We start from the raw sequence: 119,015 nt of genomic DNA, 5'->3' as shown, positions 1-119,015 counted from the left end.
TGGAGAGTTTGCTCAGTGGTTAGGAGCACTCTCTGTCCTTCTAAAGGACCTGGGTTCAAGTCTCAGCACCCACACTGCAGCTCACAAGCTGCAGTCCCAGGAGAACCAACAACCCTCTTGTGGCCTCTGAGGACACCAGACACACGTGTGGTACACAGACATCCATGCAGGCTCTCATTTGGAAACTATTTAAAACCTGTTCCCATGTTTTAACTCTCTCCGACTAGGGAGAAGCACCAAGAAGGCCAACACCTGTTGCCACCTGTTGCCTCCTGCCTTTAACCCACACCTTTCTTGTTTATGTCCCTACCCCGCCAGACCCTCCTCTTACTTAAGTTGTAAACAGCTCTCCCTTACCTGTTTGCTCAGAACCTGACTGGCCATGCTTTTTCTAGGTAGAACAGTTCTCAGTTTACTGAGACAAGTTGCCTGAGTTTTCTGCCAACACCCCACCCCGACCCCCACGCCAACTGCTCCTTTTCAGCTGCCCTGGCCTATCTTGCTTCACCTTTCAATGCTGGCTTGACCTTTTCTCTTCTCTTCATACATTCCTTTGGCAAGTACAACCCATCAATTTTCTGAAGAATGATCTATCTGCTCATGCCTCCCAAACGCAACTCCCCGGCACTAGGGCGAATTCCAGAGTTACATAGTCAGTTTGTTTCCTCATCATGCCCTTTGAAGGCAGAACGTCCACCTCAAATTTAATGTGGCCCAGAACAGAGCCTGCCCCGAATCTGCTGCATTGTAGATTCCTGTTGACGTTCACCGAACTCTCAGCAAACACCTAGGAGTCACTCACCTTCACGTCTTTTCCCTCGTCACATAAATTAGTTTCCCACGGCAACTGTAATGAATTACACAATTTCCGTTGCTTAAAAAAATAAGCAATGCCATTCATTCACAAAAGGGAATGACATTTAATATATAATGTAATGTAGGTGGTCCTTGAAAATATGTTTAATGAAACAATCCAAGAACAAAGGACAAATAAATGTATATGATTCCACTTACATGAGGTAGTTTAAATAGGAAAATGAAGGGAAAAAAATATAGAAGCTACCAGGAGCTGGGGGTAGGGGAGGGGACAGAAGGGTCTATCATTTAATGGATACAGTTTGCTGGAATTGATGAAAATGCCAACTTGACACAATCTAGAGTCATTTGGGAAGAGGAACTCTTAGTTGAGAAAATGCCTCCATGAGACTCGTCAGTACGGCAGTCTGTAGTGCATTTTTTTGAGTAATGATTGATGTGAGTAGGCCCTGCTAACTGGGGCTGGTGCTACTCCTGGGCTATGTTCTGTTTGCTAACTAAGGTAACATTTACCCCTTCTAGAAACTAAACAATGAACATCCCTCAGACTATTATTTATCGCACCATACTCACTTCTGATCTATTAATAAATTTTGTTACTTCTAATTGCCAAAGCCTTCAAGATTGAGCGTTGTCTTCACCTTTGCTGTCATCTCTCTGGGGCCAGCATTAGCACTTTGGCCCAGAATGCTCACAACATGTTTTCTGTGTGTGTATGTATGTATGTATAATGTAGGAGTTCTCTGTCTGCATGTACATTAGATCCCTTTATAGATGGTCATAGCCACCGTGTGGTTGCTGGGAATTGAACTCAGGACCTCTGAAAGAGCAGCTAATGTTCTTGACCCTTGAGCCATCTCACCAGCCCAACATGTTGTCAATGTAATGTAATTCTACCCTTGTTCTTTCCTTCAATCACCACAGTAACCTTTGACCTTTGACCTCCTGATACATGGCCTGTCCCTCTTATTCACATGACAGCATCCCTGGCTACCTCTCTCCTCAGTCACTATGTGCTAGCCACAAAGATCTGCCTCTGTGACTTAGACACAGAGGGATCTTTCTTACCATTCCATGGAACACTAACCCTGTGACTCTGTACGTGACACAGCTCTATCTCTTCCAGGGTCAGCTTCAGAGAAGCAGTGCTTCCTAGTGACCATCTCCACTCTCCTTCCCAATTCCCTTACATCAAATTCCCCTGGCTATTTCCTTCATAATGCTCACTGCAATTGGTAGCCACCGAGTTCATTTGCTTACTGTCAATAAGGCACTAGGTTGGCTCCAGATTTAGAACAGCGACTGAGTATAGAATGGACATTCAATATCTTGAATCAATGAACCTGACACCGTACCCAAGCCTGCAACTGTCAACATAATCAGGCCCATGGTAACTCACGTATTTCTTATACTACCTATCCAAGTGTTCAGTCCGGAGGGAGTTTCTAGAAACCCAGAGAGATGGAGCAGCCACCATCACAAATAGGTAGGTAGGTAGGAGATAGATAGATAGATAGATACATAGATAGATAGATAGATAGATAGATAGATAGATAGATAGATAGATGAGAGACAGACAGATAGATAGAGACATTTATATGAAGGGATGACACCATGCCACTTTCTACAATCATTGATGAAACAAAGCTTGGAAACATGTCCTTACCCCACTAGGAGGTTTAGGAGGCACAATCCTACCACACAGCCAGAAATAATAGACTATAAGATGCTGGTGTACTTTTAAAATATATTTTATCTTCTTATATCTCTTTCTCCCTTCTCCACCCAAATCGCTTCCAACACCCCAATATCAGGTAGGAGAGAAAGAAGGTTAGTGGGGAGAAGGGGTGTAGTACTCTGTAGCTACTTCCTGCTGGTGAGGGTCGTTGCGTTCCTTGGGGCAAGTCCAATCTTCATTTCAGGATATTTCCAACTTCTCATCAACCTGCATCAACAGCAACCAGGAGCAGCAGGGGGAGCATCAGCATCCTTCTTCTTCCTCATAGTCCCCCACCACCTCTGCCAAGCTCTGGCATTTCTTCCCTCTCCAGAGGCCTTAAAATTAAACTAACCGCAGCTGGCAAAGGCCAGACTATTTGCCTCTGAGCTGCACGAGGCAAATAGTCTGCTGTTGTGGACAGTCTGGAGTAGTCCCATGTCTCACACCTGGGATTAAAACAAAACCATGTTTACATAACTGAGAAACCAAAACTTCCACTACAGTGAGATGTGAAGCTGCACCGAAGACTGAATGAACCAAGCCTTTCACAAAACGACCCCAGAGAGCCTTTTCAGAATCTCCTCCCCGCACTCCTTTTCCCACCCCTGCGAGCTTCCTGTCACGCTGGACTCTCCTCATAGCTTGCCTACCACACCTCTAGTCTTCTGCTCATATTGGATCCTTTCCCTCAGAGACCCTTCGGAGCTAACTACCTCTCCACTACTCATCACTCACTTTCTTTGATATAGTCTTATTATGTAACCCCAGCTTGCCTGGAGCTCACTTTATAGGCCAGGCGGGCACTGAACTTTGAGATTCACCTGTCTTTGCCTCTGAGTGCTAGGATAAAAGCATGAACCACTACACACCGTTATCATTTGCTTAAACTTCATATAAATGGGGACAATATGTACTCTATGTGTCTAACTTCTGTCAATAAAAACAATGTCAAGGAGATTGGTTCATCTCTGGTTTTGAGTGTAGTATATTTTTTCTCTTTTGTGGCTATGCAGTAGCTCATTGAATGTCTACACTATATTTTATGAACCATTTTCTTTTTTTATTATGTTTCCTTTTAACATATACATTAATACTACTACATATGAGTAAAATAAACTATATACAGCAGGAAGAACCATGAGATAATCAGGAATTATATAAATGTTATATTCAGAGTGGTTTGGCTATTTGTATTTGGCAAACTTGAAGTAAACATCTTTCCTATCTTGTTGGGCCTAAATTTCTGAATGAAGATCAATTTCTCATCCCTATTAACTTAAAACATCTATCTTGATCTAAAAACATCTTAACCCCTGACCTACTAAGCTTAAATGTAAGACTAAACTATCTGATCTTCAACCCCATCAGAGATTTGAGAAGGAATAAAACTTAAATACTTGAGTGAACCAGAAGTGCAAATTAGCAGCTTCCAAAATGAAAAAAATGACTGAGACAGTTTACTGCCTGGACAGTCACCCAACACTCTCTATAACGTTGGAGCATCATCTACCGCCCTCTAGCCCAATATGTCTGACAGACATATTCGTGAGACAGAAACTATTGAGGACTTGCTTAACCTGTCTTGGCAGAGTTCGGCTGTCAACTCTGCCTGCAATGAATCATTTTCTTATTTAAAAGTCTTCTGGGTTTTCTGGATTGTTTCCAGTTGCACGCATACAAACACACACACACACACACGTTATCAATATTCTTTCTCTTGAGTAGAAAGCCAGGGGTATAATTCTTTTATTTATTTTTTGTTTTGTGTTTTGTTTTGTTTTTCGAGACACGGTTTCTCTATGTAGCTTTGTTGATCAGGCTAGCCTCAAACTCATAGTGATCCACCTGCCTCTACCTCCCGAATCCTGGGATTAAAGGTGTGCACCATCATGCCTGGCTTTTCCCCCCCCAAAGTGTATAATTTTTGAGTGATAGGGTATCGAAGTCCAGCTGTTTGGGCACCAGAATATTAAAGTCCAGCTTTGATATCACCTGGAATAACTGGAGGGACTGAGGCAGGGCATAGATCCCACAGCTGGATGGTGACCTTGCAGACTTACTCTGAAGGGAACCTTCCAGGCTGAACTGATTGCTGGCAATAGTTTCCACTGATGGTGGCAAGTGTCTAAAAAAAGAAAGGGAAAGAAGAGAGAGAAGAAACACACATACACACACACACACACACACACACACACACACACACACTCATAGACACACTTATACTTGATGACGAAATAAGACAGACTCCTGCAGGTAGGTTTCACCAAGCTGCTTCTTTCAAGTTTCTCATACTTTACACATTCACATACATACATACATACGTACATATATACATACACACACACACACACACACACACACATTGGTGGATGGAACACAGCTTATATATCTCAGCAAGCTCTTTCAAGCAGTAGAAAAATTACAATGTGGTTACATTCTATTTCTCTTTAAGTGATTGATTGCAATGAGTAAACATAAGAAAAACATGTCCCCCAATCCCTTCCCATGATCAAATATTTTAAGTATTATGGGTGAGAAACAAACATGGAAAAACAAGTTATTTCCAAGAAGCCATATACATTTGTAACCAAGAAACTTGTTATATGTTAACAGAAATAAGAAACAAGATAACTTCTCAGCCAGCTGTTCTTTACAGACAGGCTGCAATTTGCAGTTACAAAGAAAGAATCAATTCTCTTAAAAAGTAATCTTATAAAGATCTTAAAAGCATCACAAATCTGGGCTGGAGAGATGGCTCAGTGGTTAAGAGCATTGTCTGTTCTTCCAAAGGTCCTGAGTTTAATTCCCAGCAACTACATGGTAACTCACAACCATCTATAATGAGATCTGGTGGCCTCTTCTGGCTTGCAGGTGTACATGCAGGCAGAGCACTGTATACATAATAAATAAATAAATCTTTATTTTTTTTTTTTTTAAGAATCACAAATCTAAACTTCTATCTAAAAATAACCAGCCATCTCTACTTTAAATCCTAAATGTGTTCATCTACTCAATATTTTTTATTAAATTGTATCAGGAAGCTGAGGGCAAAAATAAGAACAAAAAATTAGTCACCTTAAAGTCTACCTTCAGTGAGAGAGTTACATCAACTAGTGCTAATTGGGGTATTCTCTTTGCCCCGCAACTTCAAAAGGTCCCTAGCTTTACTATTAGGAGCATGCTTTTTCTTAACTTCAAATTGTTCCCTAAGATTTTCTGCATCACAGCCACTAGCAAAAACATGTTTACCTAACCTTGTTAAACAATCTATTTTTCCAAATTCTTTCTAAGGGTAGTGATCATTGTTAATAATGTCTACATCTGCAGGTTCTTTTCAAGGTGGTGGTTGAATCATTAATCTGCTCCAGCAGCAATGCCTGAAAGAGATCAGGCACTGTTATTGCGTATGCCAATGATACTGCCCAGTGAGGGGCTGGGAGCCCCCTTATAGTACTCACACAAATCACATATTAAGGGGATTTTAAGGACCTCAAGGGTAACAAGCAGAGCTGTGCTCCATAACAGCATGAAGTAGTTCTCAGGGTTATGCCTCCCCGAGACACACCCATCATGGCTATGCTAACGGGTGGGCCACATTCCATGAATTCTAGAGCTGTTCTGCTGTTCCTCCACCTTGGCCCCCAACAATAGGGCACATGTATGATATCATATGACATTCCTATGAGCAACTCATAAGGATTCTTTTTGCTCCCTTTCCTTGGCAATATTTGGTATTAGTTTTCCATGGCTTTTCTTTTTCTAGTTTTGGCCATTATGGTGGATTTTAGGATTTGATGCTATTATATCCCCCCTTGATTTATTTATTTATTACATATAAAGTGTCCTGCCTGCATGTATGCATACACACCAGAAGAGCATACCGGATCTCATTATAGGTGGTTGTGAGCCATCATTTGGTTGCTGGGAATTGAACTCAGGACCTCTGGAAGAGCAAACAGTACTCTTAACAGCTGAGGCATCTTTCCAGCCCTGCTATTTTTCTTTTAAAGGTAACTTTTCTAAGATATTTAGATAAATACATATCACTTAAGATTTTAAAGCTGACTTCTTAGGCACAGAAGGAATGAAGAAGCCCACTGTGTGGCACTTGGCCACTTCGGGACACTTTTTTTTTTTTTTTAGTGCTATTTCCTCTTCTAGCACTTTTGGGAGCATAGGGAAAGTTTACTAAATTCCTATGACAAACTTCTTGGACCAAGAGGTGTGTGGTTTTCAAATACCTATGACACGCGCCCCCGCCATGTGCTTCCTCTTGAACTATTCTCCTGCTGGGGTGTCTCCCCTTCGACTAACTCAGTCTCTTAATCAACTTCCTCTCTACCTGGTATTTCCCTCAGAAGGAGACCTTTCATGAGGACTCAGGTGCAGGGAGTTTATTTGGAAGATAATCTGAGGCAGCTCAGAGAGACTGACACTAATGAGCTGGCACTGCTGTGCAAAATAGAGGCTTAGTTGTACTGGAGACTTTCTGGGGGATGTGCCTGTGACGTGTTGAGGAAGTGTAGTGTTCACCTCAACTTCCGTGGCCTTCTGGTCCGGGGTTCTCCTTACCGCTGCAGTTCCCAGGCTTATCTGGCTTTCTCTGAGCTATTCCACAGAGGCTCACTGGCTTTGGGTGACTGCTGAGAGCACCTGGTGTAACTCCCATCAAGACTGTTTCTTCCTTGCTCTAAGCCGAGCTAAGTGCCCTTCCTGGGCGTTCCTTCCCAGGGGGTGCTGGCTGCATGCCACAGATGATGGGTAGAGTCCCTGCATCTGTATGGCTGAAAGTCCTGAGAACAAGCCACATTGCCTATCTCACTAGCTGGAGAGCGCAGGGCAGAGTCTGGCACCTGGGGGAAAATGTTCCACGAATAGAAGAGGAAAAGCATGATGGGATTAGGGTGGGCTTTAGTGTTGAGATGGTTAAGGAGAGGGTGGAGACTGGGGAGGGAGCTGAACAGAAATAGAAAATGGAATCATCACAGGGCTGAAGAGCATGCTCAGTGGTTAGAATCACTTACTGCTCTTTCAGGAAGATCTGGTTTTGGTTCCTAGCACCCACATGATACCTCAGAACTATAACTATCCCAGTTCCAAGGGATCCAATGCCATCTTCTGACCATGTTTAGGTTCCTGCATGCACAGAGTGCACATACATACACTTAGGCACACACATAAAATTAAATAAATATTTTAAAGTAAAGTTAAAGCATAAGGATTTTGCAATCCCGGGTTCCCAACACATGGCTAGGGCTTTGGTCAGGGGATTCTCCTGGAAGATCACATGCTTAGTGTTAGAAACACATGATTCAGGGGGAAACAACCAACCAGTAATTACACTTCTCTGGTTGTGTGTAAAAATCGGGGTCAAGGATCTTTGCTCTTAGAAATGTCTTGACCATTTGTCTGGCCCCACCCCAACCCTGTCCATTTTAGAGATAGAAAACTGAGTTCCGTGTGGCTGAGATCACAAGGTTATGGGTTTCTCATTAGTAAGGAAAAGGGTGACCTCACTCTCATAAATCCTTCCAGGCCATTTCTTCACATGGCCCCTCCTGTCTAACCTGCACGGGTGATTAAATCCTTCACTTCCTGAATGCCAAGCACTGGTGAGAACGCTAGGACTTGTGACGGGTGCTGTTCTGTCCCATTCCCAGGACTGCCAGAATATATGCCCCAGATATAAGTTGCCATAGAGATCTTCCAAGGGTGTCTTGTCTGGCTGTGTTCACAGCTCTGGCAGCCTGGAGTAGGTTGACAGGGCCTGGCCAGGTGACTGACTGCCCAGCCAGTGTGTAAGCCCAGCCTTCCAGACGCCAGCAGGCTCTCATTGCAGGCTTCTCCTTCTGCTGCTGGCGTTGGAATTCACGCTAGTAAAAGCTTCATTCTTCTCTGACACTTGAGATAAGCTGGTGAAATGGGAGGGTGATTGTGGGAGGACATGGTACCTGGTCGTCAAGTCTCCGGAAGGGCCCCCTCTCGTAGAATGGTATGCCGCACAAAGGCTTCAAGAGCTCACGGCATCCATGTGGACTCACTGGCAAGCCGCCAGTGAGAAAGTAGGCTTTAGGAGTAAGATATCAGTGTTCCTAAGACTTCAACATGGGGATTTGTGGAATATTTAACATAGGGACTTGCGGGGTGTTTAGAATGCAAAAGTTCACCATGTTTATATATATATACACACACATACACATAAACACACACACACACACACACACACACACACACACACACACACACACACACATATATATATGAACCTGGAGCCTAGCAACAGGAAGTACTTAATTGTAAAGTGTAGGGTGGTGCTGAAAAGCAGAAAATACTATACAAGGACAAGGCTAACTCAATTTACAAAAAAGAATCCTAAACAAGCCCATACGGAGACTGACATCACTTTTCCCAGCATAAGGGGCCTAATTGGATAGAATCAGAAGTCCATGTGTTCAAGCAATAGAGCAACCCAGAGGACCCTGTTTAACCCGTGCATCAGCCTAGGCCAGCTCTGGCCAGCACTGACACAGCAAGCAGCAAGCAACACAACAGCAAGCTGCTTAAGAGGGTCTGAGCTCCAGGAGAGTACAGGGCGATGCTCTCAAGGCCAGGGTTCCCCTTCCCACTCCCCACAAGTGCACAGAGGAGTTTCTCAAGCTCCTATTCTGCAGTCCTTCCAGGTATATGAACGCCCTTCCTCCTTGTGGCCTAGCAGAGCAGGGCACTTACACTTCTGGCCCTTCTTACTGGTGTCTCCACCTGAACTCGGCACTCCCGAGCCGGCTTCAAGGAAGACAATGGCGTCAGCAGGGTAGACAGAGCATATTTCATTCTGAGAGAAGTCTGAGGCTTTGATTCTTGGGTATACAACTCTGTGCAAAGGCAAGGTTAAGGGCCTCAAGGCTGGGCCACTGGAGCCAACCCCCCATTCCTTTTCCTTCCCCATCTTTCTCTCTCTACTTCTACCACTCCCTCCTACTCATCCCTCCCACCCTGACCAACCATTGGTGCAGCCTTTCTAATCCCAGGGCCAGGGCCCAGACTCCTCCTGCCTGGTTCCCCAGTGGAAAGAACAGAGGCAGGGGAGAAATGCTTCTGAACAGCCAGGCTGCAGCTGGCCTAGATGAAACACATTTATTTGAGGCATCGCACGAAGTTGACCTCAAAGGGGACCGACCACCAGTGCCTCATGAGTAATCTCATCAGACCGGTTTGCAAGGTTCCTGGGACTGCTCAGAGCTGCCCAGATAAGCACCTAAGCACGACAGGAGGGGAAACAGGAGGCCCTGGTCCCAAGGTCTATATACAAAGAGCTGGGGATAACAGCCCAGCCTGCTCTCAACCTTCCTGGTGGGCCTGGGAGAACCAGGGAAGGGACCAGGAGCCCTGTGGGAGAACCGCACTGTCTGTGCCAAACAGTTGCTGCAGACAAAGCTGTGCCACCATGTCCCCTCGGGGCACTGGCTGGGTTAGGTAATTGGGATCCACCATCTCAGCCTTGGGGCAGGAATGTCCTTTCTGCATCTCTGGTCTCTATTTATTCCCATCTCTTACCAGAAGCAAACACCAGGTTGTCACTGAACAGGGTCTCAGAGCAGTCTCTCTTCTTGGGGATGCTGGCAAGTGTTTCGGGCTAGATCTAGCTTGAAGACCCCTCTGCAGGTCTGTGGTCACTTCCCTATGGATCTCTGCAAGCCTCTCTGGGGAAACACCCATCCATCAGGAAAGGCAGTTTCTTTCTAATTCATCCTCCAACCATCCCAGCAGATAGGAATCACCTAGAAGAGAGACTAAGATTCCTGGGAGGTGACGTTGCTGCCTCCCTGGGCACCAGCCTTGCCACCCGGTGCCTTTCCTCAAGCTTGCAAAAAAAAGTTTAGGGAGGAAAAGATAAGGATGAGGAGGGTGGGGGAGGGACTGGGGCTGGGGGGGTACCAGGTCTATGGAGGGGGGAGGCCTCAGGAGAGGGAAGGGGGGGGATAAAAACAACAAAAGTCTTAGTGGAGGAGGAGGGGCTTCAGGACTGGAGTATCTCAGGCTCCTCCTGGATGGTGCTGGAGGAGGGGCAGCAGGGAGCTGGGCTGCTTCTCTCTGGCACTCTGAACTGACCCGGGAAGTCCCGGCTCCTGCAATATTCAAAAGAGTGAGGGCCATTAAAGGGGCGACAGGTACCACAGAAACAGCTTCCAGGTAAGTATGGCCTATTCCAGGATGCATTGGCTCCTGGCTTCAATTCCCTAGGAGCCCTGATGGTGGTTTAGAGACTGGTGTTCAGCAGGGAGCCAGGGAGGGAATCTGCTGTGGGCTATCAGGCAGTGACTTCACGCCCAGGGCTTGCTTCCCAAGCCAGCCCCGTAGCCACTGGACTCTCCAGACTGCTGCAGAAGCACAGTGAGCCGAGGACTGACATCCAGTGCTGGCTTCTGTTAGAATCTGTATGGGACCAGGAAATGCTTGGTTGGAGGGTTCCACGTCTTCCAAGTCTCAGGCTCCTATTTTCTTCTGAAAGCGACCCTGAGCTTCCTCCCAAGATAAGGGAGCCCAGAATTTATTTTATGCAAACTAAGAAGTGACTGGGCACTTGTAATGAGAAAAATTAGCCGTGTGTGTGTGTGTGTGTGTGTGTGTGTGTGTGTGTGTGTGTGTGTGTGTGTTTGAGACAGGGTTTCTCTGTGTAACAGTCCTGGCTGTCCTGGACTCGTTTTTTGGAGACCAGGACGGCCTCCAACTCACAGCGATCTGCCTGCCTCTGCCCCCTGAGTGCTGGGATTAAAGGCATGCGCCACCACGCCCCGCTGAGTTCCATATTTTTAATCTCAGCAGAGCTTTTATCTAGGGGCGTCCACAACTAGGACGCAACTGCTTAACCTGGGAGGTTTACAGAGGAAAAGAGAACAGGCAACTTCTCTCAAAAACTCATAGAAGAAGACCAAGGAAGCTTGGGGGGGGGGGGGGGGGGGGGGGGGGGGAGGGCGGGGAGCGTGGCTGGAAGAGTCAGGTCTGGCACGGAAAGGTGAGGGAAGCCTCAGGCTGGAAAAGCAAGGACAAGCAAATGCGGTGGGTCCTGCACCAGAGATAAGGAAAAAGCTGGTGTCCACACACTTTTTTTTGCCATTCGTTCGGGGCTTCCTCTGAAATCATGGGCCATTGGCAGTCTTTCCCTAGAGATTCAACATGAGGCGGACGCTGCTGCTACTGCTAATGGTGCAGAGCCAGAGCCTGGAGGGACTTTCCCAGGAGCCGATTCCCCTCTTCCGACTCACTCAGCCGGGATCCTGGGACAGCCGCGCCACCGACTCGCCCTGCGAGGGTCTCCCTACCACGGGAGCCACGGCCCTGAACCTGGCGAACCACAACCTGGAGCGCCTGCCCAGCTGCCTGCCTCGCACGCTGCGCAGCCTCGACGGCAGCCACAACATGCTGCGCTCCCTCAACACCTCTGAGCTCGGCAGCCTGCCAGAACTGCGCGTGCTCACTCTTCACCACAACCGCATCTCTACCCTGCACTGGGACTATGACATACTGTCCGGGCTGCATGAGCTCGACCTCAGCTACAACCTGCTGCCCGGGCTGCCGCCCTGCGTGGGACCCACGGTGCGCAGACTTCGCTCGCTGGCACTGGCCGGGAACCCACTGCGGGAGCTGCAGCCACGGACCTTCGCCTGCTTCCCCGAGCTGCAGCTTCTCAACCTCTCCTGCAGCGAGCTGGGCATCATCGCGCAGCAGGCCTTCGCTGGGGAGGGCGGTGGGCCCCTGGCGGCGCTGGAGGTCTTGGACCTGAGCGGCACCCACCTCGAGCAAGGTGAGTGAGGTTGTGAGGAGGGCTACACTTGCGCCCAGGTTGTCGGGAGGGGCAGAAGAGGGTTGGGGGTCAGGGCTGCGTTCTTTCAGAGGTGGCCCTGGGGAAATCAGGCAGGTGGCCCCATGTGCCCAAAGTGCTGCACAATCACAGAACTGCTGACAATCTCTAGATTTTATATATAGGAGGAAACTAATGCACAGAATGGTGGCGTGACTTGTCCCCAGATTCAAGGCCAAGCATTTCTGCAGGGAGAGCTCAACAACCGTGTCACTGAGTTCTGGCTGGCTGGACACTATGGGATGGCGAGGTGAAGCTGGTATTGGGGCTGATGAAGAGATGAACTTAGCCCAAAGTATACTGAAGATGAATTCATTGACACACATACACAAACCCATTGTTTCTATGGATAGCGTATCTTTCCCACAGGATGCAAGAGGGAGGTGGCTTTGATTCACAAGCATACTTTTACTGTTCTTTTAAAAAACACTTCATGTATCCATAACCACTTGCTCACCGCAGCTGTGTGAGGAAGAGTAGCAGGGGGCTAGAGATAACAAGAAATTCAGAAAGAGATATGATCTCCATATATTGGGAGAGGACAAAATTGAGTTCCTGGGGCCTCCTCCAACCACGGGCCTTTTCTTCCTTACGTATGTGCCTCGAAGGCTCTGCACTCTTGGGAGGTATCAGAGCTAAGTTTGGCCATTTTGTGTGTGGAGTCTAACCTGAGGCTGTTGCTTTTAATTATCTGTATTACCTGTATTATCAGTAGGGCCTGGCTAGCAATCAATTAAGACGCTGACACTTGGTATATTTTAAGAGAGCCCCAGTTAACCTGGGGCAGGGCAGACATTAATCCTCTAAACTACTTCCCATAGCGGAGCAGGTATGTGATACCTGCCCAAATCCCATGCCATCTGCTTCTGATAACATCTATCAAGCTACTTCGCATCCATAATCCCAAATACTTGCTAATGTTCTTTATCTGGGTCGAATCTCCATCCATACCGGCCATGTGCTTCTCTTCCATCTAACCCATGGTGGCCTTCTTCTTTCTTCTCCTGAGACCCTCTCTCTTCTCCTGGTCCCGCCCCCCCCCATCTTCTTCCCAGGATACCCCCCCCCCCACCCACCCCCCACCCCCCCCCACCCCCCCGCAAGCCCAGGAACCTTATCCACACCTCTATCTCCTCTGCCCTGCCCAGGTGGGATGGCTTTTTTTTTTTTTTTTTGGTGGGATGGCTTTTTATTAATCCAAAGGTGTGTCACAGAGACAGCAAGCAGTAATTAGCATCAAAATACATTAGCATCACCCAACAATTCACCTTTTCTGTTTAAATAAAAAAGGTCATTTCTTTTATATACAGTAAGTACAATTATGAAAAATTATTTTTAAAAAACCAATAGGTAAAGCAAACATACATAATGTTTAATCAAAAGGTATTTGGCAACATTGAAGAAAATATTATTTATTCTATCTTGGTGAGCCTAAAGTTTTGAACTAAATCACTATCTATCAAAACTTAAATCTATCAACCTAAAAGTATTTATCTAGACAAAAAGCATCTTCTTAACTCCTAAACAACTAAGCTTAATTTTAAAATTAACAATCTGGTCTTCAACCCCATCAGAGACTTGAGAAGGAATAAATTTAATTACCTGATTAAATAGGAAGTGCAGGTTAGCAGCTTCCAAAATGAAAAAATGGCAGAGACAGTTTACTGCCTGGCAGGTCACCCAAAACTCTCTATAACATTGAAGCATCATCTTCAGCTTTCTGGCCCAGTATATTTGACAGACATATTTGTGGGACAGGAACTATTGAGGACTTGCTTACCCTGTCTTGGCAGAGTCTGGCTGCATCCAAGCTTGCCCTTTTTTAGGCAGAACTCCGTTTTGGGGAGAAATGAGGACATTTTTTGTCCAGTGGCTGTTTTGCCACACTCAAAGCGATCTCCACAAGAAGGTTCTTTAATGTTCATCATCTTCTTAATGGAGGCTGGGTGTTGCCAGGAGTCAACCTATCTTATTGTCAAAGAATCTTTAAAGTAATAAAAACATTTTAAAATGTCATATTCTGTAGGTCTCTGAGGTTTTTGAAGGCCATATCTAACTATAGAATAATATCTGTTAACCCTAGGATGTATATTCCTATACTTGACATAACCATGAATTAATCAACAATTGACTTGTATCACTTAATTATTCTAAACAGCCTACATTAACACTATCAGAGTATTGGTAGTAAGCCATGCATTAATTGAGTTGTATGTGTATAATACCTCATAGTAAAGTAAAAATATGACGTGTGAAGAATAATTTTAAATTCGAATTTTATTTCAACATATCAAAATTAAACTTATTTTGCTTCAATATACAAAATTCTATATCAATGAATTAAAAATTAACCTTTTTTATGAGTAAAAATTAAGGCCTTAAGTTGAGGAGTAGATTCAATAATCTGCTTTTTGTCATATCATCCCTACATATCTCTATACTCTTCTTTCTTTCTTTGTAACCCCTGTCTCCACACCTTTTAATGACAATATTTATCTATAGCCCAAGAAAGCAACCAAAAACCTACCCAGCCCCCTTTATGGAAGTGGAGTGTCGGTCTCAAAGTTTCTTCATGCTGACTTGGAGCAGAGAATACCTGTACAGGGTTCCAAATAAAACTGGGGTGGGGGGGGGGGGAAGGTTAAACAAGCAAAGAATAGTATTTGTGGTCCAGTCTCTAAATGTTGAGAAATTCCAGGCTTAATATAAGTCCTGTGTTGGACAGTCTGAAATGCTGGACCAATTTGGATCAAGAGCCTTCTTTGAAGCTGTCTTTTTTTTTTTTTTTTTTGATGAGGAACAGCAATTAAAGCACTTGGGCCTGGAATATGAAGGATGCAGGATGTCAACATCTCAGCATGCTGGAGAAATGAATCCTGTCAGGTCTGATCCAGTGTCAGTGTCCAGTTCTTTTCTTCTGAAAACATATAACTTCTCACAAGCATTATATAGCCTATAAATGTATTAGGTATGCAGGATGTACATGTCTCAGCCAGCCTCAGAGCTATCTCCATGTAGTGAGATTAGCAATATAAGTTATCTGCCTGTTCTGCAGTTTGAATTCATGCAAACTCACTTAAGTTAGCAGTCTCTCTTTTATCCAGGTCTGTTTTATTTTGGCCCCTTGTAAAGATGAAACATAGCATCACCATGAGGCTGTGACTTAAGCAGGCTTGGAGATAATGTCCCAAGTAGCAGCTTACAGCTCTTTGGCCTTGAGTCATCCTTGCTTCTCTGTGGTCATAACCAATGTGGGCTGTAAGAAAGGATTAGGCACAGCTGAGGAAAGGTCTCTTCAGCTGTTGTACCAGTGACTTCATCCTGTCACTGGTTTCTTTATTGCTGTTCTGGTCCCCTGGCAGGGTTTTGTGCCTTGCTGTGATGGATAAATTCCCTTTGATTTCAGTTGAATCCGGGTGGATCAGAAACCTGCCAATGCTCAAGTCCCTCTACCTGAGAAAGATGCCCAGGCTGAAGACACTGCAGGGAGACATTTTCAAGATGACTCCCAACCTGCAGCAGCTGGATTGTCAAGACTCTCCAGCACTTACTTCCGTCCACACAGAGATCTTCCAAGACACACCCTTTCTACGGGTCCTTCTGTTCCAGAAGTAAGTGGTTCTAAGCCCAGGCTGACCCTGTAGGGCAGATGTTGTCCACTATAATATATTGAATTTTATATGCTATCCCAGCCCTTCCTGTTTCTGAAGCTGCTCTCGCAAATCCCTTCTAGGCTTCTGTTCTCCCCTATCTTTCCCGAGGCATCGTAAGCAGGTTCCAGACCACCCCCCAGCCTAATAACTAGCAGTGAGGAGACGAGGATGCCAGGCCGTCTCTCCTCTGCAACCCCCTCCTTTCCCCACACGGTGCCCTGTTTCAGTGCATCCCATGGTATGAGTAGGGTTAGGAGGGAAGGCGAGAGGGTAGGAAGGTTTAACCGTGCAGAAGGAGCTGGAGTCGGTCCTCTTATTCTAGTGGCAGCCATCAGCTTGACTTCTCAGAGGGCACTGAAGATGAGCTCAGGCCACTTCCTGTCAGTGGGGCTAACACCTGAGACTTGTCATTTGACGTAGAAGCGTGGCCTCTTTTCTCCCTCATGTTAGGAATGCGAATTAGAGGAGCTTTCAAAGCACTGTCCAATCTCATCTTCCCTCTTTAATTGAGTTTGCAGGTTGGTAAAGGGCCTCTTTGTCTTGAAAGGGGTGTGGAGTCTTTGGGATCTGGGTACCTCAGCAGGTTCCTTACTGAGTGCGCTCAGCCCTTGTGGATTCTGTTGAAGACAAGCCTAGAACAGCCCTACCTGAAATGATCCAGTTACTTAACAGTCTGTTCTGTGTCACTGGCCATTTGCAAAAGATGAAAAAGCAGCAGCATTGAGCCTTAGTTCTGCTGTGAGGTTCTGTGTTCCTTGACCCGCTTCGGTCCAGCACTTCTCAGAGGATGAATGCTTGCCTCCCAGAGTCCACTGAGGCAGTGTCTCAGAGGCACTAAAGGGCTTACCAGGTTGTGGCTAAGGGTGGTGTCATGGGTAGAAATCCCAGGGAAGCCTGGGAGTGGCTCTTCTCTTTTGCCCAATGCAGGTGCCAAAGATGGAGCTCTATTTCCTTCATTCAGTAAGCGACCAGTGGGTGTACGTGGTGTGGAGGCAAAACACTTTGTTTCTCTGACTCCTTTGAGCTTGGTAAAAATAAAAAAGTCAAAGGAAAAGGAATCAACCATGGGAAACTGGTACTCGCTCTGGGGCTTTTCACCTGGGAAAAGCAAATGGGAGCTCTTGAGTCCGCTCCTGGAGGATAGTAGGTGACTATAGAATTGGTAAAGGAGGCTGCTCAGAGAGAAAGTGCTTGCAAGCACAAAGACCCGAGTCCCAATCTCCAGCACCACAGGCATGGTGGTGGACATACGTAACAGCGGCATAGGGATGCACAGATAGGTAGGTCCCTGGAGGTTGCCGGCCGGCCAGCCTCAGCTAAACAGCAAGCTTCAGGCTCGCTGCAGAGACCCTGTCTCAAAAAACAAGTGGAAGGCGATTGAAAACACCCTGATGCCAACCTCTGACCTCCACAGGCACATGCATGGATACACATCCCCAGGTACACATCAACATGCCTACTCCTTCCTCTCCACACAAATGATAATACTGACTTGTGGGGATGATGATGATGATGATGATGATGATGATGGATAACGGTGGTGGTAAAGCTGATGTTGATGCTGAAGATGGTGGTCATGACAGTAATGATGACAATATGGTTCTGGCTCTGAAGAAGACCACAATTAGTATAGGAAGCTGATGTCTGCTAACTATCACAAGCCATCAAGAACCCACAACAGAAGCACACACCCTGTGTTGTGTCCTCAAGCAGGTGGTGGCAGCAGTCCATGGGGCTGGGTAAGAGAGGCTTCTCTCGGAAGGATATGAGTGAGCCATAGCTCTTTGCAGCTCATGTTGCCATGGTGAATTGTACATGAACGTGAAGGGTGGGGAATTAAAATGTGAGGGAGTCAAGGAGCTCAGAAATGGTGAGGAGCCCAGGTCAAACATTCTGTTAGACTCCAGGGAAGAAACAGGAGAGAGCCAGGAGTGGATCCGCCATTGTGAGGCACAAGAAACTGTACATATGCCTAGAGCAGTTCTCCCACTTCTCTGTAGGCATGGCCATGACAGTATGATGGCTCATCGTCACCCACCAGAAGCTTGACACTGGAAGCTTGGCGACTTACTAGAGCCAGCACTGTATTAGCAAAAGGTAGACACACAATAGAAAACATTGAGAGTTGGGGTTTGTTTCGCCTACTCTAGGCTGACCTCCCAGGTGGTAAGAGGTTCATGGAGAGAGGTCCACACCCAGTTGAGGCTCTCTATAGGTGATTGTCTTAGGGTTTCTATGGCTGCAAGGAAGCACCATGACCAAAAGCAAGTTGGGGGAGAAAAGGATCTATTGAGCTTACACTTCCGCATTGTTGTTCATCACCAAAGGAAGTCAGGACAGGAATTAAACAGGGCAGGAACCTGGAGGCAAGAGCTGATGCAGTGGCATGGAGGGGTGCTGCTTATTAGCTTACTCCCCATGGCTTGCTTAGCCTGCTTCCTTATAGAAGCCAGGACCACCAGGCCAGGGATGGCACCACCCACAATGCACTGGGCCCTCCCGCATTGATCACTAATTGAGAAGATGCCCTACAGCTGGATCTCATGGAGGCATTTACTCAACCAAAGCTTTCTCTCTGATGACTCTCTCTTGTGTCAAGTTGACACACAAAACCAACCAGTACAGTCATGTATCCCTATATCATCTGGCCCTGGTGAGGCTGCCCAGACCACAGGAACTACCAAGTCACCCCAAGAATCATGTGAATGAAAAGGGGGGAAGAGCATTTGTAAGCTTCTAAGTTTGGGTCAGATCATCTACTTAACAAGAACTAACTACAACCTAGAAAATATTTCCAGGGCAAACTTCTTACAGATGACTTTAGCTGTCAATTCCTTTCTTGTCCCAAATACACTTTAAGGCAGATATGGTGGTGCAGGCCTTTAACTCCAGTAGAGGCTGGCAGATCTCTGTGAGTTCAAGGTCAGCCTGGTCTACATAGCAGCTTCTGGCCAACCAGGGCTACATAGTAAGACCCTGTCTCAAAATAAATAAGTAAATAGGATAAAATACACTTTGCGCTGTGTATTTTAAGAGTTCTGAATGGCAGCTCCTATCAGTCAGTCACTGGAGATGGTGATGGTTCGAGGGCCTCGTTCTTGAAACGATGGCAGGATGCTGCTGCCATCTGTGATGTCATCAGCGATGTCCTCATTTTTTCTTCACACTGAACTTCAGTGCCACCTGTGAGGACTAACAGTCTAAAGAGGAAATGTCAGTGGAGTTGAAATACAGGCTGGGCCCCTGACACAGGCAGGCCTGTAGAGTGCTAACTGCAGAGCCAGTGGGCAGAGTGGCTTCCTGTTGACTCACAGCTTTCCTCACAGGCTCCTGCAAGTGAGCGTACAGTCAGGTCTTGTTCAGCTGTGTCTTCCTACAGTGCAGGGGAAAGACTTGACTGATGTATTCAACAGATAGCATGCCTAAGTCACAAGAGGCAAACAAGCGCTACCTGGTACGCTAATCAAGGCCTCTATAACTATTGGCATTGTGCCATCAGCTATGGCCCAGCTCTGGCACTCAACTGCTTTCTCATTTCTGTCTACATCACATTTGCTAATATCTTACTGGCCTAAGTGTGTCACCAAGTTTCAAGGGTTAGAGAATTACATACTAGTTTCTGGTGGGGAGAGATGAAATCACACTGCAAAGGTATGTGCCTACAGAGAAAAGAGGGCCTATGGCCATTTTTATAATAGTCTACTGTACCCAGTGATAACAGACCCACTCCGGGCTCTGTCCTCTTTCTTCCCTGGAGTTCAAGAGAATCTTTGTCCTAGACTCACGCTACTCTTTGGGCCTCATGGCTTGTCCAGTGGTGTTTTCACTAAGTTTCAGGTTGAAGTATATACAGCTCAGTGGTAAAATGCATACCTAGTGTGTGGCTCTGAGTTCAACCCCCAGCACTGGTGTATAACAATAGCATTTTCTATCTACTTTTCGTGTAGATATTTGTATTTACTCACACGTTCATTACCACAGACTCTTGATTAAAGCACTTGGCGAGGGGGCATTTTCTTTATCTCCTCTCTCTCTCTCTCTCTCTCTCTCTCTCTCTCTCTCTCTCTCTCTCTCTCTCTGTCTCAGATTTAATTTTTGGAGGGCTGGAGAGATGGCTCAGTGGTTAAGAGCAGTGGCTGCTCTTCCAGCGGACCTGAGTTCAATTCCCAGCACCCACATGGTGGCTCACAACCATCTGTAATAGGGTCTGATGCCCTCATCTGTCATGGAGGCATACATGTAAATAGAGCACTCCTATGTATAAAATATGTAAATATTCTTTTGTTTTGTTGTTTGGTTGGTTGGTTGGTTTTTTTTTTTCAAGACTGGGGTTCTCTGTGTAGTCTTAGCTGTCCTGGACTCACTTTGTAGACCAGGCTGGCCTCAAACTCACAGAGACCTGCCTCTGCTGAGATTACAGGTGTGTGCCACTGTGCCCAGCTATAAATATCCTCTTAAGGATTTAATTTTTTGTTTTTACTTTATATGTAGGGTTGCTGTGCCTGTATGTATCATGGATGCCAGAGATGCAAGATCCTCTGGAGCTGGAGAGATTGATGGTTGTTAGCCACCATGTGGGTGCTGAGAACTGAACCCAGGTCCTCTAGAAAAGCAGCCCCTGGGCCACCTCTCCCACCCTGGTGGGAGCTCTGTGAACCTGATTGTTGACACTGAACCTAAAAGCCTTACTTAACTGACTTGTGTGCCTGTGTATGTGTCGTTTCAGCTGCAACCTGAGCTCCTTTGGTCCTTGGACTGTGAATTCCTCCCAGGTCTTGTCTGTCAGCCTCTTTGGCAACCCTCTCACTTGCAGCTGTGAGCTGGCTTGGCTTCTCATGGATGCAAACAAAACTATCTTACACAGGTAACACATTTACCAAGCAGATGGCTGGGAGGTGAGGGCCAATTCTGCTGAGCTGGAGCTGCTCCAGTTTGGGTCTTGCCCATCTGACCATGTGGACACTCGCCCCAGTGTAGTCACATTGTGGGGGTGGAGGCTCTGCTTCTATTCCAGAGCTTCTATTGCCAGAAAGGGCAAAGAACATGGGGAAATGGACTCGGAAGCTTTTAAATGAACCAAGCTGTCACATGGTGCTCACCACTTCCAACTCATTCATTGGCCAGCAGTTGGTGGATAGGACACACCTAGCTGCAAAGGAGGCTGGGCAATGTAGTCTGCATGCCCAATGGGAAAAGGAAAAACAGTTGTATCATTTCCATTTCACAAACAAGGGAATGGAGCCAAAACAAGTGAGATACTAGATAAAGTCAAGTAGCTGTTGGATGAAGGAGGTAGTAATCATCTTTGTCTACAGCCACCAGGCCCACTGACCACCCAAGAGAGAGCCTAGCTTCCGCACTTGGCCATTCATCCAAAGGCTAGTATGCTTTCAAAGCATTTTCCTGGCAGGAAACATATTCTAATAGTATTTCTTGTTTTAGGAGAGCTTTTACTTAAGCTGGGCACAGTGGCACACACCTGTAATCCCAGCACTCAGGGAGGCAGAGGCAGGCGGATCTCTGTGAGTTCAAGGCCAGCCTGGTCCAGGACAGCCAAGGCTACACAGAGAAACCATACCCAAGCTGGGTGCTAAGGATCTAGGGATATCACCCATCACAAGCACTCCTTAAATCACCTCCACCAGATAATTGCTCCTTTTTGGGACTCAACCATCCTTAAAAGTCCAGCTGTGGTGTGGGGCTCTTCACTTCCAAACTCCCTACTTTGTTTCCAAGGGCTAGCACCCAATCCCTTGACAGTCAAGGGCTCACTATGATGTTTAAAAACATGTTGGGAGTGCAGGCTAAAGCCTGAAAGTCTGGCTTCCTTCCACTTCTGACTGTAGATATGACCGTGTTGCACTCTGTAGGGGTAACAGCTCTTACTGCACAGTGCTTTGCCAGGTGTATGTTCCGCCGCTGCTGTGGCTTCTTGGGCAGTGAGCACCTCCTTCTTTCCTTCTCTGCATAGACAAAGGGATGACAGGAACTTCTTTCACAGGTCTCCTGGGCCAATAAAGTGATGTCACTAAGCAATACCGGGTAAAGATGTGTTGGCAGAGGAGACATGCCCTCCCTCCCCCTGCCCCCCCCCATCAAGGATTCAAAACCCTGAAATCCAGGTATTTCCTAATGATTGGTTTCCCTTCCAGGGCAGCCAATACCATGTGTGAGCCTGCTTCAGGATCCAAGGGCACCTTCTCAGGCCCTCTCTCCCTCTCCCAGATACCCAGTGTGTGCAGGTCAGACCAAAGCACCACCCTCCTGCCTTCAAACCCATCCAACTTTGATCTCTCAGTTTCTGCGCCACAGACACAGGGGCCTTCCATTGGACAGAGCACGACCCTGTCTGCTCAGTCCGGAGGAAGCCAACAAAATATCACCAAGGTCCCCTCCCTCACCATAGTTTCACTTGCACAAGGGTCATGGATGCAGGGAGATACTTCGGGGAAAACTGCCCAGTCCACTACTGCCTCTGTGACAGTTTACAGTCCCTCCAGGGCTCTGCCTGGTGCTTCCAGCACAGGGACAGAGCGAACTGCCACCCATTTCCTTGAGCCCAGTGTCTCATCTGTCCCTACCCCACTTGTCAGCAAATATCTTGGACCCTTGCCTACTTCACCGAACCCCAGAAGCACATCTCCGACCAATCAGAGGATGCAAGCAACCCCCAAGGCTCTCCACACGGATCCAACACAGGAAGAGATTCCAGTCTTGCTATTAGACGATGACAGTGAGGAAGGTGAGACTTGGAGCCAGGTGGCAGCACCTCACCAGGATGTCTCTTGTGATTACCAACCCTGCAAGCACCTGCAGACCCCATGTGCAGAGCTGCAGAGTCGTTTCAGATGCCGTTGCCCTGGTCTCAGTGGGGAGGATGTCATCCCAGACCCTCCTAAGCTGCAGGGGGTGTCAGAAGTGACTGACACATCAGTGCTCATCCACTGGTGTGCCCCCAACTCAGCAGTGCTCTGGTACCAAATCCACTACTTGGCAGAAGGAGGATCTAGGAACCAGTCAGTAGTGGACATCTATGCTACAGCCCGACAGCACCCCCTGTACAGGCTGTCACCAGGCACCACCTACCATGTGTGTGTACTGGCGGCTAACAAGGCTGGCCTGAGCCAGTCGCAGGCCTCAGGCCAGAAGAGGTCATGTGCCACTTTCACAACCAAGCCCAGCTCTGTGGTCATCTTCTGGGGACTGTGTACCGCCAGTGCCCTGTTACTTGTTAGCACCATGGTGCTATCTGTGTGTCTCTGGAGGTGGCGCTGGAAGCCACACAGGCAGCTCTATGACACACACCTGGTGGCCTTCAAAAACCCAGCCAGGGCTGAGGAAGTAGCTCAGTGGTAGTGACTTGCCTAGACCGAGCAAGGCCTTGGGTTTAGTCCCTAACATCCAAATCAAACACACTTAAAGCCTTGGGCTTTTCTCCATCAACCAAATTAAACAACAACCCAGCCTGTGACCACCTGCCAAGGCTGTAGATCTTCAATTATGCCAGCTTCTTTCTTCCAAACCAGGAAGAATGATCTGGTGCTTAAAGACAACACAGCTCCAAATTGCCTGAAGCCACCATGCCTGTAACTGTTTTCACTAACTTGAAGGCCAACACCATTGTCATTCTATGTTGTCTCCTTGGGGTTTTTCAACAGTGTCCCCCTCAGTACCCAGTGGGATACTGCATGGAAGGAGATGGGATAAGACAAAGCAATTGTAGCAAGGACCACAACTTCTTTTGCAAGTGCCATCCCTAAGTTTCTTGTGTGGAAGAATCCCGTGGACCCTCATTTTAGCAAATGAGTTCTGATGGTCAGGAGATGGCCAAAGGAGGAGCTATTAATGGATTCTCAAGGCCTTCTGGATTTATTACTTGCATTTTAGTTCCATGTAGTTAAAACTGGCCTGATTGTAACATTTGTGAAACACAGGAAAAGGCTATCTGCTTCCAGGGCTTCCTGAATTTTTCCCAAGACTCAATAGAAAAAAAGTAACAAACTTCGTTGCTTAGAAATGCCTTACTGTGCAGCCCATGCTGGCCTCACACTTGGGATCCTTCTGCCTGTCTTTCCCAATACGAGGATTATAAGCATTTGGGGAGGAGGCAAAATTGAACTTACCACAGTGCTTATTTCTACTGTAAGAATAATTTGTTTGAATCCATCTGTCATCTTCAGAACAGGCTGCAGCACAAACACCATGCTGCAGACAGCAAGCACATCCAAGCCGGACCTGAGCATGATTTGTACTATACACTGCTAAGTGGCTAAGTATTCAAGCACTTTTCAACATCCTAAACTATATCCCTAGTTTCATCAAATGTATGCCCAAGAGAATTGGATTAAGCACTCAAAAGACCTCCCCTAGATCCTGCCTAAAAAATTACAAAAACCAAAAATGTGAACTAGTACTAAGTTCTAAGACATGCAATTAAATGGCCCCAATGTTGTTAGCCTACTCTTAAGAATGAATCTATTCTGTAGAGACATTGAAATAAATTTGCCAATTTGTACACACAAATGTATAATCTAATATTCTCATTTAAATACAATTCCAGCATATTTAATGGACAGAATGTATTTTGTAACAATTCAGGGGCTGGAGAGATGCCTCAGAGGTTAAGAGCACTGGCTGTTCTTCCAAAGGTCCTGAGTTCAATTTCCAGCAACCACAAGGTGGCTCACAACCATCTAAAATGAGATCTGGTACCCACTTCTGGTATACAGGCACACATGCAGGCAGAATACTGTATAAATAAAAAATAAATCTAAAAAAATTTTTTTCAGTATAAAAAGTCCTGAGGACATTTGGACTCTAAGAGTAGATACGGAAAACATGTTGACCAGAGCTAGATTAACCCCCTTCATATGAAGGATACTATGGGTCAACAATAACCATAATAAGCAAATATAATAAAGCAGAGTAAACATCTAATTTCCTCCACCAGCACTTTGCCATCTTTTTATTTGACATTTCTATGGGCTCACCATCCTGGATGCTCCAGCAGTCCTTCTGTCTGCAGCCTCAGCAGCTCCCAGTTAGGAAACTGCACAGGAGAGTTGAGGCAGAAGCAACGGCAGCCTTGCCCCATCCTTCTCTTGCCCCTGTGATTCAACGGTAGGCTTTAGTGTGCTCCAAGCCATGGGTGGTTGCATTAGTTACTTTTCTATTGCTGTGACAAACCACCAAGACCGAGGCAACTTACATAAGGAAAAGTTCCAGATGGGTAAGAATCCGTCATGGCAGAGGAGCTGGCAGCAGCTGGCAGCAGGTAGGCATGGCAGTAGATGCTTAGAGCTGAAGAGTTCAAATCTTGAATCACAAGCAAAAGCAGAGCTAGGACTGGCAATGGGACGTGGCTTTGAGACCCCAGAGCCTGTCCCCAGTGACATACTTCTTCCTCCTCAACCTCCCCAAATGGTGCCACTAACTGGGGACCAAATATCCAAACCTGAGACTGGAGCACACTCTCGTCCTAACACACGGCTGCGCTGGTGCTCTAGGATGAGAGGCCAGGACCAGCAGCAGAGGGCTGCACCAATGCACAGTGCAAGAAAGCTTGACTGCTTATCTCTAACTTCTGATTTAGCACACTTCAACAAGATGACTGGAGAGGCTTACTATATGATTCCATATTACACTTAGCTTAGAGCTAAGGAGAAAGGGCAAGTGAAGGCCTCCAGTATATGGAGAAACCCCCAGCTCCTGGACCCTACCTGTACCCCACTACCCTAAACACAAGGGTACAGCAGGTCCTTAAAATCAGATGGTCCTGAACCAGTCACTTTTACATTGTCAGGGGAAATTCTACATCTAAGTGCACTTCAGAGATGGGGAAACTTTCACAGCTTCATAAAGACACATCACCAAACAATGCAAGTGGAAGGTATGTGTGTATTTTTCCCCCAGTTCTTTTATTCTTTTATCATGTTAACAATAGAAGATTCACCAAAGTTAAAAAAAAAAAAAAAACTTTGAAAAATATAAAGTTTAATATTATTTACAAGACATGTGAGTACAAGTTCCAAAATCATATAAATATCACATTAGAAACAGTGGGAGGCATGATGTAATTCTCTGCCTTTCAGATGCAAAGCCTAATAATACCCATGTTCTCCGTTTGACTCCTGTGTTATCTGTTATCCTGATACATAACCTGTTTGATACCTGAGAGGCTGGAAGACTACTGATGAATTTCAATACCTTCTATTTTGTTTCATCTTTTTTATTTTCAAAACTTACTGCATTTTAAAGCTCTGTACACCTTAATGCTACCCACTGCAGTTTATTCTCACCTTTTCAAACAATATAAATCACATGACTGTTAATGTGTATATAGACTTAAATTCAAACATAAAAATGTACAGCCATTCTGTGCAAGGCACAGATCTAACCTCATCAAACTCCCTCCTGCTTTCCTTTGTTTCCAAGTTATCAACTATGTTCTTTTAAACATTAAAAAAATGATAAATAGAATAATTCATCTCACAAATTAATCAAAAACCTAAGATTAAAAATTCTACATTGCCGGGAGGGGTGGCGCATGCCTGTAATCCCAGGAGGCAGAGGCAGGCAGATCTCTGAGTTCGAGGCCAGCCTGGTGTACAAAGCGAGTCCAGGACAGCCAGGGCTACACAGTGAAACCCTGTCTCGAAAAACCAAAAGAAAAAGAATTAATTAAAAAAATTCTACATTATAATTTTATTTGTATTTAAAAATACACTGGAAATTCTGCATAGGCCCATGATCGAGCTCATTTTCAATGTACATTACTTCGGTTTTGAAGACATGGTTTGTCTGACAAGTCCTTTCACAAGCTGAACACCAAGATCAGGAAAGTCCTGTAGCTTTCATCGGCGCTGCTGCTGCTGCTGCTCCTGCTGCTGCTGCTGCTGCAAGTTGCTTCCTTGCTGCTGAACTGGGTGCCTCTCATTTGTCATTTATCACCTGAACAGTTTTCCGACCATAGTGATAGTAACTGTATGCTGACGCAGCTGTAGTGAACGCTGTACAACACCTTGGAAGGAGAGAAATAGGACTCAGCTGTCAAACCTAAATGCACTAACAACAGAAATCATAAAGTACACATGTAAAAGATGGAGTAGGAAAATGGGACTGTGTGATGGAATTGTCTAACTACAAAACCTAAACCCATGGCTTCAAGACTTCATTTGAATTGGTAATGCCAAGTAAAAGCTATCTAATTATCAAGGTCTAGAGACAAGTAGCACTAGGAATTGTCTTCTCCCACACACAATCCTAGGTGCTTGTATGTTCTCATTTTTCTTCCACAAAAACATATTTAAGCAGACAGAAATGGAGATGACAGAAGACTGGAGAAATATAGCTCAAATCCAGATCATTCCTACTCAGACTGGTTGGTGCATATCTAAAGGCATGCACTACCTTGCAGCAAAAACAGGAGAATCAGGTTATATATGGATGCAGTTTATTTGAGAGGAAAAAGAAAAAGAAAAAACAAAACAGAACAAAAAACCTGCATTGATTAAACAAAGGAAAATTTTTTTCATTTTATGTGAGAAAATAGCTTAGACTGTATCATTTTTAGGTCTTTAGCATAATTTACTTTGATTAACCACCCAACTTTGTTCAGAGTGCTAAAGCAAGTTTTTATTAAAAGTTTACCAAAATATAGCTTAAAATCAGCATGGCAAGCTGGGCGGTGGTGGCGCATGTCTTTAATCCCAGCACTCGGGAGGCAGAGACAGGTGGATCGTGTGAGTCTGGTCTACAAAGTGAGTCCAGGACAGCCAAAGCTACACAGAGAAACCCTGTCTCACAAAACTTAAAAAAAAAAAAAAAAAAAAATCAGCATGGCAGTCTATTTAGAATGTTTAAAGCTTGACTTTGACACATTTCAAGATATTTATAAATGAGTAATTAGCATACTAAAATGAGCCCCAAGTGGGTCCTCCCGCTGCACCCCTCTACTAGGCTGGATCCTCAACACCATCGTTCAAATGTCTGCTGAGGACCCAGCTCACCTATTGTTATGGCTCAAATGCCCCTTCCTTCCTGCAGTTACTCCTTTGCTCTCTCTACCTCCAAAACTCTAACACACTGGCAATCCTTCTCATTCTTCCAAGTTGTGACTGCCAACTTCTACGCTCCATGCCTAAGAATGATAGTGCACCATCTACTGTAAAGACGCTTCTTTGATGAGGGTTGGGAGATGCACTAACATATGGGTGTAAAGACAGAAACTTAGGGGGCAACTCACTACTTAGCAGAATGATCATTACTAAGCTCTCTCCTAGGGCCTATGAGTTAGCCAGCCACTGGGTTTAGGTTCTGTTAATGGAACCAAGCTTTAGTTCCATATTGTGGAGTAGGTTTTAAATCCAATATGAAAGTGGTTGGCTAGTCCCATAGCATCTGTGCCACTATTGCAAAAATATCTTGCCACTTGCTATCGTACCTCCAGGGTTCACAGCTGGGTAAGACTGTTGTTTATCAGAGACTATGGAGTTCCCAGCTACAACAGAAGAGCTATATTACACTCTCCACCCAACCCCCCAAGGCTCAGAGATCATCATGCAAAAAGCAGGGGGGATTTTAAGAGCCAGAGATAGTGGACAATTTTAACGAAACTGTTTGTTGGACATGATGGAGACACTACACACATAAACTTCTAGTGGCTGTGACTATATGCATGCATGAGACCCTGCACAAACAACCTAAAAATCTCTGCATGGATACTATAGGGACTCATGGAGCTCTACCCTTTTCTGAGGAGCTATTGGCAACTGCTGGCTGCTGGCTAAGGGAGAATTGTTTTCTTCAGGATGTGGCTTCTTAGAGGCTACCTATGCTCTGGTAGAGGGTACTCTACCCACGCACACACAAGTGGCACTAAGCAGACTCAAAGCAAAATCATGAAAAGTAGTGGAAAGACTAGAAAGGAAGGGAAAATGGGTGGCCACAACTTTGTCTACCTAATGTTCATTAAATACTTAAAGACCAAAGTCACTCTAGGATTATCACAATAAGCCAGTGTACTGATAGTCTCAGAGTAATTCTAAATTTAACTTACCATAGTATCTGTAGATAAATGCTGTCAGCATAATTGAAAACCGGAGCTGCCAAAGAAGCTGCCACCAAAATTAACTGGACTGCTGTATTTACCTTAAAAATAAAGGCATTATAAATGAACAGTGCCAATTGGACCCTGTTTTACGCTTTTGAGGCAAAGGTATTTTCATCATGACACACTCTGGATACTGACTGACATTATGCATCCCAAAGCTGGCATTCCCAGGTAAAATGCATAACATATCAGAGTCACCAGCTGACTTATCTGCCTATATAGGGTAGTGACAACTATCAGAAGTACCATACCTTGAATCTCACAGCAATTCAATGATGCTATAAAATTCTTAGCCCCCCCCCCCAAGCTGTCCATTCAAATAGCTCTGTAAATATGAAATAATGAAGTGGCTTCTCCTTGGGTGAGCAGACCACAACAGGCTGTAGAGCCAAACCTAGAACCCAGACTTCCAAGGCCACTTTACTTGCTGCCTGCTGCACCATGAGGTCAGAAAACTGAAATGCAGTCATTGCCATGAAATCCCCAGGGAAGTAAGAACTGCCGACCCTCAACAGCATAAAACAGAACCAGAAATAGTCTGAAAATGGCACTCTATGAAACAATCTGGGCCTGGTGGAAGTTAAGGAAGGTGTACAGAGATGCTACTTGGTCCATTGCTCTCCTTCCACAGTCAAATGCAGTGATCGCACTGAAAAGGGGCTTTAATCCAGCAACGTGGCTACTCTAGGGGGAATGCAGGCGCCCTTTGCACACATCTTTAACCCTAAAGAATAAAGACAAAGTTCGTTGACAGAAGGAAGCATCTGTGTTTGAAAGTGACGTCTAATTGAGGTGCAGACAAAGTGACGAACCAGAGAAAGAGGTGACAGAACAGGCTATGGCCAACTCTGAGGAGAACAGAGGAAGGAGAGGTGACTTAAAAGGGAGCAGCGAGGGGACAGGGTGGGGGTGGGGCCAGGGGTAGTTTTACCAGGAGAGTTTTACAGAGACATGTTGTAGAGAAAGAACAAGCTAGACACAGGTGAAGACAGACGAGCCAGAGAATGAGAAGGAGCCAGAAGATTAGGACACATTGCTGGAGTTAGTTTGAGGCATTCAGTCAGAAGCTGATGAGAGAAGCCAATTTGAACCAGTCAGCTGGGAGAGGAGTTTGAGCCAGAATAGCTGAGTTGAACCAGGCAGCTAGAGCTCAGAAAAAACTGGAAAGTGTGAGCCTATTTAGCAGTAAGTCTCAGAGGCTGTGAACATTCTAGGCCTAGGTTAGCACATGGCAGCACTAAGTCTCCAAGATGACAACTGCATCAGACAAATAAAAGCTACTCTTACATTACACATTGTCTTTAAAATAAATTTTAAAAAATAAATAATAATAAATTATGATAAGAAATTCCTATAAAAACAAGTATTTATTGGTGCATCTGTCCCAGCACTTTAAGTGACTTTCTATCAAGTGCTGCATTCAAATTACTGCACTTGACATACATAAAGTCACATGAAGCTAAAAGCTCCCTCTATGTTGGCACCAGGAAACCTATATAAAATATAAAAAAAAAGGTTCCCTCTGCCCCAAGGATATCTAATCTGTTGCCTCTCTGTCACAAGAAGTGGAGCAGAAGGATGCGTCAGTGACCTTATCAAGGCACTAATACCTCCTTTCTGTATAAAGGTTGTATACATCTATGATCCTGAAAAAGACTTAGCAAAACACAATACACAACTTAGAGTAACTGTTTATTAGTGAGTACAATTGTCTACTCTCTTTTCATTTAATACTCTTAAAGATAAAAGGGTTGGGACTAAAGAAATGACAGCAGGGTAGAGAGACAGGAGATCCCTAGAGCTAAGGCAAGCTTAAAGTTTAATTAAGACACTTTGCCTCGGGCCAGGTGTGGTGGTGCACGCCTTTAATCCTAGCACTCAGGAGGCAGAGGCAGGCGGATCCCTGTGAGTTCGAGGCCAGCCTGGTCTACAAAGGGAGTCCAGGACAGCCAAGGCTACACAGAGAAACCCTGTCTCGAAAAACAAACAAAAAACCAACCAAAAACATAAATGTGGAAAGAAGACTACCAAGACGAGTCTACGCACACACACGCGTCTACAATTAAAATTCATAATGAATGAATGGGTCTTATATGTGTGTGTTTTGACAACAGGGAGACAGGAAAAGCACAAGGGACTCTCCATAATCTTGCATCTCAATCAAAAAGCACTTATACCTCAACTTTTTACTACCCTATGATCTCATTCAAGGTATAAATTTTAGACCATTAACAAAGACAAACTTCATATACTAAGGATCAAAAAAATTTAGAAGACAGAAGAATTAACTGAAAATTGTCTCCCTGACCTCTCTTCTAGACCCTCAAATTAATGCTTTTAAATTTATCTCATTCGAGTTAGTGAGACGGCCGAGCAAGCAAAAGTACCTGTGGCCAAGCCTGACAACCTGAGTTGAATTCCCAGGACCCACTAGATGAAGAGAGAAGCGCCTGCAGCGAGCAGTCTCTGCCCTCCACACATGTGCATGTAGACTCCCGCACACAAACTTTTAAGAGTACTTTCATTCAATCGCTCCTGACTGAGACTGACTTCTTTAAAGGCTGCTGTGAGGCTCTTACCTTGCTGATGAATGTTGGTTTTAACCTAGCAGTAGCATAGCAAGGATTGAAGTATTTAGCCAGTGTTCGCTGACAAAAGAAAAAAAAAGTATCAATTTATTGTTCAGGTACAAACACAAGTCAACAGCGCCTAGCCCCAGGGTGTGCATATACATCTTCCTTATCGTGTTAAATGAGCACAACTAACTTTCTAAACCACTGAAAATAAGACTCTTCAAAATGTAGATTTGTCAAGCCCTACAAAATTTTATACAATCGCTCTCACAAAGTTTGCTTCATCACATTTCTACTAAAGAAACTTATGTTATTCTCTTTTGTAGGTTAAAAAACAAAATGAACAAAATATTTTTCCTCAGAACCAAAAAAAGTAATGCCGTATGCTGGACTCAATATTTACAGATTCAATAAACTTAGTATGTAAGCAAACCATTCCATTCTTTTATAACTAATTAAAAGCAACGTCTAGACCATCCATGGCAAGGCTAAAGGAAACAATATTAGCTAGGAGCTATGAAGCACCTCTAACTGCTTGGGGCCTAGTTGGCTGCCCTGGGTTTCATACACCATCAACCAAAAGATTTTGTTGTTGTTGTTTTGCTTTTGTTTTTTTTAAATTAGGATCTCATTGTGGCCTTGTAGACCCCAGACTAAGCTCAACCTCACAGAGATCCATCTGCTTCTGCTTCTGCCTCTGGACTGCTGAAATTAAAGGCATGTGTCAGCACACCTAGCCAGAAATCAGCTTTTAAAATGGACTACTCATGTGTTCAAACTGAACTGCAATTTTTTTCCTAATTCCTGGTAAATAAGTTAAAAAATAATTTCCATAAATAACTCATAAAGTGAAGCTGCATTAATTGAGTGAAATTTATAAGTAATGCTAAAGGAATATTTTCTGAAACTTACCGGTGTTGGAAGAGTTCGGTATCTGACATAAAACACAGCAGCGATCAACATGACATCTCTGGAAATTATCATGTAAGTGAGTGGGACTGAAAACCAAATATAAAATAGCTGTAATGAGTTTATAAATTACTGATATGACTATAATAAAGCCCCATTCGGCCTCACACCACTCAGTGTTTCCTGTAATCAATACGTACCGATGACGCAGGTCCCTGCAGTGAAGCCCTGGCCTTTCATTCCGCTTTTCATGAGAATGAACCACAGACGTGGCTCTGTGACACATGTGCCTCCAGAACTCTGATCAGCTTTCCACTTTCCTTCTCTCATATGTCTGTCTATAAACTCCAAGTCTGTACGTAATAGTGGGAGCTACACCAAGCCCCCCCCCGACACCCCACTCTCCTCAGCTGGAAAAATGAAGTCATGCTCACTGGAACCCAGTGAAAAGCAATGATCAAGAGGTAAAGGGGGGTGTCAGAGAAGCTGAAATGTCCTCAAGTCTCAGGATTTCCTGGATCTGAATTTTAGCCTAGTCTCTAAAGAGTTTTTACACACAGTTTACAGAAATACAAAAATATCTTCACTCCTGTTGCGCTGGATCCTCCCCAGTGAGCTGTTTTTCTTCTCCTTGCCCAGCCTGTCAATCAATTCCTATCACAGGCTGCGTCTCACTTATCCAGTGTGCTTGGACAAGAGATGTTTCAGATTTCAGTTTCTTGGGTCCTGGGATATTTGCATATTGCCAGCTGAGAATGACTAATCTCCAAACAAGCCAAAAACCCAAACTGTGTCACTGGGATACTCAACTCATATTCCTCAGGTTTTCCAGCATGGTCCCAGGGCCATAACCAATAAGAGGATATTTTAGATGGGAGGACAGAGAACTTATTTTACTTTTAGAGTCTTCTGTACAATACAAAGTTTTAACCACAATCCTGTATCTTTTACAAAATAAATTTAATGGGAAAAAATCCTGAACTGAAATAATAGTTCACAGCTATCCCTCTCATGGTGTTTTCAAGCAGCTCAAAGGGCCTCCACAGCTGTGTTTAGGGTCCTCTCTAGTTCTGACACTCTATTGCTCTGCACCTGCCTTACCCTCCAGGACAGCACTGTTTCAAAAAGAACAAGTGTCTGGCAGACTATAAACCATGATTTCTGATGCACCCTTTAAACCATTAAACAAACGCTTCTACAGTAAGCACTGGCTGATAAATTAACAACAACCACACTTTGAAATGTGGTCAATCTCTGCAAATCAAGGAACCTATGCAGGGATGGAGGTCTACAGGGGTCTATAGGATACAGACCTGGGCAGGGCTCTTGGAGTCAGCCCAGCACTGGGAACTGGCAGTGTCTCTGGAGTCATTTTACTACCTGAACCATCTGGTGGACCATTTCCAAATAAATATTCCATTTGTCAAAAATATACAATTCCAATTTATGTGTTGTTAATAGCATGATTTAAAAACTAACAAAGCAAAATTAGAATGGTGGAGAGAGGTGAGGGGATGAATAATACGACACACAGAAGGAAACTTTTCACTCAATCTCTCAGTAATTGAAAAGCAGATCAAATTGGGGGCAGGGGAGAAGGTCAAGATGTGAAAGATTTCAACAAGACTGAAAATTACATTTACTGAGCTTACACACAGAGCTTATACACAGGACAATACAAATTAGTACTACAGAATACCCACTTACTGAAGCACATGCTTATAAAATCTGATTGTATACCAGCTGAAAGATTAAAATCATAGAGCACAGTCTCTGAACATTCACGTAAGCTTGAATTCATTAACAAAAGACAGAATCCATATACACTCATAACTAAAATATAGTTATTCTGGTTGTTTTGAGGATTGAACACAGGTCCTTGTGCATGTTAGGTAAGTGTTCACATCGCCAAACTAAGAAATAGTTATTAACCAGACAAAATAAATGTCAGGAAAATATTCTGTATGGACAATGGCAAAAACACAAACACGAAATGCAATGAAAAAGTGATACATAAGCAGAAAATGCAGCCTCACATAACTTCAGAAAAGCTGGAAAACAACAAGCAATGTGTCCCCGGGAAGGCTGTGCTGTCGATACACACAGTAGGAGTACAGAATGGAAAGGTACAGGAAATGCAAATAAACACTTGATTTTGAAGTTTTATACTGCAGTTTGGTAACTTTTAATAATGTTATGCTAAAAATCACATTCTAAACTTTTTGGATTACATTTAAAAGATTTATTTTGTCTGTAAGCGTGTGAGGTGGGAGCCATGGCGCAGGAGCTCAGAGAACTTGCTCAGTTCTCTCTTCCCACTATATATGTCCAGACCTGAACTCTGGTATGCTTCAGGCTTAGAGGTGCCTTTACCCACTGAGTCACCTCACCAGCCCAGCAGAATGACATTAATACACTAGTTAAATAAAATATCTCATGAAAAATTTAATCTATTTCTTCTATTTTACTAAGGCTACTAAAGAATGTTTCATCACATGTGGTTTCTTTCTTACTTCTACTAGAAGAACTGATATACAAAAAAAGGTCAAGGGAACCCAGAGTGGGGAGAGCACTATTTAGTGATGAATTAAAATTTCCTGAGTCTTTTCAAACCCTTATTTGTTTCATTATAAGTCACAGAACTGGCAAACATGTGGCAAAACTAATCAAGAGAAAAACAGAAGGGAATAAGACTCAAGATGAAAATTAGAACATTACTATATAACTTACGGTACCAATAAAAAAGTTGCTACAAATAAGAAACTTAATAATGTAAGTACAATAGGTAAGCTTCTAGGTAACAAAGAATCACAATTTGCAAAATGCACACAAAATGAACTATTAAACTGAATTACTCTGGAACAATTTTTAAAAAGTATTCACCTTTCAAACTCTCCTCAATGTTTCAACAAATTCTATCAAGCATCAAAATGAAAAAACAGCAGTTGTCCCATGAATACCACCCAAGAACAGAAGGAAAAAAGGTCACTAACCTGTTTGATGAGGCTAGTAACAGCACTGACATTAAAAACAGGGACCCGGTGAGGATAGCTATCACCAAGAAGAAATGACAGCACAGCTGATGAGCCATGTGGGGAAGGGGAGCCTTATCTTCACTGATGTGGGAATGTAACTACTATAAAAATCTGTACGGAGCCTCAAGAGACAGAACAGAACCCCATATAACCCGGCTATGCCACTGAGTGCACAGCAGGGCCCTAGGCAGCACACTAGAACCTGCACGTTTACTCCTGCACTGTTCACAAAAGCCAGGGAACAGAACCAGCCTAGATGCTCAAAAACTTGCATTCAGTAAAAAGAAAAAGGGATTCATGACATTTGCAGCAAATAGATTGGAAATCATTATTAGACTAAATAATCAAGACTCAAAAACCAGGTTTTTCTCTTATACAGAACTTAAAATTTTACATGGATACATGTGCATATTTATGCATGTATATTTATGTTTTTGTAGGTCATAAAGCTAAAAAGGAGATCCTTGAAAGAGCAAGCCCCTAAGCAAGGTGGGCCACAGAACAGGTACTGCATCCAGGCGTCAGAGGAAGCAAAGGGGCACTAACGTGAAAATGAAAATGAGTCACTGGAAGCAAAGACAGGGAATGGCTGAGAACAACGTGTAACAAAGACGTCATGATGAAACCCATTTCCTAATAACTTAAAAAGTTAAGTTAAAAACCAATTAAGATTTTTTTTGAGAAAACAAAAAACAAAAAAACTCCAGGCTAGAGCCTGGGGATTTAGCCAGTAGTAAAACATGCCTATCAAGCATAAAGCCGCTGGTGGGGGCAAAACTCACAAAGAACTCCCCCACAAAAAGTAAGCCAGGCTAATCTCATGAACCTGAGTGAGAAAGTGTCAACAAAACACAATCAAACCAAATCCACCAATACTTCCAGAACACACCCTGGCCCAGCTGGATTTACACCAGCAACTACAGGCTGTTTCAACACTAGAAAAGCAGCAGGGCAACTCACCTCATCATAGCACGTTAAAGGGATTTGGAAAATGCAAGACCAGTAATATGCCAAGAAAGAGTTCTCAGAGTTCCACCATAATAAACAGTTGAAAGAAATTTCCACAAAACACTACTAAGCTTGAAAAGAGGATCTCTATGAAAGCCTGCAGGAATCATCCCACAAAGCAGCTGTTAGAGCCTTGTCTGAGCTCGGGGTAAGTCAGGCTTGCTCCCGCCCTGCTCAGCAAGAGATCCATAGTATAGTTAGGAAGGTCAAAGAGATAAAGAAGTAGTTATTAACCAAAGTGTCCCTTGGGCCTGGAGACAAGCCAGAAGAATGTAACGTAGTCAGAGGGACAAAGTTTCACTAAACACAGGTTAACATTAGGAAAGAACCAGCTGTCATCACATCAATAACAACAATTATCACACAACAGAGCTTAAAAGCATCCCCTGGTAAGAACATTAAGAACTATCAAATACTTGAGAATCAATCTATCAAAAACTTATTACTGTGTTGAAGAAAATTATAGAACCCTGAAAGATATCATAGAAGGCCTAAATACAGTAGATACGTGGCATACTGTAACCCAAAAGACTACTGTAAAAAAATGTCAAAATTTCCAACGAGATCTATGCATTCCATGTAACCAAATCAATCAAAACCCAACAGATTTGTATTCCCTGTGGGTAAATAATTTTAGAAAAAGCTTATTCTAATATCATGTACACTGGAATACAGTGTGAGCACAAGAGGAAGAGCCAGAGAAGCATGTACAATGCTCAAAGCAAGAGACCATGGAGTTTCAGAGTATTCAGATAATGCATTATATGTGGATATGACTTGAAACTGCACAATAATGAATAATGTAAAATTTTACAGATAATATTCGTAGTATGAGTTCCCATTATGAATAAACTGTACTTAATAAAGATAACCATGGGGGCTGGAGAGGTGGCTCTCCATAACTGGCACTGTAGACTATTATCTCAATTAATTTTAAACAAAGTTATAAAGAAACTTTCTACTAGTGTAACAAGGGCACTAATTCTACAATAAACTGAGACAAGCAAAAAACAGTTGATTTAAAACTGAGGAAACACTTTAAAGTTTAAAATATATTTTGGAAGAAAAACTTTCTCTCAAGAAAAGGCCCGAGCTCACTGCCATTGTTCTTCCCTGGTGTTTAAAGTACACAGAACAGTGTTCTTACCTGGAATAAGATCTGCATAGGTCAAGCTAACATATAAGATGCTGATAAGAACTTTATCAGCAAGTGGATCAAGAGCACTTCCCAAAGCTGATTTTTGATTGGCCCAGTTTCGAGCAATAAATCCATCCAACTGAAAATAGAAGTGTTTTTAAAATAAACATCACAACAGGAACAGAGTAGAAATTTTGAAGTTTAAGAGATACCAGAAAAACAACTGTTCTTTCAGAAAATGCTATTAAAATCTTATTTCTTATCCCCAAGCATTTTTAGCTTTTAAAATAGCAATTAGTCTGAAACGAGCATCACATATTTTTATTGTGTTCTTTCTCCTTCAAGATGTCCTACTGACTTTTCACTACTTTCACAACGTGCTCATGTGGGATGAATTCAAACATAAATATAGAAATAAAGAACCCCACAAAAGTCACAGAAGGCAGGCTGACAGAGTAGGGACTGCACCACAGTGGTAAGTGGATTAGAGGTAAACATGTACAACTCTTTCACTGCACCTCACTCCTCCCACAATACCATCTACATGCACTTTAGGCCTTCATGCAAATGGCTAAACACTGCTCAAAAAAAAAAAAACAAAAAAAACAAAAATGGGCTGACTGACCTCACAGATTCATGACCATAACCCTTCTTTCTGTGGGCATCAATGCCTACCTACTACATCTACTGACAATATTTATCTTCTCTTGAAATTTCTACTCTTGGGCTGGAGAGATGGCTCAGAGGTTAAGAGCACTGTCTGCTCTTCCAGAGGTCCTGAGTTCAATTCCCAGCAACCACATGGTGCCTCATAGCCTTCTATAATGAGATCTGATGCCCTCTTCTGGCCTGCAGATGGGTGCTTCTCTCTCATTCAATAAGGCCAGTATTATACCCATCACCTATTTCATCCCTACTAAATGCTGTCACTCTAGCCCATGGCCATGTCTAAACTCTCCTGAAAGAAAACAGTAAAAGACAACCAGTACTTGCCCATCTTGTACCTGATACATGGCTCAGCTGTATTCATTTTGTCTCCCTTATTCACATCCCACCTTCACCTTTTGTTATTTCCCTCCCTCCTCCGTCCAGCTCCTCTCTACCATCAGTCTTTCCCTTTGGTCTTTTATTCCTCAGCTAATGCAAAACATTGCCCAGTACATCTATCTTTAAACCAGCCATTCCTTTGCCCTCTTTCTCTAGTCCCTAAAGAGCAAAATGTCGTTAAAAGCAGTGCCAGGCATTACCACCCTTCATTTGCTTATCAACTTAAGCCAATCTTCTTCATACTTCTAGAAAGTTCTCATGCAGCTCTCCAGTGTGCTCTGCATTTTCAGATCAAGTGACCTCAAAACAATAGCAGCACTCTTGTCACTCACCTCTGAGACATCTCACAGCCTCGTCTTCCTTTCTCACCACCTCCTAACACCCAAGGCTTCTGATTATTTATTGCCCATTCACTTCTTCCTCTCCCTTTACTACCTCACTTAGCTGTTTCCTCTTATCAGCCAACTCCCAATCAGACCCTGAAGCAACAGGTATCAGACTTAGTGATTTCCCCTAGACCCCTGTCCTGTCTCAACTGTTCCCCATCCCTCCAAGTTCCTTGGTGGTCTTGTTTCACTCCCATCCAACCTATCTAGTATATTAATATCCATATTAATACTTTATTCAGGACATTAGCCAACTCTAGCCACTTTCAACTCCAAACTCCAACTCCCTCTAAGTTACTTCCTCACCAGCGGTCTGGCTTCCAACTCTTGCTGGCCTGGAGCCTACGTCCCACACAATCAGATCCTGCCGTCCCCAGGTTAAAACCAGTTAATGAAGAAGCATCAAAATCTTCATGGAAAGGTACATGACATAGTACCAGTTACGTGTAGCTTCCATATACATCATGTCAGTCTTGTAAATGGGTGCTTCTCTCTCATTCAATAAGGCCAATACAGTGAGGCCAGATCTGCTATCCCACAAAGCTCTCATAAATTACAAATATAAAAGGTGAACCCAGTATCTGAAAACAAAAACCAAAAACTTTCCTATCTAAAATATTCCACCATCAGTCTAATGTCCTCAGACTATACAATAACGCATGGAGAGACCTTCAGGCTTCAGAGGGCAAGCAGGACGGAAGTCAGGGGGAAGACAGAGTAAGAGTGCGACAGTGACAAAGGAAAACTACCATCTGTGAAGGAGAGGCAAGAGCCCATGTGAAAGGCTGTATCTGATGCATATTAGAAACACCACAAAAGCAAATGGTCACTTTTGTCCACCTTCAAACCTTCAGTAAATTCTACATTGATCACTAATGCTAATGCAAGTTTTCCCCTTACTAAGCATAAAACAAAAGCAAATGCTTTTTTAAATGTCAATACAACTTTTACTTTAGTCTCATTAAATAAATATTGAGCAAACATGTTCAAAAACAAGTAGGTTTGAAGACATATAAATTACCACCTCTTCAGGTGCTCATATTGCGTCCCCTCACTTTCCCTGTATGATACTACTTCCATTTCCACGTGCTTGCACAGCCCTGACCTCAAGTTTCTCCTTTATCCTCCTCCACTTCTCCCAACTGTGTCTATAGGCTTGGAATTTCATAAGTCATTCCAAGTCTTTTGTGAAAAGGTAGATGATAAATACAGTCAAATACGATGGTAGTGGCCAGCCAGCAAAATAATAGACCCTTCTATCATAAAACTATTTTCCCAATTCTAATTTGATATCACACTTCCCAAATTGACAGAATGATATCAAAGATCCTCTCTCTTCGTCCATGTGCCGAGGAAGTAGGAGAAAGGGTGCCCAATCCCATCTCAAACTAAGGGTTTCACCGCAGAGCAGTCACAGGTGCGTAGTGGGAGGGCAGGTTCCACGCTGGCAGCAGAGCTGGCCTGCACCAGCTTGCAGGGCACATCCTGGTTCCCCAAGACCATGGTGAACGTCCACTACTTACTTCCCTTCTCTTGGTGCAGATCAGAGTACTTCTAGAGCAGACAAGAGCGTTCCAGACCTTCTCTTGACTCTTACCTCTACAGCAAGCACTTGGTAAAGACTACCCTCCCCCTTAGATCTGATAAAAGCAGTTCCACATGGACACACCAGACAAGTCCTTACACGGAGCACTAGATCATACTCACACTGAGGACATCCTTCCAGAAAAAGCTACGGCTGTGCTACAAGGGAATTAGAAAAAAGGGAACAAAAAGCAAATATATTCAAAACTTACCAAATCTGTGAGGCCAGCTAAAGCAAAAACACCTAGTGCAACATTAAAATCTTCTTCAAGAATCAGATAGCCCAACACTGGGGCCAGGCCAATTCTCGTCATTGACAACATATTTGGGATTGTCCATGGATTTTCATACTGAAAGACAAAGACAACACAATTCGAATAAAATACTATAAATTCTACTTTTAAAAACATACATTATTAACTGAAGGGTAAAAAAAAAAAAACTTTAATACTTGTAGTTCCCATAAATATATATATAGAGAGAAGTTATCATAAAGACAAATATGCCTTATTCAGCATATAAACTAAAAATGTGATGACTTCATTAAAATTTAGAATTTTGCTTTTTTTTTTTAATGTTTTATTCTTTATGAGTTTCACATCATGTACTCCAGTCTCACTCATCTCCTCATTCCCTCATATCTGCCCTTCGCACCGAGTCAGGCATCAAGCTAGGATGAAGGAAGGCCTGCCATCCGCTCTACTCCTGACTGATATACACCAACAAGGAGTCTCCTTGTCCACTGCCAGGGGGCAGAATTTTGCTTTTAAAGCAGAAGATCTGAAAGACGCTCTAAGTAGGCAAATATACTAGAATTTTGTCAGAAATAAAACTGAATTATCAGTTCCAGGTACTCTCGTCAAGAGGCTGCTAAATCCAAGACAGAGATACCCAGAAACGGAGAGCTCTGCAAATCCATCCAAAACAGCCATGGAGATGTTCAGACACCTTTTTCTCCCTCAAGTAAAAAACTAAGGGTGTTCACAGCTCCCACTTGGGATTTTTAACTCCTTGAAATTTCATTTGAAGCAAAGCTGTCAGAAAATGGCACTAACAAAAGGGTTCCTTGCCAGGCGTGGTAGCACAAGCCTTTAATCCCAGCACTCGGGAGGCAGAGGCAGGCAGATCGCTATGAGTTCAAGGCCAGCCTGGTCTACAAAGCAAATCCAGGACAGCCAAGGTGACACAGAGAGACTCTGTCTCAAAAAAACCAACAAAACAAAACAAAAAACTTGGTACACATGAAAAACAATCCTTTTAATGCCTTAAAAAAAAGGGGGGGGGGGTTCTTTGGTAGTTAGTTGTTCTGAAGGACGACACTTCTTTGTTAAAGAGAAATTTCTCGAGAGCATTTAAGCTTTAAAACTCTTCAGCAGCTGAAATACCCTGCACCCCATGGTACAGAAATAGCAAGAAGACGTCTTTCCCTGGAACCTGAACTGTTTTCTCCATTGTCAAGACAACTGATTCCACCCGCGAATCCTCTACCCCAACCCCCCACCCCCACCCCACCCCACCCCCCCCCCACCCCCAGATCGTTGTCTTCATAGAACCATCTTAGCATCTTTTAAAATCAGTAAATCAGTAACCAAGTCACCTGAACCTTAACCTTTTTAGAAAAGAAAAGCAAAGCAGGCTGGTGAGCAGGTATGGGTACTTGCTGCCAACTCTGATAACCTGAGTTCCCAGAACACATATGGGAGGGAGAGAGCAAGGCACTCCAGGAAAGCTGCCACGATCTTTGTATGTATGTGTGCACAAACCAAGGGAGGCGGGAGTGGCAATGCTCGTTTCTCAAAGTATCCTTTAAAATCGCACATGCCATCTACCTCTTCAGAAGAGCTGGCTTATGAATAGAACCCAACAGGAAGTGTACAGTGTAGAGGGGTAGTGGCAGGGTTGTTGGAGTCAGTGGCCGAATACTGTCACAATGGCCGAATACTGTCACAATGGCCAAATCAGAAGCAGGAGAGCCCTCACTTCTGGAATATTCTATTAAAGAGTAGGACTACAGTACATAGGTGTACGAAAACATCCTCATCTATACCCACGTTCAAGGATTGGAATGTTTTCCGAAATTTAGAAAAGCTGTCAGGCTGGTGAGACAGCTCAGGGAGGCTGCCCCGACTTTTGCATGTGTACGGGAAAGGGTAAGTCTTGACCACACTGTGGTACAAAGTAAATCAAACAATGATCCATTATCACAGCAACTTACAAAGGCTGGGAAGAGGGAAGGGTAGCTCCTGATTAAGGACATGTGATATACAAAGCAAAAGCCAAGAATGAAAGAGCTCCAAAGTTAGTCTGACATACCCACGGGGCAAGACTAAACCGAAAACTGCAGGCAACGTCATCACTTCACTTGGCAAAGACACAACTACCACGGGACAGTTATTGGGGCAGTGAATGGGTCTGAGCCCTACCAAAAAAAAAAAAAAAAAAAAGTTCATTCGGCCTGGTGCGGTTCTACACGCCTTTAATCCCAGCACTCGGGAGGCTGAGGCAGGTGGATCTCTTAAATTGGAGGCCAGCCTAATCTACGGAGCGAATTCCAGGACAGCCAAAGGCTACAGAGAAACCCTGTCTCGGAAAAGAAAATCTCATATCTAGTTACTACATTTGTAAACTTAAACCACTGGGAAAGCTGAATCTAAGATTACCCAACCAGATAACCTGTGGCATACTCGGCCAACTGTGCGAGGAAGGGCTTCAGCCAGGTTGAGGGCAACTTCAAAGCATCCAGCGTTCAAGCTCCAGCAGGCTTTAAAGCTAATTCCTCAAGTTGAGACCCCTGCCGGGGTGTGGCCACCTCAGCCCATGCTGTGTAAGTGATGAAAGCAGAGCAGGCCAGTGCCGCTTAAGACCTAACAATGGAAGATGTAATAATTGCAGGAGCTTGCTAGCATGACATCAAAAGCTGTGCCACGCTCGTGCTCCGCTGCCTCCGGTCTGGGCAGTTATTTTATCAGGTAAGGTGGACAGAGACTTCCTTCTGTTACCTCAACAACAGTCTTAAGTTTTCTATAACACAAAGTTGAAAGATCTTTTAACTACTACCTAATCTAAATAATTATTCTTCCCGCTAAGGTATACGATTACCAAAGGCCAAAGGATGATGACCCCAAATCTACACAAGCGAAAAGAAGGGCCGTTCTTAAGATTCCTCCGAACTTACCCTATACATTGATAATGCTTCAAATAGTTAAAAATAGATTAAAAAAAAAAAAAAAAAAACCAGACGAGCGATAGTTATTTTTAACCAATGCAACGTGCAGACACACCTTCCAGCAACGGATGTGGGCAGAAGGGGATTAGAGCGGGTTCTAACTTAGCCAAAGACTGTACCCAACTCGGGGCGGCCCCGAAGCTCACGGCAACCGAACGCCCTGCCTGCCGGTAACTTCCCAGAACACGGGCTGTGTGTCGCGACAGCGCCCGACCGTCGCACGTACCGTGTTGGCGGCGCTCGCCGGGACCCCCCGTCCGGCTGCGGACCCCGCCGCCGCCGCCGCTGCCGCCTTCCCTGCGCCCGAGCAGTGGCTCCGCGGGCCGGCGCCGGGCAGCCACAAGGCGAACGCGGCGGGACGCAGGCGCCAGCGCTCCGCCAGGCAGCCCAGGCAGCAGGCCGCGGGCGGCAGCAGGGCCCTGCGGGAGCCGCCCCTGCCGAGCCGCGCCCCCGGGGGCCGGACGGCCACGCGAAGGGGCCCCCACGCGCCGCGCGCCACGCGCCAAGCCAGCATGGCCCTGCGGAGCCCAAGCGTCGAGAACTCAGAAGCCCCTGCCGCCGGCCGCCAGCTCCTCCCCAGAAACAGAGCGGCGCGGAGGCCTCACGGAGGCGCCCATACTAATTGCCACACTCCAGCACCGTCCACTTATACAGGTGGCCCGGAACCGCCAAGGAAGGCCGCTTTCACGACGTTTTCACGACACCCAGAAGCTCGGCTTCCCAGCGCCCCCGGGCGACAGCGGCGAGCACTTGCGGCTGGGGCTGGCGGGCAGGGAAGACGCGGTTGGTGGGTGGTTCAGCTTCTGCCTGCAGGCTAAGAAGAAGCACGGGTAGGGAAGACCGTGAGCCAGTGCTGCTTACCACAGGAAGCCAGTTATCTCAGGCCCTGGCCTGAAACTGTCTGGTGCCAAGTGGCCCGCACGTGTGCGTGGCTCTGTATGACCACTGAAGGAGATTTAAAGTATTAGTGTTGGCATGAATGTAAGGACCTACTCTGCTAATAGGTCCAAAGTAGCAATGAAAAATGTCAATAATAGTAATCACTAATTGTTTGCTTGGGGAAAGTAATTACTGTATTAGTGTATTATTTGTCCTATCGACAAGTCTAACGTAAGTTCTCTTATTGCCTTTACTTTGACAGGAATGAAAACAGGTGTGCAGAAGAATCTTGCTTATTCTAAGAACTCCAAACTAGTAACAAGTCAGTTCACTGTTCTAACAATGAATACATTATTATAAACTGCACATTGTTGGTACACTGGCTTCCTAACCTTACAAACATGTTTCTACCACTTGTTATAGCATTCCAGGTTAGGCAAAAATGGTATTAGAGGAAGGATGCCATGTGGATGGATGGCCTTGCAATCTTTCCACTATTCTCCTTCAGCCCAGGGTTGAAGTTACCCTAATGTTGTCCCTAAAGCCCAAATTAAAATTGACGTTTGTAGACTTGAGAAGTATTTTATTAAGATCATCTTTAATTTCGTTTTGATTTTGAGGCAGGATTTCCCTGTGTGGCCCTGAGTGGCCTGGACCTTGCTTTGTAGACCAGGTTGGGCTTGCAAAGGTCTAACTCTGCCCCTCGAGTGCTGGGATTAAAGGCGTGCACCACTGTGCTCAGCTATCTTTAATTTCTTGTACACATATTGGAACGCTGCTGTTAAGAGAAAAATCTAGGGACTGGAGAATGACTCAGTGGTTAAAAGCACTGGCTGGCGGCCAGGCGTGGCACTCCACACCTTTAATCCTAGTACTAGGAAGGCAAATCTCTTTGAGTTCAAGGCCAGCCTGGTCTACAAAGTCTAGGACAGCCAGGGCTACAAAAGAAACCCTGTCTCAGAAAACAAACTAACAAAAGCAGTGGCAGTTCTTCCAGAAGACCCAGGTTAGATTCCTAGCACCCACATGGTGGTTCCCAACCTAACTCCAGTTCCAAGGGATCTGATGCCCTTCTGCCCATCATGGGAACCAGGCACACTCACGGTGCACACATAAATATACAGGCAAAACAGTAAAAATTAGGAAAAACTTTAAAAACCCATACATGATAAAGAGAAAACTCCATGCACAATAACAATTTTCAGTGGTAGAGCAAACCTTTAATCCCAAAACTTGGGAGGCAGAAGCAGGCAGATCCGAGTTTGAGGCTAGCCTGGTCTACAGAGTGAGTTCCAGGACAGCCAGGACTGTATAGAAAACCCTTGTCTCAAAAACAAAAACAAATCAGTTTCTGTTCATAATTAGGGTTACACTCTCTTATATAATAGTCTTAGCCTTTGATACACAGTCTGATAGGCCGTCTTTCTTCTTTGAACAATTATGTGTCACATCTCTCTTTCACAAAAATCTACTCTGCACTGACTTTCCTGAAACAGGCTTTTAGTTCACTGACAGATTATCAGCCCTTCTTGCCCTTAAACACTCAGCCTTTAACTATCACTGGTGAGGCCGGTCATGATGCTGTGTGCCTTTAATCCCAACACTTGGGCAGAGGAGAAGCACTGGTAGATCTGTGTGTCTGTGAGTTCCAGGCCAGCCTGTTTACAAAGCAAATTCCAGGACAGCCAGGGCATGACACAGAGAAACTGTCTATAAAAAAACAACCAGTAAACATTACCAACTGATGAGACGGCTCAACTGATGAAGCCGCTTACAGCTAAATCTGACCAACTGACTATGATCATCTCTAAACTGACATCTACCATTTGCTTCCTTCAAGTCAGGGTCTAGTATCTTTATGGAATTCACTGGCATATTATCCACATTTCATTTTCATTTGGCTGTATTATTGGTTAAATACTCATCATAAGATACTGATATTTTATTTTGGTTACTCAGTGTACACTGCCCTTCCTGTATGTGTACGTAGGAACAGGAGCAGAATTTGATGCTCAGTCACTTCATCGTGCTTTCTTGATGCTGGGTCTATGTATGAACTGGCTCACCCTCCAGGCTGCCAGTGAGCTTCAGGAAACTGCCTCTCCCTTATCCCCACCCCAAGTTAGGGTAACAAATGAAGCGCCTTTGGCTTTTTATAAGAGGATCAGAATTTAGGTCCTCAGGCTTTACCAACCAAGCTATCTCCCTAACTCAGCTTTTTAGTATGTTTTGTTTTGTTTTGAATTTTTCATCCTTCCGGTTTCCTGGAAGTTTAATAACTTAATTTCCAAACAGTGGCTCCCATATAAGCTTGAATGCTTATATACTAAAGTGTTCGTTGGCTACAGATATGAAGGATGCTTTGGCTAGAGGTCCAGTTCCATATGAAGCCTCTCACAAAATATGGTGAATTTTGATTGCATTGGTTGTCTCTGTGAAGCAGACGGCAGGAAAACCCAGCAGTGAGCCCGCTTCTTCAAGCCAGTGCTTCTCCATGTGCTTTGAGCTTGGCAGCATGAGGAGGCCCATGGGGACTGCTTCAGGCTGCTGCTCTGCTGCAGGTGACACATTTCTTTGGCTTCTGCAGAGGCAGTTCCAGGTACAGGAATGGCATCCACAGGCACAGAGGCAAGATTACCCTAAACACCACAGCAGTAGGCTAGTTTTATTTTACAAACCACTCCTGGAAGGGTTTTGTTCTTTTTTGTTAAATAATCAGCCTTTATACAATTCTGCAAACTAACAATATCCTTCAGAAAGGACTTCTGCTTAAGTCAGTACATTTCTACTACTACCAAGTCAGACCCACTGCCCATATCCATAAAGTTAAACAAAGAATAGTTTTTGTGACCTAAACATTTCATGAAATCAAAGTTTAATGTTTTAAAGTTTTACCAGAATGCATACTCATTTGTTTATGTATTACCTGAAAGCCTGCTACACATCTGATATACAAAACTTAGAAACACTAATAAAAATATGACAAGTCAAAAGTATAAATAATGTTTATGTTATTTAGATAAAATAATGAAAACAATTTATTTTTAGCCTTCTGTTGTAGAAGTTGTGTCATTTTTCAGAACTTTTATTTTCATGTTTTTGTAGTTAAGATGATTTTGAATTATTTTAAACCACAGGAGGATCTGACTTGGCAAAGTATTTTTACATGGTTTGAAGTTGGTAGATCTTTGGGCCTTTTTTCAAGAGGTAACCCTGGTCGTTCAGTGATCCAATAAAGTTTTCAAAATCAGCAACCTAGAAGCAAGCATTAATAGTCAGTCACTACTATGCCAAATACAACTCTTACATCGATCTCTAAACATACATATACCCAACAAGCTTCCTGGGCAAGTAAAATAGTATGTGCTTCCCACAGCACTCCAATAAGAATCCTTTGTCTTAACTAAAAACCCCACCTAAGCTGGGACCAGCTTTTGACATCCCCCGATCTTACATCTAAACTACTTCTCATGTTTAAAGTGCAATTACACTGGTTTCTACTAGAACTCCAAAGCAGGAGCAGCAGGTGCAATTACATCTATTCAACAAAAGAGAAATCAGTCGTCACAATGACTAGCCACAGGACAGTTCAGAACAGACGGAAACCAAGCGTTGCTTAAAAATCCTCTACCAAAAATGCCAACACCTTTGAGAAGCAGTGGCAAAGAATCTTAAAATTAAAGGGCGATTTCGTCCACACGCATGGCTGTGCTCGCCTTTAGTCCCAGAACTCAGGAGACAGAGGTAGAGGCAAGTGAATCTCTGAGTTCAAGGTCAGCTTAGAGTGCATAGTTCCAGGACAGCCAGGGCTACCCAAAGAAGCTGGTTAGAAAAACAAACAAAACAAAACAAAAGAACAGCAAAAAAAGAAAGAAAGAAAAAAGTGGTTTGTTCTATTAGTAAGAACCCTCTGAAACTATTACCAAAAAAAAAAAAAAATCTGTTAAGTATTTAGGTCACCATACCTCAATGTTTAGTTCTTTGGCAATCTGACGCAGTTGATGAAATTGAAATATATTATTGTAAGTTCTTTCAGCAATGCTGTTGAGAGCAGAAATAAATCTTTTTGCTGTTGACCTGTTGCTCATCCCAGAGCCGTGCTGGGATCGCTCAAAGTCCAGGTTCCCAAATTCATCTGAGTAAGTGCCTAGCATGCTGAAGGATGGAGAGGAGAGGGTTATCTCATGTGGCTACAGAAACTTTGGGCTTGGCTTTCAAGTCATAATAGCAATTTGGGAGTGGCTGTGAGACTTATCTAGGCACTCTGAAATTCATTATGATATAGATTGACATAAAAATAATTTGAACACAACTACTGTTTAAAAAAACCAACTCTGCACATGTCTGCAATCTCAGCACTCAGGAGCTAAGGTATAAGATCTTCCTTGAGTTTAAAGACAGCCTGAAATATTTTAACAAGTACCAGGCTGCTCAGGGCTGTAGAGAGAGAGCTTATCTCAAAACACCAAACAAAATACCAAAAACATTCTTTCTGATTTATAAAACTAAAACTTATGAACACAATATTTTAGGCTTTCCTAGGTAAAGGTGTGTCATTTCCTACCACAGCATTCGCAAAGATGTTTAAAAGTACTCTTGGGGGACAGGCGGGGGATGGGGTGGGGCACGGCTGGAGGGATGGCTCAGGGGCTAAGATCACAGGCTGCTCTTGCTCATAAGCACCTGTAACTCCATGGGATTCCATTCTCTATTCTGGCTCCTGAGGGCTCTGAGCAGGTGGGGCACCAAGATCTGCACAGGCAAAACGCCCATACCCATAAAAATCTTAGAAGTAAATAGTGTAGGACTGAGCTCAGCTCCTGCTGACTTGCAGCGGTGACAATCAGACACTGGCCCCACCTCTCGTCTGTTTTATTTTTACAGAATCACCAAAAGAGGGAAATAGGCATTTGACAGTAAGTTTTGGCTAGAATCTGCAAACGCCCATTACTGATGGAATTAACCCTGTAATGCAGCGTTATTGCTGAGTCCCACCTGTACAATGGGACTTAAAATCCCACAGCCAATTTAATAGGCGAAGATTTTTACTCAGGAATTATTGAGTATGATTGGTCACCAGTTAGGAAGTGCAGGGTGGTGAGCAAAACAAATCTAATCAGTTCTTAAGAAGGAGGCTCTTGAGCATATAAGAAACTGTACAAAGAAAAATGTGCATAAGGACAGGAGCACTTGGCAGGACAGCAGGGTCCACCCATTTCCTGCTGTAGTGCACATTATTTACTACCTCCACGCTTAACCCATCTGAATTATGTAATCAATTAGTGTTCCTGTATTGCTGGAACTGCTTTGAGTTATTGACAGATGGTAATTATACTTAATTACCACAGGCACCCTCTCAGCAACCTTATGCCTGGGAGATAATAGTTATTCCCTTTTACAGGTGAAGACAGCTTCGGTAAGAAAGGATGAATTATTTCCAAATGTTACACTTTTAATGAGTGACACCTGAAAAAAACAGCAACTTGATCCCAGCAGGTGGTTCTATTCTTCTTTCTACAATATTGTCAGGTTTGTAAGAACACTCAGATAAACTGCTTACTAAATAAAACCCTTTTCAAAAGATGTACAGGTATGCACTATGCTAAGTCAGATGAACTGTGCCATAGTGTAGATTTTTCTTGCACAAGCTTTTGCTTCCCAGTTAAAATGTAACTTTACAGGTATTTCACTATGTTGATGGTGGTTTCAATGAAGCAGAAGAGATAGGAACTGTAAAAGGCAAACCTTTTTAGAGTGTACATTAGAATTAATGAAGAACATTTAATACCACGTGCCAGCCATGATTCTGGGCCCTGGAAAAATACTGGTAAAACAGTGAGGTCTTTGTTCCCACAGACTAAGGAAGCATGGTAAGTCGAAGAGGCCTCAACTTGATGTGTTTAGCTGACTCTCCATCTCTGATAATGCTAGGTAATCCTAACCACTTGGAATCAAACTGTTCTCTCCCCTTGTTGCTGTCTGGCACACTGAATTAAAGAGAAAGTTCTCCTGCCACAGACTGCCTATGAAAGCAGGATACAAGCTGTAGACCATTGCTCAAGCCTTAGGGGAAAGCCACAGGTGGGCCAGAACCAAGGTGAGCATAAGCCAGGTGAGGTGAAGCCTCCCTGCTGGGAAAGGGAGAAAGCGATGGTCAGCTCCACACTCCTGACCAGTGAGGAGGACAGCAGAGGGCTGCACTCTACAACTTCTTGTAACTTCTATTCTGGTCTCAGTTTATGAGTAAGAGACAGATGATCTATGCAGTCTTGCCTTAATATGGTCAACTCTGTCTCAGACAAGTGTCCACTAATATGCACTACACTAGCACTGGCAGAACACCATTATTGTGTGTACACATGAACACACAAGTGTGGAAGTCAGAGGGCAACTTTGTGAAGTTGGTTTTCTCCTTCCACACTTATATTGCCTCCGGGAATTAAATCACCTGGTTTCTATGCCAAGGACTTTGACTACACTGAGCCCTTGGTGGCCCCTGTGGTGTAATTTGCCAGGGCAGCCTCAAGTTGGGCTGTCAAGCCCTTGTTCTTCACCTGTATAGAACTGTTATTCAGGGTCAGAGGAGAACTGGTGAAAAGCACCCCGATTCTGACATGAAGCAAACTCCGTATACAATTCACCTTTGAAGAAATACAAATTATCTAATAAAAGGAAAGAAGAAAGAACAAAGAGAAGGAAAGGAGACAGGGAGAAAGGACAGGGGGAGGAGAGGGTAGGAGGCAGTGAGGATGGGGGAGGGAAGTGAGAAAGAAAAAGGGGGAAAAAACGCTTCCTACAAAAATTAAGGGACCAGCAGGATGACCGAGCAGGCAAAGGCATTTGCCAAGCCTGACATTAGTTCAGTCCCTGGACCCATGTAGAGGAAGAGAAGAACTGACTCCCAGAAATTGTCTCTGACGACCACTCCTGTGGGGGTGCGCTGTCCACCCATGCAAAAATTGAAGTGTTAATCTTACCTATGTTTCATAATTTCAATTATATCTTCAGCATCTTCTTTAGTTGCTTCCTCTCTCAATTCTAACCTTGCTCGTGCCTGTGAAAGAAAACAACTACTTTAAAATAAAAGATCAATACTTTCACCATTTGTGCAGGTGCTTGTATCTAAGCTTGTTCATTGTATAAGGAGGGCTAGGGAGTGACTGTGAATAAAATACATTGTATGCATGCACGCAACTCTCAAAGAATAAAAAAGTTTAAAAAACATAAAAGTGTACAAATAGTTAAAATACAGCCGAAATTGACTTTTACCTACTAATATGTTTTCTGAGTGTCCAATTCAGGAGATTTGGTTATGAAAGTGTGTGTGTGTGTGTGTGTGTGTGTTTCCTTGCCTTTTACTTTCAGGAAATCAGTTTATTTTAAGTAAAATAATATTTTAGGATCAAATGAACCTAATATCTGACGCAGCTAACTTTAACTGCAGCAGTACTTGGAGCACCGTGCAATGTGACCAACAGTACTGCTCTTAGAAAGCTGCCTACGCCTACAGCCTGTCACACAGCCAAATCAAGATACTTGACATAGTCCATGTTTCCATATGCTCAACTCGTAAGCTCAAGATTCTAGGTAATGTACCCACTTTTCAGACACTTCAGGAAACTACAGTGTCGTTAAAAAAATAAATGGTGCTTGGCATAACTGGTCCTATGCCTAGAAAGAAATCTGTAGCTTTGATATGTTACAAAAATGACTAAATCCTCTTTTTTAAAAACCCTTTTTTTAAAAACTCATTTTTAATGTGTCTTAGGAGGAAGATAGTTAAGAAGACGGATCAAAGGAGAAATCATAGTGTAACACACGAGCGTAACCTCTCTTACAGTACTGGAGACTGAACCTAGGGCCTGGCACACACCGAGTGAGCACTCATGACCACTGAACTGCATCACTTCATTTCTGCTTTTTTACTTTGAGACAGGTTTCATACAAAATTATGTTGTCTGGCCTTGGACTCTCACTGTGTAGTCCAGGCAAGCCTTGAATTTGCAATTCTCCTGCCTCAGCACCCTGAATAACTGAGTCTATGGTTTTGTGTCATCAGGCAGAGCTCTTCCCCTCTTCCTCCAGCCACAAAGAGCACGAATGTAAGAAATGCAAACCTCTGTCAGACGGATCAAGGATTCCAGCTGCCGGGTGGTGATGGGCGAGCTACCCACGCGCTGGCTCTGTTTGCGGAGCTCCAGGTAGAAGTCCTGAAGAGCCTGAGCAGCTTCTGTGGATAACTTCGGGTGGACATACTGCCGTGCATAACCAATGTACTTCCTCAACAGCTGGTGTGGGATCGGATCTGTCTTTTCCCCAGGAGCCACCTAGAGTAGGATGGAAAGAAAAAGGACAACAAATATTAGCTTGCTTAGGTAATTTTAAAAGTTCCAAAGCTTCTCGAAACACTATGGTTATAGCTCCAATCACCTTAGACCAGTGGTTCTCAGCCTTCCTAATGCTGCAACCCTTTACACAGTTCCTCATGTTGTGGTGACCTCCAACCATAAATTGATTTTGATAGTACTTTATAACTGTAATTTTGCTACTGTTATGCATTGTAGTGTAAATATCTGTTATGCGAGACATCTGATACGCAACCCCCAAAGGGGTCGTGACCCATAGGTTGAGAACCACTGTCTTAGATGATTCCAGGATGGGGAGGAATGTAAGTTTTATTGGGGGTATGGAGGGGGGATGCTGAGGTTTAAATCCAGAGCCCTGTACATGCTAAGCACATGCTATATACCACTATGACACTTGCAGCCCCCAGCACACACGGAACTTGCACTTTTAAGTAGAATGATACTAAATGATTAAGGAACATGTATACCTTTAGTCTTTCTGATAATGGCTTCTCAGAAACCACTTCAAGTACAGAAGTATTTGAGTCCTGACTGAGTGCACGAGCTACTGTGGCACTGCTAACTGCTCTCTGCTTCCCAGCTCTTATTGCGATCACATGTTCAGAAAGTAGGTGGTCATGCTGCTCATTCGGAGTGTCTAACAAGATAAACACCAGATCGAATCTGGACAGTAGGGCACTCCCCATCCTAGGAAGCAGAAAAGAAAGAAGCAGCAATGTTTGGAATCAAAACAAAACCTAAAGAACTGCTTACTTGTTTACTAGTTCCATGTAGAATTTCCAAAAACAAGCTTTACGTTAAAAAAATACGATTTTAGTATAGCTATATGTTCCAATTCTTCACCACACGCAAGATAGCTGCTGTATGTACTTTACGCCTGGAAGGCTGTGGATGTGGCCCTTTCCTCATACACTAAAGCCACTGAGATCTATGTGCTATCCCTGGCAGTGGTCATGGACACAGAGGCTATCGGTGCTTTCAAAGCTCCTCTTCCTCCTCCTCTTCCTCCTCCTCTTGTCCAATATCATTTTTTCATTCACATGTATGAGTGTTTAGCCCATTTATCTATGCACCACAGATGTGCCTGGTGCCTGGTAAAGGTGTCCTGGACCTACAATTACGAATGGTCATGAGCGGCTATGTGGGTGCCAGGAACCAAGCCCAGGTCCTCTGCAAGAGCAACAAGTGCTCATGAGCCATCTCTCCAGCCCTGTTTTTATAACGCTTATCTCATCAAAACTGTCTCTCAAGCATCCATATCCCACCTAAATGCAAAATCTTTCTATTTCTACAAAGAGCACCTCTACATGCCTATGACAGTAAGAGTAAAGATGCTACGTTCTATTTAGGCATCATACTGAACCCATCAATCAGGAACTATTTCTATTTATGACATGAAAAGCCAAATCAGAGTGTTTAAAAAATTTTATGAAACCACCAAAGCAGGCCTGTACTAGAAACAGAACCAAGTTGTCTGTAGATTTTGTTCATTAGAATTATACAGACTTTATAATAGTAGTTCATTACTTTTAAGAAAATACTAGCTGGGCATGGTGGTGCCCACCTTTAATCCCAGCACTTGGAGGCAGAGGCAGGTGGATCATTGTGAGATCGAGGCCAGCCTGGTCTACAAAGAGAGTCCAGGATAGCCATGGCTACACAGAGAAACCCTGTCTCATAGAACCAAAAAAGAAGAAAGAAAATACTAAGAGAAGACTGATTTTGTTGGAGACAGTAATACAGACACCCCAAATCTCCAAGTACAATTGTGTTTATTTTTTACTTTTAAATTTTTTCTTTAAATTTATTTGGTTTTTGTGTGTGTACCATGGAACACATGTGGAAACTGTAGGAGTTGGTTCTGGCTTGAATCTTTGCCCACTGAACTATCTTACTGGCCTGGCAATTTCTAGTTTAGATGCATAAATTTTGTTGTTGTTTTGGTTTTTAGTTTTTGTTTTTTTTCGAGACAGGGGCTTTCTATGTAGCCTTGGCTGTCCTGGACTCGTTTTGTAGACCAGGCTGGCTTCGAACTCACAGCAATCCACCTGCCTCTGCCTCCCGAGTACTGGGATTAAAGGCGGACACCACCATGCCCAGTTGATGCATAAATTTTTAAATTCAATTTTACTATTTTATTTTTGGATACAGGGTCTCACTATGTAGACCAGGCTGCCCCTGACTCTGAGATCCAACTGACTCTGCTTTCTGAGTGCTGGGATTAAGGGCATGGGCTACCACAGCCACCTCAAGATGTGTAATTGGCTAACATTAGCTGTGGACAGCATCACATGCCTGTAGCTACTAAAGACTAGAGAAGATACAGCTAAGGGTCAGGTAAGCCTGTGAATTCAGGACCAGCAATGGGCAACACAATGAGATTCATCATTTTAAAAGTAAGAGTACGGGGGGGGGGGGGGGGGGCAGGGAAGGGGCTGGAGAAATGGCTCAGCAGCTAAGAGTACTGACTGAGCTCAATTCCCAGCAGCCACAGGCAGATCGCAACCAGCTGTAACTGCAGATCCAGGGGAGCCAGCACCCTCTTCTGACCTCTATGGTGTTACATCCATGTGCTACACATACATGCGGGCAAAACAGCAACACACATAAAGATACATAAATCTTGAAGAAAATCAAACAGAAAAGAGAAATAAGCTGCTCCCAACTATACTCAAGGGCCTAGCCTTTCCTGGAGAACTCTGTCTTCTCACATTTACATAGTTAAGTCTTTTTCTTTTATACACATTTTGTTCCCCTGTACAAAATTAATTAGAAGAGGAAGCACAAACGCAAAGTAAACATTGTTCTCGAAAAGGTGAGTACGTACACAGCACGCCTTCTTACTCAGCTAAGGAGACAGGACCCTCAGCAGGGTGTGCAAAGCCACTTCCTGCTGCTGCTTCCTACTGCACAGTCTTACTAAGGTTTTAGGCTAGTTCTGATTTTTTGATGGTGATAAACAATGCTGCAATACACATTCTCCAAGTATGTCCTCGGAGTCATAACTACTATCAGGATTTCCTAAGCGGAGTGGCTGGAATAAACAACGTACATAATAATAAAAAGTGGTTTTGAACATATTGAGCATGTGAGGGTTCTTTCCCACTCTTTTAACACTGACAACTGCATCTAAAACCCTGGCCCGTCTGATAGGCTATGAGCGCTATCCCTGTTTTCTCGGGGTTTCCTGGAGACCTGTAACTCCTGTGAGCTATCCCTTCATGCACTCTATTATCTTTCCGTTACTGACTCACAACGTACAAATTTGAAGAGACTTACTTTAAATTCTCAGAAACTGTTTTGGCTTTATTGTAGTGTCCTCCAACTGGATTTGCAGCAGCAATAATGGAAGTCCGTGCAGGAAGGCTGCAAACCACACCAGCCTTCGCAAGGCTTATACTCTGCTGCTCCATGGCTTCTAGCAAGGCTTGATGTTGGTTCCCCATCTTATCAAATTCATCTATTCCACAAATGCCTACAAGCACAGGAGAAAGACAGACCAGCTTCCACATCTGGAAGGCAGCAGTTACTGTACAGTGATTACTTCTATTTATTTCTAGCATTTAAAGTTATCAAATATGAATGAACACTGCCATCTGTTTACAGCAAACGACACATTTGTCGTATTCCTAAGCCTTGTGGCATTACTCATTCATCCCTGTCCATGGGCACCACACTAATGTGGTAGCTCCGTAAACGAAGACAGGCAAGTCCTAAAATGCATCAAGACCCAACCGGTTAGGTGAGATAAAACATCTAACAAATGGACTTCCCAAACCACTTGAGATGCGCAGGATTGCTGGGCAGTAGCGGTACACGCCTTTAAGCCGGTACTCAGGAGGAAGAGGCAGGTGATCTGAGTTGGGTCTCTGAATTCAAGGCCATTCTGGACTACAGACTAGTTTCCAGGACAGCTGGTGCTATACAAAGAAACCCTGTCCTGAAAAACAATCAAAAAAAAAAAAGATATGCAGGATTATGTAGTAGCTTTCATCAATGAGGAATCAAAGAGCTCAAGAAAAAGGTGCTCCTTGAGCTGAGTCTTCGGGCAGACTGGGCAGCATGACTCAGGTGGAAGAACGTAACTCAAGCATGGCTCTGCCCTAACTCAGGAATGGGAAATATTGGTAGCACATGTAGGGATGCCTAACACACAGTACCTAACACAGTACCTAACACACAGTACCTAACACACAGTACCTAACACACAGTACCTAACACAGTACCTAACACGCAGTACCTAACACAGTACCTAACACAGTACCGAACACAGTACCTAATACACAGTACCTAACACACAGTACCTAACACGCAGTACCTAACACACAGTACCTAACACGCAGTACCTAACACGCAGTACCTAACACAGTACCTAACACACAGTACCTAACACAGTACCTAACACACAGTACCTCCACTGAAGGCCTTTTGAGCACCAGGATTGTTACTCCTAAAGCACAAGTTCCTTGGGACCCCACTTTTCCACACCAGTTAGGGGAGTCTCTGGAGGGCTTTTCTGTGGTTAAACACACTGGAGAAATAACTGCTCATTAGCTTGTCTACACTTCAAGATCTAGAGATGTATTTTTGTGGTGTTGGGGCTTGAACCTAAGGCACATTAGAGCCAGGGCTCTCACATCCTTGAATTCAAATCCAGTGCTACTTCTTATAATGTTTAGGTTATTTCAAACAACCCAATTGCAAAATGGGGCTTGGAACTTAACAGAGGATTCTCAACAGAGGAATATCAAATGGCCGAGAAACACTTAAAGAAATGCTCGTCCTCGTTAGTCATCAGAGAAATGCAAATCAAAACGACACTGAGATTCCATCTTACACCCATCAGAATGGCTAAGATCAAAAACTCAAATGACACCACATGTCAGCGAGGATGTGGAGAGAGAGGAACACTCCTTCATTGCTGGTGGGAATGCAAACTAGTACAACCACTTTGGAAAGCTATCTGGCGCTTTCTCAGAAAAATGGGAATAGGGCTTCCTCAAGACCCAGCCATCTCACTCCTTGGAATATACCCAGAAAATGCCCTACCACACAACAGGGACATATGCTCAACCATGTTCATAACTGCTATATACATAATAGCCAGAACATGGAAACAGCCTAAGTGTCCCTCAGTAGAAGAATGGACTAAGAAACTGTGGTATATTTACACGATGGAATATTACTCAGCTATTAAAAACGAGGAATTCCCGAAATTTGTGGACAAATGGATTGATCTAGAAATTATCATAATGAGTGAGTTCACCCAGAAGCAAAAAGAGACAAACGGTATATACTCACTTATATCAAAACACTAGTCCAAGGGATACGTACCATGAAAATCTTTACTTACCAAGAAAGTGGGTCAGAGGAGAGGATATCCGATTGAGGCGAGAGTAGCATGGAAGAATAAGGAAATAGTAGGACCTACAGGGTCCTGGAAACCTACAAGAAGAACTTTATGACAGGCAGAACTGGATCCTGGGGTCCTCCTCAAACTAAGGCACCAGCCAAGGAGAATATAGGCAGTAAGCTTCGAACCCCTACCCAGACCTAGCCGACGAACAGGATATTCTCCACCGTTGAGTGGAGAGTGAGATCTGACTCTCACACGAACTCTGGTGCCCCTTTTCTGACCATGTCCCCCGGATGGGGAGACCTGGTGGCACTCAGAGGAAGGATAGCAAGTTACCAAGAAGAGACTCGATATTCTGAGAGCATATATAGGGGGAGGAGGTCTCCCTCAGTCACAGACATAGGGGAGAGGAGAAGGGGAGAAATGGGAGGGAGGGAAGAATGGGAGGAAACAGGGGAAGGGCTAACAATCGAGATGTAATATGAATAAATTAATTTAAAAAATGAAAAAAAATGTTTAGGTTATTTAAATATGTGAGATATAGCACTGACTTAACATTTCACGTCTTAAATTCCATTAGTTGTTTGTACAGCTAAACCTCTAACCACCTCCACCTTGTAAGGAATAAAGCCTGGCAGGCCGACAGTTCAGTGTCCTCACTGGGTCAGTCCCGTCACCTGCTATCTTGGCAGCAGCACCACTACTTCCAATGAACAGCAGATGAGCGTTTGCTTCAGTAGATAGTTGCTGATTATTATCTGTACACCAGGGCTATGCTCTAGGCATGCAGACAGCATCAAAAGGATAAATTCCCTTACCCTCGGGAAGCTTACAGTCTACCTGGCCCACAAGAGGCAGACAACTGAAAACGTGGTGACAGCTGCTATGGAAGGGAAAGGTGGCCATGTTAAGGAGAACAGATTCTGCCACAGCACAAGGCCGAGATGAAGTTAACTACAGCAACAGCATTTAAAGTCACAGCTCTAAACTCACGTGGCAATCCTTCTAGAGTAAAAGATGGCATCCATCTTCTTTCCTATTTCATGGTAACTAGAACCATTTTGAGCTGAGTAACAGTAACGCTCTCAACAAGTACCCATTGTACACATGCACAGTAGGCAAGGGAGGAGGTGATCCACAGGAATCGTCCACTCTGACTCCATAAGGAACTTACCATAAAACTTCAGCACAAATGATCACAAATGTGACAAGAGGTGTGTGTGTGTGTGTGTGTGTGTGTGTGTAGAAACTATCCATATTTAATTAGCTATACTTGCTGTAAGATTCTGAAAACAATGACATCAGTTTCAATTATATAATAGAAATAAAAATGACAGTACCATATTTTCAATTATTATTTGACACTCATTGTTAATTCCTGATTGAGACAGTTGAAATGACTCTCAAACTGAAAGTAAATTCTTTGAAATGAAGAGACTAATCCAGAGGTGGTGGCACATGCCTCTAATTCCAGCACGTAGGTGGCAGAGACTAGATTATTACCTCTTGAGACAATCTGACCTACATAGCAAGACCATTGATTGTTTCAAGAAGAAAATATTTTTAAGCCCCAGAATTATTAGTCCCCTTGGTGTCTCACCTTGGTCACCAAGCACCAGGGCACCAGCTTCCAAAGCAAAATCTCCAGAGGAACTGTCTTTTGAAAGGGTCACAGTCAGACCAGAGCTGGTGGTGGTATTTCCACAAACATACACACCACGTGGCGCCACATTGCATGCCGCCTATTAAAAGCAAATGGTTTGAAAGGATCATTCAGAAGTCTGGAAAGATGGCTCAGTGTATAAAGGCTTTGCCATGCAGCATGAGAACTGAAGTCCGGATCCCCAGCTCCCATGTAAAAGCTGGGCACAGCTGTGAAACGTCCATCAGTCCATAAACCCAGCACTCAGGAGTGGAAACAGGCTGATCCCAGGGACCTGCGGGAAGTCTACCCAAAACTCCAAACTCCAAAGTATAGTGAAAGATTCCATCTCAAAAATTAAGGTGCAGAGTGATAGAGAAAGAAAGTTGACATCAGTTGACTGCCTCCATGCAATAACACAGACACACACACACACACACACACACACACACACACACACACACATACACACACACACACCAATGAAAAGGAATCACTGACCATCATAGTCAAAGGCTGTGATCCAGGGGTTTTGCACATGGAAAGCAAGTGCTCTATCCCTGAACTACCTCCCATTTCCTGTGCTACTCTTTTTTTGGTTTTTATGTATATTTATGGTATGTACCACAAATGCACTGATGCCCAAAGAAGCCAGGAGAGGGCCTTGGATCTCCTAGAGCTGGAATTATAGGTGATTCTGAGCCACCTGACATGGATACTAGGACCCAAACTCGGGTTCTCTGGAAGGGCAGCCACTTTTACTTTTTCTTCCTGAGACATGGTCTCATATAGCTGAGGCTCTCCTCAAACTCACTATGGGGTGCAGAGGATGACCTTGGAATGCTGGTTTGACAGGAATACACCGCCACAGTAGTCTCTCTGTCTGTGCCAGGCAAGCATTCTGTCAACTGAGCCACATTCTCAGCCCTCTTTATTAGTCTTTTTTGAGAAGTCCTGCAATGCTCTGAGAGTGGGGTGGCTTCCGAAGTGGTCAAAAGAAAGTAGAAATGTAAATAAATGTTAGGTGGTTCCTGTTAGTGCTGGTCTAATTTTTTAAAACTTGGCCTCTAATGTTACCACTTTTAAAAAACTGTTTTTGGATTGTGCAACTGTGTACGTGTGCAGTCGATGACTATCTTCCTCCGTCACTTTCTACTGTTCTGAGACAGAGTTGTTCACTGAACCAGAAGTCTACCACTGTCAGTCACGTTGCACTGGGGTTGTAGGGATGTGCAGCCAGGCCCAGCTGTTTATGTAGGTGCTGCGCTTATCCACTGAGCCAATTCCCCAGCCTGACCAAACACTTCAAAAGCATCATTCTAGGTTTAAAACAGACAGTGTCATTTCTTGGTATTAAAATTTTCTCAGGACCAATAAATGGACTGTGGAACCATTTACTTAACAAGAGGGACTTACAAATTTAAAAAAAAAAGTTTCGGGGGCTGGAGAGATGGCTCAGAGGGTAAGAGCACTGGCTGCTCTTCCAAAGGTCCTGAGTTCAATTCCCAGCAACCACATAGTGGCTCACAACCATCTGTAATAAGATCTAGCGCCCTCTGTACATGCAGACAGAACACTGTATACAGAATAAATAAATAAATCTTAAAAAAAAAAAAGTTTCACAGTGTAAACACATATAAATAAAATTTTAAGAGACATACTGACAATCAGATACTGTGAAGATTAAAGCAGTATCTTGTATCTACCTATATAGAAACATTAATTCAAAATGCCCCAAAATACAGAAGAAAATTTCAACAATTTAGATCCCTGGATGTACCTTTTCCTGCATAATTTGGCTAACCATTTCCTCTTTTAAAATATTTATAATTTTTATTTGGATGAATGTTTGCATACATTTATTAAGTGCACTGCACATGTGCAGTGCCCATGGAGGCCAGAAGAGGGCATCAACCTACCAGAACTGGAGACAGATGGTTGTGATCTGCTATGTGGGTGCTGGGAACATAAACCAGGTCCTCCACAGGAGTACCAAGTCCTCTTAGCCATTGAGCCAGCACTCCAGCCTTTGCTTTCACCTTTATTATAAACTTTGTTTCATTTACAACTAGATAACCCTGTCTCAGATATTAGGCTGTTACGAGGGCTCAGTAACAACCCTCATAGGTTTAAAGTAGGCTCTTCTGGACAAAGAGTCCCAAACAATGATGCAATGTTTTAAAGTAATTAAAATAACCAGTTTAATATTTAACCACAGGAAATAAAAAGGACACATGTGAAAGACGGGATGAGAGTGGAATGGCAAGATGAGCAAGCCTGCCTGCACTTCAGGACCAGCTTTGGGGGGGGGGGGGCGGCTGCAGATGTGCAAGCACTAGCTTCAGGCTGCCTATTCCATCTTCAGAGACACCTATGAGATACCAGATACCAGAGTGCTTAACTGCTGGACAAAGATTCATCAGACTCAGGCGGAATGCAATTCACCAAAGCACCAAGGAGCCCTTCGTAAGAAGGAGGGGTTTGTGGGCATCCCTAAGGACACTGCAGCAAGCCTACCTGGTGTCACTCTGAGAAAACTATAAGCTCTCCAAGCAACAGCACCTTCTAGGGCCATCGTGAACCCAAGCAGGAAATACCAGCAGGCTCTACCTGGCAGAGATGGAATTGTCTTTGTGACTTAAATCTGATTGGTCCGAGAAGCTACTTGGCTTTGGGTTCAGAGAAACTGTGGAGATGTACACAGACAGATCCCGTACCTTCACCTGAATATTCTGGAGTAGTAAGATGCTTATGCACCTGCAGACAGAGAGTGCGTGACCCACTCTGCTTCCTTCACTCTGTGTCCACTGCTGCAGTCACATCACAGTAGACTAGCAAAGTATGACTAGGTGCAATGATGGACAACATAGCTGCTACCTCCATGGACCAGGATGCCTGTCTAATCTGCGTGGCACGATGCTGGCTTGATGTGAAAACAGGTCCACATTACTCACACAAATCCAGTTACTCGGTACCCCTAGACAACCTAGATCCTCTGCAACCCAAATGTGTCATGCTTTGAGAAACATCACCTCATACATTATACAAGCAAAAGGCAAAATACCAAGTAAGATTTTTCTACCTGCAGCATTTGACTCTTTCCCAAGCCTGGATCTCCAACAATTAGGACGTGTGGGTCTCCTCGAATGGGAATCCTGTTTTTGTCGTCTGCATACTTCTGGCTACCGCCGAACAGTGCTAACGTCAGGCCTGCTTTAACAAGCTCAGGTGCGGAAGGAGACAGAAAAGCAACACTAAGATAACTAGCAGGAGGCACTCCTGCATATTCACACTCCTGCGTGTTCACACTCCTGCGTGCTCCCACTCCTGCGTACTCACAGCCATGCGGGCCAGGCAGGGCTGTGCCCTGAGCTACTCCACCAGCAGGGTGCTTTTAGTTATCTGCTGGTTGGTTTGTTTTTCCAGACAGGGTTTTTCCATGTAGTCCTGGCTGTTCTGGACTCACTTTGTAGACCAGGCTGGCTTCAAACTCACAGAGATCCACCTGCCTCTGCCTCCCGAGTGCTGGGATTAAAGGTGTGCGCCACCACGCCTGGCTAGTCAGGATATTTTTTAAACATGATTGAATTTTATTTATTTATTTATTTTACAATAAAGTTGAGAAGCAAAGCCCCGTGCATGTCTGCAATCGCAGAGCTTGAGATACAGATGCAGGAGGATTATGGGCTCAAAGCTACCTGGAACAGCAAAGAAAAAGTCTGTCCCAAAAAGCAAAATTGTCTAGAAACAAACTCTGTTTTAAAAAAAAAAAAAAAAGAATGATTAAAAACAACTAGTGGCATCTTAGCAATCGCTAAGAACACCTTTGTAAGGCAACAATCCATTCCAAAGTGGGAAGCACCTCTGTGCTTACGTTAGTGTCTACTCACTTTGAGAGGGGTCCATGCCCAGCAACCACTGACAGTTTACGGGTATTACTTGCCTTCCACATAGTCCAGTTATAAACCAGTGGCTGTCAACCTTCCTAAGGCTGTAATCCTTTATTACAGCTCCTCATGTTATGGTGACCCCAACCAAAAAAATGATTTCCGTAGACAGTACTTCGTAACTGTACGTTTATTAGTGTTAAGAATAATAGTGTAAATATCTGATATGCAACCCTGCCCCCTAGGTTGAAAACTGCTGTTAAAGAGAACGATGATTCACATTAAAACATTAATAGCTGGTAGGACAATCTCATTACTTTTAAATATTAATATTTCCAATTTGACATACTTTTTGAATGAAGCTGAAGTAATATACTTACTTCATGACCAAAAATGACAGGACAAAGTGAGCTGAAAAATAGAATACAATTTTAAATTCTAACTTAAATATCATAAATCCATTAGAAGATCTACATTATAATTTGCTTAATTTCCTTTAGTATCTAAAGCTGGGGAGGGGGAGATGGACAAATTTTACATCGCCTCAACCCTGTAAGTTTTATTTTTATGGTAAACTTTTTTAAAGTCTTATTTAATCTATAAAAGGAAGAATGCTGTAAAATGCATGAGCCTGAGGGAGTACTTGCAAAACATCGTAAAGTATACATACGGTATACAGCTGATTGGACAGAACTAACACGTAAAATGTGCTATTATCAGGTCTTCTGTGTTTCAAAGTTTTTTGGAGTTTTTTTGATTAGACATTTTGGACCAGTGGAGTAAAGTTGCTGAACGGAGGACACAGATGAGTGAGCTCAACACAAATATTAGCATTTGAAGGTGATATAAAATTTCATTTCTTTTCAGCTCAATTCAGATTATGAATGTGAATAAGGAAACAGATCTACAAGGGCTGGCGAGATGCTTCAGCCTGTAGCATGCTTGCTGTGAAAGCACAAGGAAGCCAGACTCCCAGCACCACATAAAAAGCCAGGCACAGGGCTGAGCACTGGGGAGGTAGAGACTACTGGGTCCTGGTGCTCACTGCCCAGCCTAGCCAAGCCTAAACTCCAGGTTCACTGACGGACAGGCTCAAAACATAAGCTGCTTAGTGACTGAGAAACACTAGAAACATACTTGATTGTCAACATAATGCATGCACACATGCACGTGCATACAAACACACACACACATTTGCATATGGACACGTGTAAGCAAGGAACACCTAAAAATGCACAGGGCAGTAACCAGGAGTAAAGTGTAAATCTTCCTCCTGTTTTATTCAATAAATGTAAACACAAGCAGGTGCACTTGGAACTCATCTTTACCATGTTCCCGTCTAACTGCCACCCACTTCCTGCCAAGCACTGTACTGTCTATCACAGACTTTCCTACGGCCACAGAAGCATCCTCAGTAGACACAAGGGCAGAACAGAAGTGCTGGGCTGCTCCTCAAATCTAGGTCCCCAGGAGGCAGCCTATGGTAACCTCACTAGGGACCCCAGCTCGGTTGCCATCCCTTCTCTGTATTACTCCTGCCTTCCTGCTATTTCTGAGCTCTTCTCCTAAATAAATAACATTTAAGCAAATCTTGCTTCCCAAGAAATCTAAACTAAAGCGTAACTTGCCATATAGTGGCAATTCTAATACTATCTTCTCTGTTCTGTCATCTAGTATTGGCCAATATACTTTCCAAAGGTCCAGCATGTAACTAATTTCAGCCTTGTAGCCTGTATTGACTCAGTCTCAAATATCCAACATGTAGTGTAGAAGACGACCACTAACAATATGCAAATGAGACAGGTGGGGCATTTTTCACTAAAAACTTTCGAAAAATATAGCCCACCTCATTTGCCAATCTGCTAGATAAATAAAATAAAAGGCCTTGAAAAACTCTAGTTTGGATAATGAAATCACAAACAAGGCAATGGGAAAGGACCACTAAGATGCTACACTTCACTTTTTAGAGGAATGACAGAGGCGTCTCAGTCGCAACATGGCTGTTCCTTGAGCAACTGCCTGCCTGCTCAGACAACTCCTATGTAGCTTACACGCTGACCCGTCATAGCACTAGCTTTCCCAGAGTACATCAGGATGGCTATCTGAGGATGGGAAGTCTGAGAGTTTAAGGACAAGAACTCAAGTAACTCAAAACTTTCTTCAATTGGCAAAAAAGAAAAAGAAAGAAAAAGTCTCAATTCTCGAGCCCAAAACCTTGAAAGAAGGAAAGCAGGACAGGTCAGTTTCCTCCCAGAATGCATTCCAAGTCTGCCTTCTTCACCTCCCCAGGTATGGCAAGTTCAGCCTCTTGATTGTCCCCATTTCTTCAAAATTACTCCCAAATTGTTGAATGCCAAAAGCACACTATATTAATTATGATAAGTGCGCTACGAACTAACACCTGCATGGAAGTGTGTGAGACGGTCATCAGTTAAGCTGGGCATCACTTTTTCTAAAAAGGTATCAGCACAAACATCCATTGTCATGTGTATGTTTCCGTTGCTACCACTCACTCTGTCACCACAGTGCAAAGGCAGCTGGGATATCATGTAAGTCATTGAATGTGGCTCTGTCCTTATTCACAGGCACCAACACCTCAATCTCACCTACTTTTCTGTGTTACAAAGTACTCATTTTGTCTTAGCCATTCAAAAATATAAAAACTTTCACAAGTCCTGGACCAAAAGACAGCGAGCTTTATTGGCCTATGGACTCAAATTTGTTAAGCACTCTGTCTGGAGTTTTTGACGAGTAACAAGGGCACGCTGCCATGCACACCCATAACAAAGGGCACGCTACCATGCACACCCATAACAGAGGGCACGCTGCCATGCACACCCATAACAGAGGGCACGCTGCCATGCACACCCATAACAGAGCCTTGGGTAACTTGATACATACTTGACAATGAGCTTAAGCAGGTTCTCTTCAGCCTGGATCTCCTGGACAGCATACAAGTCTTTAAGTGAGAACTCCATCAGCGCTCCTTGCTTACACCCACCCTCTGCTGTCTGTGCTTTCTGTCCTTTGCTGTTGCTAACAGAATTTGCTTCAATGTACAAAAGGAACATGCACTTATCATTCTTATTTCGAGAACCTGTAAATTCAAAATATTAAATGTAGTGTTTTCATTTTCCAAACAAAACTTGACTAGAAGGTTAAACAAGATTTATTGACTCAGTGACTTTTACTCACTTGAGGCTTTTTAGAGACAAGGCCTCAAGACTAACCTCAAACTGTGACAACCCTTCTCCTTCAGCTTCCTGAGGGCTGAATTACAAGCATCAGACACCAACACTTCATCTTACATAAAGAACAAGGAATTTCCTAAATTATTTGAAGATGCAGAAGTATATCAAACAGAGAAAGAAGCTAACATATCACTGTTGAGAGACAGTCATGAAAGATACAACATACCTTCTTCAGTATTTGAGACTTTGACAATTCCAGTAATAGTCACTGTATCTCCTGGGACACAACTGTCTACGAGATCATGAACAAGTTCACATTCTATTGTTCGAGGGATCCGGCCTGGTTCTCTCTGTGTGTCCGACATCAGCTCCTGGATTCTAAGGCATTCCACGTTTTCAATTAGAATACATCTTACTTTCTGTTGTTTCTATACAGATGCTGAGTAGTCAGGATCTATATAATGCTGTTCTAGATGAAGGCAAACTGGTTTTTAAGAAATTCAGTGATATATCCAAAATCACGTTAGCAGTTTCCAATTCAGGACAGCAAAATGAACATGTGTACTCACTCACCTAGCATTCACTCAAGAACCCAACAAATAACTCACCAAAGAAGTGAAGACAAGTTTGGAACATGCGAAAAAGGGCATCAACAAAGGAGGCATTATGGAAATTTCTAAAAATGGTAAATAGTAGTGATGGACAAAGCAAAATGAAGTCCAGAACGCACAGGTAAAACTCACAAGGGTAGAGAGAAGTGGCACTCCAGATTGTCAGCAGAACCCCAAGAGGCTCTCAAAATGGGGTGGATGGTGGGTAGCAATGGACAGTACAGAAATAAGCATTTAGAATTTGTTTGGAAGGAGTGAGCAGTCAGGTAGGGAAGGAATGAGAATTTACCGTCAGGCAGTGGGAGCAGTGTCCTATAGAAATAGCAAATGCCTTTTAAGGGAGGAGCACAAGGCTTTCTCAACTCCAGAATAATGCCTCCTCATTTCAGCATCTGAGATCGCAATACCCAGCACTCCTCGGCTTACTGAGGGGGAAGGCCCACGGAGGAGAACCTCCAAGCCGCAGAGAGCAGCGAAGACGAGCCCTCCTCTCCTAACAACTCTCACCTCATCTTTGAAATGGCAATAATTCAAGGAAAAGAAGAGAAAAAACCAGGAGCCTGAGGGCATGCCATAAAATGAAATAAAAAGTGTTCTGAGACCAGAACATAGGGAGGACAGTATGACATCAGAAAATACAGCCGCACGGTCAGCCCAGGTGGTGCCTGTCTGTAACCCAGTGCTAAGGAAGAATTGTGGGCACGTGTTACCCGTGAGCACAACAGTTACTGTCTCTCAATACAGCAACAACAAAGCACATAAAAAGCAAACATTTCTACAACTGCTACAACAAAAGTCCAATTTAATTTAGAAAGCGTGTGAAGGGGTAAGGCAAACACAAGGCAATGGGTAATGTCCTAAGGGATACACCAGACAGGAAATCCAAGGAGAAAACGGTGCATAGTGGACTGTCAGCTAAAGACAACTCAGAGACAAAAGGTGTCAAGGGCATGAGGGTAACTAAATATTCCTTCATAACTGCACAGAAAGAGATAACAAAGGGGGGGTGGAGCCCAGCACTCTTCAGGGAATGAGAGTCCAAACAGCATCAGACCTCTCACTAACAGCAGGGAAGATAAAACTACCTAGGCTTGAGGAGCTGTCAAACTCTTTATAATAAAAATGCATACACGGGAGGCTGGAGAGATGCTCAGTGGTGAAGAGCACTTGCTGCTCTCCCAGAGGACCCAGCACCTGTGAACTGCCTGTAACTTCAGCTCTGGGGCCCAATGCCCTTCTTCTCACCTCCATGGGCACTCACCCACTCACGCCATACATTCAGACAGACATACTACACATAAAAAAAAAAAATCTTTAAAAAATATAGAAATAGTGTCTGACTTGTAAAACAAGCCAAGAGTAAATGTAACCTGCTGAACAGAAAATGAGAGCATACCATAAAGCAGCCCAATTGTAAATGGTTCTTTATCTAAAGCTTCAACCTCATCGCAGCCCGCCATCGAGTGTGCAATCGATCACTTCATCTAGATACAAGATGAGCCACTCGCAGCAGCAATGGGATGCAATCCCTCATCCTTTCTGGAATCCAGTGCCCAAGCAATTTCAAAGAGATACCATCATTTTAAAACATGGGCTCATCAAATAAGCACTGCCACGGTACATATAATAACATCATAGATTTACTGAGCAAAGCGAGAATGCCTCTTTTATACAACGGTCTGAGCGCTTACTTGATCAATTGCCAGTCCATTGTAACTGTGAGAGGAGAGCTGCGCAAAGGAGCAAACGACCTCCCTCGACATGCGGGCACAGGACACTGCAAAAGAGGCGATTTACATTCAGCTTCTGGCAAGCCATGATCACACCTTAACAAATCTAAGGTAAAACCTTGCCCACTTCTTGCTACAATCTTCAGATGTCATTCTTGGCCCTTTTCTGGCTGCCCCTTCTCCTCTGCGGTACTTACTTTTTGCTGTGAGTAGCCAACGCTCCCCACCTACCCCCATCTCATACACTACGCTTTCCTGCATCCCAGGCAGGCTCCCAGTGCTTGGGCTCCCTGACTGCCCCTCCTCCCTCTGTGCACAGGCTTTGACCCAATCGCCTACTTTTGAAGAGCCTTTCGCTGAGGATCTTCATCACCCTCAGCTCTCCTCTAGCCCCCTTCACACTCCTGGCCACTTGACAAGTAGTTCTCATTGTATATGCAAGTTGTGTTCAAGTTTTCCTAAGTCACTTGTTTGGTGTTTGGAGCTCAAGATGCATTTACAAGCTAAAGGCACTGCAGCACATACACAACACTATAACCCCCCTACCAGGAGCAGGAGTCAATTTTCTCTCCTAGAATCTGGGCAGTCTGTGACTGGCTCAACTATGACAGGAGTCATTTTGCATGACTTTCAAGGTGGGCTTATGGAATGCCGCCTTCTGCCTACCTACTGATCTCTTTCCAGAGCAGCTGTCATTAGCCATGAATAGACTACAAACTCTGATCTGCCATACTGTGAAAAGCCAACACCAGACCACAAGAAAGGTAGGAAGCTGGTCTATCTGCTTCACCCATCATGTGATGGCAACTCCTTAAAGACAGGGAGGCGGAATTGCCCAGGTGAGGGGTCTTCCAGCCTTCTAAACCAAGTCATGAGACATAATAATTCTAAGAGAAAGGGCATTCGCTATGCGGCACCTCTGTTCAAAAACACTGGTGTTTTCTGTTAGCTGATGTGCCTTCTCAGTAAAGTCAATCAGTGAACATATCACCTTGGTAGGAAGATTGTACTTTCCATCTGGAAGAGGAAAACTCTGAATCTCTCCACATGCAGCACAACGAAAAGCCATCTTGGTGCAAAGAGGCTTTATGTTACTGACTCGAACCACAGTCCCTCTTATAGAGATGTACTTTCCATAGTAAGTTGCTCGGACATTCTTGAGGTGTGTTAACGGCTCATAGTTGTACACTCTAAAAATAAAAAAAGGATGTGTCTATCTATAAACTTAGAATGAATGAGAGATGTATTTTCACAAGTTCCTTTTGGGAGCATCCACAGAATTCATCTCTCTATATACCAGAAATATCATGAGTTAAATTTTATAAAAAAATGAAAAATGTTAATTCCCATATATTGCTGACTAGGGAGGGGAAGAATTAAAGAAGAAAAAAGGAAGCTGGGCGTGGTGGTGCACCTCTTTAATCCCAGGACTCGGGAGGCAGAAGCAGGCACTTCACTGTGAGTTGAAGGCCAACCTGGTTTGCAAAGCAAGTCCAGGACAGCCAAGGCTACACAGAGAAACTCTGTCTTGAAAAACATAACAAAAATCCAAAACCTAAAACAAAACAAAACAAACAAAAACCAAAAGGAAAATTCTAACTTTTTTTTTCTTTTTTTTTTCCTCTCCCTTTCTTTCCCCCCTTTTCGGCCCCCCTCCCCTCTGCCCCGCCCTGTTTTTTGTTGTTGTTTTGAAGCAGGTCTTGAACTTTGAGATCACCTTCTTGGGTCCTGGGATTAATGATGTGTACGTTACTCAGTCTAACTTCTTTTTAAAGACGTTGCAAAATCTTCTATAAATTTTGGAAAAGAAAAATGAAGCCCTAAATTTAAAGAATTTACAAATCTGAAAATATTACAAAGAATAACTCTCTTGTGTCAACGTAAACCTAAGAATTTAACAAAGCACAATCCACAAACTACCACATTTATACAGTTGCCTTTACAAGTTAAAACCAATCTTCACAAAAGTTTTCAGGTCGGGAAATCAGCTTACTTGAGTAGAAAAATGTTAACTTGTTTCACGAAGTCTTTGAATAATTCTCAGTAACCTGGTTTGATTATGGTATCAAATTAGCAAGAAACATTGGTTTTCTTGTTTATTCTGGCTTTGCTTCTTTGTTGTTGTTGCTGTTGTTCGTAGCATTTACTGATGTGTGCGTGCATGTGGAAGTCAGAGGACGACATGTGGGAGCCGGTTCTCTCCTTCCACTGCATGGGTTCTGGGGACTGAGCCCAGGTCATCAGGCTCAGTGGTGGCACCTCTTACCTACTGGGCTATCTCAGCAATCCAAAGTTCTTGTTAATACACTGAATATAGTTCACAAGGGAAAAGATACAAATGACCAACAGATTTTGCTGTCATTAGGCACTAGGGAAGAGCAAAATTAAAACTGCTTTGAGATTTCATCTCAGTCAGAATGACTATCAACAACAAAAAAAAATGACAACAAATGCTGTCAGAATCACTTATAGACTGCTGATGGGAATATAAACTGGTAAATCAATATGAGATCCCTAAAAAATGACAAATAGAATTATCAATTGACTCAGCTGTACCACTAAGTATAAACCTGAAAGATCCCAAGTGAGCGCGCAGAGATACTTGCACACTCTTGTTTATTGCTATACTCTCTACAATAGCCAAGTAACGAACTAGCCTAGATGTCTGTAATACATAAGCAGGTAAGGAAAATGTGGCATATAATGGAGTTTTATTCAATTATAAACAAGAATGAATTATGACACTTGAATGAAAATAGAATTGGGATCATTACATTAAACAGGAACACAAAACTGAGAAATACCCACACAGCTTGCTTGTTCTTATTCATGAAGTCTAGATTTACAGAGACATGAAAGCAGAAAGGGTCATAAGAGTGGGGGAACAAGTCTGAAGGGAGACAGGAGCGGGAAACAAGAGAGGGTAATGTTTCTGTGCCAGGAAAAGAGAAGCGAGGGCTGTTTGAGGGGAGGAAGGAGTCCAGTCAAAAGCTGAGAGGTGAAATAAGAAAAGCCAGCCCAGGATGGGAGGAAAATAAAAACAAAGTAACAGTTTAGGTACATATAAAAAAATTCACAAATTGTATTTGTTTATACAATAACCAAAGTTATTGAGAAAAAAAATAGCATCAAGTTTCTCACCTTGCATAAATATGTGGCACATTTACCATTGTCTCACCAGCATCAGACAATCCCTCTTGAGCTTGCAACTCAGCTGCATGCCTTTCAAGGTCCTTAGTTAACACCTTAGTCGAAAATTGAAAGACAAATATTCTCTTTAAGCAGAATTCTCATAGAGAACCCAAAGTTCATGAACAGCCCAGAAAACAGTAAACAGTGCTCTGGTAGTCATTTAAAAGACTGATACTTGACTATGACTATTTATTTTGCTTTGGATTGTTTGACGTGGATTCTCTTGTGCCTGTACCAGAAAACCTCAGCATCCCTAGCTACTTACCACCTTTTGCCCCAAATAAGCTTAACATTAAAAGTCCTTATAGTAGGAGCTAGAGAGATGGCTCACCAGTTAAAAACATTTGCTGCTCTTGCAAAGGACCAAGAATCAGTTCCCAGCACGGTGGCTCAAAACCATCCATACGTCCAGTTCTAGAGGAACCGATGCCTTTTTCTGACCTCTTTGGATACTAGTCACACACAATATATACATGTGGGCAAAACACTCATACACAAAAAATAAAATAACAGCCCTCAAAGGCATTACCCACTGGGTTCCACTAAAAAAAAAAAATCTGTAGGGCAAGTCTTAGCATAAGCCAGAGCAGGAAGGATGGGAAGGAAGTTGCTTAGCGCACGTCAGAGTCAAGAGATGAGGTGGCTGCCTGGCTAGAGAAATAACGGACTGGCCGGGTCTGATGACAAGGTGACCATCCTACAGCATACACAATTGTGTGATGATCTGTTGCTGCGCCCTGATGCCCTGACCGCCCCTGCTGTGTCCAGATTCTAAGTAACCCCCTTAAGACCTATCCTAAGCCCATGTCTTCCTCTGACTTTCCCCATTCTACCCCAACCTCTGAAGGCACCCAGATGCCTGACTTGGGATCTACTTCCTTTTACCTTGAAGCATTTATGAGGGTGTTGTGTTATTTGTCTCTGAGGAAAACTGATAGAAGCACTGACCATACTGTTACTTCCAGTTTACATGTGGGGCCCTCAGGAAAATATGTGATTTTCCTGATATCAAAGAAACTACATCTGAGGCCAGGTCCTTTGCTCCAAGTTCCTAACACCATGCCTGTTTTGCATTTCCCATGAAGTCAGATACCTCCTCAAGAAGTAAGTATGACTTCTGTGTCCTTAATGAGATCAAACTAATTCAAGTAAATTGTACATAGGCTAAACTTGCTATCTCTTAGGGGAAGACCTCAATCTTTAAATTCTAGCCAACTTCTGTTAGTAAAAGCAAAGTACCTTTTAAAACATACAGACACAGGCTGGAAAGATGGCTTAGCCATTAAAGGTTAGGCTCACAACTGAAACGTACAGACACTATGACAGCTCCTTTTAAAATTTTGGCCAAATTACCTGATGTATTGCCAGACCCATACATGCCAGGGTTTTCTCAGGGGCATCTCTTAGTGAGTTTTCTATATCTGGAATCAAGTTAGTCATTTCATCATCTTTTGTCAGTTCTTTAAAGTCCACCAAAATGCTTCCCTTTCTTTCTATTTCATCCTGTAAAAGATTAAAATTTAAATGTAACAGTTGCTTTTTTGAGTCAATTATTATAAGTGACCATTTAGTACACACTCTCAATGTATATAGTAGCCAACACAGTAATAATTCTAAGTTTTGTCACATAGCTGCAATACTACAAATATATTTATGTGCATATACTTAACAAACTTTTGAGGTTGGTATTTATAGCAATATCTCCAAGGATGAGAAAGCAAAAGTGGGGAGAATGTAGCTCACTTAGGTGCACACTGCTGGTAAACTGCAGAGCCAGGATCCAGGCGACACCCATCCACTTCCAGGCCTCATGCTCACTAGCCCTGGAAACACACTGCCCAGTATAAAGGGTACACGAAGGCAGCCGGCCAATGGTGCTACAGAAAGCACTCACCTTATCATATAAGTCAATGTGCCTTGTGAAGAACTTCTCAAATGCTTGAATCTTCTCAATTAAAGGAGAGTTATTACTGTAAACTAACCCAACAGATACATCGTTAGCACCAATAATCACACATGAAAGCATTTTTCTATTCCTGAGATAGATCCCTTAAACACATGTTCCCTCCTCTCTTCCTTTGTGTGTGATTACATCTGGATAACAATGGGATGAATACTTGAGACTTTAAGAAAACTAATGTCTGAACAACCTAACATGTATATAAAAGTCCTGTACAGTAAACTTAAACTAAACATTGTAATAAATGCAAAGCCGTGCATATGAACAGAGCTTAAGACAATCACTATCTTTGCAAAGTAAATTCTACTTGTTCAAATTGCCACTTGTCAAATAATTTCCCAAAATCTGAGACAGACCAACGCTTACCTGTAATCTCAAAATTGTAATGCTACCTTTTTATATGTTTGCAAAGTTTTATAGGATGTTTAAATTTCTCTCTCACATAAACAGTCTAATGAAATGGGCCAATTTTAAGCAGGATATCTCTTGAATTCCATCTTTAGTCACCTAAAGGTCACTCACAGTGCCCTGAGCTAGCTACTAGGGCAATGATGAAAATGTTGGTGGTTAATGTATCCTGAAGGAACAACAGATCTTCTATGAGACACTTCTATCAAACTAATAGGGAGGGGGAAAAGGAATTCATTCCCAGAATGAATACTGAAAATCTGTCACAAGACAGGATCCTTGACCGTAAGCACTGTGGAATTCTGGAGGGGGAAACTCACAGCTATAAATAAAAATAAGAACAAAAGCCACACCTCATAAGAGATAAACATGGAGACGCCATAAGAAAATGGAGGAGCAACAGCTCTGCACTTCAGGAAACGTCTGGTAATAGACAGCATTCTTTCCTACACAAACCTCAAGTGCCATCCAGCTCTTGGTACTCAGCCTGTCACTACTCTGTTTCCTGCTGTGACACTGATTGACACCTGTGCCCAATTTCCCAGGCAACCTCTAGGTTCAGCCAGTTGGAAACACTATAAGGGCTGGAAGGTGGCAAGACGTATGAAAGAAATTATTCTTGCTTTCATTCTTTTTATTTTTTAAGATTTACTTTTAAGCGTGTGTGTGTGTGTGTGTGTGTGTGTGTGTGTGTGTTTGAGTATGCCACACACGCAGGTATCTGCAGAGGCTAAAAGAGGGTTTCAGAGTGAGTGTCCTTCTGGGCACCGAGCTCAGACCCCAGAACAACAAGAAGCATGCTCACTCCAGCCCCTCGTTCCAGGTCTCCTCAGCATCTCTGCTACTGCACAGAACAGCTACAGTTCCAGGCTCCAGTAACATCTGCTCCGTTCTCAGTTACCATGGATGCCCAGCTTCAATCACCTGTATTCCAGTCACTACTTCCTGGGAGGTTGCCTCCGTGCTGCCTTTCTGCCTTTTCAGTCTTCCATACCCATATCCAAATCCTCGCATTAAACACTTTTTTTGAAACACTCACCAGTCGGTTGGTTTGTTTCCTGATACATATATAAAATCAATGCTCCTAACAAATGTTTGGGAGAGCAAAAGGTCTACAGCGGAAACTCAACAGAACCATGGTAACAGAATGTGGTCTCCAAAGGCGGCCAGGTATCTCATGGGTCTTCCCTAACTCTACCTTCAGAGAAGTAAAGCTTCCAGCCCTTGTACGGTACGGACTGATCCAACGTCGACTGTCGAAGCGAAGGTTGTGAAGCTTGGTCTGAAAAAGTAAAGCAGGTTAGTGAAAAGCAAGCGCGGCTTTCCCCTGAAATAATCTTTATTAGTAGACTCTGAACTGGATGTCTCAATGAGAACTGTAAGTATTAATTTTCAGGCTGAAGTTTCAGTCAAACTGCCCTGAGGTTTATTTTATTTATTTATTTATGTATTTATTTATTTGTGTGTGTGTGTGTGTGTGTGTGTGTGTGTGTGTGTTTTGTGTATTGTCCACTGTGGGCCCACACATGCCACCAGGGCACGTGGGAAGGTCAGAGGACAGCTTGCTGGCATCAGTTCTCTCCTTCCACCAAGTAGGTTCCAAGGACCTACCTGAGGGTCATCAGGCTTGGTGGCAGGCACCCTTCCCTACTCACCCCATCTACTGGCCTTTGGGCTTGTTTCTTTCCTGAGAGGAAACAAAACCGACCACTGGTCACACTTACCAGACGTATGCTTTCCCGTAGCTCTACTCACATCAGCGCCATGCTCTCTTTCTCTCCACCTTCCTGAGAAGGTCCCGCCTCCTCTTCCTCTTTTCCAGCTTTGAAATCTTCCTCGTCCAAAACCTCTCCCTCTGTATGTGCCACTCATGTCTTCTAAAAGTCAACAGCACTCCTAAAAATGTAATAACATAGTAAAAAAAAAAAAAAAAAAAGGGAAAGTTACTATAGTGTTTGAGACCAGCACATAGGTCTGCAATGTTCCACGCTACAGTATAAACCTTATGCACTGTGTAGTTATTCATTTAATCTCCATCACAATTTAAGGTACGCCACAGGCTTTATTCAGCACCACTTCTCAAGGAACCATCAGGAGAAAAATAAAGGCAGTTATTTGTTTGCAGCGTTTGAAACTGATATTGGACAGTACTAGCTGAACACAATCCTCACCATGATGCCAGGGAGACATCATAGGTCAATCTTTGTTGTACTGGGTTCTGTGGCAAGCTGTCCTTAAAACTGTTCTAAAAGAAAATCATTCCACTTAAAAGTTCCTATCCCGTAGATACAAACTACTAATGATATAGTCATACGCTGTGGTGCAATCCATTAGGAGAACCTAGTCTACTCATTAGAGGACTTGGTTAATAACTAAAATGCTCGCTAATAAGCAAACTATTAAAAAATTAAAGTTGCTTGTGATAGCCCTGGGATTAAAAACTCGAGTCTTCAGGACCCTCAAGAAGAGACATTCCACAACAACCCAACTCCATCATCTATATAGAGAAATAGGCCTAAGAAGAGCTACTTCAATCACATCCTGTCTTCCTCGCGTCCTACTAGCAGAAGCCCCCGAGTCCTCCAAGCCCACGACTGGGTGGTAGACGGTGCGCACTCCCACTCAGATATACGCAGACACTTCCGCTGTCGCCGCGCACCGGAACACCGGACGCAAGGCGGGGAAGGCGGAGCACAACAACCGCACGGCAAACTCTACGTTCCCGTAAAGTTATTTTTTGGCGCGTCTCTGACGCGCTTCTGCTTAAGAAAGCCACGCGACTGGAGGGCGGGACGAAGTGTAGCCAATCAAAGAGTTCAGATAGACGGAAGTCGCAAAGCTCCCGGAAGCCGCCCTGAAGTCCCGACCGGAAAGGGGAAGCGGCGTGCAGCACGTGGGGGCGGTGCCGGCAGAGGCACAGGTCTCTCTTGGCTGTGCTGGGCTGCTGGTGGCTGGCGCCTGAGCGGAGATTGGAGAGGATCTGGAGTCCATGGAGACATCAGCGGAGCAGCCGAACCCACAGCCCCCGCATCCCGGGGACCACTGCATCCATGACGGCGACTTCGTGGTGCTGAAACGGGAAGATGTATTTAAAGCAGTGCAAGTCCAGCGGAGAAAGTGAGTCAGGTTGCTGGTCCTGGGCAACGCGCACCACGATCCCGACTCCGTGTCCCATTCTTGGTTCTTTGAATCCCGCTCCCCAGCCCTCGTGGCCACCGCTCAAGCTTTCCTATGGCAGAGACCTTTTCCCACTGGGATGCTTTTCGCATCCTTGGCCTATGAGAGCTCCTTTGCACCTTTCTCATCCTACAGCACTCGCCTCTACCTTTTATTCCCCCACCTTCTGCCTTCAGCACCAGATTCTCTTCCCAAGAATTCTATCCTTAGTATTCTCGCCCCCGAGGGTGCTTTCCCTAGGTTTCTAGGGTCTTCGCTATGTTTACAGAACTTCTCCAACCTTTCACATTCAGATCTTTTCATCATGTCTGACTCTCCTCCCAGCTCCCCACCTTCGCCATAAAGTCATCTTCCTTCGTAAGGGAGAAGTGAGAGGAGGGATGAGAGAGAAAGATCTCTTACACCTAGTCTGGGTCTCAGGTAGGCAGTCCTCTTCTCTGGACTCCAGTGGGGAAAATCTGCCTACTGTGAGTAAGAAAGGGCAACTTCTTACCGTGTGCAATCATTGCGAGCCCTTCATTTTACCCAAAGGTATGAAAGGTCCAGGAAAATTGAATTGTTCCCAAGCTGTTCGCTAGGGCTCAGAGCTCATAATTAGCCTTGGTAACTTTCTGACAGCAGATTGAGTTACTTCATCCTAATAGCTTATTAATAGTTAGAATTTATTGAGATGTTTAAGTTAACTTGGGCACAATGGCTTTTTTCTTTTGAGCTGATTATAATAGTGCTTTTTTTTTTTTTTTTTTTTTTTTCTTGATTGCTATAGTTCTGGGGCTGTGCATACTAGGCAAGCGCGCTGCCACCGAGTCACATTGCTAGTCCTGTAATACTCCTTGTTAAGAAGTAACTCATGCAAGGTCAGGAGAACAGCTGCCTGTGGGCCAGAAAGCTGGATATCTCGAAATTTGGAATCTCTTCTTCTAAGGTTATTGCTCATAAGTTATTTTTACAACTGTTTGATTCAAACCATTGAATGGTATTTGGAATGAAGCAGTAAACAGTAAAAATGTTAGGCGAGGGCTGGGGATGTACTCAGTCGCTAGCGTGCTTGTCTGTTGTGCTCACAGCCCTAGGTTTGGTTCCCAGCACTACGTAAATGGACTGTGGTGGTGCGGGCCTGCAATCTCAGTACTGGGGAGATGGAGGAAAGGCAGGGGGCAGAAATTCAAGATCATGCTTGGAGAGTCGGAGGCCAGCCTGGCCAACATCTCCATCATCATCATACCAGTTAGACAGGCAGCAGTGTCCAGTGCATCAAGCCTGGTTGGTAGCCAACTTTTTTTTTTTTTTTGCACAAGCATGATTTGATAAAAGGGAAGAAGAATCAGAAAGGACAGGGTGTTCATTCTAGTCTAGAGTCAAATATCTGTACCGCTCTAGAACATTCTTAAATTCTGCATTGGTGAGATTCTATTTTGGTGTTGAGAGTATAGAAGTCTTACAACTGTCCTCCTCACCACTGCATTTCTTATGTTCTTGAAGCTGGTGCTTTGTTTTTTTGTTTTGTTTCCTTTTCAGAATTTTAAATTAGAAATTCTCTGCCCACTTCCAAGTACATGTGTTTTAGAAATAGCCACATTGTAAATTACTTAAACATCTTAGAGTATGACCTAGTGCAGCAAAGTGCTTTAGGTGGTAAGCATGTATTCTGATGAGCAAGCCCAGGGTGCCTACTGATGGCCAGGTGAAGTGTATTTTTCTCTAAACATTTTCTTTTCTGCCTCCCAGGGGGTGGATTCACAGGCCTGCTGCAGCACGCCCAGCTGGCTTCATGTTCAGATACCAGCTATTTGAATGTCCTTTTTATAAAGTGCTCTGCCAGTTTTGTCCCCCGTGGGACAGACAGGATCTCCAGTTCTAAAAAGTACTACTTTTTTTTTTTTTTTTTTTTTTTTTTTTTTTTTAGCTACACAGAGAAATTCTGTCTACAAAAACAAAAACAAAACAACATTTTCACAATTACATGCATGTGTGAGTGTGTGTACTTGAATCCAGGAGCCCTCGGTGGCCAGACGCTTTGCATTTCCTGGCATTGTAGTAATAGCCAATGGTGAACCATCCAGTGTGGGTGCTGACGACCAGAGTCAGGTCCTCCAGAAGAGCAGTAAGTGCTCTCGACTTGCTGGCTCCTTTCTCCTAAAATGCTCTTTAGAAATTATTTGGATACTTTTGTTACTGCCCCTCTTCTTGAGAAATCCATGGTGGTAATTTCCATTTTATTTAGAAAATGACCTGCTGAACCTAGCTGCATTCCAAGCCAGACTCCCTGTCACAGGAGCTGCCACAGCTCTCTGCAAATCTCACTCTGGAGACACACAGCTCAGCTCGCTCACTCCTCAGATCGCCTCCCTCAGATTTCTGCCTGAGCTCTCAGGCCAGTCAGCTTGAGTGCATCCTTCCCCGACCTTTGCATATAAGATAAGCAGGCCGAGATGTAAGTCAACCCAGCTTTAGTGTTTCATGAACACCAATGTGCTTAGAGGATACAAATCGGGCCTGAGCTGAGCAGATGTTTTGAGTGTTATATGTTAGTTCCTGGAAATAAGAATTGGGAGCCGGGAGCACTTAAGAGTACACGAAACTTTGTTCACATGATTCAAGTGACATTTGATGAATGAGGCTGGGGGGATGGCTCAAACAGTAAAGCTCTAACCACATAAGCAAGGGTGTGGTGGTTTGTCTATAATCTACAGCAAGATGGAGGCAGAGAGGAGGCTCTTTAGAGCTCTGAGGGTGGCTAGCCGGACAGACGCAGCAGCGAACAAAAGAGAGACTTTGTCTTGAAAAAAAGATGGAAGGCAAGAGCCGGCACCTGAGTTCATCTTTTGGCTTCCAGATGCACACGGAGGTACACAAGCACACTTACGTATGCATATACCACACACACAAACACACATACATACATGTACAGACACCACACATGCACAGGATAAAGTAGATAGGAGCTTTTTAAAGGATGTGATGGACAAAGATGTGGCAAGATAGAGAGCCCAAAAGGAAAGGTGAAAACAGGAGTGAAGTGGGACACAAACAGAATTCACGGGGACAAGACAGGCCCAGATTAAAGACCTCTGTGCATGTAAACTGGGCTCGGAAGCTTTTTTTTAGGTACAAAGTTTTTGTTTGTGTCGACAATGCTGTGTGATAGGAAAGAAAACTGCACACCTGTATGAATGCCACAGTTTTAGCTCCTCACACAAACACACATAACAGGTTGTCGTTGTGTGTTACGTGCCACACATCAGTTCATCCCAGAAATGCAGTCCACAGCAGACTGAAGTAATGACCACACCAATGTCCAGTGTGATGAACCAATGAGTTTTTAATTGGAGTTATTAACAAGTATGGGTAAGGGGTTATTTACAGGGAGCAGGGGAAATTCAAAAGTAGCTGCATCACCTCAATGCCCACTCAACACATCTGAGTGCACCTAGGAACCTTCAACGCTGAAGCTGTCTAGCAGCTCCAAAGCTGACCTTCTCTCAGCAGCATGGCGGATCACTTGTCTTTTCTGTGCATGCACACTCCCACACTAGGGGATCCTCAAGAATCTTCCAGGTTTTTGTTGCCAGGACATGTGGCCTTTTGCTTATCCCCTGAGACTGGTGAGCCTGTTAGATAGAATTCTGGGAAACACCACACTGTAGCTAAGGCCAATCCAGCCTGGAAGTTGGCATCTTTCCACCTCTGCCTCCTTCATGTTGGGAGTGGCGTGTACCACCGCACCAGGTAACTGAATCTTGAGCAGAATGCTTTCCCCTGGGCCTCAGATTTCTGTCCTGGCAAGGGGCATCTGAGGATGACTGAGAGTGAAAAGGGTGCACGGGCTGCTTAAAATCCAGTTAGGACTCGGCAGGCGCTCATTTTCCTTCTTTATTGTGTGCTTCCCTTTGAAGTTGCTGTAAGGCCCCGACCTTAGTGCTCGGAAGCCTGATGCCCTCAGCAGTACATCGCCAGTGCTCAGTCCATGTCCAACGTACAGATCACCAGTAACGTTTACTTCTAAGGCAGGCTATTTGGATTTGCTTTGCTACTTTCCTAATAGACTAGCCAATTACATAGAAACCAAGACGTTTTAAGGATTGTTGTCATCTTCTCAGTGGTTATTTTGTTGGGGATTTTCTAGTGTGGGTTGCACAGGGTGCCATAGTGCATACTCATGCATGGCCTGGGAATCTTGTCAGTCATACTGCTGCTGGAATCTGCAGAACCTGTGAGCTTAAGCATTCTGGGGGACAATCTAGAATGCAGTCAGACCTGTGCCCCACCAAAGGAGTGTCCTTCTCCTTCTGAAAGCTAGTGTTTCCCTAGCTTCTTTATTAATGGTTTTATCTCTTCCCCAACCTGGTTCTCTCCAGTTCATTTGGTTTGTACTCAATACTGCTGTTAATTTTATCGTGAGAACCTTTTGAAATAAACTAGACTAGAATGAGTGTACCTCTCATAGCATGACCACAAAAGAAATCAGCTGATGGGTTGGGTTTTTTTCTCCCTCAGGAAAGTAACGTTTGAGAAACAGTGGTTCTACCTGGATAATGCCATTGGCCATAGTTATGGGTCAACATTTGAGGTGAGCAGTGGAGGAAGTCTTCAGCTCAAAAAGAAGAAGGAAGAGCCTGCTTCAGGTAACCACTTTGGATGTATGAAACGGGTACTGTCCAGGTAGCCAGGCAAAAATGTAGATTTCCTGTGGACGCTCTCCAGGAAGTTTAACTAAATCAAGGGAGGGGTGCTCTTAAAAATCAAAGGGCAGACTTGAGAGGTGATCGGGTGGGTGTGGATAGGAACTCAGGAAAAGAAAGATTGCAGGTGCAGGCATAAACTGAGCGAGTAATTGGAGTGCTCAGAGATGGAGGTCAGAGGGTCAGGATTCGGGTTAACTGTGGAGCGAGCATGAGGCCAGCCTATTCTACATGAGAACTTATCTCAAAACAAAACTTTGAGGGGCTGGAGAGATGGTCCAGCAGTTATGAGCACTTGTTGCTCTTTTCCAGGATCCATCTTCACTTCATGAACACCCACAGGGCGGGTCACAAACGTGTGTGACTCGAGCTCTAGGGATCTGACGCCCTTTTCTGAGTTGCGTGACTAGGCTTGCATCTGGCGCACATAAGTGCAGGCAAAACACCCCAACATGTAGAATTAGATATTTTTTTAAATTTTTGTGTATTTATTTTTGAGACAAGGTCTCAGTAAATGGCCTTGGCCGCCCCTGAGCTTGTGGTGTAGAGCAGGCTGGCCTCAAATTCACAGAGATTCTCCTGCCTCTGCCTCCCTACTGTTCGGATTAAAGGTCTGTGCCATCATTCCCTCCCAGCTTTTTTTTTTTTTTCCTAAGGAAACATGGAAAATAATTTCAAATCAGGGCAAGCAAGATGGCTTAGCAGGTAAAGGTACCTATTACCAAGTCTGACGGCCTTGGTTCCATTAATCCCTGAGGCCCACATGGCGGAAGGGGAAAACCATGACCTCAGACAATACATGCACGATGCCATGTGCAAGCCAATATACATACACAGATACATGTAAAATTAAGTCATTAAAATGTAATTTTTAATAATGGTTTTATATCAAAATTATCACAGAGCAATTTCTTTCCTTAGATCCTAAAGAAGCGGGCACTGATAATCGCAATATAGTTGATGACGGAAAATCTCAGAAACTTACTCAGGATGATATAAAAGCTCTGAAAGACAAGGGCATTAAAGGAGAGGTAAAATGGATTCTTTCCCTCTGTTTGTATGTAACAGATTCGTTTTTGACAGCACATTTTGAGGTAAAATGGAGTGTGAGTTAAAATATGTGCACAGAACACATCGGGATTTTGTTTCTTACGTGCAGGAAGAATAGACTGAGCGGCAGCCCCACAAGTATTAGGTGGAGGAGAAGTTAACAGCCGGGGTTTGCTTTCATTGTGGCTGATGTGCGTCTTGCCTCCCTTTCTTGGAGATGTCTCTTCCTCTAGCTTGGTTTAAAAAAAACTGTGTGAACACGGCCCTGGGTTCCATCCCCAACACCAGGGGAAAAGGCTAAATGGAGTTGTGACGTGCTTGTTGCAAATCCCACATAGAGTGTAGCTTGCTCCTTTTCTTCCAGGAAATAGTTCAGCAGCTAATTGAAAATAGTACCACATTCCGAGACAAAACAGAGTTCGCCCAAGATAAATATATTAAAAAGAAGAAGAAAAAGTAAGTCATTCTGTTTGAAATTATTAAAACCAGTGCATCTTTTCTATTCACTAAGTGGATATTTCTAAAGATAAGGTATTTTAAGTTTTTTTGTTTCAAATTGCTGTTCTGCTTTTAACTCCGCCAGATATGAAGCCGTCGTTACTATTTTGAAGCCATCTACCCGTATTCTTTCAATTATGTATTATGCAAGAGAACCTGGAAAAATTAAGTACGCTTTGTTTCCTTTCAAAAGTATAATTGGGGGAAATATGTCTATAAGAGAGTCATGATTTTAAGTAAACTGAAAAGCTTGCTCACCTGCATACAGTGTCCTCCTTCCTCATAAACTGTAAGTCCTTTTACTGTCACTTCAAGCAAACAATAACCTTATCAACATAATTCTGATGAAACAACTAGAAAAACTGTTATTAAATGTCAGGCTTTTCTTAGCTAAAAGTGAGTGAATTGTCCTTTTTTGCTTTTCCTTAGCCACATGAGATATGATACATTAGCCCAGATGTTGACGTTGGGAAATGTCCGTGCCGGCAATAAAATGATTGTCATGGAAACGTGTTCGGGCTTGGTGCTAGGTGCCATGATGGAGCGAATGGGAGGTAAAGACTTGATGTTTTCAAATTCAGTGAACTACCGTGATGTGGGGAAAGATGTCCAGGGATTGGAAGTTAGTTGGACTGAGTTTCTTTAAGAGCGGTAGACCTCCCTGGGTCCCGTCCCAGAACCTTTCTGTGCGGTCCATTTCTCCCCATGGCGCTATGTTGGTGCCCCGTGATGTCGGCCTTTCCTGCTTTGGTGTCTGTGGGGATGGTTCTGGAACTACAGTTGGCTACAAGTACAGTAAAACAGCTGGTACTTCTGTGTTGTCAGGATCTGAGGGACTGAGGGCGGAGGCTTCTCAGGAGGAGTTCTCTCAGACTCTGGAAGATAAGAGCTTGTATCCACCCTGTCTGGGGATGAACAGGGAGAAAGCAAATCGTCTCAATCCTGTGACCTCTGAACAAGCTCACTTGGTCTTCCAGCGTGTCCTAAAGAGACAAGCTTCGTTAAGACATCCCTAGAGTTCAGGGAATACACACACAAACAAACACACACACACACACACACACACACACACAGACTTGCTTCAGCATTCTCCATCCTGTAGACTTGGGAGAGAGACATGTCATATGAGGGCTTGGGCGTCGCACAGTTCACATTCCTTCCACTGTGCAGCTGTCTGTCTGTTTCGTCTGTCAGGCTTCGGCTCCATTATTCAGCTGTATCCTGGGGATGGACCTGTCCGGGCCGCAACAGCTTGTTTTGGATTTCCCAAGTCTTTCCTCAGTGGTCTCCATGAATTCCCCCTCAACAAAGTAAACAGTCTCCTCAATGGGACATTCTCTGCTGAGATGCTGACCTCAGAGCCTAAAGACAGCACTGCGGGTGAAGAAAGTAACGGTCAACTTGAAGAGAAGCAGACAGCTGAACAAGCCGATGAGGACAGCATGGCAGACGCCCCAGAAGGCAATGAAGAAGAACAGAGAACAATGGAAATTGTTCCTGGGGACCCAGAGAATAAGGGACCTAAAGAAAAAGGAAACAAAAGAGATTATGTAAGCATGTCAAGGAGCAGTCTCCTTGTAATAGCCTCAGAGCCTCGTAAGTCGTGAGATTTGGGTAACTTTGAAGCATTAGGTCCCCAGATGCTACATACCAAGAACAACCTAAGGGAATGGGTGTGTTTGCACACAGCTGTGTGGCTTTGTCTTGGGGCGGGAGCTCTGGGTGGCTTTCCTGGCAGCCTCAGCAGTGCTCGGGTAGCTACCTTGAGTACCCTCACCTTCCTTAGGTCGCCCCCTCCTCCATTGTGTACTGAGTGCCTGCTCTGCTCTGACAGCAGGGCATGTCTGTAGACCTGCCTGAGTGACCTCAGTGCATTGGTTTCTTGCTGCTCTCAGATTCAGGAAAAGCAGAGGAGACAAGAAGAGCAGAGGAAAAGACATTTGGAGGCTGCTGCTCTGCTGGGGGAAAGAAACGCAGATGGGTATGTTGACAAGGATGCTGGGCACTTCGTGGTGCTACCAAATCCTGCTTTGAATGCATTGGCATCTTCTTCCCACTACCTGCCCTGATTCTTGTGGGAAATGCGATGGAGATTTTCTTTTCGTTGTTTTGTTTTTTAAGAAAGGGTAGATCATGCTCCCTCTGCATATACTAAAGTTGGAACAATACAGAGAAGATTAGCATGGCCCCTGTGCAAGGATGACATGCAAATTCGTGAAGCATTACATATTTTTAAAAAAAAAAGAAAGAAAGACTGGGTCTGAACTGGAGAAACAGTTCAGCATTTAAGAGCAGACACTGCTCTTGCAAAGGACCAGAGTTAGAGTCCCAGCACCCTGCCCGGTGACTCATAACTGCCTGTAATTCCAGATTTGGTGGCCTCCCTGGACACCTGCATGCTCACACATACCTTCATGCAGGCATACACGTGCATAATTTTAAAAAACAGTTAATCTATCAAAGCTTTTACTTTTAAGGCTTGTAAAAATAAGTGGTTAGTTGGTTGGTTTTAAAGAAAGGCCAAGTCTGGCAGAGAGGGGAAATGATGGTACTAATTTAATAGTTTAAAAAGAAGTCTGAACATTCAGTGATGGCTGTCAGATAGGACTGTGGTCCTGCTAAGTGCAGCGGTGAAGCATAAAGAAGGCTATGACACTGGCCAATGAGAAGAGCTGTTGAAAACCTCTGTCAGAGGCTAGAGAGACGACTAAATGGTTAAGAAAGAGTGCTCGCTGCTCTTGCAGAGGACTGGTGTTCAGTAGCCAGCACCCACATCGGGCAGCTCACAGCTATCTGTAGCTCTACTTCCAGAGGCTGACACTCTTGGCCTCTGTACACACACACATACACACACACACACACACACACACACACACACACACACACTGCAGGGGGAGTGCATGCATACACACACATACACACTAAAATATAAAATACATCTTTAAAGAAAAAGAATACCTCTGGCAGTGGGAGGTGGATTCAGAAGTATAGTGTTGGATTTGCTTCCAGATGATCGAAAAGCAAAAGTCCAAGAATATCCTACATATAGTTGCCAGGCAGCACAAACATTTATGACCCAGTTTCTTAGAAATAAATAGCTCGTGATTTTATTCTGCTTTGAGCTTCCAGAATGTTGTGTAGTGTCTTGTACTTGTAGAGTTCGTGCTGGCCTAGTGCTCCTTTTGTAGTTAGGGCCAACCTGGGATTGAAGGCAATCCTGGCCCTGTGCATTAGGATTCCTGCCTACTAGTATATGCTCATTTTAAATATGTTTAAAACTCATGCTCACTGGAGGGTGTGAGGAACATGCTCTTCTGTTTTCCTTACAGTTTGATTGTGGCCAGTCGTTTCCACCCCACTCCACTGCTGCTGTCTTTGCTAGACTTTGTGGCCCCGTCAAGGCCATTTGTGGTCTACTGTCAGTATAAAGAGGTAATTTTGAGACAACGTGGACAGAATTCCTACATCTGGATTTTGGTCCTCATATTGTAGCTTGGGATGTATCTAACAGGACTGTTTTTGCCCTTAGCCTTTGTTGGAATGCTACACAAAACTTCGGGAGAGGGGAGGAGTCATTAACCTGAGGCTGTCTGAAACCTGGCTCAGAAATTACCAGGTAAGCAAGCGTTCTCCCCGCCAGGCCCTGGAGTTGGTCTTCAGGATTGCTGGCTCCTTGCAGCAGCGCTGTGGGTTGCTAAATAGAGCCGCTGTTCACAGTGGCAGTGGTGGAAATGTCTGCCTGTCACTCTTAGACAATACCCTGGCTCCCTGGCCCGCTTGTCATTTCAGAATGCACTATTCTGTAACTCTAGTGCACAGCTATTTAAAATGCAAATAACTAGTTGTCCTACCCTCAAGACCTTGCTGTCTGTAGAGGTGGGTCACTGAAAATGAAGTGACCCCGTCCTCTGCTGCAGCGTCTTCTCGGCCAGTGTCAGGGTTTACTGGAGGGATGTGTATTGTTCCAGAACTCATGCTGATGTGTGTTCATGCTCATCCTCTCCTTCACGGGCCCCCTCTCTGGCAGCGTCATGTCAGACCCAGCATCTCGGGCATGCTAGGTATGTATTCTGTCACTGAGCCACATGCTCAGAAGATAGATGCCAAAGTAGAAGTTCTGTAAGAAAATTATTAAAGAAAGGGGGCCTTTAAAAAATAATGAGAAACTGGGTGTGGTGGTGGTGCATGCCTTGAATCCCAGCACTCTGGAAGGCAGAGACAGGCGGATCTCTGTGAGTTCAAGGCCAGCCAGGGCTACACAGAGAAACCCTGGCTTGGGGGGAAAAAAAATTGGTTTTTAAATAAATAAATAGAGACAGGTAATGGGATTGTGTAGGTGAGTACTTGCAGAAGAAGAAAGGAGCAGCCCAGGCAGTACTTGGAGAATTCCTCAGGCAGCCAGTGAGGTGACGAGTGCTTGGACTGGCAGTTGAAGACTGCTCCACTGTCCAGCCGCCTGAACTGCGCCTGTGCCTGACCTCAGTTTGGTCTCCCTCAGTATGATCTGTGCCGCAGATCCCAAAGTCGCAGCAGCTGGAGGGGGCTTGCTGCCTGAATGTCTCACAGCTAGTTAGTTCTTTCAGGAAGGGAGATCGGAAAGGGTCCTTACCATCCGCCCTGCCCTGCTGCCTGGTGTCTGTTCCTACCACCATAAGGATACTGCTAAGTCTCTGGTAACTGCCTTTTTTTATGTGGCAAAAATAACTGGTGACAAGAACCAGTGCTGGGAAATGTCCATCCAGTATTGCTTCTCCATAGACCCCACCCCTGTTGTGGAGCCAGGAGGAAGACAACAGTGCCCACACAGGCCAGTGCACTGCAGGAACTCCCTCACCACACAAACTAACATTCAACTTGAGGGGAAAAGTTAGTCATTTTAAATCAAAAGAATTTGACATTTACATTCTGATTTTTGTTATGTTGTTGACATAGTTTGTAAGAATGCAGAAAGACATGAATGTCTGCTTTCTTTGTTTTTTGTTTGTTTGTTTGTTTTTCTGTCTTGGTTAGGTTCTGCCAGATCGGAGTCATCCCAAATTGCTGATGAGTGGAGGTGGAGGGTACCTTCTGTCGGGATTCACTGTTGTCTCCGACGGCCTTCGAGCAGACCCCAACCTCAAGTCCTGCGCAAGCACTTTAGACTCCCACAAGACTGAGGAGCCAGCAGCTAAAAAGCAGAAATGCCTGGAATCCAGCTCTTAACTCTTAGGAGATCAACATTTGATCTAAGGCATTCTGCAGCTGGTAACTAAACTAAGTGTCATCACTAAATATTTTTTCCTGTCCTAAGAATGTGTGTGTGCGCACCTGTTCCTGGGAAGAAGCGATGCCGACGGATAGTCTGGGCTGCAGCTGCAGCATGCAGTAATGCATGGGTACAGCAGCCCTGCTCCTGACAGACTCGGAGTACAGCTATCTGCGCATACCTTGGGCACGCCAGTACCTTGAAAATGTTGATATGTAAGACTTTGCTTATATTTTAAACAAAGATGAATAATACAAACTATCTAAAACAGTGAGGAATGAAAGAAAATTTCCTCTCACCGATTCTCTTCCACCTAAGCAATATGATGTGTGAGCCTATGAGATTTACAGTACCAAAAATGTGTACCCTATGCCCTGCAATGGAATAAGCTTTTTTTTAGATACTAAGTTTTTATTATTTTAATAGTTGATAGCCTGAGGAAGCTCCAGGCATTTATTTACCTCCTCTCCCCTTTTTTGGTGCATAGAAAGGTTTAGTAGATCCTTTTTACAGTGATTCACTCATCTTCTGCTTCATTCTGAATAAAGTGCTTAGAACTTCTGTGTACTATCAGACAATTGGTTTCCCCCCTCTAGACACAGACACACAGAAATGTGTATCGGTGTTGGTATATACACATACACATGGATGCATCTGTGTATGTCAACACGAACAGAATGTACTACCTGTGGTGGGAGAGAGAGAAAGAATGAATACACAGTTTATTTGAACTGTGATAAAGACTTGGGCAAAACAAACCAGCTCTCTGTATGTTGGTACCGTTCCTTGTCAAGTAGGTTTCAAGTGCCTTTTTCTGGAGATTGCTCCTGCTGGCCTCTAAAGGTCTACTGGAGTGAGGTGGGTGACCTTTATCTGCTCTTAAAAAGTATAATAAAAATTACTTTACCGTCTCCATTGTGAGAAACAAAAGTATTTAGAATAACTCAAGACTTGTCCACTTGAGAGTTTTGCTCACTAGAACACGCTTGTAGCACTGTGTAGGGTTTGTGTCATCATAGAAACCTGTCCAGGAGGAGCATCTCAGGAGTAAAGAAATTGCTTTCCTAATAGCGTGTGCTGTTCTGATAATGGCTGCCGTGATTACCACCTATGGTTTTTATTCCTTTTTCTCTCAACAGTTGCCTTTAAAGAATAAAAATTTCCTACTCTGAGCCATGTGTCATTAATAATATAATAAATGTTATCATGTCGAGCTGACGGTGACACGTGGTCTCTGTGTGGTAGAGAACACACTGGAACAAACCACATGTAAGTCACATTTAAGGAAAATGTAAGATTGCACAGATGAGACTCAGTAGGGCCTGGCTGCTGTTAAAATGACCTCAACTGGTGTCCAGATCTGTTCCCTTCTCTGAATCATTGAGTCAGCCCTCCAGTGTTGGGGTCTAAGGCCTGAGCTACCGGAGCCCTGAACGCCTGGCCAAACACTAGCCAATACCTTTTTTTGAATACCTCAAATAAGAAGGGATCAAGCTTGGGTTCAGACTTGTACAAGTACCTTTATCTGTCAGCCACCTCAGCAGCCCTGACATAGTTTGGATACATATGAAAATATCAGTGTATTTGTATGTCATTTGCAAGTATTGGTTGTAAAAACTGCAGCAGTACAAACACCAGAGACGCCATCCTAAAACTCCAAGGTCTGCAGCACTCAGATACTTCATCTTGTGATGCGTGGTGCACAGTGCCAGAAAGGAGAGTGGACTTAAAATAATACATGGGCCAGCAGTGTTGCTTAGTGGGTAAAGGTGCCTGCTCCATAAGCCTGGCAGTTTGAGTTCTCCAGAACCCACATAAAGTGGAAGGACAAAGCCAGCTCCACAAAACCATCCTTTGGTCGCGCACATTATGGCCTGTATGTGCTCACCCATACATCGTACACAAATCAGCTTTTCTTAAATTACAGATTGTATTTGGGCTTAACTATGAGCGCAGGTCAGACTGTAAGACTGAACAGCTGCTTAAAGAACAAGAACAGACACAGCCATCTTGCTAACCTTCATAAGGTGCCCAAGGCTTTTTGAGCCTTCTATCTGGTTTTCATTGGAATAAATATTTTAATCAAATATGAGGCTTTTAAATGGGGGTTTCATCAAGCTATACTGACTTCAGAGATGACAGTCCAACTTCTAAACACTGTGTATGTAAGATGAATGTCAGTGATGGCATATGCATGCCATGGTATACAAGTAAGAGGTTAAAGGGCAACTACTGAGCCAGTTCTCCTCCCTTGTGGGTAGTCAGCCTCGTACAGCAAGTACTTTATCCCCTAAGCCATCTTGCCCGCCTGCCCTGAAGCAACTTAAAAAAAAAAAAAATCACAATAAGTACTATAGATTACCACCCATGTATAATGCTTGAAGTTCAGAACCAGTGCAAAGCCAGACACGGTAATCCCACTGGCCCTATGGTAAAAAGGGAGGCAGAGACAGGAATCCTTCAGAAGCTCAAGAGCCAACTGTCCTAGAGTGCACAGTGGCAAACAACAAAGAGACTTTGTCTCCAAAGTGAAGGAGCAATGTCTGAGGTTGTTGGCCACAGCACATGTGCGCCCACACTCACATGCTGTACACAAAAAAACTATTCAAAAATCACAATCCCATTCTGTCTTACAGTTTCTACTGCTGTGATAAAACACCACAACCAAAACAACTTGGGGAGGAGAGGGTTTCTTTGGCTTAGGCTTCCACAGCACTGGTCATAGTTGAAGGAAATCAGGACAGAAACTCATAAACAGCAGGAGACAGGAGCTGATGGAGGCCATGGAGGGGTGCTGCTGACTGGCTTGCTCCTCATGGCCTGCTCAGCCTGCTTTCTTATATAACCCACAACCACCAGCCCAGGGATAGTATCACAATAGGCTGGGCCCTCCCTCATCAATTAGTAATTAAGAAAATGCCCCGCAGGCTTGTATACAGCCAGTTCTTACGGAAGCATTTTCCTATAGAAGTTCCCTCCTCTCTGATGACTCTACCTTGTGTCAAATTGACATAAAACTAGCACATATTCTAAGGAGTGCAGTATTCAACATTTATCAATTAAATGTCTATGGCTAGCAGTACAGTAGACCAGTGGCCAGGAATCAAACCCCATCATAGGGAATCCTTATGGGGTGGTCTCAGTTACACCACAAACCAAATGATTTCCAACACTTCCCATCTGTGCACTTGTCCTAAATCATCTGGTTGATCATGGATTACTTTGGTGCAGCCAGTAATCAAATGGTCATCTTTAAATAAACTCAGAAACAGTAGACTTGGCCACACCATTTTTGCCAGCAGTTATATGTTGCCTAGGTCTCTTGATCCTTTGGCTCTGGAAAGGGTATTTTTGCTGGTGGTAGTTTGTTTTGTTTTGTTTCTTTGTTGGTTGACTAGGGTATTGGCTATCAATACTTAATGGTGAGGCAAACTATCTGATCAAAGCAACTTAAGGGCGTATTTTGGCTTGCAGTTTGAGGGAAAGGCAACTATATCAGGAAGCAGTGGGGGCAAGCATGGGGCTGCTGGAGAGGCACTCAGGAAGGCAACAGCAACAACTGCCGATGCTCACCATTCTTTTTACCAAGGACAGATCCAGGCCTGGGAACGGTGCCTCCCATACTTAGGGTGGGTCTTTCCACCTCAAATAACCGAATCTGGAAAATCCCTCAGACAGACTCACTCAGAGGCTTGTCTGTGTTAGTTCCTGTAGATCCCATGGTGTTGACAATGTTATCCCTAAGTCTGCCCTTTGTCTACTCACCCAAAGTTTAACACGTTTGTTGGGAAGGGTTTTATTGTTGTGGGGTGTTTTGTCACTTGCTTGCTTGGGAGTTTGTTGTTTGTCTTTTGAAACAGGTCTTGTTACTATGTAGCTCTGGTTGGCGTGGAACTCACTATGTAGACCAGGCTGGCCTTGAACTCATAGAGATCCAACTGCCTCTGCCTTCCAAGTGCTGGGATTAAAGGAGGGTACCACCATGCTCAGCAAATAGCATTTTAAAAAGGCGCGCGCGCGCGTGAATGTGTGTGTGTGTGTGTGTGTGTGTGTGTGTGTGTGTGTGTGTGTGTGTCAGGGTACTATGCCTGTCTGCAATCATCTCTGCTGAGCCATCTCACTGGGCCTCAAATGTGTCCCTTTTAGGCCATAACCTTGTCCCCATGGGTTCTTTTACTTTTCTAATGCTTTAATTTTATGTTATTTATTGCGTGTGTTCATGCATGTTTGTGTACGGGTATGTTACTGTGCATGTGGGAATGAGAACAATTTGCAAGAGTTGGTTCTCTCCTTCCACCATGCAGACTGTGAGAACTGAACTCGGGTCATCAGGCTTGAGAGCAAGAGCCTTTACCTGCTGAGCCCTCTTTCTGGCTCTCCAACACTGTTTCAAAGTCCAGGTCTCATCTGAGACTCAGGGCAATCCCTTAACTATGAGCTCCTATAAAACTGAAACATATGCCTTTAACCCCAGCACCCAGGAGGAAGAATAAAATCTCTGAAACAAGATCCATAATTGTAATACGGTTAAATAGAGTAAAACATCCCTATTCCAAAAGAGGATAAACTGACCCGACACCAAATCCTGGTGCTCTGTGTCTAGCATTTGGGTGTCAGGTTGAAATTATTTGGGCTCCAAAGGATACAGGTAGTCCCTCCCCCTGTACTGCCTGAAGCCCACATGGTCTCTTGAGCCAACTCTACTCCATGCATAAAGCTTCCCTCCCCAGATGTCCCGTGGTTCTGCCATATCCATCACCCTAGAGTAGTCACTAACACTTGGGATTAATTGTCACAGCTTCACACAGTGGCCTCGTCTCTCTTTCTTGGGACTCTGACTGCCACACATTGCCTGGCCTCAGTGGCTCCCTAAAACTAGAGTAAGACAACATGAGCACTAGAATCTTGTATATTTCATCCTGCAAAACCAGTGCCGTGGATAAGGTTCCGAGTTGGGCTGTCAGCATGGGATGGAGCCTAGCTACCCTGTAACAGGTGCAGCAGCCTGTGTATGCTAACCATGGAAAGAGACTCTTCGAGGAAGTTGCTGCTCCGGAGCAGGGAACCCCTGTTAGCATCCTAGGTACAGGTTCTTTCCCTTCAATTAAGTTGGCTTTTTCAAAATACGGAGCCTTCAATGGGTGGGGGTCTTGGCCTTGTAGCAACATCAGATTTTCTGGATGTTAAAGAGATTCCTCTTTAAACCAGGCACAGTGAGGCATGGCTGTAATCCCAGCACTTGGGGAGGCAGAGGCAGGCAGATCTCTGTGAGTTCGAGGCCAGCGTGGTCTACAAAGCAAGTCCAGGACACCCAAGGCCCCAAGGCTGCAAAGAGAAACCCTATATTGGAGTGGGGGGTGGGGGTGGGGAGAGAGAGAGAGAGAGAGAAAGAGAGAGAGAGAGAGAGAGAGAGAGAGAGAGAGAGAGAGAGAGAGAGAGAGAGAGAGAGAGAGAGAGAGAGAGAGAGAGTCAGAGAGTCCTTTTTAGCATTCGCAACCACTTGGGTGCAACAACCTTGGGTGCAACCATAAAATTGTTCAGCTATTTTCCTGGACAAATTGTATGTATTTTTGTATCTTTCTGCCCACCCTGTTCCTTTTCACTATAGAACCAGAAAATAGTAGTAGCTAATAACCATGTCGTGAACCGAACACTACCTGGCCCTGAAACTTCCTCCATCAAAGAAGTTAGTGCCTTATGTTTTAATTCAGTCTTAGGTGAAGTCTAAGGGCACAGCCGGAATGCAGCCAGACCTTGTGCCAAAATACTACACAAATGGCCTCCACCCCAAGTCCGCTGCTCTTGTTCCCCGCTGAAATCCTATGCGCTAAGCCTCCGCTTCCCATGTCTCTCAGCATATTCTTGAATCTCAGAGTCCCACTAAAATGATTTCTTTGGCTCTGCTTACCGCATTCTAAGCATCTGTTAGCCCGACATCTCAAGACTTCTACATCCCTCCTGCAAAGCGGCCTTAAAGACCTCAACTTTGGTATTTGCCCAAGATATTAAAACACGACTGCAAAGACTTTGGTATTTCATTTTCACACTGACATCGGAGTAACGAGGCACTAAAGAAAGTCTGTTTTGCAGTGTGGGCGGGTCCATCCAGCCTTCCGGTTGCTTTGTACATTTAGTATTACTATCAGAGCCATAAATTCTGAGAGACCAGGAAATAGCAGGAGTCCTTTGTTTTCTAGGAGGACTCCACCACCTCCTCCCAAAATAGTCAGGAGGTATGTGCTGGTCAGTTTTATACACAGGTGAGGGTTATTTGGGAAGAGGAGTCTCAATTGAGAAAATACCTCCATAGGGTTGGCTTGTAAGCAACTCTGTAGAGCATTTTCTTGACAGATGGCTGTTGTGGCAGGGCCCAGCTCATTGTGGGCAGTGGTTCACACACCCCACCCCACCACCACCACCGCCCCCACTCCCCCCTCCCAGCCCCACCACCACCACCACCCCCCCCCCCCCAGCCCCCCCACCCCCCACCCCCCCCCACTAGTAGTCCTGGAAGGTGTAGAAATGCAGATTAAGTAAGCCAGGAGGAGTAAGCCGATAAGCAGCACCCCTCCGTGGTCTCTGTATCAGCTCCTGCTTCTAGGTTCCTGCCCTGACTTCCCTCAGTGATGGACTGTCATGTAGAACTGTCTGAAATAGAGCCTTTTCTCTCAAAATTGCTTTGGTCATGGTGTTTTTGTTGTTGGTTGGTTGGTTTTTTGTTTTTTGTTTTTTTAAATCCAAGCAATAGAAACCCTAAGTAAGAAACTGATGCCAGGTGGTAGGATATTGCTTTGATGGGCCTGACCGTGTTGCTTTGGGGAGGACCGTGGAAGGACTTTGGGCTTGGAAAGCCATTAGGTGTTTAAAGCTTAATGGGCTGTTCTGGGCGCAGGGAGGGGTGGGGGTGGGGTGGGGGCAGTGGTGGTGGGTTGGAAGATAATGATGAGAGCAGTGCGGATGATGGAAACCTGGCTCATGAAGTTTCAGAGGGAAGTTTGAGAGAGTCTGTAAGACTCAATATGGGCTGTTTGATATTTTGAATTAAGGATCTGTGGTCCTGGTCTACTGGAGCTGAAGAATCGGCTGTGAGTCACAAGAGATCAGAACCACTGAAGTGAAACTTTTCCTCTCTTGGGACAATTGATGCTGGCAGCAGGAGCTGAGAATTTTGCACTGATTAAGGAAAGACCAATATCTTGTGGGAGTATTTCCTCAATCAGCACACGGAAGCTATGGTCCAGAGAGGGTCAAGTCTGCATCTTACGCTGACAACTGAACTTGGTGATGTGTAGAAGTCAGCCAGGGGATATTCGTTTTGAAGAAATCATGGAGACGGAGGCTTGGCAGAGAGAGTATGGCAAGATGGAGTCCCTGAACAGAGCCCAGGAGAGGCCATTGGTGAAAGGGTAGTCCAACTGTAGTCAAAGTCCTAGTATTGAAGTGGCTGTGAGAAAGAATCTGAGGACTGGCACCATGTGTTGGGGTCAGAGTCCTTGAAGGCAGTCCAGGAGAGACTATTGGTGATGGTGCAGGCAGTTGCGAAGACTCCAGCATTTTGGAGATGCCAGTACCACGGGACAACCACGAAGGACAGCAGCCTGAGGCAAGCTGAGTGGGCTAACAATGCAGGCCTGCAGAAAACGAATCCTTTGGAGCCAGGCAATTGTGAGTGAATTCCTGGTGTCCAATACTGAGCTTTTGACACTCTTGGACTTTGGTTCTGCTTTGATTTGATTGTGACTGTGCCCTGGCTATATATTCCCTCTTGGAATAGGAAAGTGTTTAGCTTCATTTGTTTGATGGGAGCCCATAGTTAGAGACTTTGGAACTTTAGAGAGACTTCAGAGTTTTGGAGAGTCTTAGGATATTTTAAGAGACAGAACTTCTAAGGTGTTTGAATTTTAAATGCTGTGGGACTTTTCAAACTTGGAATGTTTTATATTGTGGTGTCACTATTATTTAAGAGATTTTGGAGATTCCCTGGATGGTGGACTGGAAGCTGGAAGCTGAAATAAGGCCTTTCCTCCCCAGTTTCCTTTTGGTCGTGGTGTTTTATTACAACAGTAGAAACCCTAACTAAGGCAGAGGGTAAAGTGGCTTCTAGTAGTCCTTTTCTATCCCCTGTGAGTGACACTAAATAAGACATGCTTGCACATAATATGAAAAGAATATAACTGAGATAAATCAAATGTCAGCAAACTAAAGCACACAAGCCAAATGTGGACCGCTGCTAGTTTTGGGGTTTTTTGTTTTGTTTTGTATGGTGATTTGATTTAGATGCCCTATATTCTCAGACATTTGAATACTTGGTCCTCAGTGTTGCTATTTGGGAAGGCTGAAGAGGAAGTGTGTCACTGGGGTTGGGCTCTGAGGTTTAAAAGCCTCCTGTCATCCCCAGCTTGCCTCACTGTTTCTTGTTTATGGTTTGAGATGTGAGCCCTCAGCTCTCAGCTTCCAACTCTACTCACCATGCCTGCCTGCTGCCGTGCTCCCCCACTGGGATGGGGATGGACTTTTGTACCTCAGAACTGAACTGCAAGCCCAAATAACCCTTTTCCTTCTGTCCTAGTTAGGCTTACCAATGCTCCAATGAAACACCAGGACCAAAACACAATTTGAAAAGAAAAGGGTTTATTCTGTTTACATTTCCTATTGCTGTTCATCAGTGAAAGAAGTCAAGGCGGGAACTCAGACAGGGCAGGATCCTGGAGGAAGAAGCTGATGCAGAGGCCATGGAGGGGCGCGGCTTACTGGCTTGATTCACATGGATTGTTTAAATTCCTTTTTTGTAGCACTCGGGACTACTAGGCCAGGGATAGCACCACCGACAATGGGCTGCGCCCTCCCCCATTGGTCACTAATCGAGAAAATGCCTTATAGCCAGGTCTTATGCTCCTTCTTCTCTGATGACTCAAGCTTGTATCAAGTGACATACAAAACCAGCCAGTGCACCTTCTATGAGTTGCCTTGGTCATGGTGTTTTTTCACAGCAATAAAAAAGCAACTATTATAATGGTTTTTACATTTGTAAGTAGTTAAAGGGAGAAAAAGTCTCTCTCTCTCTCTCTCTCTCTCTCTCTCTCTCTCTCTCTCTCTTTCTCGCTCACACACACACATGCACATATATATATATACACACACAGATGCACACTCACACATGCACACATGCACACACATCTAGTGAAGTAATTTCTGTTGTTTAATTATGCTTGACTTACAGTGCTTTGTTAAGGAAGCCCTGGGAAAATCTAATATTGCTGCCTGTAGCAATTGTTTTATATTTCTATGTGATTCTATATGTATTATATGTGAGTGGATACACTTGTCTGTTGTTATGTGACAGATTTTTCTTAGGAGGACACAACACACACACGCACACGCGCGCGCACACACACACACACACACACACACACACACACACACACACACACACACACACGTCTACTTACCCCCGAAAGAACCCATGACAGGCAAAAGTGACAATAGCACCAATGTCATTAGTGACAGTATTTTTAAGCTCCATCATAACCCTTGAGACCACTATAACATACATGGTCTATTGTTGATAGCAATATTGTTAAACACCTAAGGGTTATATATGTTCACATAGAAACAGATAATCTTGAAAGAGACCTAATTTGGAAATGCAACTATGTTCAGGTAAGGCTCACACCCACAGGTAGATGTATTGCCTAGGATGACTATCATCCAGGATACCATGTAACACCTGCCCTTCTAAGTAGGGGGACATTTTAGCCATGCCTTGTGGCACATGCCTATAGCCCCCGTATTCTGTGGTAGGAGAATAGTGAGTTTTAACCCATTCTGGGCTAGATAGTAAGACCATTTCAAAAATATGGGGGGGCAGGGGGCAGAAAGGCTCAGTGGTTAAGAACACATACTGCTCTTCCAGAGTTCAGTTCACGTTCAGTTCCCAGCAGCCATATGGTGCTGCTCATGACCACCTGTAACTCCAGCTCAGGGAATTTGACATCCTCTACCTGCCTCCTCTGGCACCTACATACATATATGCATACATGCTGAGACACAAACACACATACATACATATAGTTAAAAAACAAAATAAATATCCCTTTAAAGATAAACAGAGAGAGAGAGAGAGACAGAGAGAGAGAGAGAGAGAGAGAGAGAGAAACTGTCATATCACAGTAGGCCACAAAGAAGAAAGGCATGCTGACACTGAGCCAGCTTTCTCCTTTTTGTCACGATTCATTTCATCTGAGTCTCTCTTTGCAGCCTGTCAGGGACTGTGCCACCCACATCAAAGGTAGGTCTTCCCCGCTCGGCTAATCCTCTGAAAACACTAACAGACTACCCAAAGGTATGCCTGAAACTCCTAGTCGTACCAGATCCAGTCAGTAGACAACAGGGCTTAGCTATGCATGCCATGTACTTGTCATCTCCCAGGGCCTCACACTGGGCTGTGAGAGACATGTCTGATCTATTGCAACTTATTATTATTTTTTTTTTTATAATATGAGCCTTGCCTGTGGATAATTTCTTAGGTCATGAACCACCAAGAGCAAATCTAACATTAGAATCTAAGGACAGACATTTATTATTGAAGATGATTCCAGGAAATACCTCCAAGTTTACCAGTGGGCACTGGACTAGGGTGGGAAAGGCAGGCAACAAAGGATGCATTATATAGCAAGTTGATGGCTGAGACATTCTGGAAGGCAGTATAGAATGTGCCACAGAGTGATCCACTTGGGGTAGGTGGGAGCTGCCCTGTCTTATCATGGTCTGAATTGTGCACTCAGAAAAAGATATGCTGAGTACTCAACCCCCAGGACCTCAAAATGGGATGCTATTTGGCCATAGAGTTATTGTGGATGTAATTGGTTAAGATGAGGTAATGCTGGACTCAGACAGACCTTCAGGATATGATGAATGGTGTCCTTTTCATCAGTAGTGCCATGTGAGGAGGTGGAAAGAGGAAGATGGTGTGTAAAAAGCAGGCAGAATTTGGTGTCATACTGTCACCAGCCAAGAAATGTCAGAGGCCACAGGAGCTGAGTAGGCAAGAAGGAGCCGCCTCTGCAGACATTGGAAGCATGCCCTTGCCATCACCTTGATTTAGGACTTCTGACTTGAATGAAGGACGGTGAGGGAATGGGGGTGGCTTTCAGTATTTGTGAGCTCTGCACATGGTCCACTGTCCCCAACATCTAGTCCTCATCCCACAGCCAGGAAGAAAGACCCCAGAAAAGAGACAGTAAGAGGCCTTCCAGAAATATGGGCCTGTGTTTGGATCTATTTGCACAGCACCAGTTGACTTGGTCCCTATGTAATAAAGTCTCAGTTCACTCTGTGTTAATCTGGAAAAGAATCCAGCTAGGTTAGTACAGCGTTTCTCAATTTAGCAGAGGAGAACCAGGTCTTCCTGCATTAATAAAAAGCACCCAGCCGGGCGTGGTGGCGCACGCCTTTAATCCTAGCACTCGGGAGGCAGAGGCAGGCGGATCGTTGTGAGTTCAAGGCCCACCTGGTCTACAAAGCAAGTCCAGGACAGCCAAGGCTAGCACAGAGAGACCCTGTCTCAAAAAACCAAAAAATTAAAAATAAATAAATAAAATCACCCCTGACCCTCAGACATGTATACCACCTTCCAGAAAAGAAGTCTTTACCTGAACAGAAAACAATAAAAATAACATAGTTAAAACTGCCACTGGTACGAAATAAGATGGTCAAAGAGAGAGCAGGGGATTGTCTGATTTCTTGGAGCAAGAAGCTACAAGGACAATAATAGCAGAGGCATCACCTACGCCATTGCTTTGCCATTGATTTCTTGTTAGAAATAACCTTGTAAGAAAGATACTTTTTATTTTACTGAACCTGGGAACTAGAGAGTGAAAACAACTCAGCAGAAGCATCACAGCTTCTCAGACTGGACAGAGTCAGAGCTCTGCACAGGCCATAACAATCAGGAAAGCACAGAGGGAGGTACAGGGATGGTACGTGCGCCCCAGGCATTCATAGTCTCAATCCAGAGTTCCTTTCACTCTCCAGGCTTTCCTTTCAGCTGGGTCCTTGACCATTTCCCTCCAGAGCTCTCCAGAGTGTAGGAATCTAATTCTTTGTATTTCCCTTGAGATGAGTTTTCAAAATGTCGCTGAGGCTGGCCTTGGCCTCCAGGGCTAATCTCCTGCCTCAGTCTCACAAGGAGCTGTCTATAGACACAGGCAACTGCACACAGCTAGTAAAAGAACGTGGCTGCATTCCTGTTGTGTACTGTCCCCCTCAATACCCCTTGCCAGTCTTCTTGAGTCCTGGTTATGGAACCCAGAGTGTCTGTCATACATGCTGGACAAGCCCTCAACTGTGGGCTATCTCTTTTCTCTCCTACTTTGCAGGATTTTAAAAGTAATATTTTGGGCTGGTTGAAATAGCCCAGTGGGTAAAGCACTTGCTACCAAGCCAGTTTGCCTGATTTTTAATCTCAGAGAACCAACTCATGAAGGTTGTCCCTGGAACAACCAACCGCTCCTACACACAGAATGAATAAATAAAATTAAATAAAATTTTCAAGTACTATATTTTTTAAATGGGTTCTTCAAGGCTGTATTATCTCTATTAGGCGAGGGTAGGAGACATGTGTTTTATTCTCTATCTTTTTCTTTATATCCTGCAATATTTTACTCAAGAAGAATGGATTTCAAAATTGCATTCTTCCTAACTAACCCAAAGAAAGCTAAGACCCAAGAAGGACTTTGTTTCAGGTAAATCTTTTATTGTTTATGTTTCAAAGATAGTAACACAGTCATTGTCACAGGCATGTGAACATCTATTTTGCAGGAAGAATATGCTACAAGTCACACTGGTCACATAGCATTAGCATTCTGGCAACTGCATCAAACACTTAGTAAATAGTAAATTCTGCTCCCTGCCTTTGGCTGAATCAATGGCGTCTTTTAGTGAACAGCGGGGCTCTCCGACTGTCAGCCCCGGTGGCTGAACTTTTCTGCGATCTTCTGCAGTTCCAGATCCATGGCAGCCAAGTTCTCCAGTTCCTTTTTCTGGGAAACAGAAAAGTGGAGCGCTCAGGTCAATTCATACTGCCCCAGTTCAGGGGGCTCTAAGGAGAGAGGGGGAGTTTAGGTATAGCAGAGGCTGCCTAAGTCAGCCAACACCTGGGGCCTTCAAAGTGTGCTCTCCTGACCAGTAGGTTGGGTGCCCCTTAAGAAATTGCCCAGGAATGAGGATTCCTGGGTCCCCTCCAAAAGTGCTTGAATGAGAAACCCTGGGGGGGGGGTGGTCAGAAATGCTTGCAACTCTGATGTACTTTCAAGCTTGAGAAGCACCACCTGGCATGATCAAATTAGGTAAAGGACCCCGGTTACTCCTAAACCAGCGTCTCTAGGATTGGACCCCAGACACAGTAGCTTTCCAAGCTCCCTAAGCAAGGTGCGAAATGCTGTAAATCAGAGAAGGGGCGGGGGTGGGGGGGGGGGGGGGGGGGGAGGAGATTTGCACCATGGCTAGATGGTGGCTGGATCACATCCTCACAGTGAGAGTTCCCACCTGTCTCTTCCCGTTACCAGACATGTTGATGCTAACATCAACCTTAATCATCGTAATCTAATTCTAAGCAAAAGACTCAAACTGTACCTCTTCCTCAGTCAGAACTCTCTGGCCAGCCCCAGCCTTTTCATCTTCTACCTCCTGGTGAGGCCCCATCTGCTCCTCCGAGTCGTAGAAGTCAGGAAATTCGGCTGCCTTCTTCCTGTAGTGAAGGAGCTGGCCCAGCTCAGGCGCTCCATCATATGGCCTTTTGAAGTCCAAGTGAGGGTCCCTGGCAAAGCCTCTCTTCTCATAGCCCCAGTTCACATCCTCTGAGAAGGGCCTTTTCTCCCACCAGTCATAGTTGTACTCTGGGAAGAAATTCTTCTCATTCAAGGTTAACCCATTTCCATCTTCATCTTCAGCCTCGAGAAAACCATCACCTGGCTTGTCTTTTTTCTCAAAGTCACTATTCTTCCACTGGAGAGGGTCAAAGTAGGGATTGAAGAGCGCCCCCAACCGCTTTCTCTTTTCTGTGGTGGCATAGGGTGCATATTGTCTGTCCAGAAGCCTTGCTTCCTCCCTGCTTTCTTCTGGTTCTAATAGCTCTTCCTGTTGCCACCATTTCCCTTGGTCCCCTTCCTCGCCATAGTTGAGGTAATTTTTCTCCTGTTCTTGCCATTTGCTTTGTGGATACCTTTTTGCCTTATCTATTGGGCTTTCACGAAGGTAGTGCTCTTCATCTAGAAACCTTTTTTCCTCTCTGGTGTCACCTGGCTCACCTGCCCTGCCTCTGTGTTGGCGTCCCTTTGCCCCCTCATAGCCCCACTCTTCCTCAGTTTCTTCGCTGTGTCTGTTCGCCGTGCTTTCACGCTCAGAGTTGGCACGGTTTCTCTTGTAATCCCTTTCCTGCCTCTCCTCACTCTGAGGCCTTGGAGCTCTGTCCTCTTCACTTCCTCTGCCCCCATGATTTGGTCCCCGAAGGTCCTCGGGAACCTGGAAACCCGGATGGTTTCTCATTTCCTCCCCATATTCAGGTTCTTCCTCAGAAGCCCTGTAGTGCGTTGGACGGTGGCCCCTCTGTTCTCCTAAACTGGCTGTGGCCACATCTGCCTCCTCCGACTCCTCAGCACGTCTCCTTCCCTCAGATAGAGGCTGCCTTTCTTGAGGGGGCTTGCTGGGCCGGCTTCTCCCGTGGTGGTGTCTCGGCCGACGTTTGGCTAGTTCAGTGGCTGCGTCTTCCTCACCTTCCTCTGATTCTTCCTGGCTCTGGTCGTGGTTGCTAAGCGCCTGGGATTTCTCCTGTGCCCTTGCCTCCTCTCTACTCTCCTGGCTGCTTTGCTCCCTGCTGTGTGTCTTCTCAGAGAGCCCCATAGAGTGTGCGTCTGCTCTGGCCACTGACTCCTCTCTTTTCTTAGCTGGAGCCTCACTTCTTTCGTTGGAGAAGGTGTTCTGTCTCTCTCCAGAATCTTCAAGATCTTTCTCTTCACCAGCATCTGCCCTGTGCTCCCCCTTTGGGTGAGTCTTGCCTTCTTCTTTCCTTTCCTCTCTCTCCCTCTCTCCTGAATGCTGGATCTTTGCTTCTTTGGACACCTGTTGGGTGGAGGGCTGGAGGCTCTCCTGGGGTTCATCTGTGCCCTCTTGGCTCTGTCCTCCCTCTGTCCACTTCTTGTTTTCTATCTTTGTCTGGCCTTGAGAGTCTTCTACTGGAGTTCCTGTTTCCTCCCTACTGGAAGGCCAGTGGGCTATGGAGGCACCAATTGGGTCTCTTAGCAATCGTACTTCAAATTTCTTGTTTTCGTTTTCATCTTTCTCTTCACCTTTGACCTCTTTCCCACCTATAGTGAAAAGGTAGGAGTAAGTACAGCTGCAGAAATGCTTGAGGTTTGATACCAGCCTCAGTGATGACTACAAATTCCACAGCCCCTGGAAGATGGGTACGCAATAGAGGATATAGTTGGTTATTTGAAAAGCCGATGGTATGGAAGCTCTTTGGTTGTGTTTAAATCTAATGAGCTCTCTACATGTTTAAGTTTTCACAGTACCTACCCAACATCTCTGTTTGTGGCTGACAATGATCAAACTGAAATCCATTTGTAACTCAAGGAAAGACTGGAATTTAGGACCGGGAGAAGTCTTACAATTCATCTGGCTCGGCCTCCTTGCTTTTCAGGTATAAAGGACATGGAGACTCAGAGTGATATAATTCATGAGCATTCCTTCCACAGTTGAGGAAGGTGGAAAGGTTAGCACTATGTAAATGAAGGGCTCTAACCATAATCCAACTAACTAACATTAAGTAGCAAAACAGCAAGTACTAAGATTCAAAGAAGGATCCAAAATGTAATTATTTATCGGACTTTGTTTTACAGTCAGTTGTGTGGACCCTATCCAGCAGGGAATAGCAGCTTAATTTAGCTCTGTCATGCGTTGTGCATTTCATCCTACAACGGACTGGATTTCACAGTGGTCCCACACCATCTCATCAGGTGGTGATGCCGTAGCGTCCTCTGTAAGTGCACTCAACGCTGTTCGTACAGCAAGAAGACGCCTAATGATACCCTTCTCGGAATCATTAAAGGATGCCTGGCCACAGCGAGTGATAGGAATAGGAATAGGCAAAGGAGGATGTCCTGGGGTGGGGCTGATACAGGGCGGCGGCTCCCCTTTCCTGAGAAGAAAGGGAGGGGGAAGGGAGAAGAGATGGGAGGGTGGGACTGAAAGGAGAGGAAGGAGGGGGCTGTGTTCAGGATGTAAAGTGGAGATATATATCAGGATGTAAAGTGAATTTATATATATATGGAAAGGCCTCTCTTTTTCTTCACTCAGGTCTCGCCCAGTCCACATGCCCTTTGATGCTGAGAATAAGTTTCAGCACACTGGGCTGTCTCTGTGTTTCATGAGTCAGCGGCAGATGACAGAACTGGCATTTGCTGCTCTCTTCCATCTTTTCCAAATGTCAATAAGTCCTCTACTCTATCCTTCCCAAGGGTACCCTAGGGAAAGAGACGTGGAGGTCACACTGTCTTCGTTGTTAGTTGAGAGGGCTTACATTTCAACCTCTTCCACCAAGTTCAGATAGAGGACCTGAAGCCAAGGCCACTGGCAGCTGAGCGCCAACATCAGCATCACCCATCACGGGAGCCACTAGCTCTTTGTGGCTAAAGAACACGTGAGATGTGGTTGAGCAAACCAAGACCTGCTATACACAGCAGATGCCCAAGACTTCATACAAAAAAGAGAATGTATTAAAATAACATTTTTGATAGATTGGGAACTATGAAATATATTGAGTATATAAAATATCAGACAAAATGAGATATGCTGTTGACATTAATTGCACTTGTAATTTTTTTACTTTTAAAGTATGTCCACTAGAAATTTTGACATTTTGTTTGTAGTTCATACTATACTTCTTTTGAAGAGGACTGATGGACCTATTTGTTTGTTTGCTTTTAGACACGAGTTAATGGGTAGGAGCTTAGGAGAAAGAAAGCAAGCATAGCAGGAGCAGATGCCATGAGTCACTTTAGACTGATATTTACAAAGGACAAAATTTATCTATTTAATAAAAGACTCAAGAAACCATAGCTAGTTTGTACATCTCTATTAAAATACAGCCTGGCCTGATCATGATGCTCTCATATCTGCTGGAATGTCCCTGGCCTTCTAAATATAGGCATCTGAACACCAGCTCATTTGCCACAGTCCCTGCACTACGGAAGAGCCCATGATGTCAGGATGATTATGACTTCTATGCCAGCTTGGGCTACAAAGTGAATTTAAGACTAGACTGAATAACAAACAAACCTAGTCAAAAAAAAAAAAAAAAAAAAAAAAAAAAAAAAAAAAAAAAGAGCCCATGGTAGTACATGCAGTAGTGCTGGGGTAGAGTTAATTATAATTATGTGGGCACAAGTAAGCAAGGAGATTTTGGGGTGGTAGCCTTGACTCCTTGTGGCCCCTTTACAAGTTCCTATCTTGAATTACTAACTGATGCTATGATAGTTTGGGGAGGTAAGGCCTTGGAAGGTTCTTAGGTCCTGAGTGGAGCTCTCTCATGACGACAGCAGGGTCCTAAGAAGGGGACCCATGACAGCCACAACCTTCCTTCACACAGGAGGACACAATAAGAAGAAGAAGGCCATGTGGTAAGAAGATGGCCAGGCAGCCAGCAAGTAGGACCTTACCTGGCACCTTGGTCTTGTCTACCAGCTCCTACAACTGTGAGAAATCAATGTGTGTTGTTTAAGCCGACAACAGGCCTGTCACACACACAGCTGACTCAGGCAGGCAGATGCTGATGTCATGCTCGGAACCTGTTGGAGGACAGCAGAGGCCACATGCTCCTCTTCCTGCCTGATTTAGGGAGTGAGGTGTCTTAAGTGTCAAGAATGAAAGTATTTGTTGTTTTTTTGTTTTTTTTTTTTTTTTTCTGTGTTAAATATGTACTTGCCTATAGCAGCTTGTGCCCGGAGCTGAGCGCTTCTGCCTAAATTTAGCTCTAAGCCCAGCAGGTGAGACTGGGGAGGGCTGATTAGCTGGTGGAGTCTTAGCCAATCTGTAACCAAAATATGACGCTCACTCTTGCTCACAGGAAAAAGGGGAGCATGCGTCGCATCCATCATGTTGCAAAGTGGACCAGGTCAACCTTGGTCAACCCTAGCTGGAGAAATCTTGTACCTGGTAAGAAACTGAACTTCTCTAAGTCCTCTTTAAGCCTAAAACAAACAAACAAAAACAAAAACAAAACAACAATGAGAAACCTACAGTTCTTCCCTTCTCTCCAAACACTTGTTTTCTCACTGAGTGCAGGGGGGTGGGAGCAAAGACAAGGCTTGGGATGGAACACAGGCCAAGCAGTGGAGTTTCTTCCGCTGAGCTCAGCATGGGAGTCTGTCCATCAGGTTAGGAGAAAGAAGACTAGGGCCAGGAGACAGGAAGCTACAACAGGACGAGCTTGGTGTGGCCCAGAACTGATTCCCTTTGGCCTGCACTTCAGAGGCAATATCTAAATAGCAAATGTCACTTTAAGCCATCAAATATTTAAGCAGGGTGGTGCATACCTTTAATCCCAGCACTTGGGAGACAGGTAGATGGATCTCTGTGAGTTCAAAGTCAACCCCATAGCTTACATAGTGAATTCTAGGCTGGTGAGAACTACATAGTAAGATATAGTGAAATCATGTCTCAAAAATAAATATATAAATAAATAAATGAAAAGATAGATAGATAGATAGATAGATAGATAGATAGATAGATAGATAGAAGACAATTTAACTCGGTAAAATGCTTACACGCCTTGGGCTTGGTATTCATCACCACCAAACCAAAAATAAAATAAAAATAAAAAATTCTTTACTTCCTTTGAAAATGTTCAAGGTCTGAATAGCAAAATATGGTAACAGATAGTGTAGTTTTCCCCCAAAAGACGGGAACCCAGGAGGACAAACTCCTGAGAAAGACATGGCCCCTCCCCTCTCCCAATCAGGCTGCTGTGCTGTACTGCTGTCCCTGAAACTCGGGCCCATGCTGCTGGACTACTTATCCTCAGAAGGACCCACACTGCTGCCCGTGAGATAGGGCCCACACTGCTGCCCGTGAGATAGGGCCCACGTTGCTGCCCCTGGGACAGGACCCACGCTGCTGCCCCTGAGACAGGACCTACATTGCTGCCCGTGAGATGGGGCCCACTCTGCTGCCCCTGGGACAGGACTCACGCTACTGCCCTTGAGACGGGACCCACGCTGCTGCCCCTGAGACAGGACCCACACTGCTGCCCGTGAGATGGGGTCCACGCTGCTGCCCCTGCGACAGGACCCACGCTGCTGTCCCTCAGAAGGAGCCCATGCTGTGCTGCTAATCTTCTGCTCTGAGTCTTTCTTGCTCCCTCGTGGTTTTGTGTCTAGCCTGAGTGATGCTTGAAGCTGCAACCCGAAGGAGCACTTCCATCTTCCTGGTCTTTCTGTCTCTATCTGTTTGTTCTATGTCCTTTTTAGAGATCTGGGTCCATTGTTTCTTTCTCTGGAGTAGGATCAACAGATACCTAAGATCCCAGGGCACAGTTGACGAGCTGGAATTACTACGGCTACAGGCTGAGGGCTAAGTACCTAATTTTGGAGACAAGAAAAGTCTGTCATTGGGTAACTTTCTCCTGAGCAATCATGGCTTTCTGGTGGCCTTATATGACAGAACCTTCCCTTTGCACTCATCTGATAAATGAAGACAGGGAAAGGGTAACTGCAAAATGGGTTGGTCCAGAGAAGTGCCATTTGCTTCCTGTAGTGACTTACAAGCAGAAGATAAACTTGAGAACCACAGAAGCATCCTGCCTGGAATGGCACGGGGAAGCTTCCATTAACTGTTTAATGAGGCTCCTCCGGTCTCAGACCACCCCATACCTGCCATGATTCTGAGGCAGATTGAGTTAACCCAGGTTACTCTGAGCCAGTCGCCCATGGTTGTTGGTGTATCCTTTCATGCATAAACCCCACGTACTGCACAAGAGTGTTTGTCCGGTAATCAGAGATCTTAAAGGTAAAAAGTAAGAACTCACTGTTCCCAGCTTAACTAAAGACTCCAGGGCTGTGGAAACAGTTCACAGGCGCAGGATTTCTTTGAACTGGCTTGGCTTCCCAAATGACAAGGGCTGTACAGAGAGCCTTGTAAAAAAAACTGTTAACAGTCAACACTGCTTACATCTCTGTCTAAACTTTGTGTTCCACAGAAGCTCTTTAGTACAGAGAAAATACTCCAATAGCCTCAGAGCACTCTGTCTACCTTGCCCTCCCCTACCCTTCCAGCACTCCCTCAGCCACTCCTTCATCTGCCCACACGCAAGTACCTCCCATGCCTCTCTCCTCCCAAATGAATACCCATTTTGATTTTTTTTAAAAATATGAAATCAAAGAATTTAAGAACTGATGGGCAGCCCAAAGACTGCAGTTAACTTCAATTCCCTTTTTGGGAAAGTAAGCCTAGAGGGAAAAAAGCATCTTCCCCATGTAAGACAACCACTAAGGGACCAGAAATTATATCACTGTCTCCTGAGGTACCAGTCTAGTCAATCGACACCATCTGTTGAGTTATACCACAGTGATGCCTCTGCAGGTGAGGCAGAGGCTGCAGGAAAAAGATCCACTACAGGCACAAAGGTCTTCCTGAAGTCAGGGACACTTACTCCTCTCCAGGAGTTGCCGGCACTCAGGAGTGATGGTTGGAACAGTGGATTTGGACAGGGCGTTTGAGAGAACTTCAATGATGCAGCGAGTCACCTGTGAGAAAACGTCAAAGCATGTTAGAAGGCTGGTGTCGCTGAACGCAGTTCAACCAGGAACACCTGTCACAGGAGGCTTGAGCATGTGACTGGGATGGATGCAGGATCCTCAGGGCAGGGATGCAGACTTAGAGGACCATGAGGAAGCCTCCAAGGGTACAACACCGCAAAATGGAAGAAGGCATTGGGTGATGGTAACTCAAAGAAGGGACATAAAGACCCACTTCTAAGCAGGTTAGAGGGGATTTGTCTTGGTTCTCAGGAAGATTAAACCCTCTGGGAAGGATGTGTGTGCATTTACCACGGGAAGGGCATCATTTATCCCAGTCTCTAAGGGACAAAACTGGGATGAGGCAGTGTAGGGCGTGTACATATGTCAACCCTCTTGACCAACATCTCAGCTTACCATCTCTTCACTGTGATCCCTGTGATCCACTGGAGCCGAGCTGACAGCTTCGAAGGAGAAAAATAGAAAATGTTGAGTTGAACTCTTGAAGACTGAATGAATCAAATTTGCCCCATCGCCCTGTTTTCCTTGAGGGGGATGCCGAGTAAATACTTTGCAGAACCCATGGCCGGGATAATGACAATGGTTGATTGTATACACGTGTGCACATGTACATACATGTGTGCATACACAGTTGTTTTCCCACCCCCACCAATGCCTTAAACATATATGGAAACAAATGCTGCCTTACAGCCAATATAAATCAAACCCAGACCAAATTTGAGGAGGCTCTTAACTTTTGACAATTTCTCACGTCTTGTGATGGTTACACAGTTGTCCTATATTTGTGAAGTTTGTTAAGCTGTACACTCACTCTATACCGCTTTTTACATTCTGTGCAATAATAATTTTTTTAAATCAAAATAAAATCAGGTGCCCCCCACAATTCTTTCCCTCTCTCTACACTGAGTGGCTAGGTCTGTAGATCTCTCTCTCTCTGTCTCTCTCTCTCTCTCTCTCTCTCTCTCTCTCTCTCTCTCTCTGTCTCTCTCTCTCTCTCTCTCTCACTCTCTCTCTCACTATTTAAACCCACTCCTCTAAACTCACTTTATAAAAACACAGATATTAAAGGCCAGGCGTGGTGGTGCACACCTTTAATCACAGCACTCAGAAGGCAGAGGCAGGAGGATCTCTGTGAGTGAACTCAAGGCCAGCTCCATCTACATGACTTCCAGGACTGAATAGAGAGATCTTCTTTCAAAAAAAAAAAAAAAAAAAAAAAAAGCCAACCTTAGCAACAATATGAGTTACTAGATCATCAATCACTCAAGACCTTTGCTTAAACAGTATGCTTCTGCATTTGTTCCAGTGTTATGTTTTTCTGCATTGTATACAGTTGCATAATTGTATACACACTTGACTAGAACTAGAAGTGTCAACCTCTCCAGAACATTGTTAAGGTTAGAATATCCAAATGGCATTTAGCAACTAGTATGTGACAGTATGTTTCAAAGGAAGAAAAATAATATTCAAGATTTTATGAGACTCCACGTGACATAAGTCAGCATTTGAAGAGTCTTTGTTGTTCAGGAAATACCCAGTGACTGGCACCTGCCTGCACCCTGTCTCCCCTGACCCTCACGTCTCTCCCTACCCTCCTGTCTCTCCCCACCCTCATGTCTCCCCTCACACTCATGTCTCTCCCACCCTCACGTCTCTCCCTACCCTCCTGTCTCTCCCCACCCTCATGTCTCTCCCCACCCTCACGTCACCCCCACCCTCCTGTCTCTCCTCACCCTCATGTCTCTCCCCACCCTCACGTCACCCCCACCCTCCTGTCTCTCCCACCCTCATGTCTCTCCCCACCCTCATGTCTCTCCCACCCTCATGTCTCTCCCCACCCTCATGTCTCTCCCACCCTCCTGTCTCTCCCACCCTCCTGTCTCTCCCCACCCTCATGTCTCTCCCCACCCTCCTGTCTCTCCCCACCCTCATGTCTCTCCCTCCCTCATGTCTCTCCCGCCCTCGCACTGCCTTTATTCTTCTACCTTCCACTTCCCCTTTGTCTTGTCTAATGACTTCCGTTACAGAAGTTCAAAGCCTTTACACACATTTCCACTGCTACAGTATAAACATCACTATACTGGAAGAAACTCAAAGAGGAGAGGTTTCTTCTTGGTCCCCAGAACAGAAGACCCAGCTATGGCAGGAGCAAAAGCCTCTGGCATCAGACACTAAAGCTACTCAACTGCAGTTTATTTATTGCCAGCACCCTAGGATTTCTGCCCAATTGTTTTCTCCCCAAACCTCTTCAAATGCCTACTCACCCCTACCCAATCCATTGCCTATATCAACCCAGAAATAAAAAATACATGGGACTGGAATATATCTCCGTGCCAGAGCAGTTTCCTAGCATGTGTGTGGTTTTAAGGTTTACCCCTTGCACCAAATAAAAGAGGAGGTGAAGAGCACTTCTCTCATTTGCTTTCTTCACTAAAATGTCTTTTACAAAGCATGGCCTGCATCTGCCCCAATTGTTCCCAGGAGCCCACTGTTATCTAGCTTTATTAGGGTCATTTAAAAATGTTTGAAAGGTGCCTAGAAAGTTGTGAAGGAAGACTTCAAGTTATTCTTTTTTCCCCACCTGAAATCTGTGAAAACCTCTGGCAAGAGTAACTAAGGAAGAACTACCTACCCTGGTAACAGAATAGTCATCCTTTCTACGTTCAACCCTCCAGCCCTTCCCTCTCAATGCAGGCCCACATATATGGGTCTGCCTGCTGTTTCCCTCAATATAAGATGAGTACTTTGCCCATACTGCCAAAGTATCAACCTTTGTCAAATTTGATGGGCAAAGGATGTCCCACTGTCCTAGACAATCAGCAGGTTACAGCATACTGTTGTAGAGCATCCCTGTTTCCCCAAGGAAGGGTCCTCAGGGTCTGTTTAATAGAAAGGGACTCGGGTTTGCTTATGAAGGCGCATTGTGTACCTTGGTGAGACTGCTAAGTGTCGTTCATTTCTTCCAATAGAATCTGCAGTAGCAACTAAATATATATTGAGTCCCTCTAAACTGGTTTAACTTATTTTTGTAGAAAATGAGAAGTAAATTTCATGCTTATAGAAAAGCAAAACACGCAAATGGTAAAACTTTCTCAAAGAATAAATTTGAGAACGTCAGCATTGATAAGAATATTAAATTATAGCTTCAAAATAGGTTAAGCACGTTCTTCTGTGAGTAAACCATGGGTATCCCCAAATTCCACCAAAGTTGCAAGTCAAACAAGATCTGCATAGCAAAACAAAAAACAAAACAACAAAAAAAAAAAAAAACAAAAAAACCCACCACTTTCATATAATAGGTATATCCTGCTTTTCATTTCTTCATATTAATTTTTAAAGTGTTAGTTTTTTTCATACATTTTTAAAGTGCACAGTACTTACCATAGACAGATGTGGATCTCCTTCAAGAAGCTCTAAAATGGTAGGAAAGAAACTAGATGGCTTCCTGAGGTCTCCCTACCAACCATGATTTTGCTAAATAACAAACTACTCAAAGTCCCTCATTGCCAGATCTGGGAAGGAGGAAACAAGGAGGTGATTGCTAAGGTACATGGTGTCTTTCTGGGGTGATGAGCATGTCCTGAAACTTGATAGTGGAGATGGTTGCAGTCTGTGGACAACTGATACACCACTGAGTTACACACTTTTCAGCAGTAGGCTGCATGGTGCGTGAAGTGTAGTCTTAAAATATGAGAAAGTGTCGTGTCTCTGTTTTAGTTACTATTAAATATGAGCTTTTATTAGAATATTCCTTCATAGGAAGTAGGAAAATGCTTAACCACCGCAGTTAAATGAGTTACCGAAAATGTCTCTGTTCTGTAATCTAGAAAACAGTGTACAGTAACATTGTGGCCTCTTCGGCAATGCCTTCCTGAAATACTTTGGACTTGAAGAATTCCAAATTATTCAGTTTGTTTTGTGTAATCAAACTGAGAATATGTGCTAGTTATTCAGAAGAATGTTTTTTTTTTTTTTTAATTGAGAACATTACAAGTGCAATAAAGTAAACCACCTTTGGCTTTTACTTTGTCAGAAACTGGACTTATTTATTCAAGGGTTTATTTTCATAGACAGGGACAGTGACATCTAGTTAAGACTTCTAGTTGGGCATCTCAGTCTCAAAACAGAACACGTTGCTGAGGCCATCCAAAGAGCCAAAGAAAGCTAGCTGCCACCTTAACTTGGTGTGGTACTTACTTTTTAGTACCCCAACCCAAACACGGTCTTCAACTCATTGGAGATCATGGCAAAAATTTAGAGCTGTTTGGCTCAACACCACAATCTCCCACAGACAAACCGCCAAATAGTAACTACTTCAGTTTTTGTCCTTCAAAGTTGACTGAAACATTATGTTTACTACTGTGGAGGTACTTTCATGCGTATAACACAGGCTTTTTTTTTTTTTTAATTCTAAAGTACAAAAGGAAATATTTAACACAGCTTCATATATTCATAAATTTAAAAATGGTCGACTTAAACATGAATTACTTTTCTTTCGAGATGTAAATACAAAGCATAAACATGTTAACCCTGTAAACGCAGACACACGAAGGGAGACCTGCACACACATGTATGACATGTTCAGTGAAATGCCTTATCTGCACACGAACCTAGTTCCGACTCAGCGTCATTATAATAATAGAGGAAATTTTGCAGGTACCAGCTGCATGCCTTCCCACCCCGCTGCAGTCAGAGTCTCACACACAGAATCAGACTACAAAGACTCTCTAGCCTTGTAGACATCTCTGCAGAGAACACAGAATGCGGCTTTGCTTGCAAGGGCCGCACAGTCCCCGCGGGGAAAGCAGGGAAGCGTTGGATTGCTTCCTCTTCCCCAATTCAAAGCTGGGCAAGGCAAAGGGTGTACGGGAAAGAAACGGGAAAGAAGAGGCCAGCTAGCCGGAAAGGCTCCGGGAGCTGTCCGACGTGCTGAAATCCCACTCACCCGCCAGAGCTGCGGCGCCCAGGAGGCCGAGGAGCGTGGCAAGCTGCATGGTGCCGCTCACCAGCTGCCTGCAGGAGGGGCACGGAGGCTGAGGGCTCCGCACAGCAGCTGTGGCGCGGCGGGCGCAGGCCAGTCTCTTATGAAGGGACAGGCGGGGTGCAGCGCCCGGGGGCGAGCTGCGGGCGGGGGCGCCCCTCGCTCAGCCCTGACGTCACGGAGCAGCCCCGGGGCGGTGCCAGCTGGCGGAACCTCAGTGCGCTCGGCCTTCCGCAGGGTCCCAGCAGGTGCAGGCAGGGATGCGGGGACACAGGAGCTGCCTATCCCAGGCGGGGGAAGGGGGTGCGGGGGGGGGGGACGAGGGGGAGGGCAAGAGTCCAGCTCACACTGAGGCGCCTGCGCTCCAGCTCCTCCGCGCACACCTCCGAGCCTGCAGATGCCAGATTGGAGGTTGTGGGATAAATGCGATTCTGAAGTGTGTAAAATGACGAGGTCAACTTTGTGTGTCCTCTACCAAGCTGAGGAAGAGCCTTGCTTGGAATAAACAGGCAGTTCTTAGACCTTTACAACCTTTACAAGAGAGTAACGGTCCCGTAAACCTAAGAGTGCAACCACAAATGTGTAACCTGCTCTTGGTTGAGATCTTCCGGTTGTGTATCTGTTTTCCATCTATGACTCTGCCTTCTTTTTGTGGACGCCTCCTAGTCCACATACGTAGCTTATTCAGATGGGCTCTTTATAAAATAAATAAATAAATAAATAAATAAATAAATAAATAAATAAATAAATAAAAATTAGACAGACCAAAAGGATGCACTGCAAAATTCTTTCTTTTAACCTCAATTTCCAAGTTCAGTTTCCCCTGCAAGCGCTTTCTTTTTCTCTTTCTCTTGAATGGTCACACAGCGTTGCCCCGACCAGCTCTTCCTGATAGACACTTATGTAGGCTGTTACCCTTTGCCCCTTAGCTACTTCTTCATAACAGGGGCATAGTTGTGGACAGCGTAGGAAGTAGCACACCCTTGAAAACCTGTTCATTTTTGCTTGCTTTTGAGTTAAGACAGAAACACACTTTCAATTATGTATGCAAGGGAGATTATAACATCTTCCAGATTATTTTTAACATGGATTCTGTTAGGCTAATAAGGGATCAGGAAAAAGCATCAAGCAAGCATCCTGCCCAGAAGAGATACAATCTGCTCTGATAACAGATTTTGAGGAACAGTGAAAGTTGACTTGAGATCTCTTTGGTTAAGTGATGAAGTTGTCCACAGACACAACCAAAAAGAGTTTTCCAGTTCCTGTTTCTGAAAATAGTGAGACTCGAATTCTTCTTGCTCATTCCGAGTATATAGATAGATGCATCTTCCTGGAAGATTATTTTACCAAAACTGGGTATACAGAATATATTTTATTTATTTATTATTTTTATTTTATTTTATTTTTTTATGTTTTTTTTTCAGCATTGCTGGGGAGAACATAAGGCCACGAGCATGCCAGACAAACACTCCAACATTGTTCTATACCATCAAACCCAGAACATCAGAATAGTCTTGTAAATTATATTTTTGAAATAACTGGTAAAATTTGAAAAGACATGTAGATATCCTCACCTTGTTGTGGTGTGGTGGGAGAGCAGGATCTGCAGAAAGCAGCATCGAGGTTAGCTAGTGAGGTGCTGAAGATTCAGCTCAGCAGGTAGAATGCTTGCCGTGCTGTCAATGGGCTCCAACCTAAGTGGGCCCCAGACTTTGACACAACTGACTCCATGGTGGAAGTAGCATTCAGGCCGTAAACTTCAGCACCTATACAGTACCATTAGCCAAAACTAAAACAAAGGCCCAATCAATCAAAGTCCATAGTGCTAGGGGAGTCTCTAAATGTTCTAACTGTGCCATTTGGTTTCTGTAGCTCCGCTTCTGGATAACTGTTCTTACTAATAGAAGTATGTCAACCCAGACCATGGTTTTTGTGCTCAAAAGCTCACCCTGAGAAAGGCTCATGACTATACTGAGATCCTCAATACCCAGTGTAGTCAGAGGGTGGCTAATAAATACTTTCTATTGCCTTAAACCGATGTCTGGACGGTCTTCTCTGGTGAATACCCCAGAACAATACAAGCCTGCTCACTGGAACTGAGACCCACTTAAAGGTGAAAGGAAAGAGTCAATTCTGATCTCTGGCATCATGCATGCACTTTCTGACACACACATATGAGAAATAAAATAGGGGTCTGAAGGGATGGCCCAATGGCCAAGAGCACATGCTGCTCTACCAGAGGATCCAGGTTCAAGTCCCAGCACCCGCATTATGGCAAAGTCCAATTCCAAGGGATATGCTCCCTCTTCTGGCCTCCTTGGGAACTGCACAGATGTGCACAGACACACATGCAGGCAAAATACCCATTCACATAAAAGTAATAAATCTTTTCTAAAAAAATTGTTTAGAAAGGAAGTAAAATATGAACATGAAAAAAGCCCATTGGCAGAGAAAGACTGGACACTTTTGCTCACCTGGGCTACATGTAACAAGCAGATGATATGTGAGAAAAAGACACCGTATGCTACCCTAGAGAGGCCATCACTTTGTGAATGACCTGCAAAGAGCCGCAAGCCTTGTGTCTCAGATTTTTTTTTTTTTTTTTGAGACAGGGTCTCTCTGTGTAGCCTTGGCTGTTCTGGACTCACTTGTAGACCAAGCTGGCCTCGAACTCACAAAGATCCACCTGCCTCTGCCTCCCGAGTGCTGGGATTAAAGGTGTGTGCCACCACGCCTGGCTGTGTCTCATACTTTTTGACCAGCTGCTAATGCTAGTTCACTGCCCATTCCTATTTTCAGGAGTGGCACTTCCAAAGTTATTTAATTATTTCTTTATTGAGACAAGGTCTCCCTGTATAGACCAGGCTGGCTTGAAACTCATAGAAATCCACCCATTTCTGCCTCCCAAGTTCCAATTCTGCTTTAGCCATGTGTCACATGTGCGGTGCCCGGGCTGTATGGCAAATTCCAGGCTAGCCTAGGCTAGAAAGAAAAGAGCAAAGGAGATGGGAAAACATTCAGTGTATGAAAGGTTTTCCCTCTGTTGTTGACATTACACAAAGGTTAGTACCTACTCTTTGATGGTACCAAGTTATCGGTAGTTGTTGAAAACCACTCTGTCCTTGCAGTATTTGCACACTGGAATTTCAGCTCTTTCTCTAGAAAACCACGGAGTTAAGCAGTGTTTAAATTATCTTTTGGCTTCTCAGGTTGGGTTTGGGGTAAGTTTGTTGCTCGTTAAGACAACCTTGGTCTAGGAACTTTTCCCCTCTTGCTTATTAATTG

The 119,015-nt window shown here is 44.3% G+C and overlaps 5 protein-coding genes and 1 non-coding gene across 8 annotated transcripts; 3 read left to right on the top strand and 3 right to left on the bottom strand.

Moving 5' to 3' along the window:
* Positions 1-11,548: 11,548 nt before the first annotated feature.
* Positions 11,549-23,555, top strand: Lrrn4 (leucine rich repeat neuronal 4). The gene is made up of 4 exons (XM_051144691.1): positions 11,549-12,338; positions 15,802-16,006; positions 20,775-20,912; positions 22,201-23,555. Exons 1-4 carry the CDS (start codon positions 11,711-11,713, stop codon positions 23,402-23,404), a joined length of 2,175 nt encoding a protein of 724 aa, XP_051000648.1. The 5' UTR covers positions 11,549-11,710; the 3' UTR covers positions 23,405-23,555.
* Positions 23,556-26,617: 3,062 nt separating this feature from the next.
* On the bottom strand, positions 26,618-44,694 carry Crls1 (cardiolipin synthase 1). Its single transcript, XM_051144692.1, has 7 exons — positions 44,292-44,694; positions 41,052-41,189; positions 37,832-37,961; positions 32,645-32,730; positions 31,739-31,807; positions 29,106-29,197; positions 26,618-27,068 (listed from the first exon to the last, which is right to left on the bottom strand). The coding sequence occupies exons 1-7, from the start codon at positions 44,577-44,579 to the stop codon at positions 26,981-26,983; spliced, it is 891 nt and encodes a 296-aa protein (XP_051000649.1). The 5' UTR covers positions 44,580-44,694; the 3' UTR covers positions 26,618-26,980.
* A 3,327-nt stretch (positions 44,695-48,021) lies between these two features.
* Mcm8 (minichromosome maintenance 8 homologous recombination repair factor) lies at positions 48,022-77,194 on the bottom strand. 2 transcript variants are annotated; one of them, XM_051144690.1, is made up of 18 exons: positions 77,012-77,194; positions 76,486-76,569; positions 74,814-74,896; positions 74,273-74,422; positions 72,869-72,972; positions 70,719-70,917; positions 69,689-69,774; positions 67,613-67,764; positions 67,097-67,292; positions 64,576-64,606; positions 63,391-63,531; positions 60,267-60,408; positions 56,590-56,785; positions 53,778-53,997; positions 53,062-53,271; positions 51,922-51,998; positions 48,910-49,099; positions 48,022-48,199 (listed from the first exon to the last, which is right to left on the bottom strand). In XM_051144690.1, the coding sequence occupies exons 1-18, from the start codon at positions 77,157-77,159 to the stop codon at positions 48,107-48,109; spliced, it is 2,502 nt and encodes an 833-aa protein (XP_051000647.1). In that variant the 5' UTR covers positions 77,160-77,194; the 3' UTR covers positions 48,022-48,106. The 2 variants fall into 2 exon arrangements, with proteins under 2 accessions (XP_051000647.1, XP_051000646.1); XM_051144689.1 differs by lacking the exons at positions 48,022-48,199; positions 48,910-49,099; positions 51,922-51,998; positions 77,012-77,194 and having other exon boundaries at positions 52,978-53,271; positions 76,327-76,576.
* Positions 77,195-78,161: 967 nt separating this feature from the next.
* On the top strand, positions 78,162-90,557 carry Trmt6 (tRNA methyltransferase 6 non-catalytic subunit). 2 transcript variants are annotated; one of them, XM_051144687.1, is made up of 11 exons: positions 78,162-78,404; positions 82,962-83,089; positions 84,068-84,177; positions 84,561-84,652; positions 84,780-84,863; positions 85,124-85,248; positions 85,889-86,244; positions 86,590-86,675; positions 88,024-88,126; positions 88,224-88,310; positions 89,705-90,557. In XM_051144687.1, exons 1-11 carry the CDS (start codon positions 78,277-78,279, stop codon positions 89,894-89,896), a joined length of 1,491 nt encoding a protein of 496 aa, XP_051000644.1. In that variant the 5' UTR covers positions 78,162-78,276; the 3' UTR covers positions 89,897-90,557. The 2 variants fall into 2 exon arrangements, with proteins under 2 accessions (XP_051000644.1, XP_051000645.1); XM_051144688.1 differs by lacking the exons at positions 78,162-78,404; positions 82,962-83,089; positions 84,068-84,177; positions 84,561-84,652 and having other exon boundaries at positions 84,844-84,983.
* On the top strand, positions 86,821-86,928 carry LOC127188745 (U6 spliceosomal RNA). The gene has a single exon (XR_007830590.1). It is a non-coding gene; the product is annotated as a U6 spliceosomal RNA (small nuclear RNA).
* Positions 90,558-102,677: 12,120 nt separating the features above from the next.
* On the bottom strand, positions 102,678-115,743 carry Chgb (chromogranin B). The gene is made up of 5 exons (XM_051144927.1): positions 115,695-115,743; positions 111,146-111,192; positions 110,644-110,737; positions 103,572-105,301; positions 102,678-102,979 (listed from the first exon to the last, which is right to left on the bottom strand). The coding sequence occupies exons 1-5, from the start codon at positions 115,741-115,743 to the stop codon at positions 102,902-102,904; spliced, it is 1,998 nt and encodes a 665-aa protein (XP_051000884.1). The 3' UTR covers positions 102,678-102,901.
* Between the last annotated feature and the right edge of the window lie 3,272 nt (positions 115,744-119,015).

The sequence above is a fragment of the Acomys russatus genome, chromosome 4, assembly GCF_903995435.1.
Source record: "Acomys russatus chromosome 4, mAcoRus1.1, whole genome shotgun sequence".
NCBI lineage: Eukaryota > Metazoa > Chordata > Mammalia > Rodentia > Muridae > Acomys > Acomys russatus.
Note: the sequence above shows the minus strand (reverse complement) of the source record. Positions and strands in the feature narration are given on the sequence as shown.

Coding starts and splice junctions, on each gene's coding strand:
- Lrrn4 (XM_051144691.1), top strand. CDS start 11,711: ATGAGGCGGACGCTGCTGCTACTGCTAATGGTGCAGAGCCAGAGCCTG. Junction 16,007..20,774: donor CGGGTCCTTCTGTTCCAGAA/GTAAGTGGTTCT, acceptor GTGTCGTTTCAG/CTGCAACCTGAGCTCCTTTG. Junction 20,913..22,200: donor AACAAAACTATCTTACACAG/GTAACACATTTA, acceptor TTTCCCTTCCAG/GGCAGCCAATACCATGTGTG.
- Crls1 (XM_051144692.1), bottom strand. CDS start 44,579: ATGCTGGCTTGGCGCGTGGCGCGCGGCGCGTGGGGGCCCCTTCGCGTG. Junction 31,808..32,644: donor ACCGAACTCTTCCAACACCG/GTAAGTTTCAGA, acceptor TTCTTTTGTCAG/CGAACACTGGCTAAATACTT. Junction 27,069..29,105: donor ATTTATCTACAGATACTATG/GTAAGTTAAATT, acceptor TCTCCTTCCAAG/GTGTTGTACAGCGTTCACTA.
- Mcm8 (XM_051144690.1), bottom strand. CDS start 77,159: ATGAGTGGCACATACAGAGGGAGAGGTTTTGGACGAGGAAGATTTCAA. Junction 53,272..53,777: donor CATTATCAGAAAGACTAAAG/GTATACATGTTC, acceptor ATCCTACTCTAG/GTGGCTCCTGGGGAAAAGAC. Junction 49,100..51,921: donor ATTGAAATTATGAAACATAG/GTAAGATTAACA, acceptor TCCATCCTTCAG/CATGCTAGGCACTTACTCAG.
- Trmt6 (XM_051144687.1), top strand. CDS start 78,277: ATGGAGACATCAGCGGAGCAGCCGAACCCACAGCCCCCGCATCCCGGG. Junction 83,090..84,067: donor GAAGGAAGAGCCTGCTTCAG/GTAACCACTTTG, acceptor TTCTTTCCTTAG/ATCCTAAAGAAGCGGGCACT. Junction 88,127..88,223: donor TCTACTGTCAGTATAAAGAG/GTAATTTTGAGA, acceptor TTTTGCCCTTAG/CCTTTGTTGGAATGCTACAC.
- Chgb (XM_051144927.1), bottom strand. CDS start 115,743: ATGCAGCTTGCCACGCTCCTCGGCCTCCTGGGCGCCGCAGCTCTGGCG. Junction 105,302..110,643: donor CCGGCAACTCCTGGAGAGGA/GTAAGTGTCCCT, acceptor TTTTCACTATAG/GTGGGAAAGAGGTCAAAGGT. Junction 102,980..103,571: donor GAGTTCTGACTGAGGAAGAG/GTACAGTTTGAG, acceptor TCTGTTTCCCAG/AAAAAGGAACTGGAGAACTT.